General features: G+C 46.6%; 2 protein-coding genes across 3 annotated transcripts in view; both read right to left on the bottom strand.

Annotated features, from left to right (window-relative positions):
- The window catches only part of ISOC1 (isochorismatase domain containing 1), a 16,824-nt gene extending 7,580 nt beyond the window's left edge, over positions 1–9,244 (bottom strand). The window contains exon 1 of the mRNA XM_074994146.1: positions 8,515–9,244. Within this exon, the coding sequence (XP_074850247.1) occupies positions 8,515–8,940 (426 nt within the window). The 5' untranslated portion in view covers positions 8,941–9,244. The remainder of the gene's footprint in view (positions 1–8,514) is intronic.
- A 29,748-nt stretch (positions 9,245–38,992) lies between these two features.
- SLC27A6 (solute carrier family 27 member 6) lies at positions 38,993–113,690 on the bottom strand. Of its 2 annotated transcripts, XM_074994143.1 has the most exons (11): positions 113,019–113,690; positions 98,035–98,241; positions 85,969–86,127; positions 83,702–83,826; positions 56,421–56,615; positions 53,400–53,490; positions 48,717–48,915; positions 42,409–42,506; positions 41,097–41,227; positions 39,845–39,974; positions 38,993–39,629 (listed from the first exon to the last, which is right to left on the bottom strand). In XM_074994143.1, exons 1-11 carry the CDS (start codon positions 113,497–113,499, stop codon positions 39,565–39,567), a joined length of 1,881 nt encoding a protein of 626 aa, XP_074850244.1. In that variant the 5' UTR covers positions 113,500–113,690; the 3' UTR covers positions 38,993–39,564. The 2 variants fall into 2 exon arrangements, with proteins under 2 accessions (XP_074850244.1, XP_074850245.1); XM_074994144.1 differs by lacking the exon at positions 39,845–39,974.
- Between the last annotated feature and the right edge of the window lie 30,489 nt (positions 113,691–144,179).

Below are 144,179 nucleotides of genomic sequence, written 5' to 3'. Positions count from 1 at the left end.
AAAATACCTTTGTATTTTGAGACACACAACTTTGTATTTGATATTTTAGAAGGAAAAATACTGCTAGCAATTTTTTTCATGGAGCACCTACTCACATTGCGCCGCACACCAGTGTTCCATGGAACACAGTTTGAGAAACACTGGTATAGTCAGTATCTCCTGTTTGTATGGCCCATTCACTTGGGATCAGACAATGGAGACAGTCTATAGCAGGGCTCTTCAGCCTTGCTACCATCAGTAAAACAAAATAAGTTTCCCTCCTGTGGGTTTTAGACCAGAAAAACAAACAAACGCACCTCAAGATGTTCATAATTACTATGTGAAAAAGCCTAAGCTATTAACATTCAAGTAAATTTTGTATTTAATCATAAATGTAAGTTTAGAAAAATCTTCCAGTGAAGTATTCCAACGTACAAGTCATCAACTACTGAAATATTACCTGTAAACTATATTAGTAAGATTGTTTGATAGGGCCTCATACACATAAGATTAATTTTCATTAATATTAAAGGCTCTGGTTAAAAAAACAAATAAATACAAAATGTGGTATACTCATATTGCAGCTTCCTATATCTATTTTCTCTTTCACTGTTTACTTTGGCTACTTTTATACCTGGTACTTCTCTAGTAAAATCATTTTTAAAGGTTTACTTGAATTGTGACTGTATATATTCGTTCAATATTGCATTGATAAATATAGGAGTTAAGAAGATTCAAAAGCTTTTTAACCAAACTCATTTATCTCCATAGCTGTAAATTGCTTTTGCTTTCTCTTTTTTGAAAGCTAAAAAGTTACATAAAATATATTAACGGAATATAAACAATGCAAAAAAATCAAACATTTGAAAGTTAGGAAATGTCAGATTTAAGGTTAACTTTATTTTTGCACTCTCGTGCCTATGCATCACGATAACATCTTTAATTATATGATTAGGTAATATTTTTCTACAAGAACCAAGATAATAAGTGAGAGTTGTGTAGTGAATAATACTGTTGTCTGCAGGACATTCCTAATTAACTATAGAAGTTGGAGTGGGGAGAGAACAAAAACGGGAAACTTCAGAAAGGGAAGTTTTGTAACCAAGGAACTTTAAACACCACCCAAGATAACCTCACTTAAACTCTGATGTGTAGAACTGAGTTAAGGAAGCCACTGAAACCCAAATGTTTGGCATGTAACTACTAACTGTGTGTCCATTTTATGGGTGCTCCACTTGTGACAGACCTTTATAACCACCAAGCATTCACAAATGCAGCTGAAGTTAACAAGAGGCATTGATGAAAACACTTCTACCTGTAAAAAATGGAGATCAGGGTGTCCCGAATTCTAATCCTAACTCTTCTACTAAGTCAGTGTGTCTTCTTGGGCAAGTCACTTTTCCTTTTGTTTTCAATTTCCATACCTGTAAAATGATGATAGTACTAGAAGAGTACTCACTGACTAACTCACAAAGCATTTGGAACATAAGACAGGTCCCACTTGATAACATCAACGATTCATCTAGTCCTGGATTCTGACTTCCAAGAGAGGCCAGCACCAGTGATCAACCTCATCATTCAGGCCCAACTTCAAGCAGTCATATGTTTAGGTACAACAGGAGCACACGGACTGTCTCTCTGAACTTCTTAGCTAATGGCCATTGATGGATCCATCCTTCATGAGCTTGAGATGATTTGCGGAAATGCTGGCTTTAATATTTATGCTTCAATTCCTTGTCAGAAAAATGGAGCTATTATTCATTTCTCAAAAAACGTGTGAAGATAAATTCAATAATGTTTTTGAAGTAATAAGATACTGTAATAGAAAAGCCTGTGGAAAAATAATAATTTTGTATACTGTGAAAGATTTGCATAATATACAATAAACAAGGCTTGGAACCACACATTGTTATGAGAAGGATAAACTGAAATCTTGAATAGTTGCCTCATTCCTGGAGCAGGGTCCATAATGTATATGATTCATGTGCGGGATCCCAGAGGGTGAATTAGTACAAATATGCAATTAAAGATGCATCATACTGTCTATGCAAAATTGGCCTTCATTTGCATTTCTTAGCTTTTAGATGTTTGACTTTCCAGTTTTACAAATGACGCTAACAGAATCAAAGTAATTATAACAGAAGGTCACAAAAGTTATGTCTTCTGCTGGCAAAATACTCTGGTTTTTTATTTGTATGGCAAGGGTCCCTCTTTCCCTAGCCAGCTTTTATGTCAGTACCATTCTCCCTTTGCTGGGACTGCGGCTGGGCTTAACAGCTGGTTTCTGGGACAGGGAGCTCAAACACCTCTTCTCAGACTCCCTCCCCTGTGGCCACTTAGTATATCTCTAGCTCTCGCACATTATCTCTTGCGCACACTCTCTGCCTCTCCATCTCTCCTCCCCACTGCATTTTTAACTGGAGAGGCTCTTCTGCCAGGCCTGAAGTGGGGTCACCTGGCTCCAACCTGCCCAGGCCAGGTCCCTGTGAACTGCTTTTAATTGTCCTGCAGCCATCCACTTCTAATTACCAGGCCTTTTCTCCCTCTACACAATGTAGCAGTCCTCTGGCCTGACCTTGTGACGCTTACTATTCATGTATCTATAGGAGATCATTAGTCTCTTGACTGAGACATACAGAGTTCTTCCATCACTCAGTCATTAAAAAGTCTTAAAAACTCATTATTATAGCAACCTATGTGAAATTAGCTTATCACCTTACTGCAGGCCTTAAGAGTCCAACACACCACTGTTGCAATTGATAGTCTTAGAGAACAAAGAGTAAGACGACATGTAAAACTAGCTTATTTCTAGAGGTGGTCCTTCCAACTCTTCATTCCAATACAATGTGACCAAACTTTCATTGCTGCTAATCATGAAACGTGTTCAGTTGTTTGAAGGCTCCTGCCCGCATACGGTCAAGAGTTATCAGTGCTAAAATACACTCCTTTAAAAATGAAACCGTAAAGAAAAAAAGCCATATAAAATGTACCAATAGACCTTTTTCAAATTAGACAAGTCCTAAGCATTAGAGCAGGGGTCAGCAACCATTCCGAGGTAGAGTGCTGAAATTTGACCTCTATGTACAGTCTGAGTGCCGGTGACACTTTTTAAAGTCACTACTAGTTCTACTTATAACAGCTTCATTAATAAAGATGCAGAGTTTTACTGTTTAGGTGATGGTTGGTAGCTTTAGCTAGTCTTTGTTAATCCACAGGTGGCATGGCTTTGAGCAAGCACCCAGATGCACGGTGGGGGTGCGGAGGAGCAGGGCTGAGCTCCTGCCTTGAGCGTCAATGAAAATCAGCTCATGTTCTATTCTTGGCATCTGATCCAAGGGTTGCTGACCCTTGTACTAGAGTGTACTCAGTTTTTCAGGTCCATTAAAACTTTACCATCCAAGGATGTATCTACCCTGCAACAAAACAATTCTAGCTGGCATGGGCCTCGCTCTCTCTGGCCAACTATGGACATTTTATTGCAGTGTAAAAAGCAGTCATTTGGTATCTCAGACACTAACAAATTTATGAGGTCATGAGCTTTTGTGGGTAAAAACCCACTTCATTAGATATAGTAAACGTAGTCATAACATAAGATTATGAATTATACAAAGCATTATGGTCACTCTGGACTTCACTAAAACCACATATTAATGTCACAAAGATTCATTACACATTTCTAAATCAATATACATTTAGAATATTACTATTAAATGTATCTACCCTTCTTATGGCAAGGCTACAATGAGCGTGGGAGCTGAGGTACTGCCTCCAGTAACATAACTATTCCCTCTTACAAGCATCGGGCCAACAATCGCCGGCAAAGGGAAGGAATTGAGGACTTAACCATCTTGATATTTCACATCTGAATGACGAAATACAAAAAGATATTTAAGAGAACCTTGAAGTTCCTTTAGGATTCTGAAAAGATCAGAATAAGATGCATACAAGTTTTAGTTTTGTTCTGCTGTTCATTTTTCCAGAAGAAACAATGAGAGGTTGCACAACTAGGTTTCACTATTCACAGAACTATGAACTACTTCAAAATAAACCTTCAACAGTTCCATGGCACAGGGTCAAAGTGCAGACTTACACGTGTAATTCAGAATTATAGTTACAAATTTACCTGGATGAATATGGAATGTTCATGGGATCAACACAATATGAAATTCTGCATAAAACACCAAACATGAACAAGGGAATTTCCTACAGATACACTTATGTAGCCTGAGACCCAAAGGTGATTGTGTTTCAATTTTTGTCATCGGTGTTTCTCTCTTCTCCAGATTCCAAGAACACTGCTTCTGTATTTTCACCTCATGATCTTTACAATAGGTTTGTGTTACAATTTAAACAAAATTTAACAAAAAAACCCAAACCAAAACCAAAACGAAAACAATGTTTTTAAATTTCTTGGCAGTAACAAAGACAAATACCTTTTCCATTTTAATCTAATGCTGAAAACTCACTGCATAAGTTTACTAACTTCATAGAAACTATTCAGTTTTGGACTTATCTCAAGTCTGTTCCTGCCACCCCCTCCCCAACCCCTCAAGAAAAGATCTTAGAATCACCTAGGAGCAAACAAACATTGAGATGTTTACCAGAAGCAAGCATCTTCCAAAATGAAACAAACCATTGTTTTTGTTTTTTTGTCTTATTTAGAAGGTAATTTCATTTTGGCAATAAGTATCCTCATGCTAACCTTAGTAAATAAGTTTGGAGGTCAAAAGTTTATAATTCAGAATGCAATCATTACTGAGTTAACAGAAATCTCCCTCAAGTTATATTACTATAGTTCTAGTGAAACACTTAAAATGGTAGAACTAAGCCCACACAGCATAGGTCTGGTTAACTATGGACAAAACATGACTCAGAGCAAAGCTAACTGTGAACAAGAAGCAGGCTTTTGCTAACAGAAGTTGGCACAGACAGGGTTGAGAGTACAAAACACTAACTGGCAATTGGTCCCGGTGCAGAATATAGAACCAGTACAGATCATAAGTTGAAATCACAAGGTCTCATCAGTTCATTAAAAAAAGATCTTGGTACCTACTCCTCATAGATACAGACCTAAGTTCAGGAACAGCTCTAAAATGACAGCATGATGAATGACCTACCAAACCACGAGGGAAGATGGGTGAACCTGACATCATCAGCAGTGAGGTGTGCTTTGTTTGTACTTGTATACAACATAATGCAATGGGCAGGGGGGGAAGAGACCGCCTTTGTCTGACCTGGGGAGGCAGTGGAATCCCCACTGGCTGTGTCAGTCCATTGCAGCAGGTGCATATATATGTTATATCAGTACAGCATACTATACTTGCTAACTTATTTGTACCTTGCTTGACAATAAGTCCTGGCTGGTTGCCTTTGATCCTTGTGCGATCTGTCATCTTTGGGGGACACACTAATGCAGGCAGTGGGCCTGCATCATTGAACGAAGACACACAACACGTAAGCAGCCTTCTGGTTATCATCACTGACAGACCCAAAGACTCATGAGGACACTATGGCAGTAAATCCACCAAACTACAACATCCATCTTAATATCAGAGATGTATTCGGCTACTTGCTATCAGAACTCCCCTACTACAATGTATGATCACATCAAACGTGGTTGCCTCAGCTCTTGAACCTCTCCAAATAATAAAATCAGAACTAAACCCCAATATATCAGTATCTTCTCTGTACTCCTGCTTGACCTCTGGGGAAGACTAAGAACCTGCTGTGGCCCGAACCAATATGAATCATTAATTTCTAACCCCATTTAATGCTAGATATGGTACACAATTAATGTAGCAATGATTGGTTACTGGTCTTGAAAATTCTCATCTATAGCTCCAGAACAATCAGACAGAGGGATTTACTGTAATCCAAAGAGCCAGTATAACGAGTGACAGACAATTAAGAAATTGGTGGCTGATTTCCTATTTTACACTAATGCAGAATATCTATATTAAGAATTTGCACGCAGTATGTATATTAGTGTACATATACCGTAGTTTCACTGTTAGACAGATCCTAAATTGAAGTTTGTAGAGTAGCTTTCAGACAATAACAGAGACACAAATTAATGCTGGGTGAGGTTACAACCATTCTGAACTTTGTGGGGAAGTGGGAAGGAATTTAATATTTCAGTGTTCTCCCTTGAGCATTAACTGATACAGTAATCAAATTTCTCTTCCACACTTATACCTAAATATCTACCATAATTACAATGGATGTATGAAGGGGGTTATCTGAATGTCTGACACTTTGGCTATGGTATCAAAACTATATATTTAAGAAGTCAGCCATTTCTTGTTATTGGGAGTCATTTCATGAAAAAAAAAAATATTATGGAGGATGGTTACACTACATATCTATCACACTCATGCAGCTGAAAGCCCTTCTCTTTAGCTTGCTTCCTGGTCAATCCAAGACATGCAATTGTGACTGTACTGGACCAGAGGTTCCCATTCTGTATGATCTAGGAGCACTCACTGGTAATTGCAGCAGAGATGGCTGGTCCTGTGGTGGTTTCCCTCTTATTAAACACTGCTAAGTTGCATTCGGTTAGATTCAGAAAGTGCTAGGATACTTTAATACTGCTCTCATTTTACCTTTTCATCTAACCAGTTACATGAAAAACCTCAATGATCTAATAGCGTCACCAATGAGAGGACAAGAAGCCCATGAGACTGATACTGCACTAATATGTGATCCTCTATGACAAGGTTTGCAAAGTCTGTATTAGACTATGACTGAGTAAGATGCATTGGAGGTTTAGCAAAAATGCATTACCAGATATCACAATACTGGCTCTTCAAAGTTAAAATTAAAACTATGGGCCAGTTCTCCAAAAAGGTGTGCGCAGAAATGTCAAATTCAGGATAACAGATAAGGCTTAGCCTGCAAAGAGAAGATATGGGGGATCTCGCTGAAATCAATAGTTACAACATAGGAAGCAACCTGCATGAGTCTTGTTGCAGAACCTCCCGGAGGCCTGTACTTGCGGGAGGGAAGGAAAAGTTGGTGGGGAAGTATCTTTTCTGTGTCATTAATACCATCTTAAGTTATTTAAAATGGAAATCTTACAATCCTGTAGTTTTCTCGTCTCCATTTAACTGCCTATTCTGCCTTTAAATCAATTTGGATAAGACGATCCTACTGGTCAGTTTCATGGAGCGGACCTCATTTTTGCATGTTTCTGGCTTCACTGGATGATTTTACCTTAAATTAACAATGGCTATATGACTGAAGTCTTTGTCTGCCCCCAAACATACAGTAAATATGGGATGGGAAATAATTCAGACACCCAAATTTTCTGTCTGGGAATGCTTGACATTACAGAAGTCTGGCCTATGGGAGCTGAAAGCAGCAGTACCTGTGGAAGCGCAGGTAAATAAAGCACCAGTGGCCTACCTGGGGCAAACCCTGACAAACCACCTCTGGCTCAGAGGCCACCTCTTGCTCACCCCTGTGGTAGGGCATAGGACTCTACTACTAAGTCTAATTTATGAATAGCATCCCAGTAATAACTTGTGTATCCTGTGCTTTTGGGAAAAACACACACACACACACACATTCATTGCAACACCTGGAAGCTCTGAGATTTCTTGAAGATTGTTAACTGTCAGATCATACAGGTTGAACCTCTGTCATCTGGAGCAGAATGAATTTTCTGGATGACGGAAGGTCAATGTTTTCTAGCACATTACCAAACTTTCCACTGCTTACAAGGCTCTTAGAAGACATTTAGAGATAAATTACAACTAAGTAACAGCACAAAATACTGACAGCCAGGACCGGTGGCTATAAACAAAGTTTATGGGACCCCAGGAAACTTGGCCACTCTCTCCATAAGTGGCTGTTTCGGTAACTAAAATTATGTCAGATTACAGACGTTGCTGGAGAAGAGAGTTCTGTGTTGGAGAGGTTCAACCTCTAGTTGTTTGGGCAACACTGAAAGTGACCCATTCCTCCCCTCTGGTCCCAACTGGGGATGCAGAACTGTGCACATGCAGGTTAAGGGAAATTTCGGTTCTATTCCTTAAATCTTCGTTTTTCAAAACAAATTTTAGAGAGGGGGCAACGGGGGCTGTCAGAACAGGGGTTCTGCAGCAAGAGCGCGTGTGGACTTTAGAAGGAAGCAGGCGGTGGGCGTGAAAGGTGGTGTGCACTTGAGAGAGGGGTGGCTGGCTGTAAGCAAGTGGCACTGGGGTATTTTTTACAGTGAGGGTGCTGAAAGCCAAGATACAAAACTGTGAAGTTTACATATAAGGGGAAGCACTTGAAGCCAAGGGTGATGCCACAGCCCCCGCGCCCCCCGTTCCAGCAACCCCCGGAGGGAGGGCGGTAGGGAGAACAGACACACACTGTGGGGTAGGAGGGGGTCCCTCAGCCTGAGCCAGGCCGCGACCACGTTAGGCGGCGGGGAGGGTGCGCCTCAGAGGAGGGAGCGTAAGTCACCCCCACACGTGCGCAAGGACCGGGAGCCCCCGACGCCGGCGCGGGAAGCGGTGGGAGCAGCACCCAGGCCCGGCGGGCTCTCACCTGTATCTGCAGCGGCACCAGGCGCACCTTGCAGCGCTCGCTGACCTGGAAGCCCTTGGGCAGGTCGATGTACTGGCTCCACTCCTCGGCGAAGAGCTGCACCACGAACTTGCGGTGCATGTCCAGCTGGTCCCCGTAGAGGCTCAGGAACTTCTGGATGAGCAGCTCGTAGCCGGCGCCGTGCGGCACGGTGGAGGGCCGGGCGAAGACCGAGAAGCAGAAGAGCACCGGCACCGACCCACCGGGGCAACAGCTCCCGCCGCCCGCCGGAGAAGCCGCCGCCGCCGCCATGTTGACGGGCAGCCGCTCCGGCGCCTCCCTGCGGCCCAAAGCGCCGCCGCTGCTGTTGCTCCGTCTGCTGGCGCCCCCGCCCCGCGGCCACGCGGGCGGCTCCCAGTCCCGGCTCCCGCTCCGCCTCCTCACCATGGCGGTGATGGCGGGAGGGGCCCTTCGCTCTGCCCGGGGACCAGGGCCCCCGAGAGGATCCCCGGCGCGCAGCCGCCTCCCAGCGCAGCGGTACTGCCCAGGCCTCCAGGCCGCGGGCCCGAGTGCGGGATCGGGGCTTCGGAGAGCGGGAGCGGCCCCACCGGGGGCGCCCGAGCCTGGAAGCTACAGCGGCGCCGGTTAAAGACCCAGGAGGCGGAGAGGCTGCTCGAGGCTCGCGGGCTGCGCTGAGCAGAGTGGCTGCGCCTTAGCCTAGGCGTTAGCGAAGTGAGCTGGCAAAGGGATAATGTGGAATTGCTGCCAGCCTTAACTGCGCCCTGCCCCTGCTGGCCTGTGTCTCCAGCACTTGGTGGTAGTGCTGGTTTAGGGTTTAGAAACACTTCTTTGAAACTATTCAGATTGGTAATTTCCTGTTTCCTGGAGTGAACATATCCTCTGGACTCAGAGGGGTAGCTGCGATGGTCTGTGTCCCAGGCAGTGTTGCTGATCTGATTGCCGATGGTAACCTGCAGACAATATTTATCATTACGTAGTGAAATGGAAAGTATGAAAAAATGTGATACTAAAACCAAAATTACCCTTTATTTCAGTGTGCACTTCAGAGAGGATGAGCAGCGTGTTTGAGGCCTAAACCAGTTGGAGATTGGAATGTATGTGTGCATAAATAAGTGAAGCTTTGCAGCCTGAGTTTTGACTTTGACTGGATTCAGAACAGTTTTTCATCCTAAATAGTAACCGAGAGGTGGCCATGGTAGTCTGTACTCCAACAAAACAAAGCATCAGAAATGTAGCACTTTAAAGACTAACAAATGATTTATTCGGTGATGAGTGTTCATGGGACAGACCCACTTCTTGATATGAAAAAGTGGGTCTGTCCCACAAAAGCTCATCACTGCCTAAATCATTTTGTTAGTCTTTGAAGTGCTACATTTCTGATGCTTAGTTTTTCATCCTGTCATTATGGACACGAGATAGTGTTGACACAGACCATAGGAAGAACTTTGAAATGGCCATGCTAATGTCCAAATTGAAGAATACTAATGAGGCGCTGCAATGAATATTCAGCGCTTCATTAGCATACTGCCAGCTGCAGCACTTTGCAAATGCCCTGTGTTGCTCGTGCACAGCTCATCTACAGGGGAGTCCTTTTCCAAAGGAACCTGCAGATGTCAAAATCAGCTGATAGGAATAAGGGGATTTTGACGTCTGCAGGTTCCTTTGGAAAAGGACTCCCCTGTAGATGAGCTGCACACGCAAGCGACACAGGGCACTTTCGAAGTGTTGTGGCCGGCAGCATGCTAATGAGGCACTGAATATTCATTTCAGTGCCTCATTAGTATTTGTTGATTTGGCCATGAGCATGGCTATTTTGAATTTTTTCTTAAGTGTAGACGTAGGCAAGTTGATAAATTTAAATGTAACATACATACTAATAAATTTGAGTTCATAAAAATCTCAGGAGTTACAAAGCAAAACCTTGAGGCTGCAACGTTGTGCCCACATGCCCTCTTCTCTCATTCTCTGAGCATCTTGTGGACAATGTGAAATTGACAGTCTTTTACCACATGTAACTTGCACTGTCACCCACTGAATGAGTATGAGGCATACAATCAAGTTCTCAGTTCCAGTTGCTAGGCAGTTCAGTTATGCTCCAGATTTGGGAGAAGGGCCTGAATTGTAGGAATGCAATATCAACAGTGCTGATCTCAAGTTCTGGTGGCTGCTTCCCATGGTCATCCAGTCCAAATCTTCACAGACTTCACTGAGTGTCTACCTATCTACAATTCAGGGGTTGGAAATCTGTGACTAGGTGGCACTCAAAAATTATGATAATACTCGAGAACTAACTTAATTACAAACTGCAGTTAATTATAAACCTGGTGCTTGATTAAAAATATAGTTACTAGCAAAGTTCTTCTCTATTGTATTTTCCTGCTGATGCCAAAGTGTAACATTTGGCAGCCACTGAAACAGCCTTAACTAATTATGAACACCCTGTTCAGTAGCTGTTTTAGTGAAAGTTCTGTGTTACAGGAGCAGCCATTCAAACTGAGGATCTTGTCTGGTAATAGAAGATACACCAGGAGTCTTAACTGAATAAAAATACGGGTCCAAAATACATTGACTCTGTCCTCATTTTCTCTCACTAAATTCAGTAAGTTTGCACAGACACTAATGAGGGCAGAACTTAGACTACAGCATGACTAATGACAGGGTCCATTTCTGTCATCTTTTTCATGTTGCATTACTACTTACAAGTATTCCTACTGGAAGCAGAGTACTGCTCACATGAGTAGGTACTTCCTGGTGGTAACATGAGGAAGAATCAGGTCCATAAGTGATTAAAGCAATGAATCACTTGGATTAGCAGGGAAAGAAGGAATGATCTAGTTTAGTGAAAGCTGCAGCTGCCTCACTGTGATCCACACAGCTTAATTTAGATAAGGATTTTCTCCTACCTTACATTTAAGGCTAAATGCAAATGTATGAACACAAGTCTGCAGTGTTCAGAGATCAGAAGGCCAACATCCATATAACATAAAATATGGATCAGTAATTTATCGTGCTTAGGATCAACTCTTTACAACTAATATCAGTAAATATTTTCTTAGTGCCAGGGTCTTGGAAGCAGACACTCAACTTTGATTTCTGATTCTGTTGCTGAACTGCTATATGGTATTTGCCAGGTGACAAGCTATGCATTCTCAGGTTACCTAGGTCTACAGTAAAATGTGACAGTATATTCCTTACTGAGACATTGAAATTAATTACAGATTATTTTGTTGATTAGAAATACACATTTTGGGGTGAGTTTCAAAGTCTGTGAAGAATATGTATTCATCTACACACTACCTGCCAACGAGCCAGTTATTCAGGGTTTATTTTTTGTTGTTCATCCAGGCTTACTGTTCTACTGATGCAGTTAATGAATACAGCCAGCCACATAATACTAATATGTAGGAGCATTTGAACAGAATAATTTTATGGGTCAGCCAGTTAACCTGAATTAATCAATTCCAGTTTTCCAAATGAAAAGCTGACAAGTTCAATAATCTGTATGAATTCTAGTTATCCTGTTTGAGTTCAGTATGCAGTTAGTTTTAATCTGATGTGCCTCTTTAAAAAATTGTAACAGCCAGTCCTCTGCACTTTTGACTGTTTCCAGTTCCAGTATGCAGAATCTTATTTATCACTCTCCACTTTGAATCTGCAGAGCCAGGATTTCTTAACCTTTAACACATGCTACAAAATAATGTGTGTCTTTTTGTTAGACATTTGGGAGGGAATCACTAAAAAAATATAGAATGTTTGTATGATACTATTTTTACTGTTTCTTCCAAAATGTGTATGGGTATAATGTTGTACAATGTGCCTCAAGTATTTTGCAGATTTATTCTGATGTTGTATGTTTTAACTGTGTAAGTGCCTAGAGCCATTGGTAGACGCTTCAAGTGAACATAAATAGCTAAAATATGATAAGCAGGAAACATATTGCTTCCAAACTTAAATTCAAGTGCGTGTTATATTCCAGCTTCAAAGCTAGAATCCAGAATTGGCTATTTATTATATAGAAAAGAGTCATTTAAATAGATTATGAAAAGGTTTATAATTGTATGTCTCTGAATTCTTAACTGGTGCTGGCTTCTTATTCAGATAGGCCACGTGTACACTAGCAAGCTCTTTTAAAACATTTTTTGAAAGAAGGGGGCTCTTTCAAACTATCCAGTGGAGCATCTACACACAAAGTGTTCTTTCAAAATTAAACTGAAAGAATGTGGCAGGCTGTAGCCGTTTTGGGCTCTCAGAAGGGCTCCTCCCCTTCTGGGTCAGTGGGCAGCCATCCCACGCCACTGCCATGGGTACCAAACAACAACCCACAAATTACCAGTTCGGGTATTTCCACCTTGCTTCAGGTTGGTGAGAGGCGACAGTTCAGGGGCCTGGCCTTACCTCAGATGGGCCATGGGGAAATTAACTCCAGGCAGGGCAGCGCACACACGCTCCCAATGTGCTAGAGCCCTAGTTCAGGATGGGGTAGCAGAACACCCTGTCTCAGGAAAGCTGGGCCCTCACTCAGGGCAGCAGCCAACCACCTGTCAACAAGACCCAGCCCTAGCTCACGGCAGGGCAACACACAAAGTTCAGCTGGGGAAACTAGCACAAGTCTTTCAGAAGCAATCTCAGGCCCTAGCTCAGGACAGGGTCAGCACCACGCAGTCTTAGGTGGCCCCTGGCCCTAGCTCAGGGCAGGTGGCAAATATCCAAGAGAGCCCAGGCCCTGGTGCAGGGTGGGGTAGTAAACAGTCTTTATGTGACCCCCTTCACCCCTGGCCCTAGCTCAGGGCAGGATGGTTCACATCAAAAACAGCCCAAGCCCTGGTGCCAGGCAGGGCAGGCCCAGGCCCTGATGCAGGGCAGGGCAACAATCAAACCATCTTAGAACATCCAGGCCCTAACTGAGGGCAGGGCAGCAAACAAACAGTCTTTAGGCGGTCCCCAGCCCTAGCGCAAGGCAGGACAGGACAGGGCAGGGCAACAACCCCGTTCACAGTTCCCACTGGGCACAGACACTTTGCCTGTGCTGGCCAGTAAGAGGGGAAGACTGCCACCAATCAAGTGGGGGGCAGGGACACGGCAGGGCCGGGGGGGGGGGGGGGGGCGGGGAAATGCAGGTCCACCCACTCCACTGCATCCCAGCCCAGGGGCCCTGGTTACAGAAGCATATTCTGCTGCATGGGTCAGTGGGGAATCCAAACTGCAGCACACCCACCTGAGGGCCTTTAATGGTCCTCACTATCCCCAGGGCCATGCCTGGTCTACCCCCTAGCACATACCCAGAGTCCAACAGACTTTTCAGGCTTACAGGGCTGGAGGTCCAGCTGGGGCCTGGGTTGTCTAGGGTTTCCACAGCCTCAGGCTAACTCAGAGCGCAAGCTGAGACCAGTTCTCCCACTACCTCAAGCTGGCTTAGGGTGCAGGTTCAGTTGGATACTCTGGTAGTTCCTCCATGTCCAACAGGCCTTCTGCAAGCTAGTTCCACTGGGGTCACAGGATACCAGGACCAGCAGGGGCCCAGGCATCCAGTCCTCTGCTGCCCAGGCTAGGATCCCAGAGCCATCCTCTTACTCCCCTGAAGACTGTCCCCTAGCTGAGTCCTCAGCCTGGACTTTTATAGCCCTGGCCCCACTTCCTGACTTATGCTCAGGTGACTGGGAGGGGCCAGGCTCCATACAAAATGGCTCCTGGAAAGATTCCTCCCCTTCTGGGTAATGGGGTGGCCACTTGACTCCACTCCACACTTATTTCAAAAGCACTCTTCCACTCCTATGTCAGGAAGACCACCTTTTTTTGAAAGCTTCTTTTAGAAGAAAAAATGTAGACATTCTGCAGGCCCTTTTTTTGAAAGAGCAGTTCTCGTAGCACCTGATTTTTTGATCCCTGGCCCTTTCTTTCAAAAGAGCGGGCTGTGTGGGTGCTGTCTTTCGAAAGAGCAGGCCACTCTTTTGATCCACTTTTTGGTGTGTGGATGCACTCTTTTCAAAAGTTATTTTGGAAGAGATCTTCCAGAAGGACTTCTTTTGAAAGATTGCTGTAGTGTAGACGTAGACATACCGAATACTTAACTACATGTGAGAAGTGGGATCGTCAGATATGTCTATCTTCCCCGCAGCATCTTGCCCTTCCTAATGCTGCGAATGGTGCTGAACCATGAATCTTATGTGGCAGATCCCTGTGTACCACCTCAGTGATATTTTTTTTATCTTGAATGGGGCTATCTGGGCACAGAGGGCTCAGAATCAGGCCTGGCAGAACTTGAATTTGCCCCCACCCCCATACTTGAGTAGTCTTTTAGTTTGAAATGAAGTACAGTATCACAGATATCATGTAATATTTATGTGATCGTGCAATGAATATTGCTGAAGTTACATACACTATATAGGCAGAAAGTACTTGGGGTTGGGAGCACTATATTTTAAAGCATTTGGCATGCAATGAATTTACAAATATAATGTCTGAAGCCTGTTAAAGGATAGTTTAGAGATGAATAAATCTTATAGATAGCAATGTGATTTTCTAATGGAAGATTGGTCTTTCTGAAACATGTGTGGTAGTGGGTTACCGGTATGATCATTTTCATTGCTTCTAGTATGGAGAGAGTGATGATGCCCAAATTAGATCCTAATTTATGTCATCGACCTATTTTATCCATGCCTGGGTCTTAATTTACAAGTACACAAAAATCCATGGGTGTCATTCTGGAAGTACAAATGGGTGCTAAAAGAGGGAAGAGTGGCTCCCTGAGAATATCCTCTGTGCATGAGCCTTTGTCCACTGATGTAGAACTATCACAGGGAGTTGGGTAACCATGCTCCAAGTCCCTGCATATTGCAGGGGAGAAAGGGGCAAGCCATGGGGAGGATCTGGGCTTAGCCTGAGTCACTGTATTGAGACTGAGCTGCTTATATCAGGGGCTGGGCTGGCTCCTGACTGTGCCGGAATGTAGGGAGCAGTAGCCAAGTATACCACTTCCATCTAATCTTCTTCCATTCCTGTCCAGTGTAGCATGTCTTGGTATTCGGTCTGTAACTTTAATTTACTCAGGTCCTAGGAACTGAACATACTGTTCTGGGAAAGAGGACAGTTAGGAAGAGAAGGGGGACCCTAATTAAGAAGAACTACTGCTTTGTGCATTGAATTGCCAGCTTGGTGAGGAGGGCTTTAAATTAGGGTTAAAGGGGGGCAGTGACAAATGCCCTTCAGCTAAGCACAAAAACAAACACTTTAACAGAGGGTTAGATGAAGTGAGGTGGCAGGGGGAAAGTATGGAAAATTATAGTAGTGTCTTGAACAAGAAAAAAATGAGTGGGGGAATCTGTTCAGCATCTTAGTTGTCTACTCATAAATGCAAGGAGTATGAAAAATGAACTTCAAGAATGTGTATATAAGATAACTTATGATTTGATTGGCATCACAAAAACTTGGTGAGATAAACCACATCATTAGAATATTCGTATAGAGCTTGTTGAAGAAGGATGAAAAAGTGAATAAGAAAAAGTTTTTTACTTGTTCCCATAACAAAATAACTAGGGATCACCAAATGAAATTAATGGCTAGCTGGTTTAAACCTAATAAAAGGAAGATTTTCTTCACAATGCATAGTAGGCGTATAGAACTCCTTGCCAGAGGAGGTTGTGATGACCAAGACTTTAATGGGGTTCAAAAAAGAACTAGATAAATTCATGGAGGTTAGGTCCATCAACGTATATTAGTCAGGATGGGTAGGAATGGTGTCCCTAGCCTCTGCTTGTCAGAGGATGGAAATGGATGTCAGGAGAGGGATAACTTTCATGATTACCTGTTCTATTCATGCTCTCTGGGGCATCAGGCATGGGTCACTGTCAAAAGACAGGATACTGGGCTAGATGGACCTTTGCTCTACCCAGTGCGGCTGTTCTTACATAAGAAATGTCCAAAAGAAGGTGGGAAAAGACCAGTTGAAAGTCTCTGGGGAAAGATAAAAGTGGGAAATTCTGGGAGACATTAGTGTAGAGGTGCACTATAGGCCAACAAATTAAGAAGAGGAGGAGACATTGCTAGAATAAATAACAGAAATATCCAAAACACAACAGCTTGTAGCAATTGGGGACTTTAGCTACCCAGACATCTGTTGGAAAAGTAAAACAGCAAAATATAAAATTTTCCAAGAAATTCTTGGCATGTATGCAGGCCAACTTGCTTTTTCAGAAAGTGAAAGAAGTAACTCGGGGAGCACCATTTTAGATTTGATTCTGGACAGCAGGAAGAGTTTGGTTGCAAATCTGAAGGTGGAAAGCAACTGGTGTGAAAGTGATTATGAAGTGATAGATTTCATGATTCTAAGGAAGGGTGGTAGGAGTCAGAGCAGCAGAATAATGGACTTCAAAAAAGCAGACTCAACAAACTCATACAACTAACATGTTAGGTCTCATGGGGAGAAAATCTAAAGGATAAAAGAGTCCAGGAGACCAAGCAGTTTCTCAAGCAGACCATATTAAAAGCACTCCTGACAAAGTATCCCCGATGCAAAGAAAAAGACAGGAAATAGTAGAGGCCAATATAGCTCCATTAGCAGCTCTTTAATTATTTGAAGTGGTAGACGTCATATTTTAGTAAGGCTTTTGACACAGCACCATATGACATTCTCATAAACATATGAGGGAAAAGAAGTTTGGATTAAATGACACTATGGTGTGTGCATACATTACTGAAAAACAATACTGAGTGTCATACTGGCAGGGCATATCAAGTGTGGGGAGGTGTCACACACAGGTCTGTCTTAGGTTTAGCACCATTTGTTATTTTCATTACTGACTTGGATAGAAGTGGAGGAGAGTATGCTTATAAATTTGTGAATGACAACAAGCTTTCAAATTTTCACAGTTCTTCAAACCATCACAGCTAAATACAAGATGAAGTATGTTGCTTAACATAAGTAGTTAACTCATATTTCATGGTACCATTCAAGGTGAAGTAGCCCATCCAGTCAAGGGGGGTGTGGGGGAGGCGAAAGCCACTGGCTTTGTCTTACTACAACAGTCTAACGTACTTGCAACCTCCAAACCAGCTAATCCTCTTTTCATGTGACTGAAGGAGCATTGACAGGCCTCTGCATCTTGGACAGTCTAATGTCCTGGAATTGATGCAGCTGTAACACTGTAAGAGTCCATTTGGAGCTTGTTACACTATCAGAATGTTAGGTAATGTAATAAATGGCCATCCTCCTAGGAATCTCATGCATGCTATCCACACGTGGTTCAACAGGCTTAGCTGTGAGGGATGTGAGACAGTTTGTTTACTAGTAACAGAGAGGTAGCCATGTTAGTCTGTCCTCCAACAAAACAAAACAGCAGAAATGTATCACTTTAAAGACTAACAAAATGATTTATTCAGTGATGAGCTTTAGTGGGACAGACCCCACTTCATCAGATCAATCTCATTTCAAATTGATCCGATGAAGTGGGTCTGTCCCACGAAAGCTCATCACCGAATAAATAAATCATTTTGTTAGTCTTTAAAGTGATACATTTCTGCTGTTTAGCTAGTTTACTACTTTACCTGATAACAGCTTTCAGTTACCTACAAGGTTGCTACAAGGAGGAAGGAGAAAAATTGTCCTTAACCTCTGAGAGTAGGACAAGAAGCAATAGGCTTAAATTGCAGCATAGCAGGTTTAGGTTGGACATTAGGAAAAACTTCTTGTCAAGGTGGTTAAGCACTGGAATAAATTGCCTAGAGAAGTTATGGAATCTCCATCACTAGAGCTATATAAGAGCAGTTTAGATAAACATCTATCAGAGACCTCTGATAGTGCTTGGTCCTGCGTGCAGGGGGTCCTGCGTGCATGTGTGCAGGGGACTAGACTTGATGACCTCTCGAGGTGCTTTCCAGTTGTAATATTCTAGGATTCTATTTAAGTGTATGCAGGCATGGAGTTCCACAGCTTGCCGTTGCTGTGGTTTGCCATTCCCAGCCAATGGAAGCTTAGGGAAGTAGTATGGGCCAGCCCACCAATTCCCACAGCTGCCTTTGGCCAGGAATGCTGATCCATGGCCACTGGCAGCTGCGGGGTTCCAGGCCTGCACACACTAAGCTAAACAAACAGTCTGGTGGCCAACTATCAGGTAACCCTGATGATCTGCATGCAGCCCACAGGCCAGAGGTTCCCCACCTCGCCATAAAAAAACATTAACAATGGCATATTTTTGCTTGGAGCACCTTACAGGATGTCCTGTGAGTTCCACAACCATCTTTATCAATGGTATGGGCACAATATGTGAGTGCATCCTTGGAACTTGAGAGGGCGCAGAGAAGATCCACAAATGTGATTTGAAGGCTGGGAAAATAAGACTTTAATGTGAAAAATTTAAAGAGCTTCATCTCTTTAACTAGCCACATATACAGAAATGGTTTCATTTGCTTTTTCATTCCATTTATAAAGGTGGAAATACTCTCTCATTACCCGTGGCTGTGGGTATCAGCAATTCTGTAAAATTGCCAGTGTCAGCATATGCTTTGTCCACAGATTTATTGGGAGCTGTGAGACTATGCAGCAGGTCATAAGTTTTGGCCAATGTAACTGTCAGTAAAACCACCTCCTTTTTCTCATTATTTACACACTGTTCCAGCTGCTTACTAAAGATGGGTGAATTGTCAGTTAAGTTAGCTAACAAGTCCCTTTCCCCAAACTGCCAGGCATTTTGACCTTTCCCGCCCCCCCACCCCCCATTTACGTGAGTTGTTTATTCACAGTCCCAGTGACACTAGGCTGCAGTTTCCTTTTCACTTTCACTGGAACTCTACAGTCACATGCTTTTCCACAATAATGCTGAATAAGGATCTCATCCTTATAAAAAAACATACAACATTTGGCATTTAACACAGGAAATGCAAGATGGAGGAAGTACACCGGCATAGTTGGTCCAAGTAACCATGTTTACTAAACATGCAGATTATGCAAGGACTAGTTACATATATACACAACAATCCCAAAGACAAAACCATTATGCTTCTAACACCGTAATTCACACAGTGCATCAGGAATAACTGTACTTTGCTGAGGGCCATCAGAGCCATCTGGTTTTGGTTTTCTCTGATAATTGAAGAGAAGAGTCTTAAACCCAGAACTTATGCACTTTATCCTCTACAACCTCTCGTGTTGGAGGTAAACTATAACAACACTGCAGTGATATTCTTCTTAATGTGCTTTCTTGAGTACTGTCAAGTTGAAGACTGAGTAACTGGCATTAGCCTAGGAAAAATAGAATTTTGTTCCATTATCCAGAACATCTGTCTCCTTTCTTGTAGCATTTAATTCTGTTTTCTTTCCTAGAAGTCAAAATAAGTTTCATGATGTGCAATCTAAAAACACTGGGTAAAATCGTGGCCCCACAGAGGTCTATGGCAATACTGTACTCCCATTCCTCTGAGGGCCAGATTTCACCCTCTGTCACCAACAGCCTCTCATTTAAGCCTCTCATTTAAATCAGGGGACTCTTCCCTTGAGATTTTAATTGAACACAGCTGTGGTAGTTTTGTACACAATGAAAAGAAGCTTTCAGTGTACTCTGGACACATGCAATTTGGGTCTTTATAAATCAAGACTAACACCTTGAACTAGGCTTCTCATAGACCCTGAAAGTCCTGATCAGTCTTTCACTAGTAAATACAAATGGAAAAGAAAGGTTACTCACCGTAGTAACGGTGGTTCTTCGAGATGTGTCCCCGTGGGTGCTCCACATTAGGTGTCGGGCTCGCCCGGCGCCGCAGATCGGATCTTCCAAGCAGTTTCTGCCGGACCGCGCATGCGCCGGTGCGCGCCGCTCCCTTGCGCGCTCCTGGCCACGTGCGCGATCCGGTCCCCGCCAGTTCCTTGACCAACCGCCTCGGATGCTCCTGCAAAACACTAAACAGAGATCCGGAGCGGGGAGGATGGGCGGGTAGTGGAGCACCCACGGGGACACATCTCGAAGAACCACCGTTACTACGGTGAGTTACCTTTCTTTCTTCTTCAAGTGTCCCCGTGGGTGCTCCACATTAGGTGACTACCCAGCAGTAACCCAAGATAGGAGGTGGGTAATCGGATTATGTGCAGCTTGTCCCTGAGAGGACCGCTGTCGAGAGACGGGTATCCTCTTGGAATACCCTGTGAAGGGCGTAATGTTTGGCGAAGGTGTCACAGGATGACCAGGTCGCCGCTCTGCAAATGTCTTTTAGCGCAATGCCCTTGAAAAAAGGCTGTTGATGCCGCCACTGCCCTAGTGGAATGAGCCCTGGGCATGGCCAGTAAAGGAGTCTTTTTGAGTTCATAGCACATTTTTATGCAAGATACGATGTGCTTCGAGATTCTCTGCGAAGAGAGACATTCTCCTTTTGATTTGGGAGCGATAGAGACTAGGAGTCTATCCGTTCTCCGGAAGGACTTGGTCCTGTCTATATAGAAAGCTAGCGCCTCCTCACGTCCAGGAGGTGTAGGCGCGCCTCTTTGTTAGAGTTATGAGGCTTTGGATAAAACGAGGGTAAAACGATAGGTTCGTTAGTATGAAACTCAGAAGAAACTTTAGGAACAAAGGCTGGATGCAGCCGTACGGTTACCGCCTCCTTGGAAAAAAACAGTGCAGGGTGGCGTTGCCATAACTGCCGCAAGCTCGCTCACCCTGCGAGCTGACGTGATTGCGAGAAGAAAGGTCGTCTTTATCATAAGGAGGCGGAGGGAAACCGTGGCCAAAGGCTCGAACGGTGGTCCTGTTTTCGCATTAAGCACCAGGTCCAAGTTCCACGAAGGTGGAAGCGGTTTCCGAGGGGGGTATAGGTTTACCAGCCCTTTGAGGAACCTGGTAACCATGGGATGGGCGAACACCGTGTGCCCTTCCTCTTCGTGTGTGAATGCCAAAATGGCGGCAAGGTGGACCTTTAACGAGGATAGTGAGAGTCCTCCTCTCTTAAGGTCCAGTAAATACTCTAATATCACAGGCATAGGCACCAAAAGGGGGGCTAGCTGTTTGGTAGAACACCATGCCGTGAAGCGAGTCCATTTCTCCTTGTAGGTCTTCCTGGTGGAAGTCCTCCTGTTACTTTCTAGGACTTGCTGCACTTCCTCCATACACGTGCTCTCTAGGGAGCTGAGCCATGGATTAACCACGTTTGTAGTTGCAGGCCTTGGGGGTGCGGATGCACTATGGACCCCTGGGCTTACGTGAGCAGATCCGGCGCCACCGGAAGGGGCATCGGTGGCCAGTCCGACATGCGCAGGAGTAGGGGGAACCATTGCTGTCGATCCCACGTTGGGACTATCAGGATCATTCAGGCTCCTTCCCTCCTGGCTTTCTGCAACACTTTGTGGATGAGCACTGTGGGAGGGAAAGCGTAAAGCAGGGGGCCCCTCCATGAGATCGCAAAAGCATCCCTCAGGGACCCCCGTCCCAGTCCTGCCCTGGAGCAGAAGCGTGGGCACTTCTTGTTGTGCTGAGTAGCAAACAGGTCTATCTGGGGAAAAACCCCATGCGTGAAAAAATCGGTCGCAGCAGATTGGGACGGATCTGCCACTCGTGCGTGAGTGCAAAACGCCTGCTCAGCTGGTCTGCCTTCACATTGTGAGCGCCTGGTAAGTACGAGGCTTTCAAGGTTATATTGTTGACGATGCAGCAGTTCCACAACCGGACTGCTTCCGCACATAAGGCACGGGACCGAGCTCCTCCTTGCCGATTTATATAAAACATGGTGGAGGTATTGTCTGTACTGATCCCGACTACTTTGCCTTGTATATGGTCTCGAAAGTGTCTGCAGGCATTGAACACTGCTCCGAGCTCCAGTATATTTATGTGCAGTGACTGCTCCGTGGAGGACCACAGCCCTTGCGTCACCTCTTTGCCCATGTGTGCTCCCCACCCTATGAGGGAGGCATCTGTAGTAAGAAAAACCGCTATGTGTGGTTGGTGGAAGGGTACCCCTGTTAGCAGGTTCTCGGGGTTTACCCACCATTGCAGGGATTTGCGCACCTCTGTTGTGGGCGACGCCACCCTGTGAACGGTGTGTGCTGCCGGTTTGTATACGCTCGCCAGCCAGTGCTGCATGCTGCGCATGTGTAACCTGGCGTTCTGTTCTACGAATGTCGCTGCTGCCATGTGGCCCAGCAGCTGTAAGCACATCAGAACCGGCACCGTAGGGCTGAAGGTGATGACTTGCACGAGGGAGCCGATGGCCCGAAAGCAAGTCTCTGGTAGATACGCTCTCGCTGTAATAGAATTTATGCGTGCCCCTATGAACTCTATGTCCTGTGTGGGGTCTATCTTTGATTTTGTCAGATTGATAACCAGGCCGAGCGAAGAGAATGTGCCTGCTGTGACGCATATCATGCGTAGTACCTCCTCCTTCAAGGCCCCTTTGAGTAGGCAGTCATCCAGATACTGGAATATAAATACCCCCTGTCTGTGCAGGTAGGCTGACACCACTGCCAAGGTCTTGGTGAAGACTCTGGGGGCCGAGGAGAGGCCAAACGGTAGGACCTTGTATTGAAAATGTTCTTTGCCTACCATGAAACCGGAGGAATCATCGGTGAGCCGGATGAATAGTTATGTGAAAATACGCGTCTTGTAAGTCGAGGGTTGCGAACCAATCTCCATCGTCTAGTGCCATAAGGATGGAGGTGATTGTGATCGTCCGAAAGCGTTGCTTGCGCCAGTACCGGTTGAGGCCTCGAAAATCTAAGATGGACCTCCAGCCTCCTGTCTTTTTCTCCGTGAGGAAGGACCTCGAGTAGAACCCTCTCCCTTGCAGTTGCTCCGGCACTCTTTCCACTGCCCCTATGAGCATGAGATGGTCTACCTCCTGCTTGAGCCTCGCTACGTGGGAGGCCTCCTGGAGGTGGGGCCTGGGTGGAGGTCATGGCGGTGGGAGTGACTGGAAGGGGATGGCGTACCCCGTGGCTGTGATCTCCAACACCCATTTGTCTGTGGTGATCCTTTGCCACTGGTTATAGAATGGTCGGAGGCGATGGTGGAATAACCGCTTTGGATGACCTTGTGCAATGGTAGTGATGGCGCAGCCCTGGATCTGTGTGTCAAACTTGTGGCCTTTGGCCCTGCCCCGAGGACGCATGGCTCTGTTGGGAACGTCGCCTGGGAGTTCTGTACTGCTGGTGCTGTTGATGTTGCCCTTGCTCGTAACCCCTGTGGTACTGGGGACGCTGTTGCTGGTACTGGTACCGTCTTTGTTGAGGGTAGTACTTTTTCGTTCTGTATGGAGGGGTGTAAATCCCCAGGGTCCTAAGTGTGGCTCTTGAATCTTTACTGGAATGAAGGACTGAGTCAGTTGATTCAGCAAACAGCTTCTGCGAGTCGAAGGGAAGATCGACTATCTTTGTCTGCAGGTCCCTCGGTATACCCGAAGTCTGGAGCCAGGACTCCCTTCACATCACCACTGCCGTAGCTGTGGAGCGTGCTGCTGTGTCCACAACATCCAGGGCGATCTGAACTCCCATCCTCGAGGCCGCATAGCCTTCTTGCATGATGGCCTTGAGCACCGGTTTCTTGTCCTCTGGAAGCGAGTCCATGAGGGAGGTTAACCTAGTGTGGTTGTCGAAATTATGGTTCGCTAGATGCGCTGCGTAATTTGCCATTTGCAACAGTTGAGTGCAGGAGGAGTAGACCTTTCTGCTGAACAGCTCTAGCTTCTTGGCATCTTTGTCTGTTCCCCCGTGTTGCGACGACTCCACCACCAAGGAATTTGGTTGTGGGTGGCTGAACAGGAACTCCATGCCCTTCGCCGGCATGAAGTATTTTTTTTTTTTAATCCTCTCTCTTGTGGACAGGCGGAATAGTCGCAGAGGTCTGCCATATCATAGTGGCGGACTCCAAGATTGCGTCATCAAGCGGTATTGCTATTTTGGAGGAGGCCGGAGATCTCAGATTTTTGAGGAGTTTATGGTGTTTCTCTTGCACCTTTGCTGTCTGGATGCCTTGCGTGAAGGCCACCCTCGTAAAACAGCTCTTGGAACTGTTTGAGATCGTCCGGAGGATGGACATCCCCCGGGGCCGTAGCCTTGTCCGGGGAGGAGAGCGAGGAACCACTAGGGTACGCCTCTCTGGACCCTTCCGGTTCCTGTTGGTGATGGTACATCCGCTCGCTGGAAGCTTGCAAGGGAAAAATCTCAGGGTTCCACAATCAGTTCCCCCTGAGATACTTGAGTCTCTGTCCCCGTTCGCGATTGCCCTCGGGGATACGGGACCGTCTGTGGGGATCTTTCCCTGGTAGACTGCCGGTGGTGTCTATGCCCCGCGTGATAGGGGTGACCATGGCAGCATGGGCACTGCTCTTGGGAAGGTGACCTAGACCACTCCCTTGGTGCATACCCTCTGCGTCTGGGGGAGCGAGATCGTCGAGAGACCTGGGACACTGGAGAGAGCGATTTGTGATAGTACTCCAGCGGCTCAAACCCCATGAAGGGTGAAGGTGGTCCCAGCCAGGGCGAGGCTGGTTGTAAAAATGGAGACGGGGGCTCCAGGTAGGCTAGGGGGGACCCCTGCCTCCTAGTTGGAGTCTGCAGCATGAGCGGAGGGCTGAGAGAAAGCAACTCTGCAGCCCTGTCTGAAGAGGGGCTGCGGTGCCTTGTTTTGTGTGCAGCCTTCCCCATCCCTTGAGGGGGTAGCTCCGCCCCCTGACGTGTAGGGGATCTCGGCCCCGTCCGCACCGTGCTCGGCATGCTTATGGGCGGTGCCGCACGTGCGGTGTCCTCCGGTGCCTGCAGGCTGCGTGCCTGCGCACTCTGCACCGCCGGTTCCCCGGGGTCGGTGCCGCTGCTTGCAGTGCCGCTGGTACCGGCGCTTGTTTAGCCGCCGCCCTGCCTGCGGTGCAGGGCGGCTGTTTGATTATCGGAGGCTGAGCCGCCTCCACGTGGCTCTCCGTGCCGCCGCCGATCAGCTGTTGCTGCGGCTGGGGGCTGTGTGCTCCTCCCGTCCCGCTCGGTGTTGCTGCCAGCAGGGATCGGGCTGGGGAGACTTTCCTCCATTTTTGCGCTGATGGGGTGAGGGAGGCAGCTTTCCTTTTATGGGCCCCAGAGGGTCCCTCCTGCTGCGGCCACTCCAGCACGTCTGGCTGGAGGGCCTTGTCGAAGAGTAGCATTTGAAGCTGCATCTCCCTTTCCTTCCTTGCTCTGGCTGTTAATTTTGCACAGAAGGAGCATTTCTGCGTGACATGGGACTCCCCCAGGCACCTTATGCAGTGACTGTGCCCATCAGACGCTGGCATTGCCCCTTGGCAAGACTCACATTCCTTGAATCCTGAATAGGACATTGTTGGTGAGTCTTTCAGTTGTTAATGGGGTACTTAGCACCTTCTCTGTGCTGTTTTCCCCCTCTCCGATAGCCTGCCGTGGCAGGAGGGCTCATGGCCCTAGGCTCCTGGCCTCCGGTGCTCCGCTTGTTACTAGGACTGGACTGAATGCCGTCCCGCTTGTTGTTTCTTTTTCTTTTTTTTTTTTTTTTTTTTTTGAAAATAACAACTGGCTAACTTAACAGTAGCCTAAGAACTTGAAAACTTTAAAGAAAAACAGTTAAAACCATTGAATACGCTAACTTGGCCGTAGCCTAGTCGGATTCCGTCTGCAGCCGACGGCGGTTAAGAGGAACTGGCGGGGACCGGATTGCGCACGTGGCCAGGAGTGCGCAAGGGAGCGGCACGCACCGGCGCATGCGCGGTCCGGCAGAAACTGCTTGGAAGATCCTATCTGCGGCGCCGGGCGAGCCCGACACCTAATGTGGAGCACCCACGGGGACACTCGAAGAAGAATAAATATTCAATCTATGTAGTCTTTGCAGCTGGAATCCCTGTTATACATGGGTGATGAAATTTTTCATTGTTTGATTTGCATTTGACTGGTTCACAGCCTGCTTGACTCCCCACCCCGACACCCTATTCAAAATACCATCACTGGACCTAACCAGGTTACTCACAGAATCACGGGCACTTTCTCATGCTCCTCTACTAACATCATATATGCCATCATGTGCCAACAATGCCCAGATGCTTTGTATATTGGACAGACTTCTAACTCCCTTAGACAAAGGGTTAATGGGCACAAAACAGACATCAAAACACTCCTGATCCACAAACCAGTTAGTCAACATTTTAATGGAATGGGGCATTCTATTAATGACCTAAAGGTATGTGTGTTACTGAAAAAGAACTTTCACACCATTCTTCAAAGGGAAGCAGCCGAGCTGGCTTTTATGTTCAAATTCGGCACATTAACGCATGGTTTAAACCGGGACAGGAACTTTCTGAGTCACTATAGGAGCTCATCTGCATACTTGACTCAATCTAATTCTTGATCTCCCCCCCACACCCCTCCACTCTCTGATTTGCTCACCTTGATTATCTGTTTCTGATTTGTCCTCCTTGCTTACTGTTTCTGGTTCTCTGTGTCTTAAATCGTGAGTCTGTTCTGGTCTGGATATGGTCTGAAGAAGTGGGTCTGTCCCACGAAAGCTCACCTAATAAACTATTTTGCCAGTCTTTAAAGTGCTACTTGACTGCTTTTTGTTTTAAACAATGGTAGTTACTAGAAATAAGGAAGAGGAGTCAAGACCATGAAACAGAATGATTCTTCACAGACACCAGCAAGTTTGCAGCAAAACAATAGTCCACAGATCATATTCTGCAAATCTAATCCTTAAACAAAGTGGTTTCCAATATTTTCTGTTTTCTTCTTCTTGTTTATAACATTCTTATCTATCATACACCTGAAGGTGTTGGATTCTGCCTGTGTCATATTTAAATTACCGATGTCTTAAAAATGTACCTGGTGGTGTTTTTCATCATGAGCTTTCTGATCTCTCTTCTATAGAGCCTTACAATAGGGATTTGTAAAGAAACTTGATGAAGTTGTACAAGTTCTTATGCCTGGAATTACAAGGGGAAATGACATGTGAAGCCTGGCATGGCAGATTTGATAAGGCTCAGTAAATTAGTTTTTGGATTTTGATAATAAAAAGTCACGTTGGTCCAAATTTTGTAACCATCTATCAACTAAAAATCCATTTGTTGGCAAAGGGAATTTTGCTCTATTGTTTGTATATCATGGCCATCAGAGTAGTATCAGAATTTGTTCCCTTGTTTTTCTTTTTGGCACATAGTAATTCAATCAAAAAGAGTGATTTTTGTTGTAATTGATTTGTCTGGAGAATAATGAACAGCGACTAACATTACAATTGTAGAAATTAATAAATATTAAAACTAGAACTCATAAGAAGAGATTTGTTCTGCTGCCGCTCCACTGACAAGGGGCCATTCTCCTGTTTAAAATTAAAGACTGTTACTCTGCATTTCTTAATTTGCCAATTCTTCATATTTTCCCCTACAGAAGTAATTGACAAATTCAAGTTCTCCTTCAAAAGGTTTTCTAACTTCTTTCCTCTTACTTGGAACATCTGCCTGGCAAATGTCTACATTAGCAGATAATTCAGAAAATGAAGTTTTCATTACTCACGAGACTGATGGATTTAATTCCTGAAGTCCTTAATCCATGAGTGACTATATATTAAGATTTACTCCTTGTCTGATCCTTCTGTAGAATTTAATGGAGAAACAGAATGCAGAGGACTTAAGATACCTAGCACAGATAAAATTTTAAAACTTGGAATTGGAGGAGTGAGTCACCCTGACAGACCAGAATATGTGTCATATTCCCTTCAGATCTGAAACACCTGCACAATCAATGGCTGATGTTCAATATAACAGAGGTCTGATTGGGAACCATCACCTTTTGTAATTATGCATCCAAGTGTAGCTGAGACTGATAAACTACAAGTTATTTATTGTGAGTATGCTCCAGTGCAATGAATACTATTTGTTATTTTGGGCAAAAAGAAAAATAAACAAATCTTAAAAAATTAAAATAAAATTATGTTTCTGCTCCTTATGCAAGTTTTGTGCTGCTGCATTCTTGTTTTTGTCCATGTGGGCAGGGGACTGGACTTGATGACCTCTTGAGGTCCATTCCAGTCCTAGTATTTTATTCTATGATGCCATGATTGGAGGCAATGCTTGCATGACTAATTGTCCAATATAGGTTATAAAATGAGGTCAAGTTTAAAAATTATATAACTAAATTGATATTTTGTGAATATGAAGAGATGTGGCTCGGTATGTAGGGCCAAAACCACTCCTGGGGTAATTCCATTGAATTCAACTGAGTGACAACAGAATCAAAAAAATCTTCAAGACTTGAGATAATAGTATTTGACTTTTTTGGGGGGATATCTGGCTAAAATTGTTCTGATGGCTAATAATCCTCACAAATTAGTTGAAGCAGAATAAGTAAAATACATTATTTTGAATTGAGAGAAGAAAGCAAAATTCTGAAACATCCCACAACAAGATAGTCACATGAATAAACTGGGTTTTTAATATGTTCTTTTTGATTAATGCTTTGCTGATTGTTCTGAAACAATACAGAAGATTAAATCTTGTGATCAATAGCTTATGACGAGCTTTCATTTAAAACTGATGGTATATCCTAATGTGCCCCATACTGCTCATTACTTGTTTTTGCAATATTTTGATTTACATACAAATGATAAAATCAAAAAGATTACAAAAACATTTTGCTTTTAAATTCCATTTTTAATTTAATACAAGTAGAAGAACAGTCTTTAAAATCCCAAATACTCAAGAACTGGAATGTCTACAATCTTCAGATTAAAAATTCTTTCAAACTTATACCTGAATAGGGCCTGATTCTCTTTTCTAAACAGTTGTACAGCTATAAAATGGCAGTGAAGCAGTGGTGAGTTAGCCCTCTTATTATCTTAAGTATGAATATCCCAACGAAAACATTTCCTTGATGACAGATTGCAGATATTTTCATATGACATATGAGACCTCTTCAAATTGCATGTGCCCTGAAAAATGGAAATGGGGGCCTAGATAGCACATTAAAAAGGACAGGGTATTTTTATTACCTTTATGAGGGAATAGGACTTCTTAGATGTACAGCATCTCAGAAATGAAACGTTATTGCAATGCTTTCATTATTAACAGGACATCTATCAGATTATCTCCTATCCTTGTTTATTACCCAAACGGAAAACGAATCAGCTTAATTTATACCACTGACCTTCTTTCTCGCAAAATGTAGGATTACAAATATTTGCATAAAACAATACTCTTTTCTGTTTATTTTTGGATTAGAATGCCATGCACAATCTGCCAGCATAATTAAACAAAGAAAATGTAGATATGTAACTGGTTCAAAAATCATTCTTAGAGAGAGGTTATCAATAGTTTGCTGTCAAACAGAGACAATGTAGTAGAGTTCTGCAGGGGGTTTGTTCCATGGCTGATACTAATCAATGTTTTCGTTAATGGTCTGCATAAGTGAGTGAAGAGAATGCTTATAGAAATTGTGGATGATACCAGCTAGCAGGGGTGGCAAGCACTTTGGAGAACATGACTGGAATTCCAAATTAACATGACCAATAGAGCTACATCTACACTGGCATAGAAAACAGAAATTATAGACACTCTTTCAAAAGAGCGTGTGGATCGTCCATACACACAATGGGTTCTTTCGAAATTAAATTGAAGGACAAGGGGCTAAACATCAATTGCTGTCCTCTGTTCCTGAAATGGGAAGAAGGCCTCCCCTTGAAATATATTTTCAGAAGAGAAAGTGTGTGGATGTTACACATTCTACTCTTTTGAAAGAAGAGTCCTCCATGGTGGCAGCCATGGAGCACTGGGGAGACACTCTGTCCTGCTGCTGCAGGACTCTGTGGTCTTTATGTCCTGCTGTGCTTCAAGCACCAGACTGCCAGAAAGTCCTTTGCAGAAAGCAGAGATTGTGCTGGAAGCAGCTGAAACACGAGCTGCAGCCAGTAGCCCTACGTGCTCTGCACATTTTAAAAAACAAAACATGGCCAGCGGCCAGCTACAGGAAAAAGCAAAGCCCCCCACCCCCCCAACCCATCTGAAGGCTCCAAGGACTCCATCCAGCCCTCAAAGAAAAGGGCACTCTCATGGACAGAGCCCGAGCTCCATGATCAGCTGGGGCTGTGGAAGGAGTGTTACCCGTTCTCAGGCCAGACTCGAGAAGGGCAGAGCAGTGGGGGCACCGTTGCTAAGCACTTATCTCAGCTGTGAGTAACTAAATAGGTTCAAGCCTGCGTGCATCTATCGCGAAAGGGGAGGGGAAGCACTTAATTGAAAAACCAAATATCCTTTATTGAAACACTGTTTCAGAAGACTTGAATTTCTAACAATTAAGTCTAAAGAAATCCTTCTGGTTGCCAATAACGAAAACTTCCTTACAAACTATTTACAAACTTCCAGCCCCAAGTCCATTCATACCACAGGCATGCTTTCTTCTTGACTCAGCAGACGGAATCACTATTCAGACGACAATCTTGTCGTAATCTTCCTGGTATTGCCGTGTGTGCACTATGCCTGAGATAAATGGATCTCGCGTGCGGGTAAGCCTGCCTATATCTGTATAACTAACTTTAGGTCTCGGCACCTTGACAGCCTACGAATCCTGTCTCTTCTACCTCTTTAAGCAGGAAGTGTCGATTTCCCCAACCTAGTATTCACCCTATCTTCACTAGCAGCTGCTAACATAACAGGGCTAGGAAGACAAAACGAAGCGGAAAGCTAGAGGGGCGTCGGTTCTGTAGGGGATGGCTAGACCCCCCACCTCTGGGACACAAGTACCAATTCCGCAGAGATATTCAATCTCCACCTCTGTGGCACTCCTAGCTCTCTGCAACCCTTCCCTCCTGAGGTAAATTAGGCACCCTCCCTCTGGGGTGTGTATTAGACCCCCCCCCTACTGGGTAAGTTTGGTACTGCCTTAAATAGAATCTTCAGTGAATCACGTGATTCAGGGTTTTCCCGCCTAAAGGCTAGGGTTTTCCCGCCTTCCCACTGAGGTGAAACCCTTGTCAGCATGACTCAGCACTTAGATGTCCATTTTGAATCAAAATGGAGTTCACATGTCAGCCATTTTGATAAATCCAAACTCTTAGATTCAAATAAAACCTGACCAAAAGAAAACCTCCCAACAGGAGTAGGTATTGAAAGAAAGGGTCTGAAGGTACTGAAAGGAGATGTTGAAAGAAGTTGCATTTGCCCACCTGTCTAAGCAGCTGGCCACCAGAGGATACCCTGGTTAAGCTCCCAAGTTCACCCCCATCCCAGTTGATGCTTCCCCCTCAGCGCTACTATAGATGTTGCCCCCATGCCAAGTTTCAGTTCCCCACTGTCCTGTATGGCTTTATTTCTCCCTCTCACCTTTCCACAAACCCTGACTACTCAGGTCTACCTTGTACACAGTTATTCCCTTATTGTTTTATAAAGAAAGGTTGTACATTTGTAAATGAAACAGTTTTTATTATGACATAAATAGTTATTTTTTAAACACTGACTTGTCCTTTATTGTCATTGGGGGTTAGTGGGAGGGGTGAATGGGGATGTGCAGTGTGGTCCTTGGTGGGAGACAGAGAGTGTAGCATGCACAGGGTGGCTCATGTGGATTGACCATAGGCAAGGGTCACTAAGGCTCACAGTCAAACACCTCCTGAAGAACAGCCCAAATGTGGACAGTCTCACCTTAAGCCTGTTGGCTTGGGGCAGGAACCAGCTGCTCAAGGCCAATATCGTATTCTGCCACCCACCCTGGAGGGAACACCTCACCCTTGCCCTCCACAATGTTGTGAAGGACACAACAGGCACACACCACTTGGGGGACGTTCCGTAGCCTCACCTCCAGACATGTCAGAAAGCACCGCCATTAGCCCTTCAGGTGCCCAAAGGCCCACTACACCACATTTCGGGCCCAGTTGAGGTGACTGTTAAATGCCTCCTGGGAGAGGTCTGGGTGGCTGGTGTAGGGCCGCATCAGCCACGGCAGTGGAGGTAGGCAGCATCCGCCATCATACAGAGGGGCATGCTGACATCCATGACCCTGATCTCCCTACACGGGACAAATATCCTGGCCTCCATGCAGCAGCAGAGCCTGGAATTACAGAACACATGTGCATCATGTGTCTGTCCTGCCCATCCCACATTAATGTCCATGAAGTGTCCCTTGCTGTCCACCAATGCCTACAGCACTACTGAGTAGTAACCTTTTCTATTGCTGTAAGTTCCTGCACTGTGTTCCAGGGCACGGACAGGGATGTGCATCTCATCCAAGGCACCAAAGCAGTTTGGAAAGCCAAGTGCTGCAAATCCCATGATGGATGCATCCACATCCCTCACACGGATGATCCTGCGCAGCAGCATCACATTGATGGCATGCACAGCCTGCACGGGAGGATAGGTGCACGGTGTGATGAGGGCTTCAGAGGGTGTCCACCGTATCCCTCCCACATGCCCCTGGCCCTCTTCTCCCTTCTGCCATGGTTCACCCTTTCCTCCACATTTCCAGTGGCAACTGCATGAGCAGAGCATCACTAACCACCATGGCAACAGCCCCAGCGGTGACCTTGTGCACTCCAAACTGGTGACCCACTGACGGGTAGCTGTCTGGGGTGGCCAGCTTTCAGATGGCAATTGCTACCTGTTTTTCAAGGGGGAGAGCAGGCCTCATGCCAGTGTCCTCGTGAGCCAAGCTGGGAGCGAGCCAGTGTCAGAGCTCCTAAAACGTCTGCTTGCTCATTCTAAAATTCTGCACCCAGCGAGCAACATCCCAGACCCCCAGCACCAGCCGCTTACACCAGCTGCTGCTGCTTCAGTGGCTCCAGAGTTGCCAGGGCACTTGGGGAGAACTCTACATCTAGTGTAGATGTAGCTTTGGTGAATTGGTTTGAAATTAACAAGATGAAATCTATTAATGACAAGTGTGAAATACTACACCTAAGAAAAATCAAATGCACAACTACAAGCTGGGGTAGGCAGTAGTACTGCCGAAAACGATCTGCAAGTTATAATGGATCACACATTGAATGACAGGGCACAGTGTGACCTAGACAAATTGGAGGACTGGGCCAAAAGAAACCCAATGAGGTTCAACAAGGACAAGTGCAGAGTCCTGCACCTGGGACGAAAGACTCCAAAGCACTGGTTACAGGCTGGAGACAGACTGGGTAAGTAGCAGTGCAGCAGAAAAGGAGCTGGGGATAACAGTGGATGAGAGGCTAGATGTAAGTCAAGAGTGTGCCCTTGTAGCCAAGGCGGCTAACCGCATATTGGGGTGCATTAGAAGGAGCATTTCCAGCAAATCTAGAGAAGTTATTATTCCCCTTTATTCGGCACTGGTGAGGACACATCTGGAGTATTGCATCCAGTTCTGGGGCACCCAGTATAGAAATGATGTGGATGCATTGGAGAGGGTCCAGCAGAGGGCAATCAAAATTAGGGGACTGGTGCACATGACCTACAAGGAGAGGCTGAGTGATTTGGGCTTATTTAGTTGCAGAAGAGAAAAGTGAGAGGTGATTTGATAGCAGCTTTTGATTACCTGAAGGAGAGTTTCAGAGGGGATGGAGAGAGGTTGTTCTCAGTAGTGATGGATGACAGAACAAGGAGCAATTATCTCAAATTGCAGTGGGAGAGGTTTAGGTTGGATATTGAGAAAAACTATTTCACTAGGAGGGTGGTGAAGCACTGGAATGCTTTACCTAGAGAGGTGGTGGAATTTTCATCCCTAGAGGTTTTTAAGTCCTGGCTTGACAAAGTCCCGGCTGAGATGTTTTTGTTAGGGTTGATCCTGCTTTGGGCAGGGGGCTGGACTTGATGACCTCCAGAGGTCTCTTATAGCCTTAGGGTTCTAGGATTCTATGAACATGGACTTATCAAGAACCAACCATGCCAAATCACCAGAGTTTCCTCCCCATACTGGAGAAAGAGCAGAAGCAGTACATATGATGTACCTTGATTTCAATGAGGCTTTTGACACAATCTCAAATTACATTCACATAAACAAACCAGGGAAATGAGGTCTAGATGAAATTACTCTAAGGTGGAGACACAATTGTTTGAAAGAGCACACTCAACAAGTTTGCCATAAAACTGCCAGGGCATATCTACAGGGACACACATACATGAGTCAGTTCAGAGTCCAGTACCATTCAAGATTGTGAGAGTATGCTTGTTAATTTGGAGATGACAGGTTAGGACGGGGCTATAGCACTTTGGAGGACAGGATTAGAATATAAAATGCTTTTAACAAATTAAAGAATTGGTATGAAACCAGTAAGATGAAATTCAATGAAGATAAGTGCAAGTACTTCACATAAGAAGGAAAAATTAAATGCACAACTTGTAGTGTAGCAGCAGCCTTAGAAAATGGCCAGTGGTAGTATCAGCTGTCTGTTACCCACAAACTGGAATGTAATCCTAAAATAACAAAAATATCTCGTACTAGAAAGTAGGTTTACTTAAGCTGAGTAAATGCAATCAGAAATATGTTTTAAATACTTCTCAGCTAACTCTTCATTTAATAGGATATGCAATGCTCCAATTTCAAAACTCAGAGCTATGTTTTGAATGTATATTTCCTCTAAACTACTGACTTGATGGATATAAACACAAAAAATGTCAGCACTGCCAAAGTTTGCAATTGATTATAAACCTCACCTGCATCAGTGAGGTTAACCAAACTGCTTCTGTTTGGGAAACTGATACAAACAGTTTGGCCACATATGATGCTTCTGTTGTACACACAGGAATCTGTCACAAATGCCTAATTTCATTATTAAGCTGAGCTGCATAATAAAACATATTACCAGCCATACATCAAATGAAACACTTAGTTGTGTCCTTGCATATTGTGAACACTTAAGGAGTTGTTTCAGGAGAAAGCAGACCTGGAGCACCTTACAGACTACCACAAGGAGTTATGATTGAGGGATCACTGACCCTTTTGGATATCTGCACACAACAGGTTATTTTGAATGAAAGAGCATAATTAATCTGTATTCTTAAAATGTAAGAATTCAGATCACATGCATCAAAGCATTCAATCGTCTTACAAGGGCACTAAAGCCCTTGTAAGTATAATCACGTTCTTAACTAACATTATTACACCGGCAAAAGCTTCTCATGTTAACCTGGCCAGAGTAAGCAGGATGTGTAAACTGCATCATCCTAGAAGTAACTGCATGGAACTGCATCTCCTGCTATAGGGTAGGATCAGGATTACTTCTCTGTAGCCCTCCTTTCTTGTACCCAAGCTCCACCATGGCTGTACCCAAACCCCCTCTCCAATTGTTTTTGGGGGCGAGGGGTAATACAATGCACTTAGAACATGCCCTACCATTACTGCCTGGACTTATGGTGTGGGCAAAGTTAATCCAGCCACTCCTCTCCCTGGCTCAGTAGCCAGAACCACAACGTAGGCCTTATTGAGCCAGTAAGATCTTCCACATTGAATACTGCTTCATGTAATAGCATAACTTCTGCAGGAAATCTGGTGCTCCCTGGTAATCACAGCCAGCAAACGGTCCCTTGAAGGTGTTACTAGCCAGTCTAAGGCTGCTTCTACACTATCACTCTTGTGTTGGGGTGGCATGGTAATGAGGCAGTTCGAAGCAGGCTAATGAGGCGCTAATGCTAATGTGCATATTCAGCACATCATTAGCATAATGGCAGCCACACGAATTTTGACGTACAGGCTTCAAATTGCAAATTGACAGTGAAGATGGGGGCAGCTTCGAAATAAGGGCCCCACTTTGACATTCCCTTACTCCGATCTAGTTTTGCGGGAGTAAGGGAATGTCGAAGTGGGGCACTTATTTTGAAGCTGCCTCCATCTTCACTGTCAACCTGCAAATCGAAGCCCGCACTTTGAAATTCACATGGCTGCCATTATGCTACTGAGGTGCTAAATATGCACATGAGCATCTCATTGGCTGCTTTGAATTGCCTCATTATCGTGCCACCTCTGACAGGAGAGTGATAGTGTAGAAGCAGCCTAAGATAAAGGAGCTTTCTTTCAGGTAAGCATAAATCATCTTGGAGTTGCTGGAGAATGCAAGGTAGTATAGGTTTAACATCTTCCATCTGGCACCTCCGGGATCTCACCAGTGCTGGATGAGAGAATTTGCCAGACCACAGGAGGTCAATATTGTCTAGCAGCATTACCAACACTTCCACTGCTTGCTGGGCTCCTAAAAGACATTCAGGGGTAATTACAGCTAAACAACAGCAAAAAACACTGAAAGCCGGGACTAATGGCTAGAAACAAACTTTATGGGACCATGGGAAACTTGGCTACACCCATGATAAGTGGTCACCCTGCTAAACTAAATTGATGCCAGATTATGAATGTTGCCAGACAAGAGAGTTCTGGATTAGAGAAATTCAGCCTGTACGCATTCAAATAGCTCAACAGTTGGAACCTTTCTGAGGTCCAAATCAAATTCGTAATGTGAAAAAAGGCTCCGAAAGGGCAAAGATGAGACCACTATGTAGTTAAAGACCAATAGCAGGCCGTGTCTACCCTTGCATTCCTCTTTTGAAAGAGGTGTGCAAATGAGGGAAATCAAAAATGCAAATGAGGTGCAGATTTGCCTATTACCACCTCATTTGCATATTCTTATTTCAAAATAGCTTCTTTCAAAAGAAGAAAACCAGTGTAGACACTGCTCTTTCAGAAGTAAACCTCATCTTCGAAAGAATCCTTCTTCCCTTTATGTATGGGAAAAAGGATTCTTTCGAAGATGAGGTTTACTTTCGAAAGAACAGTCTCTACACTGGTTTTGTTCTCTCAAAAGAAGCTATTTTGAAATAAGAATATGCAAATGAGGTGGCAATAGGCAAATCTGCACTGCATTTGCATTTTTGATTTCTCTCATTTGCGCACCTCTTTCAAATGAGGAATGCAAGTGCAGACACAGCCATAGAGAACGTCCTGATTTCAGACAGTATGATAATCTATGTTCTTGTATAAACATTAATGACTTTCAGTAGACTTCTAAAGTCAATTTTTAAAGATAAAAGTAGAAGATAAGAAAAATAAAAAATGTATTTTAGACTGGCACTCTCAGATGATCTTTGTGCTGCAATCACACTAGTTAAAAATGTGTGTCCAGAGCTGAATGGCAGCACTGACATAACTGTATTTTGAATAATGAGAGTAGAATACTCAATTTCTATAAAAGTCTGTAAATATCAGATATGATTGATGACCTAATTGTAGAAATTTGTCATACAAGATAGATCAGCTCACCTCCTCTTCTGAACCTATTTTTTCTTAACACCCATGTGACCTCTTTGAACATAATGCAACAAATCCCCAAAACAAAACTTTGTCATTAATCCCAAATCAGGCTGACACAATACAACTTGTTTTAACTTTTACACTTTAAAACTCTAGAGAACAGTACTTTAACATGTACGTTTAGAATTTCAAAATACTTAGAAATCCCAGTTACTAGGAAAACAAATCACCTGTTAGTTAAGCCTCATCTTTTGCAGAGATAATATTCTTGTTGTATACAGTTTTATGTCTTCAGAACAGTTTTCACCATTAGCTGGCACTGATTTCCAAAACTAACTAACTGTATCTGAATGACAGCACTCCATAGACCAGGACTACACACACCAATGCATGGATATTTTTAATCCAGTGGCCAAAGTGTGCTACTTGCTTTATGAAACAGTATATCCAGCCCTCAGGTGCTTAGAAATAGAAAGAAACAAAGGTATAAATGAAGGAAGTGAGATTGCAATAAGAGACAAGTTGCTGAGCGGTGAAGCTGCCAAGCAGCTCATTCATTCCGTGTTTTGATAAGGGGTATTTTTGAGTCCAAATATTCTTATTTATATTTTTGATATTGCTTTGAAGAGAGCATAATTATTAGTAGGCCCCTAGGAACATGTATACTTAAAATTGGATTATGGAAAGCAAGGTCAGGAAAGTGTACGGAAGTGAAAGGAAAAAGGCAGAGAGATTACCTTTCCCTTTAGGCCCTTAGAACAGTACTAGGCTGCATCTAGCAAGTTCTTTTAGAAAATCCAGCCCTTTTTTGAAAGAACACATGGATCCAAAATCAAAAGAATGTGGCTCTTCTTCCAGAAGTCTTCTTCCAGAAGCCCTCTTCCACTCCCTGATCACGAAGAGCTCCTTCTTTTGAAAGCTTCCTTAGGGAAAAAAAAAAAAAAAAAGCATGCATATATGCTCTGTGGGCCCTTTTTTCAAAAGAGCAGTCCTCATACTGCAGGATTTTTCGATCCCTGGCCTGTTCCCACAAACGAGTGGGGGCTGTGTGGCTGCACTCTATTGAAAGAAGTTTTTTCGAAAGAGATCTTCTGGAATAACTTCTTTAGAAGGATTGCTGTAGTGTAGGTGTAGTCTAAATGTGCATCTCTGGTGTGCACAAAGAATTTAAAATATGATACAGAAGTGAGGTAGATTAGGAATCAGATGAGGACAGAACCAGGATTCAGATGCCACGAGGAAAGAAGATGAAAATAATGTACACTATATGCCTTTCATGTACTGAAGCTGAGCAGTTTAAGTCAATGATGAAAACAGTTAAATTACGTGTTGTTTCTTTCTTTTCCTTTTTAATTTTAGTTTTTTATAAAAAATCATTATGCTGTATTAAATTTACAGAGGAACAATTAACTCAGCGAAATAGATGCTAGCAGTATGTTCTCCCTCTCAAGAAACAATACTGAAGCTATTATATTTTTTACAATACAGTTTCGGTGTAGATTATTTTTTCTAAATATCTCTCATTCAAATCTGATATAGAAAACAGATTCAAGACACTTATACCCCCAAAATAAAAAAGACAATATATTTCAAACATGTTTAATTATACTTGCTGTTTCAGGAGACAGAAAACAATTATTGTTCAGTAACAATCATAAATGAAGGGTGTAGTGAAAATTTCTGAATCCAAAAAGATACGGCCACAAAATATCAAAAATACTAACTACGCAGAAATATTGCTTAGTACTTCAGTTGCTTCTTACAACATAGTTAACAAATCTGTCAACAATTTAAAAATTAATTAAAGTTTCAGTTGCCCAGATAAGATCTTGTCATGAAGTTCTTTGGTTAAGGGAACATAAGATTTTTTACAACTATGTAAAAAATAGAGTGGATCTGTGATCACAGATGGATTAAACCCTTCCTCCACCAACCGAAATTTTTGTCGTTTGAAAGTTCCTGTTGTTTCCATCGTTTCCTAGGGAAGAAAGAAAGTTAGGTAAGATTCAGTGGGAACAGTTAATATGTATTCTCGCATACCGTGACATCTACCCACTTGATGTAAGTACAAGTTTGGTTCATCCAATGATACCAAATTTACAGTCCATCCCATAAGTAATTAAGTTCCAACAAGACTAGACTGAAATTTACTGTTTATATTCCAAAACCAGATGGCTCAAAGCAGAAGTATACCTTGCTGACTGACAGTTCTGTGGTGACAATTCTCCACGCAATCTGGGTCTTTACTGATTACCACACTGTCTTCCATGCAGTAAGGTTGGCAGCTGATGCTCTCCCATCGACTCCATCTACTCTTCTCCGCCTGGTGGAGTATGGGAGTTGATGGAAGAGCATTCAGAAGTTGATTGATCATGTCTAACATGACATGATAAATTAACTGCTGGTAGATGGTCACTCCAGCATCAATCCACTATATAATGGTGACAAGCCCTAAATTTCCTTAGGTGTGTTACTACCACCTTTCACAGAAACTGAAGATGGAAGAGGAATACTGGCTTATACAGTCCATCCACTTGCTAGTGCAGGATTGCCCTCTACTGAAATACTTTGTAATGTTCAGTGTAGTTTAACTTTTAAAGTCACCACTTCCTTGGGTATAAGGGAGACAGGCTAGGAAGAACTTCATACATCTTTGTCAGGAAATTCTTCCCCTCCCTATTTAGCCTAGTTTTCTTTTCTCAGTGTAATTCCTCTCTTTCCTTCCTATAAAAACGCTTCTGAAATTTGTAGAGTTAGTTTCTGCTTCTTTCCCATTACTTACACAAATGAAACATGGCTTGCTCTTAACCTTTCCTCCAGCCTACTGATAATGTTGAGTACGTTCCTCTCCACTCTCTTTAATTTGTCAGAATCTCTCTGGTAATATGTAATCAGAATTAAATACAATACTTCAGGTGCAGGAGCATCAAAATATATAGAGAAGGTCTACTAACTCTGCTCCAATATGATATCATGGCATTTTTGTGGGTCTGTCACATTGTAAATGCATGTCTAATTCTATGTCCACTATCACCCCTTCTCTTTCAGCATTACTTTTTCCCAATTATCTTCCTCCCACTAATTATACAGATTTCAGATTTTGCTCAGATGCATTTGTTCCTATTTACTAACCTGAATATCATTTGTTATTTTCTGTCCATGTTTCTAATCTTTCTAAATCCCTTTGTATTATCTTTACTCTGACAGCTGTACCTGACTCCTCCCAGTTCAGTACAATCAGCAAATTCCATTAGTGTGCTGTGTAATTTCCCCTTTCTAGATCAGTATCTGATGAAGATAGTACATAGGGCCGTTCATGCCATCAATCTGTGCAATACACCAGCAATACCTCCCCTTCAGCCTACTATATTGCTTTTCATGATCTTTGTCAGTATTCTGCTCCCATGTAGATGTTCATGTGTACTACTCAATTCATGTAGATTACCTGGAGTCTTAAAAATAGTGGACAAGCATAAGCTGGTAGATGCGTCACAACTTGTTCATACAGTCGTTCCAAATCTAATGATTTATTAGGCTTTAATATAACAGAGACCATTCCCACTTTTCCTTCGTGATCTGTGGGGGAGAAAAGTTTTAAATTAGGTATGTGCAACATACATACACAAATTTTGAATTTAAGTGTAACCTACTTTAAAAGAAGCAAAATGTTAACATACTGAAGATCTGTGTGAATAAGTATATCAAACAACAAAATATACAAAACACACACCACGACAAAAAAGCTTTACTGGAATCACGTGCAAGGACCACAGGTGAGTTATATAGGTAGTCTAAAATGAGTTCCTTATATCTCACCACCATATTATACATTTTGTCACAAATTTCATGGGGGAAATTATAGGAATACCTGAGAATAACTGTCAAGTACTAGAAAATAAATTGAGGACTACCAGAACTTTTTGGAGTAGGTTTTCTGTTTAGGATAACAGCATTACTTATTAACCCCTCATTGGTTGGTTAAGATATTCCAGATGAGTGCCTCTGCCACTGCAGAATAAGTAACTACCCTAAACTCATAACAATAAACCCTTTTATATCACCAGGCCATAATGTAGTCTCTCAATATGCTGAGGGTGGTTACTATTAAAAGGTCAATGTTTGCCAGAAGTTGCCCCACAGTGGAATATGAGATAGTGCAATTATTTCTTTTTTAAATTTAGGTAAAAGCCACAGCATTTGTTGTCCAATGTTGAATATACAATGGAGACCATGGACAACTCAGTAGCTCTGATTTTCAGTTATAACAAGGTTCCTTTACATTGCTCTTGCAGCATAAAGGGGCTTTACAGTATGCGTAAATTACACATGCACCTACTTTATACCCCATGGGGAAAGTCAAGGAGTTGTAAAGAAGCTTTATCATAAAAGGAAACTAGATTCATACTGTATTTTTATCATACTTTTTATGTATTTCGTTTCTTTCAATTCTGTCTCAGATTAAAGATGAAAGCAAACTAGTTGAAATGCTTGGTTTAACGTGAATTGTTTTCATGGCAAAATAATCTTTATAACAATACAATATCACGTCGTCGTCTCATACTCCACACACAAAGTACAGGATTAACTGGCTGATCCTTTAGTTACCTCAGCTATCCTTAGGAGCATTTTAGGGAGCTCAATATTAAATAGCCAAGTTAATCAAAAGTGAATGTATAGCTTTGTAAATCAAAAACATGAGTTAGGAGAAACAGCAGCATGAATTGAAGGAAAATCTCTAGGAAAAAAAGGGTTCTTACCTGGCACAGGAACACCATATACATTTGCTTCCTCTATGAAGTCCAACATACTAATGACATCAGAAACTTCACTGGTTGCCACATTCTCTCCTTTCCATCTAAACAAGGTAGGGTGTGGAGAACAAAACAATGTACCCTCATAGGAGCATATGGGCACTTTGTACTCTTGACTGATGGTGTAAACTCTTTAGCTGTGTCTACACTACAGAGTTCCCTTGACAGAAGTCACCGTCAACAGATATCTCCTCATAGAGCATCTGTCTATAGAACACATCCACACCTCATGCAGGCTCCCCCTGTCGACAGAGAGTGGCCAGACTGCCCAGCCCTCCGTCACCAGAACAGACACTGGAAGCTCTGCAAACAGGGCAGCCTGGTGAACCAGAAGCCCTCTCTGTTGACAGAGTGTCTACACTATTTTGCTGTCAACAGAATTTGTTGACAGAGGCTCTATGCTTCAAATGGTCACAACACAACTCTGCCAAGAAAACTGCTGTGTTCTAATAACAGATTCTCGACAGAACACATTTGTAGTGTGGACGCTCCTGAGTTTTGTCAACAGAAGGCCTCCTCTGTCAACAGAACTCAGTAATGTAGACCCAGATTTTGTGGGAAGGGAATATAAATATTATTATTCTGTATTATTACTGTGCCTACGAGCTCCAGAGATGGGCCTTAGCCAGTGTGTTTGTACAGCACCTAGAAGAACAGAGTCATATCCAGGACTGGGCCTTCAAGGTACTAATAATGAAAATTAGTAACAGTAATATTATCTTTAATACAATCTTTAAACATTAATAATAGCAACATTATCTTTAATATAAATCATGAGTGCATTGAACTAATATTAGGCTTTTTTCCAGCAGAACGCCGTGGAACTACATTTTACCACCATTTTTCCCCTTCCACCACTGCCATTTTTAAAATGCAGCTCCACGTTGCCTGCCTCCACCTGCTGCCCCGCTGGGACGCCACTGCCAGCCCTAGTCTTGCTCAACTACATGGTCAGGCTGAGGCAGACCTGGAGCCTCGGGCGGGGGGGCTGGGTCCGTCCTAGCGCAGAGCAGGGGCTGGAGCCATATCAGGGCAGCCCCTGATGTGGGGCTGGGGCCGGAGCCCTGCATAGCACAGGAGCTGAACCCTCCTCCCTGCCCTGAGAGCCCCTGTTGTGTCACGTGGCCAGGGCTGGAGCCCTGTATGGTGTGGGGCTGAGACCCTCCCAGACTGTCCACAAGGCTGAGCCACCTCCCCCACCCACCAGAGTCCCTGCTGTGGGGCTGTAGCCAGAGCCCTGCGTAGCATGGGGCTAGGGACAGAGGCCCTCTGGCGTCTGCAGTGCCGAGCCCTGAAGAACCCGCTGCAGGCTTGTTCCTCTCCTCAGCCCCAGTGGGCTGCGTGTTTGTGTGAGGGTTCTGGCTGGGAGGGAGAGTGCAGGAGCAAGCTGGGGCTGGGTGTTTGGGGTCTGGATGGGAGGGAGGGTGCAGAAGTGGGTTGGGGTTTGGGGATGTGGGTGAGAGATAAGGTGCAGCAGTGGGTGGGGGGGTTCAGGAGGTGAGAGGTCTAGGTGGGAGGAAAGATGGGTGCAGGAACAGGCTGAGGGTGGGGGGTCTGGGCAGGAGCAAGGTGATAGAGGGAGAGTCTGGGCAGGAGGGGATGTTGGAACAGAGTGGGGTGCTCTGGGCAGGAGGAGGCAGCAGGAGCGGGCTGGGTGAGGTGGGGGCACTTATCTCTCTGCAGCACTGTCCCCGCTCCCACATGGTGAACAAGAGTGCCCTGGGGAGACTTTTTAGAAACATGGTCCCAGGCACTGCCCACCCTCACTGCTCTGATTGGCAGGACTTCCAGACAATCAGAGCAGCAGGTGAAGCCTCGCTCTGTGGCAGAGGCTCCCTCATTCAGACACATCTGTGGACCTGCTGGACCATGAATGTTGGTGGACCAGAGAATAAGATAAGATAGGATAAGAGAGGTTCAACCTGTATTAAAATCCTGGACATTTTTAGATATTTAAAAAAACTGGCTGGCTGGAGATTTAAAGATGGAAACAGTAATCTCTGCATCTTTATTTATTTATTAATGAAATTGTTGTAGGTAGGACTATTACTGACTTCAAAGCATCACCAGCACTCAAAAAATACGTAGATGTCAAAAGGTCAAATTTCAGCACTCTGCCTCAGAAAGGTTGCTGACTACTAGTCTAGACCATCCCTCACATGTCTATCTAACCTGCTCTTAAATATCTACAGTGATGGAGATTCCACAACCTCCCTAGGTAGTTTATCCCAATGTTTAACCACACTAACAGTTAGGAAGCTTTTCTTAATGTCCAACCTAAACTTACCCTACTGCAGTTTAAGCCCACTGCTCCTTTTCCTATCCCTTAGAGGAAACAGAGAACAGAGTACAATTTTTCTCCCTCCTCCTCGTAACACACTCTTAGGCCGTGTCTACATGTGCCCCAAACTTCGAAATGGCCACGCAAATGGCCATTTCGAAGTTTACTAATGAAGCGCTGAAATGCATATTCAGTGCTTCATTAGCATGCGGGCGGCCACGGCACTTCGAAATTGACGCGCCTAGCCACCACGCGTCTCATCCAGACGGGGCTCCTTTTCAAAAGGATGCTGCCTACTTCGAAGTCCCCTTATTCCCATCAGCTCATGGGAATAAGGGGACTTCGAAGTAGGTGGGATCCTTTTGAAAAGGAGCCCCGTCTGGACGAGACGCGCGGCGGCAAGCCGCGTCAATTTCGAAGTGCCGCGGCCACCCGCATGCTAATGAAGCGCTGAATATGCATTTCAGCGCTTCATTAGTAAACTTCGAAATGGCCATTTGCGTGGCCATTTCAAAGTTTGGGGCACGTGTAGACGTAGCCATAGGTACTTGTAAACTGCTATCAAGTCCCCACTAAGCCCCCACTGCTATCAAGTCCTGACTTCTCTTTTCTAAACTAAACAAGACCACTTTTTTCAGTCTTCCCTCATAGCTCATGTTCTCTAGACCTTTAATCATTCTTGTTGCTCTTCTCTGGACCTTCTCCAATTTCTCCACATCTTTCTTGAAATGTGGTGCCCAAAACTGGACACAATACTCCAATTGAGACCTAATCAGAGCAGAAGTAGTAGAGCAGAAGAATAGCTTCTCACGTCTTGTAGCCCCATGTAAGATGTATTTGCCCAGTTTACTGATACAATCTTGTGAGACCATATCTAAAGCCTTTCTAAAGTGTACGTACACCAGGTCTACCACTTTTCTCTTGTCTACAAGGCTTGTTATCCTATCAAAGAAAGCTATCAGATTGGTTTGGCATGATTTATTCTTTACAGTCCATGCTGGTTATTACCTATCACCTTATTTTCTTCTAGATGTTTGCAGATGAATTCCCCAATAACTTGCTCCATTATCTTTCCTGGCACAGAAGTTAAATTGACTGGCCTGTAATCTTTTGGGCTGTTCCCTCTTTACAGATGGGCACTGTATTTGCCCTTTTTCAGTCTTCTGGAGTCATTCCTGTCTTTTGAAAGAGGATAGCTAAAGGCTCAGATACCTCCTCTATCAGCTCCTTGAGTATTCTAGGATGCATTTCACCAGGCTCTGGTGACATTCACACATCTAACTTTTCTCTTTTTTTAACTTGTTCTTTTTTATTTTATCGTCTAAACCTACCCCCTTCCCACTAGCATTCACTATGTTAGGCATTCCTTCATCTGACTTCCTGGTGAAGACCAAAACAAAGAAGTCATTAAGCGCCTCTGCCATTTCCAAGTTTCCTGATATAGTTTCTCTCGCCTCACTGAGCAGTGGGCCTGCCCTGTCCCTGGTCTTCCTCTTGCTTGTAATATATTTATAGAATGTCTCCTTTTTACCCTTCACGTCTCTAGCTAGACTGAGCTCCTTTTGTGCCTTTGCCTTTCTAACCTTGCTCCTGCATTCATGTACTGTTTGCTTATATTCATCCTTAGTAATGTGTTCTAGTTTCCACTTTTTATAGGACTCCTTTTTGACTCTGAGATCATGCAAGGTCTCCTGGTTAAGCCAAGGTGGTCTTTTGCCATACTTTCTATCTTTCCTACACAGCGGTATAGTGTGCTTTTGGGGCCTTAATAGCATCCCTCTGAAAAACAGCCAACTCTCTTCAATCATAGAACCATAGAATGCTAGGACTGGAAGGGACCTTGAGAGGTCATCATGTCCAGCCCCCTGCCCTCATGGCAGGAGCAAGTACTGTCTAGACCATCCCTGATAGGCACTCACCTGTTCTTAAATATCTCCAAAGATGGAGATTCCACAACCTCCCTAGGCAATTTATTCCAGTGTTTGACCACCCCGACAGTTAGGAACTTTTCCCTAATATCCAGCCTAAACCTCCCTTGCTGCAGTTTGAGCCCACTGCTTCTCGTTCTATCCTCAGAGACCAAGAAGAACAGGTTTTCTCTGTCCTTCTTATGACACGCTTTTAGATACCTACAGTTGCTTTTCTTCTTAGTCTTGCTTTCCACGGGACCTTACCTACCAGCTCTGAGTTTATCAAAATCCACCTTCCCGAAATCTCTATTTTGCTGTTCTCCCTTCTACCGTTCCTTAGAATTATGAATTCTAAGATTTCATGGTCACTTTCTCCAAAGCTGCCTTCTGCTTTCAAATTCTCAACCAGTTCCTCCCTGTTTGCTAAAATCAAATCTAGAACAGCTTCTTCTCAGTAGCTTTTTCAACCTTCTGAAATAAAAGAATTGTCTTCAGTGCAGTCCAAGAACTTTTTGAGTAGTCTGTCCCTCGCTGTGTTAGTGTCCCAACATATGTCTGAATAGGTGAAGTCCCCCATCACCATTAAATACTGCTCTTTATCGCTGATTATAAATGAAATTGGTCAAATTATTGTGGTCTAAGATAGGAAAGCAGCAAAAGCTCTTCAGCTGACTGATTTTTGGCACAGTATCAAGTGAAAAATGTCTCTTCCAAAGCAGTAATGAGGGTCTGCACCTACAGCTCCAGAAGCAGGCATGCTGGAGTTAGGTAGACTGGAGGCAGTTAGAGTGTGGCTGACCAAAGTACACACATGCAGGAACTGAGCTGATAATTCCAGCTCACGTGGTAATGCAAATCCATCCATGGGAATTCTGCAGCATCGCAGTTTACAAGGGGTTTTAAAAATAGCTTTTCCAGTATTGTCCATCTTATAACCATCTTGTCAGTAGTTCTCCAGAAGAGCCATTATTGAACTGGATGCACTTTTGTCAGAGTGAAGTGACTACTTAGTTTGGAAAAATTATTGTGGTCACAGTTGTCCAGGACAGTGACTGCTGGGTGACAATAGGGGAGGAGGGGTGCCTGGGGGTACCTGGAGGGGGCACTGGGTTACAGCAGGAGGCTGGGGGTACCTGGCTCTGTGGAAGGCAGATTGGGTTACAGCAGGGGGGCTGGAGGTACCTGGCCCTGGGGGAGGGGAAGGGAGGACATTGGGTTAGAACAGGGGGCTGGGGGTGCCTGGCTCTGGAGGAGGGAAGGGGTAATTGGATTACAGCAGGGGGATGCGGGTACCTGGCTCTGAGGGAGGAGGTTAGGTTAGAGTTGGGGGGCTTAGGTCTAGGGGCAAAGGATTGGGTTAGAGAGGGAGGGGGCTGGAGCTGGGGGAAGGGAAGGGCATTGTCCCTCATAAGCATTCTGAAAATCTGGCAACCCTACTTGGGCCCAATGCAAGGTGGTTTGGGCTCCACACGGGGTGGTCTGGACACTGCACAGGGGGGTCATTAAGCTGTGAAGGGGAAATTTGGGCCCCCACATGAGGGGTGCAGATTAAGGCTTGAGTACTTTTTTCCTAGAAGAAAAAGCATTGACTAATACACCCCATATTTGTTCTTGCATGTCTAGTCAGTGTGGTACCCTGATCATCTGAATAGCACTCTTTGTTAAACCAGCAGCATTTAAAAATAAATCAACATAAGTAAACCCTACACTCATCTGAAAAAAAAATCAAAATTTTTATTCTACTTAATCTACCATAATGTAAATAGACATCTACTGTATTTGATACATTTTTGCACTCTTTTCTACTTCAGTGTGCTAATCCTCTTTACTCCATAACACAGCCATCATTTGGTAGAATATTCATGGATGACATTTAATGAATACCTGCCACAAAATTAAGTTAGGTATGGTTGTATGCTCCTCACAAAATTAAGCATTGTTCTATTGCTTTATACTTTAAGAATAGATATTAACCAGAGACTCGAGAGAGAAAAGGAAAATAGATGAAGCAATATTATCCTATCCCATTTACCAATGCTTTGTAATAAGGACACTGATTGTACCTGTAGGTATCACCGATCCTGTCCCAAAAGTAAAGAAAATTCTCTTGGTCTTGAACCATCAGATCCCCTGTGTTGAAATAAAGGTCTCCCTTCTTAAACACCTCACAGAGTAATTTCTTTTCAGTATGTTTCTTATTCCCAGCATAACCAAAGAAAGGATTCTTTGCATTCACTTTGGAAATGAGAAGACCAGCCTCACCTACAGAGAAAAGTTAAGGTGAACAGTAATGTAAACGGTGACAGGCTAGTTCCTGTTAATTTACATTAATATAAATTCACTACATGTCCTACACTTAAAATAACTAGATCCCCAGCTAGATATATCAAAATTGACCTACAAGACCAACAATGAATCCTATACTTCACTGCCTTGCACCTTCTGTAGTTCTTTGAAGCAATTCAATGTGTATAAACTGCTGCCACATAGAAAAAAAATAGTGTTTTACATTATATAAGAATAACAATAAAGGGTCAAGCCAATGCTCCATCTAGCCAGTATCCTGTCTTCCACCAGTGACTAATGCCAGATGCTCCAGAGGAAATGAACAGAACAGGTAGTCAAGTGATCCATCCCCATTGCCTATTCCCAGCTTCTGGCAAACAGAAGGACAAGACACTTCAGAGCATGAGTTCACATCCTGGCTTAAAGCCATTGATTGACCTTTCCTCCAACTCAGGGGTGAGCAAACTTTTTATGTTGGGGCCCCCTTTTTCATCCCTGCAATTAGCAGCCCTGCCCCTCCACTCACTTGAAGGCTACAGGGGTATGGGAACAAGTGGAGGCCACATGGGTGGGCAATCAGACTGCACCCCAAGGTGGTGTGATCCCCCACTTCGCACACCCTTTTTCTACACAGACTGGAGAAGGCCAGCGGTCCATCCCACCCCCTACCCATCAATACACCAGGGCCTCCTCTTCAAGCCTCAGTGCTGAATCATTGGAGGGTCAATGCCCTTTTTACTAACAAAAGTCAGTTTCACTCTTGCAGGCTGCAGAGAAAAGCCTGAGAAAGTGACCATCGGTTGATGAGGCCACCCACTGTTTTTGTTACAGGCCCTGCTGCGGATTACGTGCCATGCTGGTTGGGGCACAAGGAGCCCAAAGCCAACAGACCCAACCAAGCCTGCAGTTTAGGGGCTACAGGCAGCTGGTGGCAGGGCAAAAGCCCTGTGACAAGGTACATACCAGCCCCTCCAATGGCTCTGTCGGTGCCCAACACAGGAGAGCCAGGCTGCTCTCACAACAAGCGAGACCCTGGCACTGAGCAAGGGGGAGGTGAAGCATGGAGAAGATGGGAGGGCCTGGGAGCTTACTGAACAGCTGGGGATGCGGACTCTTTCTGAGGCAGGGGCTGGGCAGGAAGGGTGGATGAAACATCCCATCAGCTCAGCCACAGTGGCTGAAAGCCATGAGTGAAGGGGCAGGAGGAGGCAGCAGTGCTGACAAACTCCCAGCTTAAGAGAAGGGGAGGCTTTAGAGAAGCTGCTGCTGTTGCTATCAGTAATGCCTCCATCTGCTTGTTTAAAGTAAACAGGTGACACATGCAAGAGACACAAGGTATCTTCTGCCTTCATGATTGGTTAAGCCAATCGCCCTGTGCCCCCTTTGCAAAATTTCAGACACACCTCAACTTCACACACCTCTGCTCCAACTCATCTAGTTCTTTTTTGAAACCTCTTATAATTTTGGCCTTTTAACATCCTCTGGCAAAGAGCAGAAGAAATACCTCCTTTTATTTTATACCTGCTGCCTATTAATTTCATTTGGTGACCCCTAGTTCTTGTGTTATAAGTAAATAGCACTTCTTTATTTATTTTCTCAACACCAATAATGATCGTGCAAGTTTCTATCATATTCCTCCTTCAGTCATCTCTTTTCCAAGCTGAAAAGTCACACTCCTTTTAATCTCGCCTCACATGGAATCTGTTCTACACCTGTAATCATTTTATTGCCCTTCCCTGTAATTTTTCCAAATGCAAAATCTTTTTTGAGATGGGGACGGGGCACCAGATCTGCCCACAGAAATCAAGCTGTGCGCATACCATGGATTTATATAGAGGCAAAATGATATCTTTTGTCTTATTATCCATCCCTCTCCTTACGACTGCCTACAAAGTTAGCTTTTTGAGAAGACGTTTTCAGAGACCTGTCCACAATAATTCCAAGATCTTTCTTGAGTGGTAACAGCTAATTTGGGGCATGTTGTATAATACGCATAATTGGCATTATGTCATCCAAACTGCATTACTATGCATTCATCAACCCTGAATTTCATCTGCCATTTTGTAACCCAGTCATCCAGTTCTGTGAGATCTCTCTTTCAGTGGCTTGCTCTGGACTTAATTATTTGAGAAATTTTGCATCAGAGGCAAAATTTGCCACCTAACAGTGAATACCTTTTCTCCAGATGATTTGTAAATATGCTGAACAATATTGACGTCCGTGCAAATCCCTGGGGGACACCACTATATACCTCTCTCCATTCTAAAAACTGACTGTTTACTTTTACCTTTTGTCTCCTTTTTAATTACTGATGGATTCATGAGAGAACTTCCCCCCTTAATCCAGAAGGATGGGATACTCTTTAAGGGATGAATATCACAGCAAAAGTTGCAAAACTGGGGAGGATGAGGCCCTGCTGCCTTTATGGATAATCACTCACCATATGATAGATCCAGTACTATTATGTACATCCCTTACTCTCTGCCCCTTCGCCCTCAAACAAGGAAGACTAGGCCTCACTTTTCTTAGGGAATTTTTAATTGTCTACTTTAGTTTCCTTTTAATATTGAAAGTAGCAGGGATTTGCAAAAAACTGTGTGGCCAAAGCTGGTAAATACTAAATAGGTATTAGAACCATATTTAATAGCTTGATTTTCAAGAGTACGGGGCTCCATCCCCAAGAGGTTCCAATGAAGTCAGAAAAATAAAGTGGATTACACAGAATCTATTTTCTTTCTTTGCCAGTTAATGTACGAAAATTAACAAAATCTATGTTCAGAAAATACCAGAGAAATTGGAAAGGAAGTCTGATTCTTGCACACAGAATGCATGGGGATTCATTAGTTTGTTACATGTGGAATGCTTCTACGGACTGGTCAGACATGCTAAGTATACCGCGTATTCTTGGAATGGGTGACTGTGTCCATGAGCACTCTGGCTTTACACACAAGCTTTAACTATGGGGTCTCATATTTATGAAAGCATTCTCTGAACAGTAAAACTAAAGTGTTACATTGTTCTTGCAGAGAAAAGTGTTCTGATAAAAATACACTAAAAAGACAAGACAAAGTACCAAAACTAGTTTCAGGACAAATCCTGGAGAAACCATAAAAAGACTCCATGCATAGATTTTGCACTACTTTTATTAGACTAATGGAGGTAAAGGCCAGAAGGGATTGTTAAAGCAGTGAGTCTAACCCTTTATCTCAAACACCATTAATTTTATCCTGTTACCCCTGTACTGAGTCCTATAATTTAATTAACATGTAGCTTTCAGAATAGTATTCTATCACGCTATGAGAATGACAGAAGATGGAGAATCCATCATTTCCCCTGACAGATTGTGCGATTGTTTTATCAACCTCACTGTTAACAACAACCTGTGCCAGATTTCTAGTTTAAATTTGTCTAGCTTCAGCTTTCAGCCATTGGTTCTTGTTATGCCTTTCTCTGATAGATTAAAACGCCTTTTAGTACCTGCTATTTTCTATTTATACACATCAAATAGTCTCTCAATCTTTCTGATTAACTAAACAGAATGAAAACACCTAATAAATTATTTTGTTAGTCTTTAAAGTGCTACTGGACTGCTTTTTTGTTTTAAACAGAATGAGCTTTTTTAGTCTTTCACATTGCAGCATATTCTCCAACCCTCTAATTATTTTTGTACCCTCTCCAATTTTACAAAATGCTTTTTAAACTATGGAAACCTGACCTGTATACAGCATCTGTCTCATCGATAATGTGTACAGAGGTAAAATCATCTCCCTAATTCTACTTACATATATGCCCAAAGATTGCTGTGGGAAAAGAGCCAGTGCATCTCACTAAAAGCTCACATGGAGTTGCTTGTCCACTGTGCCTCCTGAAATCTTTTCAGAGCCACTGCTTTCCAGAAAACACGGAGAACGTGTCAAAGCTCAGAATGTCATTGTCTGGATAATTCTGACAGTTAAAAAGATTCTCATTCTGATAAATGTTAAGCATAAATGGGGGACAGATAGCTCCGTAATTTGAGCATTGGCTGGCTAAACACGGGGTTGCAAGCCCAGTCCTTGAAGGGGCCATTTAGGGATCTGGGGCAAATAGACTAAAAAAAAAAACAAAAACTGTCAGGGATGGTGACAGGTGCTTCTGTGAGGGCGGGGGACTGGACTCAATGACCTCTCAAGGTCCCTTCAAGTTCTATGAGAAAGGTATATCTCCATATTTAAACATTTATTTCCCTAATAGTGCTTTCTTCCTTAGTCAGACTACCTTAAAACAGACTGTGCTTCTAACATCTCACATGGTTAAAAAAAGTACCCCCTTACATCTTTAAACCTAATGATTTTGTAGGCACAATGTTATATGCTATTATTAGCTGATGTCCGTATTTTATCATTGAAAAATAACATTTCATTTAAAAAAAAACTAAGTTATTTGTGGTCTGAATATGGTTTCTTATAATTAATTCTTACCTTTCTTAACCTTCTCACACCAACCATGCTTGTTTCTGATTGGTTCATCTTTCTTAAAATCATACTTGATTAAATCAAAAGGGAAAAGAAGCTGAAAGAGAACAGATGGACCAACAGTTACTGTCTACACAGTGACATCTGGTGGCAACAAAAGTAAGCAAGGAAACAATGCAAGATACAGCATTTTTTCTAGCTAAATGTAGAGACCAGTTTTATGTAAATACAGTACAAAATAGCACAAGATATAACCTTACGTTACCCACTGAAGAAAAGCAACACCTGTTTTTAATAACCCTGTTGCACTAAAAAACTCACTTATTTCATACTGAAGCTTGTGGCACAACTGTGGCCCATATATGTCACTGCAGCGTAGCAGAATCAGCACCAGAATGTCACAATGGAACCAGATCTGCAGCTCCAGCTACACTATGTGATGGCACTGTCTGCTACAAAAGGTACTGCTGGGACCAGAGCCTTAACTTGCATATTTTAGTGTAGATCCATTTACTTCACGGGACTTATGGTCATGTGTTCCAAATGAGGATTTCACCCACAGTATTTAGCGGTGCATGCTTGACATTGTAGATCGGGAGAGTATCATTAAGAGCACATTAAAATATCAGGAAAGGGTTGAAGAGCCAAAAGCAGCGCTCCTTGAGACCCTAACAACTCTCACTCACTCAGCAATAGCTTATGGCTCTTACAAAAAGCCTTATTTTGACAAATGCGTAGAGCTGTACTACTTGAGTGAGATGACATGAGCTGACAGAGCATTCTGCTTCCCTAAACATCAACAGACAGGGGGCATTCCCAATACTATACTTCTTCATGGGTTGTGGCCTTCTCCCTGCAGGGCACCAGTCCTACTCAGTGGGCCTTACCTCCTCCCTTTGAGGGCACAGAGATAGGAATTTTTACACTCCTCTATTCACAGACATTGCTATTCTGACTGAGCCCTATGTGGGCTGCACGTAGGGGAGGCGGTAGAGCTGGCTTCTTGGACACGTCTCTTGCTTAAGGCTAGAGAATACCTGGCCCTGGTGGCAGGAATGGACCACATATACTTCCTAACAATAGAAATCCAGGCATTCATTTCCACCAGTTACTCAGGACCTCATTCTCATCTAATTAAAAGCTTTTCTTCACATCCAACAGAATGGCTGCATCACTAGGCCTGTGAGCGTAAGTGTAGATTCCAGATGATCTACTCTAATTCAACTGTTCAGGGTCCTTTTCAAATGAGGTTGGGAAGACCCCTGTGAGTACTTGGATAATGAAGTTCTACACTGATCTCAGCACACTACTGTAAAGGCACTCTCCACCTTCTTCCGTAATTCCCACTCACCTCCCATTTTGTGGGGAAGGAGTGATACAGGTGATGTGAGCAGCCCTTCCTTATCTCAACCACTCATTTTCTAGCTGAGAGAAATGCCAACAAATGCATTATGCAATGAATGTTAAAAATAAATTATATTTCCCTTTCTGGTTTTAATCCAAAGTACCAAAATAAACATTACAGATTCAGCAGATATTGACTTTGGCCATGTGATAGGGTATGAACTTTTTGTAACTGACTTGGTCATATGACTGGGGACAGGAAATATTAGCATTGCTGTTCCAATCACACTAGTATATTAGGGTCCTTTTTCCTTCTAAATTTATAAGTATGAAAAAAACTTGAAACATTAGTCATGCATTACTGTAAATGTCATTGCACTGGTTACATTATTTATAATCAAGATATTTTAGATACAGTAGTTTATTACTCTAATTATCAAGTCAAATATTAACAAATTAGTGTATAAGTGTATGGTTTGAAACCCTAACCCTGAACATTACTATCCTATTAATTCCATGGAGAACTCTTCTACTAATTATGCAGTCTCTGAAGTAGACCATAAGAACTGGCCTGCACTTAATGTTGCCATTTATCATGATTTCAATCAGGTTTCATGATCTTCAGTGTTTTCCAGAATGCCTCAACTTCTGGATCAGATTGCATGAAAATTCTACCTTTCATTAAAAGAAAAAGTTGAGTCCCGATGGTTGTGGAAAGCTTCAAATCATGAAACAAGTGTGCCTTAAAGTGTCAGAAAATAGCTCTACGATTTTTAAAAATCTCTGTATTTTTAAGAGAGTCATGATTTTGAAAGCTTGGCAGTGGCAGTACCACAGGCACCCCCAGAAAGGTATGTGGCCCACAGATATTGTTCTTCTGCAGGAAAGTAGTTGAAACCAGAGTGAGATACAGCAGAAAGGAACTCCTGGCAGAATACCCTTGGGTCAGTAGGATAACATGGAGTGGAGGGTACTTGAGCTCCAATTCTACACCAGAGTCTGACTCAGAAAATAAACACTTGAAGACTGTAAGGTAAATGGACTTGACACTGAAGCTTCCACAGATGTCTGATGAGTAGAGACAATATGCAGGTGAGCCAGTGGTTCTCCATTTCTCAGCTTGCTCTGATTTACTGTCCTACTCATTTTGTAGCAGAACAGACTAACTAGGCCCTAGAGAATCTATAACAATCTTTTTTTTTTTTAAACTAAGATCCTTAAATATATATTACAGGCTGCTTGCTCTCTTTAAAATCACTAAATCAGGGATAACTTCCAGACTTCAATCTTGCATGTATATTTCACTGGGTATAAATCAGTGATACATTAAATAATTCGAATCTAGTCTCTTGCCTAGTAACAAAGAATTGGGATGCAGAACCAATGTTCGGAACTCTCTGGAAACTTTCAAGAAGGAGAAGTTTTTCACTCATTTAGACCTCGTCTACCCTAGGAAATTTTAAGGGGAAAAAATCCCTCTAGCGTTGCTATAAGCACAGGTGGAAGACTATTTACACAAGTCTTCGGCAGCATTTAAAAGTCTAAGTTGAACCTGCAGTAGTAAGCTAGATCAGAAGAAGTCAGTCCTAAAGTTGAGCATGCAGAAACAAGTCCTACTTTTTCTTGTTACAGCATTCACATTTATCTCCAACTCTTTTTCCAAGTAAAATATTAAATAGTTACCTTAAAAAAGAAATTGGTACGTCCCACAGATCCAATTTTCCCACTGTGGTTCATGAAACAAATGTTTCCTTCAGTAGCCCCATAAAACTCACACATTTTGATGTCACCAAATCGGCCTAAAAATTCTTTCCATACGTCACTCCTTACTCCATTCCCAACTGCCAAACGAACTTTGTGATCTCTTTCTCCGTCTTTCTATTAAAAGAGAAATTTAAGATTTTAAATAAAATGTTGTAATGCATGTGTTTATACCAGATACTACAGGAAAAAAAATGTACAAATTTGCACAAGTCCTATAGGAAGCAGAAAAGAAATTGAAGATAAGTTATAGTGCATTTCTAATGTTATGAACTATATCTAGCTTACAGCTGTAGCTCAACAAACGCTGAAATAGTATTATATAAATGCACGTCAACTTATTGCAATAGTTAAAATTATGCTTAAATGAACATCAAAGAAAAGATAGTTGGGTTAAAAATATAAATAGATGTAGGTTTTTAGAAAAGTTAAACTATAACTTCTGTCTAGAACAATTTCAATGAAAAATTGAAGTTGGGAAGTGGTTAGTATAGGAACAGGGTAAAACAGACATTGCTTATGTAACAAAGTCACATCAGGTTAATCAATTACCTCCTACTTCCCTGTTCTTTCAAACACGTTATAACATGTGATGCAACCAAGATGTAATGAAATTACAAATTATAAGCATTCATGTCCTGCTAAATCTCCTACAGCACTTGCAACATGGAGTCAGGCAACCTCCTTATCTCAAAATTTTGTTCAATGTTACTTGGACTATTTTAGCCTCCTTGTGTACTGCGATGTCTGCTATTATTAGGTCATGATTTTATCATTAAAATACAATATTAGGCATTTCTCTTAAAGCACCAGATCCTGGATCCAACTGATTACATAAGAATTTCAGCATCCATTTAGAAAAATAAAAGTTTCTAGTGATGATGGTTGCAAGGAAACATTTAGAAATGTGATCCAAGTGCATCCCAAAGGCTCCAACACTAGAAGACAAACAGAAAAATCTCTGTTTTTCAAAATCTCACAACTTCAAAACTGAACTCATTTTCTGAATGGTTGGGCCTGGCAACACCGAGTTCCTCGCTACCCCCCTTACCCCCCGGCCAGTGAGGTGAGAGCATGAATTAATTATAGGATTTCAAGAGACACAACTATAAGTTATGTAGTACTGTCTATCTGCTAATAAGTCTAGCGTGGAATTGGAACACATTACAGCCATACAAAGAATGTAATGGGAACCTGGGATACGTCAACACTGGAATAAAAGACCTGCAGTGTGGCCTTACTATTGGGGCTCAGGTTACAGAGCCAAAAAAAACAGATGTTAGAGCTTGAGCTGGTGTCTGAGATCCTCCCCTCTTTATCACTAAATAAACTTGTTTTGAAATTTCACTCTAAGCATATCTAAATGTGCTGTTGATGGAACAGTGATCCCAGGTGGACCTATTAAGCTGGGGTGTAGTGATTTGTTGGAGGCAACAAATCCCTCATCCACATCGCTGGCTGCTGGCCCTCAGTTTCAGTGCAAACCCCGCGAAGGCTTGAAGCATCCACTTCAGGAAAAGTCCAACTTTACTTCATGGCCCTGAGCTGGAGCCCATCTAGTGCTATGCAGTCTGCGCAGCGCTAAGGAATGTGAGAGGCTTGAGCATTACCAGGGAGAAGAGACTGAGACTACATCTACTCTCACCTTGAAGGTCGATGGCTGCGATGCAATTTTTGGTACATACCAAAAATCAGCTTTGCAGCCATCAACTTCCATGCCTGTCTTCACAACAGAAGGTTGACGGAAACACTCCTCCCATTGACCTTCCTTAATCTTCATGGCTCACAAGGAGTTCCGGCCTCGATGAAACAGCACCCTGGAAGATCGACCCAGAGCTGTCGATCTTCTATGGTAAGTGTAGATGTACCCTGAGATTTTAGCTACTGAATTTAAAGTAGTCTGTAAGCATTGGTGACCTGTGATCTGAGAGGCCACATGCCCCTCTGCCCTACATACACTGAGGGTGGGAAGGCAAGTGTGTAAATCCTTTAGGCAGCCTGGAGAAACAGTGGGAGGGCCTAGTGCTCACAGCAGGAGTCCAGCCTGCCCGCGCTCATCGGTGGCCATGGGGTGGCGGGGAAGCAAAGCATGTTACACACTTTAGAGAAACAAAACTAACAATATCTTGTTCAGGGGATAAGACAATATGCCTCCTTTATTGGGAATGCAGAATTCATTTACTGTCCCTAACTAGTAAAGTTATGTACCACACATTTTTATGAATGGGATACAGAGCCTCAGATGCTCATGCTAGTCCTCTGGTCTAGACATGAGGAGGGGTGTTGGGTCATGCCAGTGCTCACCAATGCTCCTGGAGGATGATCACAGAAGCAGAAGACCAGCTCCTATAGTTTTACACCCATCTTATTTTTTTTGTATGTTTTAATCCTATCTATCTCATAGAAGAGATACCTATCTCAAAGAGCTGGAAGAGATCTTCAGAGGCCATCAAGTCCAGTCCCCTGTCCGCTGAGTGGGACCAATTAACATCATTGACAGATTTTTCTTTAATCTGTTTGTCCTAGATCCCTAGATAGCCCCTCAAAGCCTGAACTCACAACCCTAGGTCCAGCAGGCCCAGGCTTAAGCCACCGAGCGATCCCTCCCCCTGTAGATCCTGTTCTGTCCTGTCCTACTGCCCAAAGGCACCACATGACCTGGGGTCATCAATTAAAGGCAAATGCAACTATGAGCCTTTTTTTCTTGTTGCGGCTTTTTTTCTCTCTCTCGCTTGTGTGGGTTCTGTGGCAGGGCTCACCCCCTTTATTTTTCAGCCATCAAGGTAGTGCTGTTAGCTGGTCAATCAGTCTGGCTAGCATCAGGGACTGATCCCATCTCTCTCTCTCTCTCTCTCTCTCTCTCTCTCTCTCTTTTAAATGAGGTGACACACCCACAACTAACTTTAAACAGAGTTAAGGCAACACAAAGTTTAAAATGAGGTTTTGGTTACAGCGTGGAGTTGCTGAGTTACAATGTATTAAAAAGGAGCTCACAGTAGCAGATTTTTCAAAGCCAATCCTTAACAGGCTACTAAAAATTAATCAAAAAGCAGCTAACACTGTTTCATTTATAAAATCCTGTTCATAAAAATTGGTGTGCAGTGCATGAGGTTTCTGGTGGATACAATTCATCAAAAGGGTGATTTCATTCTTCAGTCCTACAAGCTATGCAGCTCCCCTCCCCGACTGATGGTCGCATCACTTACAGGAAGGGCAGGACCACCAACCCCCCGCGCTCACCACTGAGGGAAGCAGATGGATGTGACCTGCAGCTTCACTTCCTGCTGCTGCCAGTGATTATGTGGGGGCCTCTTCTCCTCCTGTGGGTGCCAGACCACCCGCTAGCCCTTGTGCTGCATCGCTGCAGGGTGGGATTTAGCAGAAGAGGTGGAATATAGCCTGGAATGAAGAAGGCATTGTCCCAGCCCTCCCTTGGGTCATGTGGGAATTCACATGGCAGGGAAGGAAGTTAAATGGCTGGTCCCCCGCTTGCATCTTTCACCAATCACCCCCTCGCTAAGCATGCACAAAGTGACTTATAAATTCATCAGATCTGGTCACCATTTTTATGGGGCAGCAAAAGATCATGCTCCCAATAAATTTCAGCTCCCTGCTTCAAAGAATAAGAACGCCACTGTTCAAAGAGGTCATTAAACTGTGGGTCAAAAAATACATTTCCTTCCCAGCTTTGCTCTTGGAAATAACTGAAGTGTTTTCACGGAAATTGAAGTCAGGCTGAGGCAGACATATGGTATGTAAAATTTCAGCCCAGACATCTGAAGTTTTGCAATGTTAAAAGCAACTGAAAATAAGATTTTTATAATGGGAACTATAAGACCACCTTAAACATACCAGTTTCACTTATAGTACTATTTCTTGACAAGTAAACAGGCTTTTTCTAAATCATTGCTGCATTTTTGATAAATGATGAACTGAGGTCAGACAACACTGCTAGCACTGGCTGCTTTAGAAAACAGAGACAATTTCAAGCTGTTCTTATGCATATTCTATGGAGCTCCATGATTAAACCTCAGAATACCACAATGGGGAAAATGAGTACTTCAGTATGAGTGCGCTTGGAATTTCATTTTTGAATGATGGAAGTTAAATACCACTATAGGGCTGTGTCTGTACTTGCATTCCTCTTTTGAAAAAGGCATGCAAATGAGGGAATCATTAAAGCAAATGAGGTGCAGATTTACATATCTGGCACCTCATTTGCATATTGTTCTTTCCAAAGAGCGGTGTTGAGGTGGCGCTTTCAAAATTAACCCCTTCTTCCCATGGGGATCTTTTGAAGAGGGGGTTTACTTTTGATAGACCTGCGTCTATAGCACTTTTCTTCTTTCAAAAGAAGCTCTTTCACAAATCTTGAAAGCCAGAATTTCGAAAACTGAAATTCAAAAGAAGGGATATTGAAAGAATGTGGCTACACATACAAAGTGGATCATGGTACCGGTCCACTATTTCAAAAGAGGCTTCCGGTCTTTTAAAAGGGAGCGTCCACACTGCAACTTGAGCCCATTTGAAAGAACAAGTCAGGAAACACGACATACTGGGTCGCATGGCCGACAAGCCCTTCTGGGTCTCGCAGCCAGAGGCCCCCTTAAACGGCCCCTCCCAAATACACCCACCCTACAACCACACAGCACTGCAGAGCAGCAGACAGCACTGCAGGGACTGTGCTCTGCTCTGGGAAAGTCGCTGAGCATGGAGCACCAGCAGCTGCCTGAGGCTGATGCCTCCACTGACCCCAGGGCCCAGATGGCAATGGTCCTCCTGGACCATGCTGGAAACCTTACAGCCATGACCCCGCCCCCACCCCCAACTGTAGTCCTGCAAGCCCTTGCCACAGGGCAACCACTGCACCCTGTTCCTTGTCTCCTACGGTGCCTCTGGAGCCACCCCAGCAGCGGGGACTCGTGGGAGAGGCTGGTGCTGGGCCAGTGGGAGGATGACAGGCAGCTCCAGAACTTCTGAATGTCGAGGCAGACGTTAACGGAGCTGTACCAGTGGCTCACACCCATCCTGCAGCACATGGACACTCGCACACAGCCCGTGCTCCCAGTTGAGAAACAAGTGGTGAGATCGCACTGTGGAAGCTGGCCACCCCGGACAGTCACCATTCAGTGGGACACCAATTTGGGGTGGGCAAAGCCACTGCTGGAGCTGTACTCCTGGAGGTAAATCAGGCTGGGATCCCACACCCACCCCAGGAAGGGAGGAGTGGGCCCCTGGGCTGGAGGGCCCTTCAGTGGAGGTGCAAAGCATGGAGAGCCATGGGGCTCCCCGCCATGCAGGTCCACATGTCAATGCCCTCCATCACACAGGTGGTCCCGGTGATCAACCATGTCATCCTGCACAGGGCCGTCCACCTCAGGGACCTGGACGACACCACAGCAGGATTCACAGCCATCGGGTTCCCCAACTGCTTTGGCGCCTTTGATGGCACCTGCATAGCGTTCTGTGCCTGGGACCACAGTGCAAGTCGCTATATAAACTCCAAGAGGAACCATTCAGTTGTGCTGCAGCCCCTTGTGGACTCCAGAAGCTGGTTCACCGACATCTGTGCGGGTTGGTCTGGGCGAGCCCATGACACCTGGGTACTGCAGAACTCCTGGCTGGGTCAACGCATGGATGAGGGCTCATACATCCCTGCCAGGAGCTCCCTGTGGGAGCCATCACAATGCCACCCTGCATAGTGGCCAATGGGGCATACCAATTACAACCATGGCTGATGCATGCCTACACAGGGCACACCACCACCAGCCAGGATGCTTTTAACCATCACCTCAACCACGCCCGCAATACCATGGAGCAGGCCTTCAGATGCCTAAAGGGAAGCTTCCATTGTTTGAACGCGCACCTGGACGTCAGCCTCCCCAGCGTCAGCCTCGCTGGTCACAGCCCGTTCTGTTCTGCACAACGTTGTCAAGAACGAGCTCGAGTGTTTTGTGCAGGGTTGGGCTGTGGATGCCATCGACTCCTGTTTGTAGGCGGAGGGGCCTCCCAGACCCTAACCCCATCCCTGTGTGCCTGGTGGCACGGGGCCACAGCCAGCTGCTCATACTTGCCACCGCCATCCACAGCAAGGTTCCTCCCAGTTCTATGAGATGTTTATCTCCATATTATATCTATCTATACTGTGACCCCCTCCTGGCACCCCTGGCCAACTCCCACCCTGCACCACAGCCCCACGCACAGCCAGGGGACAGGTGGTGACAGGTGCTGGAGGGCAGGCTCACCCTGGCCTGCACTGGTGATGAGCCACTGGCCCAGCGCGAGCTGGGCAGAGAGTGGCAGGAACCCCAGGCAGTCAGTTCGAGGGTGGCAGGGGCAGCAGGGGAGATGGCAGGGGGAGCAGCAGGGGTATGGGAGAGGCAGTGGTGAGGGGGGCAGTAAGGTGGGGCAGCAGGGCACTCTGTCTTGGGATGGGCAAGGTGCCAGAGAACCACAGCCCCCATGCCCCAGACCTCCTGTTGCCAGGCCCTGTCCTCATGCTCCATCAGGAGCCACTCGCGGAGCATGGCCTTCTGCTCCTTTAGGGCAGCGGTGCGTGCTGCTGTGGCCTCATCTGGGTCGTGTTGGTGGCAGCTGCAGACCCTCCGGTGCTAGGCAGGCACTGGCCTGGGCAACGGGGACAGGGGTTTCCTGGCTGTGTCAGAGGGCAGGGCCAGACTGCTGGTGCCCGGGACGGGACTGCCCTGGCCCTCAGAAGATGATGCTGCAGAGACATAAAGGAGAGGGAGGCAACCCATCAGTGCTGTCGCCCGATCCCAGGGGCCCCATCCTGTCTCCCCAACCATCCCCCAACACAGCATCCACTCATCTGACCCCTCCCGCAGGGAGCCCCCTGTGGCCGCATCTGTGGGGCACCCGCTGAATGTGGTCTGGCCCCCACCTCCCTTTCGAGTTGGGAGAGTTATGGTGCTGTTCACGGGTGTGGGTGCCGGGTGCCATCATACCTGGGCCTGGGAGATGGCTGGGCAATGCAGGACGCGCCCCCCTCCACCCCCAGCCCAGGCTTCCCAATCCACCCATTACCTACTTGAAGCTCTGGAGAATGGATACAGGCACACCTGCCACAAGGGAGCCTGGCTGGAGGAGCTGGAAGTGCTGGCAATCACCAGGGGGCCTTCCTCCTCTGAGGTGCTCTCCGGCTCCTTCACCCTGGTCCAGTCCAATGGTCCTGGCCAGTCCTGGGCCTCTGCTTTGGGGTCCATCTCAGGGCTGGCTGTGTCTACCACGGCCACCAGGTCGGGAGCATCCTTGGAGCCGAGGAGCCAAAATACCTCCAGATAGTGCAGGCACCTCAGGGCAGCCCCTGCCCCCGATCACCTGCAGGAGTCCCTGGCCCGGCTGTAGGCCTGCCTGAGCTCCTTCACTTTAGAGTGCACCTGATCAGCTGTGTGCTGGGGGTGGCCCCACTTCTGCAGCCCCAGCGACTGCTGATCAAAGGCCACAGCATTCCAGGGCTGGCCAGTGCTGTGCTGCAGCACATCTTCGGACAAGAGGTGAAGGAAGTCTCTGATCTCGGCTGATGTCCAGGAGGAGCCCCTCCTCTTCTGGCCCTGGCTCGCCTCTGGTGACCCCTGAGGCTGGGTGGAAGGGGCCTCCTGGGAGTCTCTTCGGCAGATGGGATTTGCCATCTGGCCAGAGGGCTCACTGGCTTTGGGTCTGTGGTGCTGGAGGGGGGACCTGTCACAGCTTGTGCTCCTGAGGCGCTGAACACACTCTCAGCTTCCTGCACAGGGTTTCCGGGGCCTGGCAGCTTCAAGTGGCTGGCCCTGGAGGCCACAGAGCCCTACTGGGGCTGGCAAGAGCAACTCCGTGCACCCTGTGGCTGCCGCCATGGCAGACCCGCTATTTCGAAAGAGTGGCCCTGGAGCATCTACACATGCCCTATTTCGAAAATCAATTTCAAAAGGGTCGGCTCTTCCTGAAATCAGATGAGAAGACCAATTTTGAAATGAGCACCCCTTTCTGCTGAAAACAATCTTGAAAGAGGCCGTCACTGTGTGTGGATGCCCCGTGGCCTCTTTTGAAATTAGGCCCCTTTCAAAATTGATTTTGAAACAAGAGGCTAGTGTAGTTGCACCCTACAGGTCAAAAGTGCACATTTTTCTTCTCTTATCCCTTCTTTAAGGGAATGGGTGTGAAAGGAGAACTCACTATGAAGGAGGAACCATGTCTTCATTCCTTTTGAGACCCTCACTTGGAAGAACCAGAAATAAATTCACATTTTGTATATGTTCATAGACTCAAAGGACTGGAAGGGGCCTTGAGAGGTCTTCCAGTCCAGTTCCCTGAACTCATGGCAGAACTAAGTATTACTGAGACCAGGGCTGAGCCCCCTATGACCCGTGGGCTGCACTTGGCCCTTTGAACCTTTTAATCTAGCCCTCGAGGTCCCACCAGGGAGCAGGGTAGGAGGCTTGCCTATGTGGTTCCCAGAAGAAGGGCAGCTAGGGGACTTTGCACACTGCCCTCAAGCCAGGATCTACAGCGAATGGGAGCTGTGGGGTGGTGCCTACAGATGGGGCAGCACAGAGTGCCATGTGACCCTGCATCTACGTAGAAACTGGTGTGTGGGGTGGGCCATGGCTTCCAGGGACCACTTCAAGTGAGTGCGGCCCAAATCCTACACCCCGAACTCTCCCATGCCCCACCCAGCCCTTGAACCTCTTCATGCTGGTGCAGCCTGCTGCACCCCAAATCTCCTTGGTCCCAACCCAACCCCAGAGACTGTGCACTCAACTACAGCCTTCACACACCCTTTTGTAGGCCTACTCCTTGCCCCAAAGGAGAGACCACTCTGAATTCCACAGTCCCACTGTGGGACCTCCCACACCCTGACTCTTCACTTCCGGCTCCACTCCAGAACCTGTACGTTCAGCCTGAGCCCTCACTCCTTCCTATATCCCTTAACCTGAATTTGGTCAGTGTTCATGGCCCAACATATAATTTGGATACCAAGATGTGGCCCTCAGACCAAAATGTTTGCCCACCATGCTCTCGACCACTCCTGATGTTGACATCTCTTACCTGGCAAGTACTCAGAGAATCCAGCCTCTTGTTACAACAAAAACCAATGAGAAGTCTTGGGGTACCTTAGAGACTAACAGATATATTGGAACATAAGCTTTCATGGGCAAAGACCCACTTCATCAAATGCATTTCATCTTTCAAAAGCTTATGCTCCAATATATCTGTTGGTCTACAAGGTGCCATAGGACTCCTCATTGTTTTTGCCAATACAGACTAACATGGCTATCCCTTTGATGCTTGTCTCTTGCTACAAATTCCTTGTTCCATTCACCTATGTTTTGTTTGCTTTTACCACACTCAGGTTTTTAACCCTTGCTCAGTGACCTCATTTTGAAGTAGGACTTATACAACCACCGTTTCTATAAAGTCACATACAACTGTGCTCTTTTTCTGCATGTGCAGCTCTGTGATCTTCCTTCAACATGTGATGCATCATTCAGCACATAGAGCTGAAACAGGCTATCACCCGCAACAATAGTGGCTACATACAGCAGTGCCTCACTGTGAAATTTGGACCACAATGTAGCTTTTCATACCTTTGAAAGACGCAGTTAGATTTGACATGTATTTTAAATTTACCATATACTGAAGAGTTTGTGGCTATCAATATACATTGAAAAAATTGTTTCAATACCATCTTGCATTTCAGTGGAAGACCTCTGTGGTTCATTTTGATTCAGCCTCTGAATGCTAGAAAATTGACACAGACAAGTCCAATTGATTTAAAATTGCAACCTTTAAAACACGTTTATTTTTCTTTCATTGCTATACTGAAATTAATGTGTCAGTTGCTGAACTACAGGTTCCTCTTGCTAAAGTCATTGTTATCTCAGTCATTCAAATGTAAAGAATTCTGGTCTCATCCCACTGAAAACAAAACAAAGAACTCCTTTCACTGAGATCATTTGTTCAACAATGAACAGAAGAGAGAGAATGGTCTCATGCCTCAGACTTTTTATGGCTGCTCTGCATTGCTCCAGTACAAAGTGTCTCTAAACTCCATACATTTAGGCCCCAGATGATCTCTCTCTGCATAGGCAAATTCTCAGAAGAAGAAACACAGATACTGCTGAGGATCTGGCCCAATGTTTCCTTGTGGCTACCACTTTTTAATGCCATTGACAGTACAAGATAGGGCTAACAGATTACAGAAAAGGTTTTTCTGAACTATCTAGCAATCTCTGCAAAGGCACAAGGAGTCACATGAAGGTTCCAAAGCCACTCTCCTAAAAGCAGGGACTGACTGTCCTAAAAGCATACCATTCAATCATTCCTTCAGTCCAGCTCCACACACCTCAGTTGTTCAGTTAGATTTCACTGCTGAGATCAAAGCAGGACCATATTTTTAGTATATTAAGCCATATTTTTCCTCTTGGTGCACGAGTACCTGGTTGTTATGATATTTGGTTTAAATTAAAGGGTCTGAGGGAGTATATGCTAGTGGTAAAGTATAAAACTAGAAAGTAAGTGTTCTCAGTTCTGTTCCTGGTTCAGCCATTGACTTGGACAAGTTATCCTGTACCAGTTCAGATCTCTACTTCCTCATCAGTGAAATGTGGAAATGTTACTCTTACAGCATATTGTGAGAGGCTGAATAAATTAACATTCCTGAAGTTATTAAACTGGTATTACTGCAGCACCTAGAGGCACAGGCACTGGCTTCCTCCCACCCCCAGACATGCTTAACCCCTGCTCCAGGCCTTCCCGTCACTTCAATCCTTCCCAACCCTGCTCCACCCAAGCCCCAACTTCACTCTACCCACTCCCACAGCCCTCATCCCTACTCCTTTTCACTCATTTCCTGCTTCTCTCAGTGCCTCCTGCTTTCCACAGAACAGCAGATGACAGCAGGTGGAAGGCTCTGTGAGGGAAGGTGAGAAGCTGATTGACAGGGCTGCCAATGGGCAGGAGGCACTGGGAAGAGCTGGCGGTCAATAGGTGCTCACCACTCACTAACTTTTTTTCAGTGACCGTTCCAGCTCTGGCACACCTAGGCTGCGTCTACACGTGCACGCTACTTCGAAGTAGCGGCACTAACTTCGAAATAGCGCCCGTCACGTCTACACGTGTTGGGCGCTATTTCGAAGTTGAAATCGACGTTAGGCGGCGAGACGTCGAAGTCGCTAACCCCATGAGCGGATGGGAATAGCGCCCTACTTCGACGTTCAACATCGAAGTAGGGACGTGTAGACGGTCCGCGTCCCGCAACATCGAAATAGCGGGGTCCTCCATGGCGGCCATCAGCTGGGGGGTTGAGAGATACTCTCTCTCCAGCCCTTGCGGGGCTCTGTGGTCACCGTGGGCAGCAGCCCTTAGCCCAGGGCTTCTGGCTGCTGCTGCTGCAGCTGGGGGTCCGTGCTGCATATACAGGGTCTGCAGCTAGTTGTTGGCTCTGTGTATCTTGCACTGTTTAATGAAAGTGTGTCTGGGAGGGGCCCTTTAAGGGAGCGACTTGCTGTTGAGTCCGCCCCGTGACCCTGTCTGCAGCTGTGCCTGGCTTCCTTATTTCGATGTGTGCTACTTTGGCGTGTAGACGTTCCCTCGCTGTGCCTATTTCGATGTTGGGCTGAGCAACGTCGAAGTTGAACATCGACGTTGCCAGCCCTGGAGGACGTGTAGACGTTATTCGTCGGAATAGACTATTTCGATGTCACAACATCGAAATAAGCTATTTCGAAGTTGGGTGCACGTGTAGACGTAGCCCTACAGAGCTGGCACCCATGTCTAGAAGCCAGACTTAAGATTTAACTAACTGGGGTCCCCAAACAGAAAACCTATGATACAATTAAAATAAAAAATACAACAAATAAGCGTAACAAACAGTGGGAGAGCATACAAACATAAAGGCCCATCCAGCCCAGTATCCCGTCTGCCGACCACGGCCAATGCCAGGTGCTACAGAGAGAGTGAACTGAACAGATAACGATCAAGTGATCTCGCTCCTGTAGTACATCTCCAGCCTCTGACAAACAGAGGCTAGGGACACCATTCCTTACCCATTAATGGCCAACAGCCATTAATTCACCTAACCTCCATGAATTTATCTAGCTTTTTTTTTTTTTAAGCCCATTATAATCCTACCCTTCACAGCCTTCTCTGGCAAGGAATTCCACAGGTTGACTGCATGCTGTGTAAAGAACCTCCTTTAATTTGTTTCCAACCTCCTGCCCATTAATTTAATTTGGTGTCCCCTAGTTCTTATATAGTGGCAACAAGTAAGTAATTTTTGCTTACTCACTTTCTCCACCCCACTTGTGATTTTATATACGTCTATCATATCCCCCCTTAATCTCCTCTTTCCTATGCTGAAAATTCCTAGTCTCTAATCTTTCTTCTCATGGGACTCATTCCAAACCACTAATAAAGAAAAGTTACTCACCGTAGTAACGGTGGTTCTTCGAGATGTATCCCCGTGGGTGCTCCACAATAGGTGTCGGGCTTGCCCGGCGCCGCAGATCGGATTTTCCAAGCAGTTTCTGCCGGACCGCGCATGCGCTGGCACGTGCCGCTCCCTTGCGCGCTCCTGGCCATGTGCGCGATCCGGTCCCCGCCAGTTCCTCGACCAACCGCCTCGGGTGCCCCTGCAAAACACTAACAGAGATCCGAAGCGGGGAGGATGGGCGGGTAGTGGAGCACCCACGGGGACACATCTCGAAGAACCACCGTTACTACGGTGAGTAACTTTTCTTTCTTCTTCGAGTGTCCCCATGGGTGCTCCACAATAGGTGACTACCCAGCAGTAACCCAAGATAGGAGGTGGGTAATCGGATTATGTGCAGCTTGTCCCCGAGAGGACCGCTGCAGAGAGACGGGTATCCTCTTGGAATACCCTGTGAAGGGCGTAATGTTTGGCGAAGGTGTCGTAGGATGACCAGGTCGCCGCTCTGCAAATGTCTTTTAACGCAACGCCCTTGAAAAAGGCTGTTGATGCCGCCACCGCCCTAGTGGAATGAGCCCTGGGAATGGCCGATAAAGGAGTCTTTTTGAGCTCGTAGCACATTTTTATGCAGGATACAATGTGCTTTGAGATTCTCTGCGAGGAGAGACCTTCTCCTTTCGATTTGGGAGCGAGGGAGACTAGGAGTCTATCCGTTTTCCGGAAGGACTTGGTCCTGTCTACGTAGAAGGCTAGGGCCCTCCTCACATCCAGGAGGTGTAGGCACGCCTCTTCATTGGAGTTATGAGGCTTTGGATAAAACGAAGGTAGAACAATAGGTTCGTTAATGTGAAACTCGGAAGAAACTTTGGGAACAAAGGCTGGATGCAGCCGTATGGTTACCGCCTCCTTGGAAAAAACAGTGCAGGGTGGCGTTGCCATGACTGCCGCGAGCTCGCTCACCCTACGAGCTGATGTAATTGCAAGAAAAAAGGTCGTCTTTACTGTAAGGAGGCGGTGGGGAACCGTGGCCAAGGGCTCGAACGGTGGTCCCATTAGCGTGGTAAGCACCAGGTCCAAGTTCCACGAAGGTGGAATCGGTTTCCGAGGGGGGTATAGGTTTACCAACCCTTTGAGGAACCTGGTAACCATAGGGTGGGCGAACACCGTGTGCCCTTCCTCCTCATGTCTGAACGCCGAGATGGCGGCAAGGTGGACCTTCAACGAGGATAGCGAGAGTCCTCCTCTCTTGAGGTCCAGTAAATACTCTAGTATTGTAGGTATAGGCACCAAAAGGGGGGGCAGCTGTTTGGTAGAACACCAAGCCGTGAAGCGAGTCCATTTTTGCTTGTAGGTCTTCCTGGTGGAAGTCCTCCTGCTACTTTCTAGGACTTGCTGCACTTCCACTGTGCATGTGCTCTCTAGGGAGCTGAGCCATGGATTAACCACGCTTGCAGTCGCAGGCTTTGGGGGTGCGGGTGCACTATGGACCCCTTGGCTTGTGTGAGCAGATCCGGCGCCACCGGAAGAGGCATCGGTGGATGGTCCGACATGCGCAGGAGTAGGGGGAACCATTGTTGTCAATCCCACGTTGGGACTATCAGGATCATCCGGGCCTTTTCCCTCCAGGCTTTCTGCAAGACTTTGTGGATCAGCACTGTGGGAGGAAACGCATAAAGCAGGGGGCCCCTCCACGGGATCGCGAACGCGTCCCCCAGGGACCCCCATCCCAGTCCTGCCCTGGAGCAGAATCGTGGGCACTTCTTGTTGTGCTGAGTGGCAAACAGGTCTATTTGGGGAAAACCCCATGCGTGGAAAATTGGCCGTAGCAGATCGGGACGGATCTGCCACTCGTGCGTGAGTGCAAAACGCCTGCTCAGCTGGTCTGCCTTCACATTGTGCGCACCCGGCAAGTATGAGGCTTTCAAGATTATATTGTTGGCGATGCACCAGTTCCATAAGCGGATTGCTTCCGCGCATAAGGCACGGGATCGAGCTCCTCCTTGCCTGTTTATATAAAACATGGTGGAGGCATTGTCCGTACTGATCCCGACGACTTTGCCTTGTATGTGGTCTCGAAAGTGTCTGCAGGCGTTGAACACTGCTCTGAGCTCCAGTATATTTATGTGTAGTGACTGTTCCGTGGGTGACCACAGTCCTTGAGTCACCTCTTCGCCCATGTGCGCTCCCCACCCTATGAGGGAGGCATCTGTAGTGAGAAAAACCGATATTTGCGGCTGGTGGAAGGGTACCCCTGTTAGCAGGTTCCTGGGGTTTACCCACAATTGTAGGGATTTGCGCACCCCGGCTGTGGGCGACACCACCCTGTGAACGGTGTGTACTGCCGGTTTGTATACACTCGCCAGCCAGTGCTGCATGCTGCGCATGTGTAACCTGGCATTCTGTACTATGAACGTCGCCGCTGCCATGTGGCCCAGCAGCTGCAAGCACGTCAAGACCGGCACCGTAGGGCTGAAGGTGATGACCTGCACGAGGGAACCGATGGCCCGAAAGCGAGCCTCTGGTAGATAAACTCTCGCTGTAACCGAGTTTATGCGAGCCCCTATGAATTCTATGTCCTGTGTGGGGTCTATTTTTGATTTTGCCAGATTGATAACCAGGCCGAGTGAAGAGAACGTGTTTGCTGTGACGCGTATCATGCGCAGAACCTCCCCCTTCGAGGCCACTTTGAGCAGGCAGTCGTCCAGATACGGGAAAATAAATACCCCCTGCCTGTGCAGGTAGGCTGACACCACTGCCAAGGTCTTGGTGAAGACTCTGGGGGCCGAGGAGAGGCCAAACGGTAGGACCTTGTATTGGAAGTGTTCGTTGCCTACCATGAACCGGAGGAATCGCTGGTGAGCCGGATGGATAGTTATGTGGAAGTACGCGTCTTGTAAATCGAGGGCTACGAACCAGTCTCCATCGTCCAGTGCTGTAAGGATGGAGGCGATTGTGGTCATCCGAAAACGTTGCTTGCGCAGGTACCTGTTGAGGCCGTGAAGGTCTAAGATGGGCCTCCAGCCTCCTGTCTTTTTCTCCGTGAGGAAGTACCTGGAGTAGAACCCTTTCCCTTGCAGTTGCTCCGGCACTCTTTCCACTGCCCCTATGAGCATGAGACGGTCCACCTCCTGCCTGAGCCTCGCTACATGGGAGGCCTCCTGGAGGTGGGGCTTGGGTGGAGGTCGAGACGGTGGGAGCGACTGGAAGGGGATGGTGTACCCCGTGGCTATGATCTCCAGCACCCATTTGTCTGTGGTGATCCTTTGCCACTGGTCGTAGAATGGTCGGAGGCGATGGTGGAATAGTCGCTTCGGATGACCTTGTGCGATGGTAGTGATGGCGCAGCCCTGGATCTGTATGTCCAACTTGTGGCCTTTGGCCCCGCCCCGAGGACGCACGGCTCTGTTGTGAACGTCGCCTGGGAGTTCTGTACTGCTGGTGCTGTTGATGTCACCCTTGCTCGTAACCCCTGTGGTACTGGGGGCGCTGTTGCTGGTACTGGTACCGTCTTTGTTGAGGGTAGTACCTTTTCTTTGTGTATGGAGGGGTGTAAATCCCCAGGGTCCGGAGTGTGGCTCTTGAATCTTTACTGGAATGAAGGACCGAGTCAGTTGATTCAGCAAACAGCTTCTGCGAGTCGAAGTGAAGGTCAACTATCTTCGTCTGCAGATCCCTCGGTATACCCGAAGTCTGGAGCCAGGACTCCCTTCGCATCACCACTGCCGTTGCTGTGGAACGTGCTGCTGTGTCCGCAACGTCCAGGGCGATCTGAACTCCCGTCCTCGAGGCCGCGTAGCCTTCTTGCACTATGGCCTTGAGCACCGGCTTTTTGTCCTCTGGAAGCGAGTCCATGAGGGAGGTTAACCTGGAATAGTTGTCAAAATTATGGTTCGCTAAGTGCGCTGCGTAATTTGCCATTCGCAACGTTAAAGTGGAGGAGGAGTAGACCTTTCTGTCGAACAGCTCTAGCTTCTTGGCATCTTTGTCTGTTCCCCCTGTCCTGAATTGAGATGTCTTTGATCTTTGTTGCGAGGACTCCACCACCAAGGAATTTGGCTGTGGGTGGCTGAACAGGAACTCCATGCCCTTCGCCGGCACGAAGTATTTCTTATCCGCTCTCTTTTGGACAGGCGGAATAGTCGCAGTGGTCTGCCATATCGTAGTGGCGGACTCTAAGATCGCTTCATCAAGCGGTATTGCTACTCTGGAGGAGGCCGGAGGTCTCAAATTTTTGAGGAGCTTATGGTGTTTCTCTTGCACCTCTGCTGTCTGGATGCCTTGCGTGAAGGCCACCCTCTTAAACAGCTCTTGAAACTGTTTGAGATCGTCTGGAGGATGGACGTCCCCCGGGGCCGTAGCCTCGTCTGGGGAGGAGAGCGAGGAACCGCTGGGGTACGTCTCTCTGGACCCTTCCGGTTCCTGCTGGTGATGGTACACCCTCTCGCTAGAGGTTTGCGAGGGAAAATCTCGGGGTTCCATAACCAGTCCCCCCTGAGATGCTTGAGTCTCTGTCCCCGGTCGCAATTGCCCTCGGGGGTACGAGATCGTCTGTGGGGATCTTTCCCTAGTAGATTGCCGATGGTGTCTATGCCCCGCGTGGTAGGGGCGACCATGGCAGTATAGGCACTGTTCTTGGGAAGGTGACCTAGACCACTCCCTTGGTGCATACCCTCCGCGTCTGGGGGAGGGAGATCGTCGAGACACTGGAGAGAGCGATTTTGCATAATAGTCCAGCGGTTCAAACCCCAGGAAGGGTGAAGGTGGTCCCAGCCAGGGTGAGTCTGGTTGCAAAAATGGAGAAGGGGGCTCCGGGTAGGCTAGGGGGGACCCCTGCCTTCTGGTTGGAGTCTGCAACGTAAGCGGAGGGCTGTGAGAAAGCAAGTCCACAGCCCTGTCCGGAGAGGGGCTGCAATGCCTCCTCTTGTGTGCAGCCTTCCCCCTCCCTGGAGGAAGTAACTCCGCCCCCTGACACACAAGGGATCCCGGCCCCGTCCGCACCGTGCTAGGCACGCTCGAAGGCGGTGCCGCACGTGCGGTGTCCTTCGGTGCCTGCAGGCTGCGTGCCTGCGCGCTCTGCACCGCCGGTTCCCCGGGGGTCGGTGCCGCTGCCTGCGGTGCCACTGGTACCGCCGCTTGTTTAGCCGCCGCCCTGCCTGCGGTGCGGGGCGGCTGGCTGATTATCGGAGGCTGAGCCGCTTCCACGTGGCTCTCCGTGCCGCCGCCGATCAGCTGTTGCTGCGGCTGGGGGCTGCTCGCTCCTCCCGTCCCGCTTGCTGTTGCTGCCAGCAGGGATCGGGCTGGGGAGGCTTTCCTCCGTTTTTGCGCTGATGGGGTGAGGGAGGCAGCTTTCCTTTTATGGGCCCCGGAGGGTCCCTCCTGCTGCGGCCGCTCCGACACGTCTGGCTGGAGGGCCTTATCAAAAAGCAGCATTTTAAGCCGCATCTCCCTGTCTCTCCTTGCTCTGGCTGTTAATTTAGCACAGAAGGAGCATTTCTGTGCAACATGGGACTCCCCAAGGCACCTTATCCATAGACTGTGCCCATCGGACGCTGGCATCGCCTCTCGGCAGGACTCACATTTTTTAAATCCCGAAGAGGACATTGTTGGTGAGTCTTTCAGTTGTTAAACGGGTACTTAGCACCTTCTCTGTGCTGTTTTCCCCTTCCGATGGCCTGCCGCAGCAGGAGGGCTGATGGCCCTATGCTCCTGGCCTCCGGCGCTTGTTACTGGGACTGGATTGAAGCTGTCCCGCTTGTAGTTTGTTTGTTGCTTTTGTTTTTTTGTTTTTTTGCAAAAATAACAACCGGCTAACTTGCAGTAGCCTAAGTACTTGAAAAACTTTAAAGAAAAACAGTTAAAGTAATTGAATACGCTACTTGGCGTTAGCCTAGTTCGGATTCCGTCTGCAGCCGACGGCGGTTAAGAGGAACTGGCGGGGACCGGATCGCGCACATGGCCAGGAGCGCGCAAGGGAGCGGCGCACGCTGGCGCATGCGCGGTCCGGCAGAAACTGCTTAGAAGATCCGATCTGCGGCGCCGGGCAAGCCCGACACCTATTGTGGAGCACCCACGGGGACACTCGAAGAAGAATTTTTGTTGCTCTTTTCTGAACCCTTTCTGAGAAAAGTGGAGAAGGAAGAAAAGTGAGACAGTAAGGCCATGTCTGCACTAGCAAGTGCTTTTGGAAAATGAGACCATTTTTCAAAAGAGCACACGGGGCACCCACACACAAAATTCACTCTTTCGATCCGAAATCAGAACGCAGCTCTTCTTCCAGAAGCCCTCTTCCGCTCCCGGAGCAGTAAGAGCGCCTCCTTTTGAAAGCTTCTTCCAGAAAAGAGCATGTGTAGGCACTCTGCAGGCCCTTTTTTTTTTTTTTTGAAAGGGCAGTCCTCATGGCACCACATTTTGCAATCCCATGCCTGTTCTTTCAAAAGAGAAGGGGCTGTGTGGATGCTCTCTATCGAAAGAGCAGATCAAAATGTCTGGATGCACTCTTCCAAAGAATTTTTTTTGGAAGAGAATTTTTTGAAAGACAGCTGATGTTCGGATGCATAGAACCTTATTATCACAGACTGATTATGTGCACTGTCAGATAGCTCAGCATGTCTTAAAGATCAGAATGAACGAGGCAACAATAGAAACATTTTAAAAGGCTTCGATAGCCTTGGAGGATTCTATGAACAAAGTATTTGTGATTCAGATATGCATATGTAAACAAAGATTAATCAAAGCTAATCACAACTGTGATTAATGGTTCTCTGAAAGACAGAGTGAAGTGGAGGAGACTTGTAGATGACTTATGTTCTACCTAGAGTACAAGGGTTTAGTAGCAGTAGTAGTAGTAGAAGATTATCAAGATGGTATTTGTGAACATATCAAACAGAATATTTTTAAACCCAAAATGGTCCATTATATTTAAAAGTTAAGTCCATATTCCTCTCACATCACAAGTCAGAGAAAGAAATAACAAATAAATGTAAAGTAAAATTGCAAGCTCTGTTATGAATGCAGTCTAAAACCAGAATCAGATGAATGAAAATACGGTGTAAATTATTAACTACTGGCATAATTTAGCCAGGCTTGTCTGTAATGGAGAATGCACCACCATTTTTTAAAACTCCATTTTGATTTAAAAAATATTTCAAGAATTATTTTGAGGGAAGTGTGTGGCCTCTGTTATGCAGGAGTTCAGATTAGATCATCATAATTGTCCCTTCTGACCTTAGTCTATTAATTTTTTAAAAGTAGTAATACACAAGAAAACATGTAAAATAGCCAAATATTTCTTGAGTGTCTTTGGTCAAGTTCCTTTAATCATATGATGTTTACGAGAATTCAGTGTAACTGATTCTGCAAACACAGTTCTCCTTTGTGAACGTCTGTTACATTTTTCTAGTCGTTAGTTAACAAATCCAAATCTGCTTTCATTATTTTTAGATATCCAGACAGTTGGAATCTCCTTCAACCACTTTCTGTCTGTTAATATCCTTTATAATCTAATTAAACTAATAGATCACTAATAAATGAGACTCATCATAATCATCAGGCTATTAAAAGTGTGGGAGGAACTAAAATTGTTTATTAGATATTGTTAGTCTTTAAGGTGCTATGGGACTGTTTGTTTTTTTGTGAAGACTCATACTAACACAGCTATCTCCCTGAGACGACAGGACCATAGTAATAGAAAAATCTTACTTAACATCTGCATTAAAAACCCAACATAAGGAATTCTCTGTTCTACTAATTCCAGGTGGGGAGACAACACAGAGCCATAGGACCCACAAGAAAATAATCTGCATGGCGTTGTCTATATCAGGGTGAGCAAACTTTTCACATTGGGCCCCACTTTCCATCCATGCAATTGGATGGCCTCCCCCTCCCACCTGTCTAATTAACACAAACCAGTGGAAATTTCAACTTCACCATGAAGCCTCTGGGGATTCCACAATTGCCCTGATGAGTCACTAGGCAAGGTGCTGATGATGATACTGATGAGAGACTGAGGTCGCAGATAGAAGACCATCTAGCGGATGAACAAACAGGATTCAGAAGAGATAGAAGAACCATACAGCAGATATTGGCACTAAGCTTGACAGCAGAGAAAGATCAATGAAAGAACAAGAAAATCTATAATTACGTCAATTATTTTCAGTAGGCATTTGACAGTATAGATCAGAAAGTGACTTGGATGGTGTTGGAGTAGTACAGAGTGGATAGCAGACTGGTACAGTGGTTGAAGGATATCAGAGACAATATGGAGGCAGCAGTGAGAAAGTGTGGGGAGTTGGGAAGTTGGTTTAGAACAAGTAGAGGTACAAGACAAGGAGATCCAATATCACCGAGTATCTTCATCATGCACCTAGAGAGAATGATGGACAAGATCAAGGAAGAGGAAGAAGGGATATCAGTGCATGGAATGAGAATTAACAACTTGAGGTTTACAGATGATGTAGTTATCAAGGAAGATGAAAAGAAGCTAGAGAAAATGGTGCAGGTGCTAAATGAGAAAGGGAAGCAGTACGGACTGATTATGAATAATCGATAAAACAAAGACAATGATATTTGGAGATAAGGAAATAGGAAGGAAGATTAGCGTAGACAGGATCGAACTAGAGAATTTAGAGAAGTTCACATATCTGAGGAGCAACATCATGTATGATCTAGATTGTAAGAAGGAAATAGCGACTAGAATAGTGAAAGCAAGAGCAACTTTGAAGGCGATGGATAAGATTGGGCAAAGCAAAGCGATTAGCTTAGGAATGAAGCTGAGAGTCTTGAAAATGTGTGTATTCAGCAGCATTTTGTTCAGATGTGAGACATGGGTGATAACAAAAGATTCAAAGGGAAGGATATTGGTGTTCAAGAGGAGACGTTACAGAAAGATCCTGAGAATAGAATAGATGCAGAAGGTCACCAAAGGAGTAATTATATACGAAGATACAGCCGAAAGAGAACCTACTGCAAAAGGTTATATAGTAGACCCTCGAGTTACATGAGGGTTCCGTTCCATGTACCCTCACGTAACCCAAGTTTTGCGTAAGTAGCAGTCTGGCTTCCTCCCTGGTGGAACACACATTCTGCAGCTGGAGAAGCAGCAGAAAGGTAAGCCCTGGGGTAGGGGTGGTGGGGTTAAGCCTGGGGGTGGGTTGAGTTGTGACAGAGCTGTGCACGGGGGTGGTGAGCTGGGCTGTGAGGAGTTTGAACCAGGGCTGGGGAGTTGAACTGCAGCTGCGGGGGGGGTTCTGAACCAGAGCTGCACTTGGGGGGGGGCAGTTTGAACTGGAGCTGCACATGGGGGGTTGACCCAGGGTGAGAGGATGGAACAAGGGCCACATGCGGGGGGGGAAGGGGTTAAATCAGGGGAGGGGGAGGGTTGAGCCAGAGCCGCACAGGAAGGGTGGTGAGCTGGGGCCAGAGCTACATGTGAGCGGTTTGATCCAGGGTGGGGGTGTTGAACATGAGCTGCGTGCATGGGGTTTAAACCAGGGTAGGAGGATGGAACTAGGGGCATGCACGGCGGGAGGGTGGGGGGGCATGTTGAGCCACAGCCGTGCACAGGGGGGTTTGAACCAGCGTGGGAGGGGGGGTGTTGAACCAGAACCAGGTGTGGTGGTGGGAGGTGAGCTGGAGCTGCATGTGGGTGATGAGCTGGGGGAGGGGGTGAGCCGATGCGGTTAGCTGGAGTCATGACTTAGGGGTGGTGAGCAGGAGCTAGAGGTGGGTGTGGGGGTGTGTGAGCAGGAGCTATGTGCGGGTGATGAGCAGAGCTGGGGGGAGGGAGCAGAGCCAAGGCTGTGAGGGAGTGAGTTAAACACAACTGGAAATCATGCATTTCCAAGGTTTAGTGTAGGAATAGGGGGTCAGTCACAGAAGAGCAAAGTCGCATACGCTGGGTTCGTGTACTCTGAGACCTTACTGTACAATGGAAGCCACAGCTATTTCGGGCATATGTGCAGAAAGAAGGACAAGCAACAAGTCAATACCCTGTTATTCGGCATAATGGATGGTTCCAACAGGAGAGGCAGACTCCACAGAAAATGGGAGAGGATATAGTAGATTGGTGCGGTGCTAGTCTACAGAAATTAAGCCACTCCGCACTGGATGGGGAAAGATTGCAAGAAACAGTGAGAAACACATTCGACACCAACAGGCACTGAGCCCATGGTTGTTGTTGATGGAAATTTCAGTTGTTTATATGTGGGGGGGGAAATACCCACCTTTGGTATGTGTAAGAAAACAAGTATGTAGAATGTAACAACTTTATTAATCAGTACATAAATGTGAGTACACATGCATGAAAGCAGTAACAGATTTCAACGTTTTATGAGATGCATGAGCCTGAGACCCAGCAGCTGATTGTGCTGTGTCTCCCTTCTGAAATGTCATTGCACCCCCCACCCCAGGGGCCTTCTGTCCCACTTTGTGCACTCTGGTATATCTCACACTGCACTGTGCAAATAGAAAAAGGACTTTGTATTCTCCTGCCATTACCCAAGATCTGAGGGAGTGTACAGAGAGACCAGAAAGATGAGAGATGCAGCAAGCCCTGTAACTGTTCTGTTCACTCCTATACAGCCTGCACTGCTGTAATTACACACATTTTATATAAATCTCAACAACCCTCAAAATTTTAAATTGCGACATACTTATCAAAATTCTACTAAATTTGCAGAAAAAAAATCACGGGTGCCAGAACTCGGGGCTTTGCCAATCCCCCCACCCAACTTAATGTAATAACCCAAATATGTGGTTTCTTTTCAGTATCACTAGATTACAGTGGTACATTCATTCATGTGCTTGTGTCTTGCCTAATATAAAAGTCTTTGACATCATACCTCACAGCAAATAACTTTGCACAGAATGAGGAAGTGTTATCCACCCATTCTTTCCCTCTTCTGAGATGGTGAAGCTCCCCATCTCTTATGGGCAGTAGTCTCCATATTGTGGCAAGGAACGATAGCTCAAAGGTGTCCATCCACCACATGTTCTTCTCCACTTCAATATCTTGATTTCCAGCAGGGAAATGAATGCTGATCCTGTCAGCATTCAACTTTCTTGCCTCTTCCTTCTGACTCATTGTTCAGAAGCAGAAGAACTTTAATACTTATTAAATTAATCCATAAGCACATTGTCAAAGGGCACTACAGAGAATTTACTCCACTGACAGGAATCTGAGTGAAAGTAAATCTGGAAGTCTAGTCCAGTGATGTCCTCCACCCCCGCCCCCGAGCACTAATCTCAGAGGATGAGTCTACAGCTTGTCTTATGCTACAATTCAAAACATTGCTGTCTGTAAATATTTGAGCTGAAGTATCAGGGGGTAGCCAAGTTAGTTTGTATCTTCAAACAAAAAGTCCTGTAGTATCTTATAGACTAACATATTCTGGAGCATAAGCTTTCATGGAGACAGACGTAGCGGGTCTTTGCCCACAAAAGCTTATGCTCCAAAATACCTGTTAGTCTAGAAGGTGCCACAGGACTTCTTGTTGTATTTGGGCTCAGGCTTTGAAATTCACACCACTGTCCAGAATTTAGAGCCCAAGTTTCAGCCAGAAACTGAATATCTACACAGCTATTATTAGCACCATAGTACAAGCCCAGGTTTGTAGACCCAGGCTCTGAAACTTATTGTTGCTAGGATTTGGTGGTGGGAGGGAACGGCAGGCATGTAGACATCCTGCCAATGTCCAGACTTCTTAACTGTACCATTTATTCTAGCTAGACGGTTGTGAAAGAGAGATCTGGATGAAAACTTTGTCACTATCTATAGGTCTCATTATTAAGTACCAAAAATACTTCAAACCCCTCCTCTCCACCTTTTAATGTCGATTTCTTCTAAGATAACATGCTTGCGGACAATGGAATGACCTCCCTTACCTAGCAGCAGTGCAAGAACTCCACACAGCAGAATATTATTTAAACAAAGTGCCAACACTGAGGGAAAAAAATGAGAATTCATTACATAGGCTTTGCAGACTCTCAGCCTTGGACATGAGCGGGTGGGGGTCCTACCTTGGGAAGAAATATCCACTTGGCCTGTAAAAATAATCTCAGAGCCTACAGGGGAAATGGAAGATGGCAGCTGACCCATACCATACTCCACTCTGAGATCTGTCAAAGCACTTAGACCTTTAAACAAAGAGGCTTTCAATGGAGCCTGAACATGAAGAACACTTAGTTTTATGGCTGACTTTTTTTCATTATATTATCCATATTAGTACATTAATACAGATACTATGCTAGTTCTCAGCTGCATTTTTTAAAGTACACTTCAGTTGAGGAGATAGAGAGGGAAGCTTGTGAACAACTCTTTCCTCCTGTAACTGCAATTTTAATTCAGCTGTGGTTAGTTGGAGTTAAGTATTAGTTCTAAGGAATCCTGTACTAGCAGATGTGATGGATGGTAATTTGAGTTAATTAGGATGTCTTGCACGTACAGCAATAACAACCCTTCCCTTTAGCCAACACGACACCAGCACAGATTGATTTTTCCTCTTGTAAAAGCCCAGTTCCTATCGTTGCTCCTTTTTTCCTTCTAATAGAGTCCTCATTAGTGAAACACATTGCTGGTAAACCATTTTACACATTTGAATCGCTCTACCTGCAGTGCGAGGTTTTTACTCATACTACTTATTTGTGTAGTAACAGAGAGAAAGCCATGCTAGTCTATACACTATCAAAACAAAAAAGCAGTTCAGTAGCACTTTAAAAGACTAACAAAATAACTTTTTAGGTTATGAGCTTTCGTGGGACAGACCCACTTCTTCAGATCATAGCCATACCAGAACAGACTCAATATTTAAGGCACAGAGAACCAAAAATAGTAATCAAGGTTGACAAATCAGGATAATATTATAAAGGTAAGCAAATCAGAGAGCAGAGGTGAAGAAGGTGCCGGGGGATGGGGGGGGGGGCAGGGACAGAGTCGAACAGGTTTGTCTTCCAGGTCTAACATGGCAAATTACTACAGTTTTTCTTCTAACTACAATCTCATGAACTTTAGAACACATTCATTTTAAGGTTAACTCTTTGGAGATCTTTGTCTTTGTCAAGAAATTAGACATGTAATCTGTATGTTAGGAGGAGCTATTTAATGGAAGTGCAAATTCACAACTGTATGGAGAAGGAAAACTCAATCCTAGAGGGTGTTGTCTGTTTCCACCCATGGAATGACAAAAACTACCCTGAGGAGAAATTTTACAACTAAAATTAATTAAAAAAAAGGAAAAAGAAGAAGAACAAAAAAAAACTAAGGCTCCATGGAGATGACAATGATCATGGATGATTTAAAGAATAAAAAAAAGACATGGGAGAGTCTGTTTTAGACTGCAGATTTATTTTCACCGTTCCCTTTTCATAACACAGGGGCTGTGTCTACACTACAAAAATAACTTCAAAGTCGCTTACTTTAAAGTACAATTTCAAAGTAACAGACTTTGAAGTTGAGCATCTATGCTCCCCCTACTTCAAAGTGAAACTTCGAAGTCGGGCACTACTCCATTCCCTTCGAAGTTAGGGAAATGTGTGAAAACTCTCTGCAGGCTACTTTGAAGTTAGTTCTTAGTGTAGATGCACCCATGAACTGTAAAGGGAAGTGAAATAAAATGCATCAGGCAGACCTCCTCTTTTCAGTACTGTGTCCAGTTCTGGGCCCCAGATTTCAGGAAAGATGTAGAGAAATTAAAAAGGGTCTAGAGAAGAGCAACTAATTTATTTATTTAGTTTATTTTAAATATTACCCCGCACCCCATTTCAAATATTCGCGGCAGCTTATGAATTTTTTTTAAAAATATAAACATATAGAAAGGTTTAAAATACAAAACTTCAAAAGGACATAAAACCTACTAAAACATCTCAAAAGGAGGATTGCACACAAACTCAAACACCAACAAAAGCATGAGTAGAAAGGGTGGTTTTAATGATTAAAGGTCTAGAAAATATGATCTATAAGGGAAGATTAAAATAATTGGGTTTGTTTAGTGTGGCAAAGAGAAGGCTGAGAGTGGACACGATAGCAGCTTTCAAGTACCTAAAAGGGCATTACAAGAAGGAGAGAGAAAACTTATTCTCCTTAGACTCTAATGGTAGGACAAGAAGCAATGGACTTAAATTACAGCAAAGGAGATTTAGGTTGGACATTAGGAAATGTGGCCTGTCTGGATGGTTAATTACTGGAATAAATTGTCTGGGGTAGTTGTAGAATCTCCTTAATTGGAGATATTTAAGAATACATAAGATAAATATCTAACAGGGATGATACAGATGGTGCTTGATCCTGCCACGAGGACAAAGGACTGGACTTGACGACCTCTTGAAGTTCTTTCTAGTTATAGTATTCTATCATTCTTTTAATTCCTTTTCCCATTTCCCTTTTAATGTAAATACAGCTACAGCAGTCATCGTGAAGGTAAAACTGAGAGAATAATCAAATGCTAGTACAGGTTGAGCCTCTCTCGTCCTGCACCCTCCAGACCTGACCAACGCCAGACGAGAGAATTTGCCAGACAACACGAGGTCGATATTTTCTAGCACATTACCAACACTTCCACTGCTTACTGGGCTCTTAGAAGACATTTAGGGGTAAATTACAGCTAAATAACAGCACAGAACACCGAGAGCCAGGACTGGTGGCTGTAAACAAACTTTATGGGACCACGGGAAACTCAGCCACTCATGCTAACTAAAATCATGCTAGATTACGGAGTTTGCTGGACCAGAGAGTTCTGGATTAGAGAGGTTCAACCTGTATTACCGTCACTTGAATTCTGCTTACCACAGGTTGCTTGCAAAGGTAACGACAAAGTTCTCCAATATACTGGATAACAGTCACATTGTATTTTTTGCAGTCACTCCAGAACTGACTAGCTGAGAACTTCTTTCTTAAGACACAAGTTGCACCTTAGAAAATAAAAACAGGAAACACTGGTTGTGTGACCATGACAAAAATGCTGCTACAAAAACTACAGAATCATGTAAAGATTTAAGAACTTTGACACGTGTATTGAATCAATCACTCTCATTTGTTTCATTCATGGGTCTAAATTCATAGGCCTTGGCCATTAAAGTAAAACATATCTCATTATTAGATTGAGGAGGTTTTTGTTTTTTAAATTATTACCTAATACTGTGGTATCTAAGTGCAATACAAAAATTAAGCAGCACAAAGGCCCAGAACATTTTCTTCCCGAGGCATAGAAATATAGCTGTGTACATCGGATTTCTTAATATTTTTCTTGGGGAAATATTTTATGACTCAAATTTATTGTTTTAGTTCTGACTCATCATTGATCCCCTCTGTGCATTTTGACTAACAGATGGGCAAACTGAGGAATATGGTTGAGGAAGACATGGTAATATTTAGTATACAATATCAAACAAATGCTAAATATTATTCATAGATGTAGGTTTCCAACAACAGCGCAGCAAATGTATGATCTTTGCAGTATTTTGAAAAAGGCAAGAGAAAAATCCAGCTATTTCAGGCAGAATACTTAGAATACGAAGATCAGCAGACAACAGGAAGAGATATCCCATTAGGAAAATACATGTAGAATAATTATATACACCTAGAAAAAAAGATTTCTCATATTGCATTAGATCCATGGTCCACTGAATATAATTTCTTCTGTCTATGTCGGAAATACACTTGACACTTTACTGTAGGGCAGACCTTTGCCCTGACCTTCTACCTTAATTTATCTTTAAGAAATCACCTGGGTCACAATGAAACGTAGATTGTATAATCAATGCTAAGAGACAATGCAATTTAAGTGCATGAAGTCCCAACAATTTACAATGCTATAAAATGTTCAATGATCTTAAATCTGCCAAAGAGTGTTTTATTTATACCAGGCAAAGAACTCTAGCAGTACTCATACTGCTGTGTTTACACAGGCCTACAGAGAGTTATACACATTCCAAACTTTACATGAGAGAATAATCCCATTCTACAAAGACTGATGGGTCTGCTTCACTCCAAGCCTACAGCAAGCTTAAGAGTTCAGGAAGAACAGTCTGTTTTGCAGCTTGTTACCCTGTTAAGTGTGTGGCCTCCACCTCTTGGCCTCAGGGAAGCAGTGGAGGCCACACACTTAACCTTCCCTCACTTTCTATCTTGATTTCCTAAATACACATCAAAGGCTGTACTGAGTTTACAAACAACCCTTGGCAGGGAGAGGCTTTAATTTACTACCAAAAGCCCACTACCATAAACCCACATCTCCAGTGTAGCTCCAATAAGTAGATTAGACCGAACAGTCCAACACCAAGTGCAGCTCCAGCATCCCTCCTCATGCTTCATCCCATGTCTTGGGTATTGCTCTGGCATCTCTCACTGCACTTGACCTTATCCAGGATGTTTATCTGCCCTATTTCCTTCCCAGAGAGGAGTCTGGCTGTTGTGGGAAGATATTGGAAGTGTTGCCACGCTGTCATTCCCCCGCCTTCAGCTCTCTCAGGCCCTCTGGCTTTAACTCAGATCTCCTGCTACTGCTCTCAATCCTTTCTTGTTAGGGCTCTTTAGCCTGAAGATGTTTGTAGGTAACCACCAGCTGCTTTCCTCTTTCACCAGCCTGATCTTCTGGGTCCCAATGCTTAAACCTGGTACTCACTCTGCTTCATCCTTCAGCAGCATATCCTCTCAACCCAGCCCAGCCCTGCTTTTCCTTTCTGAGCTCTTTTTACTCTCAGGACTCCAGATGCACTCCCCTTTTAAATTCTGGGCTCTGAACTCTCCTTATAAGCTGCGCCTCAGGATGCTGAATTCCTTTTTTAGCTTTTGAATTCTGATTTTTAATTTATAACTCCCAGAAGCCTCCCCACCCTGCTCATTACACCAAACCCAGGCACAGTTGGACTGAAATGGGGATGCAGAGCCCAATAAAATGAATTAAAATTATTTCTAGATTTATTTATTCTTTGAGTTAGAAAGGCAAATATAAGTCAAGTTTAATTAGCTCCACTGCTAGCAAGGATTCTGCACTATGTTTTAATTCAGTTCAAAGCTTCAATCAACAATGCTATAAAATAAACTGAGCCTACCCAGTTCAATACATCCACCAATGCCAAGGACAGAAGCTGCACTGTGGTAAAGAGGGAGAGTTGTATAAACAACATCATCTGCAGTAGCACCAAATGCCCATAATCCAGCAGCTCCCTTCAGAATCTGCAGATGACTGATAACTGCAGCTTTTGGCAGACCTGTAATGAAGGAAAAAAAAAAAAAAAGCTATAACACTACATCACAGAGAAATCAAAAAATTGCTTTTGTTAATTGTGTGTGTCTCCAGTCTGTTAAGAACTGGAATAACACTAAAGTTAGCTATCTTTGTATATTCCAAAGCCAAATTTTCAGCTAGCTCCTAAGATAAACAGACATTTGTTTGCAAGCTTCATGTGATACTATATCGGTTGGTCCTATAGACAATTGACTCGTGGTATGTAAGCTTGCCAGTGCTGCATAAACTCACTGTACACTGGGTCATCTGACTCCACAATAGATGGACCAGCACATGAGCTAACATGAAAGAGCTCCATGTCTGACATATGGTCAAAACAGACAAGGTGAGATAATGTCCTTTGTTGGACCAACTTCAGTTAATGAAAAAGAAAAAGTTTTGAGCTTATACAGAGCTCTGCTTCTGGTATGGGAAATGTAACCCAAAGTCCAGTCCACACTACAGATCTATATCTATCACTATGACACTCGGTGGTGTGGTTATACTAAGCCCCCTATGTAGAGAGCACTATACCTGTAGGATAACTTCTCCTGCCAACACAGCTACCATTTCTCAGGGAAGGGTATTAACCAGGTCAACAGAAGAGCTCTTTCCCTTCAGCTTAGCGTCTTCATTAAAGCACTACAGAAGCACAGCAGTACCAGTGCAGCTGTACTAATGCAGTATTTTAACTATAGATGTGCCCGACGTGTCACAGATAAATACAAATGTGCAACAGATAAGGAGTTAATACAGGTTACAAGAGACTATTCAGCTTAAAGTGGGCACAGTCGTACGACAGAAGAGAGTTAATAAGCTACATATTACTGTAATGAGCCATAAATCCAGTTTCTTTACTAAGTCCATGCTTTCTGATGTCCAGCACAGTTATGAATTTTAGTTCCCTTTCATCTGAGGGTGAAGAGTGACACACACACACAGGCACAGAGTTTCCTCCAGACTCCAAGGATGCTTAACCCCCCCTTCACCCTGCCACATGCCCTGTCCCCAACCAAAGGGTTCCCTAACCCCTCAGCCAGCCTCTTCCCATCCAGTTGCCCCCTGTCCTACCTCTTCCCCCAACTCCCTCCTCCTCTGTCCCCATCCAGTGCCTCCTGAACACCAGAGAACACTTAATCACAGCAGATGGGAGGCACTGGAAGGGCACTGGAGGAACTGATTGGTGGGGCCACAGGTAGATATGGTGTTGCCAACCCTTCAGGATTGTCCTGAAGTCTCCAGGAATTAAAGATGAATCTTCAAGTATTAGGCCAAGTTATGAAACACCCAGAAACAGATCTAACCAAAAAAAAAAACCTGACAACCATAGATTGATGGGAGGTGCTGGGGGAGAGGAGAAGCTGGCTGCTAGTTGGTGCTAGGCACCCAATAATTTTAGCACCCATGGAATCATCACTGAGAGATCAGATATGTGATGCTCTTTTTATGAAAAGTTTTCACATGTTCATGTTTTTGACGTTTTTTCCTGTACAAGTTCCTTGGAGAGAACAATGATTGTCTGGTTTCACCAACACAGCTTGTTCCATGGTGTGTTCTATTTCCCTGGTGGAGTGTCCCTATGTGGTGAAGTTGTTTGAAGTGTGTTAAGGTGCTTATCCCGGACTCTGTTATCAGCCCATTCTATAATATCTGCATGCCTGATAAAGAACAAATTTCTTGACGTGTTTGGGGATAGACCCTGAATTTGTGAAGATAAGGGTGGTGGATCCATGAACTTCCTGTATATAGTTGCCCACAGGATTTCACTGCTGAAACTGATCATAGGCTACGTCTACACGTGAAGCCTACATCGAAGTAGCCTATTTCAATGTTGCGACATCGAAATAGGCTATTTCGATGAATAGCGTCTACACGTCCTCCAGGGCCGGCAACGTCGATGTTCAACTTCGACGTTGCTCAGCCCAACATCGAAATAGGCGCAGCGAGGGAATGTCTACACGCCCAAGTAGCACACATCGAAATAGGGATGCCAGGCACAGGTGCAGACAGGGTCAACGGGCGGACTAGCGCTTCCGGGGCAACAGCTAGCCGCTCCCTTAAAGGGCCCCTCCCAGACACACTCAGCCTGCACAGCACGCGGTCTGAGGAGCCATAGGCACACAGACCCCGGGCGCCGCAGTCATGGACCCCAGCAGCAGCAGCAGCAGCAACAGCAGCTAGAGGTCCACCCAGCCCTCCCGGCAGGAGCAGGGCTTGCCCTGACCCATGCCATGTGGGAGGCAGCTGAGCACCTCCTTGCCCCAGGGGAGGAGATGCCCCCAGGGCAGCAGGGCTCAACCCCTACCCCTGCAGCACCCCGCTCCACCCCCCGCCTCACACGCTGGCGGCTGTGGAGCTACCCCACCAGCACCGACTGGTGGGAGTGGCTGGTGCTTGGGGAGTGGGACGACGACCACTGGCTCAGGAACTTCAGGATGAGCCGGCAGACATTCCTGGAGCTGTGCCAGTGGCTCACCCCCGCACTCAGGCACCAGGACACCGCCATGCGGCGTGCCCTCACAGTGCAGAAATGGGTCAGCATCGCTGTCTGGAAGCTGGCCACTCCGGACAGCTACCGATCCGTGGGACAGCAGTTTGGTGTCAGAAAGGCCACCGTCGGGGCTCTCTTCATGGAGGTAAGCGAACCCACGGGGGGAGGCCAGGGCAGGGGGGCTAGGGCAGGGCAGGCGGGCCAGGGCAGGGCAGGGCAGGGCAGGGCAGAGCAGGGGGACCAGAGCAGGGCGGGGGGGCCAGGGCAGGGCAGGGGCGCCAGAGCAGGGCAGGCCACGGCAGGGGGGGCCAGGGCAGAGCAGGGCAGGGCCACGCACACCCTGCTGACCCCTCATTGGTGCCGTCCCCTGTGCTTTCTCTGCAGGTCATGCGTGCCATCAACGCCATGCTCCTGCACAGGCTCGTGAGGCTGGGGGACCCAGATGCCACCATCGTGGCCTTTGCCACCCTGGGCTTCCCCAACTGCTTCAGGGCTCTGGATGGGACTCACATCCCCATCCGCACCCCGCATCACAGTGGCGGACGATACCTCAATCGCAAGGGCTACCATTCTGTCGTCCTCCAGGCCTTGGTGGACAGCCGGGGACGTTTCCAGGACATTTACGTAGGCTGGCCTGGCAGCACCCACGACTCCCGGGTTTTCCGGATCTCGGGCCTGTGCCGCCGGCTGGAGGCAGGGACCTACATCCCCCAGCGGGAGATCCCTCTGGGGGACACCACCATGTCCTTCTGCGTCATCGCAGATGCGGCCTACTCCCTCCGGCCATGGCTCATGCACCCCTACACGGGCCATCTCTCCGCTAGCCAGGAGCGCTTCAACGAGCGCCTGAACCGTGCGCGCCAGGTGGTGGAGCGCTCATTTGGCCGCCTGAAGGGACGCTGGAGATGTCTCCTGACCCACCTGGATGCGGGCCCCAACAACATCCCCCAGATTGTGGGTGCCTGCTGCGCCCTGCACAACCTCGTGGAGAGCAAGGGGGAGACCCTTCTGCAGGGCTGGGCTGCGGAGGCCGGCAGGGCACACGTGCAGCCACCTGCTGCCCCCAGTCGGCAGGTGGACCCCGAGGGGACCCGGGTCCGGGAGGCCCTGCGGGCCCACTTCGACGACCAGGCCGCGGGGTGAACTCTGCCCAGGCCCCCTACTGCTCACCCCCTCCTCCCCCACACTCCTGCCCCAACGCCCACACCATGGAGCACCCCACCGCCCCCCCCCCCTTGTCCTGGACAAATGACAGCATGCACTTGTGGCTGAACGTAAACTTTTTTTGGGTCTTTCTGAAACTGTTTTTTGGGGGATGTAAAAAGAAATATGTCAACCACAAACAGAAAACAGGGACAAACGTCCAACCAAAGCAATATGTACAACAATAAAACAATGCAAATAAACAACAGCGTGCAATAAATAATAAAAAGGAAACCAGGGAGGATAAAGGGGAGAACTATTTACATGGGGGGGACAGGGCAAACGGGGGGGCCAAACAAACAGGGTGCAACTATATACAAAGGGGGGGTCACGTCCCGGGCCCCTCGCCCCTATAGCCCGGCACTGGGCGTCGCTGGCCGGGAGCCCCGCCGCGCCTGCAGCCTGGTCCGCGGCTGGGTGGGAGCGGGCTGGACCGGAAGGTATCGGGGCCGGCGAGTGTCAGGTGGCTCCAGGGGTCCCTCGGCACTCTGGCCCTCGCGGGTGGGTGGCGGGGCGATGGCGGACGGGCCGGCGACGGGCGGAACAGCTGGTGGTGGGGCTGCAGGAGCGGGCAGGGCGGGCGATCTTTCGGCCGGCGCAGCATGGGGGGCCAGGTAGTCCACAAGCCGGTTAAATGTCTGCATGTAGGCCCCCCATGCCTCCTGGCGCCAGGCCAGCGCCCGCTCCTACAAGTGGAGGTGCTGCTCCGCGACCTCCAGCTGCCGGCGGAGGATGGCCAGCAGCTAGGGGTCCGTCGCCGGCGGCGGTTGGTGGTGCGGGGTCTGCCATCTAGCCCTCCGTGGGGCCGGTCGGTCCTCGGCCGAGGGGCTGCCCTGGAGCGATGGTCCCGGAGGGCTGTCCGGGACGATTGACGCCTCGCCGGCGCTCTCTTCTGGTCCTTCTGATGGTGCAGGTGCAGGACACAGGAGAGGACTGGGGGAAGAAGAATGGAGACAGGCGTTAGTGTGGGCCCCGAGCCGTGGCCTTTGTCCCCCCAGCCCTGTGCTGCAGGTTCCCCATTCCCGTCCCCGGGAGATGCTGCTGTGATGGATGGGGCTCTGGGGTCCCCCGGCCCTGCACCCCATCCCCTGGTGGGAGCGACTCTCACTTCACCCCGCAGGGTCTGACAGCAGGAGAGGTTTCTTAGGCCACAGATGCCCCGTTTCTGCCAGGAGTGACAGCACCAGCTGTCGGAAGAGACAGTCCTTCCAACCCGTCGTGGGGAGAAGACCCCAAGGGGGGCCCCTCGGGGATGCAGCTTTCCCCCTCCTCAGGCTGGCTGCCTACCAGCTCTCCCTTCCCCTAGCCTCTACCTGTGGCCCCCGCCCTCGCCCCCCAATTCCAAGCCAGCTCGGCTCCTCCCTCCTGTTGGTTCAGGGCAGAGGTGTCACCTGCCAGCTGTAGCGCCAGGATCCCCCTTTGGCCCTGGGAGGTATTCGGCTCTTGTGGCTCATATGTAGCCTGAGTCTCCCTTTTGCACTCCCCCCACTCCATCACATGCTGCTGCTGCGGGGTGTACCACCCCCTCCTCCCGGGGGCCCCTCGAGGTTCCGCTCCCCCTGGCCCGGGGATGGGGCATGGCACTGTCATGCCGGGGGAGCGGGGAAGGGGCTGATGGCTGCAGTGCTGTGAGGGCCATGGCCCTGGTGTCCTTGGGGCCATGGCCATGTGAGCATGTGGGGGGCCCAGGACACATATCTCTTACCCCCGCCCCTCAAGCCCCGGGGTGTCCACCAGAGAGGGGTACCTACCTGTGGGTCCGCTCCCACGGTCCGGAGATCCCCGGGGGGGCGGAGGCCCTGCTGCTGCTCCGGGATGGCAGGAGGAGGATCTGCAGGCTGGATTCTGCAGAGGAGGAGCCCCCCTCCTCCTCTTCCTCCTCCTCCTGCCGCGATGTCCTGGGGATGGCCCTGCCGCAGCTCCTTCACCTTACTCCTGACGTGGTCAGGAGTGCGGGCAGGGTGACCCCGGGCAGCCAGGCCGTCGGCCAGCCGAGCGAACGCATCCGCGTTCCGCCTCTTGCTCCCCATTACCTGGAGCACCTCCTCCTCGCTCCAGAGCCCCAGCAGGTCCCGCAGCTCGGCCTCCGTCCAGGAGGGGCCCCGCTGCCACTTCCCAGACTGGCTGGCCCTCTGGCTGGGCTGGCTGCCCTGGCTCCCCTTGGGGGGGTCCCCTGGGGGCGCTGGGGGGGCTGCCGGCTAGCCATCACCGCTGGGTGGGTGGCTGAGGGTGCTGCAAGCTGCCCGTGTGTGCAGGCTGCAGCCTGCACGTTGCCTCAGCTTCCTGCAGAGGCAGGGAGGGGGAGGGGACCTTTAAGGGGCCGCTCCACGTGGCCACCAGTGAGCTGAGGGGCTGGAGAGAGCGTCTCTCAACCCCCCAGCTGATGGCCGCCATGGAGGACCCGCCAATTTCGATGTTGCGGGACGCGGATCGTCTACACTGTCCCTACTCGATGTTGAACGTCGAAGTAGGGTGCTATTCCTATCCCCTCATGGGGTTAGCGACTTCGACGTCTCGCCGCCTAACGTCGAAGTTAACTTTGAAATAGCGCCCGACGCATGTAGCCGCGACGGGCGCTATTTCAAAGTTAGTGCCGCTACTTCGAAGTAGCGTGCACGTGTAGACACAGCTATAGTGTCCAAAAATCTGATGCTGGTGTGGGAGTATTCTAAAGAGAGTTTCATGGGTGGATGTTATGGTTTTTGAAGTTATGATAGAAATCTATTACGGAGTTTAGGTCATTTGTCCAGAGGATGAAAATATCTTTGATATATCTTGAATATAACACTCCTGATGAATTTCCCCAAAAATTCTCTCTTTAGATGCCTCATGAAGATGTTAGCATATTAGAGAGCCATTCAATACCCACAACTATTCCCATGGTTTGCACAAAATGTTATTGAATAAAAAACTGTTGTTGGTGAGGACAAAATGGATGAGTTTGGTAACATGTTTATGGCTGATGTACTGGGAAGCATGAACAAAGTCCCTGGAAGTTGAGTCTTCTGGGATGAGGCTAAAACCTTCTCTTGGAGCTTTCTGGGGAATTATTTCATGACAGCCTTATATTCCTGGCTCAACTGTGGTGTGGGTCAAATGAGGTCAAATTGTTTGGAGGCCCTGTAAGCCCACAGCACATAACATGCAATCCCTGTTCTATAGGCGGCATATTCCCCCTCTTATTCCTTCACACCAGGGCCAAAGTGGGCTGCCATAAACACCACCAGCAAAATAGGAGGACAGCTGCTGTTCCAATAATTGGTTCCTCTAATCCTGTACACAAAACTACCCCCTTCAGTTCATTGTGATGAGAATATTTTCACCTTTGTGGTCTCAGTTTCAGAAATTCTACTTTTGTCTAACTGTGAAGAACACAGTGCCTTTAAAAGGGAAGCGACCTTCCCTACCACTGACCAGAACAGGACATAGGCAAGTCCTGGCATGAGCCATTTTTGGAGAAAGCCCCATCTTTGTTCCCTGGGCAGCCCTTTACAAACTGCCACTCACAGCTGTCATGCCTTTGCTCCATTTTATTTTGGCTTTCCACATACTTTACACCATGGGTGGACATTGTAGCCAGACAGAACCCCCTCCCCTTTTTTTCTTCTCTACTCCATCTTGTCTCTCCTGGGTGCTTCAGAGCACCAAAGGGTTAACAGCTCAGCCCTGGAATGCCGGAGAGCACAGATGTGTTTATCTCAGCCACAGTCTTGAAGCTCCGGAGCAGACACAATGGGCTAATAAACAGCCGAGCCTCAGACTGCCCTTGGCTAATTACCATCAGTTGATTCGCCTACACAAACGTCCCAGACGGAGGAAAGATCTCCGGCCCATAAAGAAAGAATGCCCCAAAAATTATCTCCACCCCACAGGTGTGAACCAGACTTGTGAGAACCAGTGTCTTGAGACAAGTTAATTCAATTGGCACCCTTTTAGACAAGGAAGAAGCCTATGTGACCCAATGGGAAAAAGTAAGGGTCTGGCAGCCCCTCTAATTGAGCTCCAATTATCTCTACCTGCCGGTCAGGACGGTCGTTGCCTCCTGAGGTCCTCGCTATTTATTGCTTGTTCACGAGGGATTGAGTGAAACGCTGGCCACGCCATGTTGGTAATGCAGAGGTGAGAATAAGACCTGTGAAGTGTATTGCTTTCTGTTTGTTTTCCTTGTGCACGTTCACTAATAGATCTATGAATTATTACATGCTAGCTATTGACAACTAAAGAACAAAGCGTAAACCTTGTAATCTTTGTAACAAAGTATAAATCTTATAAGCTTGCAACAAAGTATATATCTTGTACTCTTGTAACCCTAAGAGTTAAGTCTCCTTAGTCAATAAATGAGTAACTGGTTAAGCTGTAACCTGACTCTCCCTGTTACTGTGCAAGCCCAACACAAAACAAAGAACCCAGCTGCTTTTCAGCTGCAATTAGCCTGGTCATTGGTAAGAGTGCTGAGAGCTGAGCGCTAAGTCTTGCTGCCTCCATGGGACAGACTCTCTGAGGCACCCGTCACCCACCCTTGGCTGCCCGCTGCGAAGGGACTTTCTCGTCCTAGCAGTTAAAGACTCGGATGTGGGAAGCTCTCAGTGCAACCATTGGGGCACCCATCGGTCTGTCCTGGCTGCCCACTGCGAAGGGACTTTTCCTGTCCTAGCAGTTAAAGACTCGGGTGTTAGGACCTTGGGGCATCTGTCAGCCTGCCCGGGCTGCCCACTGCGAAGGGGCTGTCTGTCCTAGCAGTTAAAGATTCGGATGGAAATAAGGGCATAGGTGGTTTCTTACCCGACCATTGACTACCAGACATATACAGTTTGTTCGAAACTGCACCAGGGAGCCTGACAGAAGAGAGACTGCGGAAGATTTTAGGCACAAACCCTCCAGTGAAGTTGAAGGAGCCTTAAACACAATATTGTTTTCCTTATTTCTAATCCTTGTTCAGTATTAGAAGAAATCAGCTCTTTAAGTGGTTGTTTCATATGGTCACATATCACTCATTTCATAGCCTGTCTCTCCAGTAAGACTCAAGGGCTTTCCACTTCCCAAATGTAGTTCCTTAGAAGATGATGCGGGAAGCAACAAGTCATTAGTCTTCTAGAAAAGAATTCTAGAAGTAATTATTTCTCTTTCCTGTGCTTCTGAATGAAGGCTGTTCTCAAGGACTGCAGTACCATCAGCAGTCTCTGTTTAAATTCAGTAAGATAAGCAGGGACTGTGAAACGGAAAATTTTAAGTATTGAAAATTGAAAACCAATTAAGCACTTACATTAAGTAAGTTAAAAAGGTTTATAAAGCTATGCTTGAGGTGAGAAACACTCACAAATACCAATAATTTCCAAGCATAAATAAACAAAAACTTTGCAGTACAAAAGATTTTCCATACTGATCGAATTAAATGGTTCACTGAATATTTCCTACCATCTGCCTCTGACACCCCTGAAGAAGGAACATCTGTGCTCTCAAGTGCCTATCAGTAGCTAGTTCTGCAATGCATTTTGTAAGAGAATGATTCCTTCCGTTAGGAATCAGCCTTAATTCTTACTTTGACGTGTACATTTGATTGAACAAAATAAACCAGCACTTTCAAAAATCCATCCATGGTTTTTGATTTTGATATCCCTGGCACTATATTCCATGAGGGGTGTGTCTAGACTAACCCAAACTTCAAAGCACGCATGGTAATTAGGGTGTCATGAGATTACTAATGAAGTGCAGCAGTGCATATGCAGCACTTCATTAGGCTAAATCCCCCCCACGGCAACTCTGAAGTGTGAAACTTTGAGGTGCCAGCTTGCGTGTAGCTGCGAGTCAGCCGTGGGTACTTCAAAGTGCCTGTACTCCTTCAAAGTCCTTTTACTCCTCAAAATTTTGAGGAGGAAGGGAACTTCAGAGTAGCGCAGGAGCTTCAAAGTACCAGCAGCTACATGCAAGCTGGCACTTCGAAGTTTCATACTTCAAAGTTGTTGTGTTATGACCAAGGGAAGTGTGTAAGATGATTTAGCTAAGAGCATTCAGAAAAAAATTTCTATCCACAGTCGCAAGCTCTGGTATATTGTTTCACCACTATTTCCAATATAGTTGATTTCTGAATAATGTTTACAACAGTTTTGGGGTTTTTTAACTACTTAAAAAAATCGGGGAATTTAGTTCCAAAATAAACTAAATTTAAAGTTGCAAGGAGGCAAATAAAAATAATAAAATAATTATGCTTGGGCACAGGGAACAAGTTGTAAGATGCAAGTTATTTTTAAAACATCTGTAGGGAATGTGGCAGAAGGAACACAATGCTGCTGAAGGCTGGGAGGAATGTGTCTCCCAGAGGTCATCTGCATGAGAATGCAAAGGGCTGCAGGTGTGATACTGAAGCTGGGAGGAATGTGTCTCCCAGAGATCATTTGCATAAGAATGCAAAGGTGTGCATGTGTGATACCTTTTCAGGCAAAGCCTAATGGGTAGCAAGTAAGCCATGAGATTTGGTCTATTGTAAACATGTAGTTGTAAAAATCACAATTTAAGCTGACACTTAGTGCGGGAGTTGAGAGATCTCACCAATGCTCTGGGTTGTTGTGGGGGACAGGGCAGTCGCCATAGCTGCATAAGACATTGATTACACAGGGCTCCCTGGTTTAAAGCATTGTAAAGGAGGAGGAGGAGGGGGTACTGGTTGAGTCAGCTTGCTGAGTACCTTGGCCCTGCCTATGGCTTGGCCATATAGCTATAAAACTGGCTGGATTAACCCTCCCAGCCTGTTGAAAGATACAGCTGGATACTCTAGCGTGAAACCCCACACTAGAGATATCAAGAGCTGAAATCACAGAGTGGCAGCTGAGGCCACGCAGAGCTGAAATCACAGGGTTCTGCCTCAGGGCGATCCCAAGCAGTGGGGTTGGGAGCGACGATGGCGACTGGCAGGCGACTGGTAGGAGGAGCAGCGGACGACGGGTGGCCAGTAGGAAGAGTGGCGGACCGGCAGGCGGCCAGTAGGCAGGGCGGCGGACTGGCGGACGATGGCAACTGGCGGGCGGCTGGTAGGAACAGCAGCGGACCGGCGGGCAGCCGGTAGGAGGAGCGGCGGACGACGGTGAGTGGCAGGCGGCCAGTAGGAGGAGTGGCTGACGACGGCGACCGGCCGGTGGCAGCAAGGGGAGGCTGCAGACAAGTGGACAGCTAGTACTGCCCTGGTGATGTATCTGTGGGCTTTGGGTTTGGGACTGCACCACAGAAGGTACACCCTGTAACTGCGTGTGGCATAAAGGGCCAGGAACCCCAGCAAGAGACTTGGTTCTACTGCATATGGGGATGGTATCTTGGTAAAGGGGTTTGTCTCTTCTTTACTTAGATATACTACATCTGTCACTGTAACCTTGGGGTTGGTTATGGTAATTAAACAAGCCATTTCTATCTCAGACTCTGTGCTTGGGGGGGGGGGGCGCGGGGGCGGCAGGGAGAACCGCCTTACAGGCACCCAGCACGGGGATGAAATTGTCCCAGGCCACTGGGTGGGGACTCGAGCCGGTTGGTTGTATCCTTGACAGGAAAACCCCACAGGAGTTGAACCTGGCCCTTCTGGCAGGCATCTGGCATTAATAGAAGGGTTACACATCTCATTACTGAAACCACAAGTAAGTCTTCAACTGAATAAGAAACATCAATCTGTTTATTATATCAGGCTGCTTTTTACATCAGTGATTCTTAACTTCCTAACCTCTTGAGCAACAGTAATGAACCCAGTCATCTGTTTCTCAACTAAAAGACTAGTAATTCAATCCTATTTATTTTCTGTCTCTTTCAGTGACCTCCAATTCAACGCAACTTAATGAAGACCCATTTCCTAAGTAGTGCATAGTCACTTGTTTTGAAAGAATACAGTAAGGTTCTAGATGTACACGTTAGATCAGAAGCTGTGACATAAAATCCCAAATTATTATTATTACCTTAGCAGTACTAGCTAGCAGGCACCAATAATAGTAGTTACTTAATAAAAAGTGCATAATACCCTGCCCCAGGATTTAAGCAATTCAGTTGGGAAGGGGAAAAGATGTGGGATCCTCTATGGCAACAGTTTCGGAAATGACCAATGTCTTTCTTGAGCTCATATACTTTTCTCAATAGACTGAGGTGACACTGAGTATCAGATACAGACAAATTAACTGATCATTTCATAAACAGTTTCAGGAAGTATTGGAAACAGAGTTGTACCTGTTGTTCCTGAGGTAAAAATATAAAGTACAGGGGACTTCAGGTTCTTTGCAGAGCGAAGATTAACTGGTACACACTCTTCAGATGCAGCTTCCAGTTTATCTAAAAGGGTATTGACATTTGGCAGAGTGCAGTCTTTTGTCATTACCCAAACACCAATATCTTCTTGGAGGCTGGGAAGAATTTCCTCTAAAGTTCCAAGCATATCTAAAACAAGAACAACACTGTGTTACCCATTTTATAATGCACTTACACAAAGCTAAACTTCAACACGTTTTTCAGGATGACTCATATTTTTACGTCGTTTAGAGGTCTCATAGCAAAATATGAGTTGTTTTCAGCTCTGTGAGAATAAAAGAAAATAATCAGGTGCTGATGCCTGCGGGTGAACTTTATGTAGAAGCATTAGGGACAAACAGTAGTATATAGTAGCTGCTGTCACTGCCAGGTTTTAAAGTTCAGCCACCACTCCATAAAAACCCCATAGTAATGGCTACATTCTCATGGTTCTACCCAGTCCTGAGTGCTTATGGTCATGCTTCAGAGTAGAATTGCAGTTTAATATTTATTTAGGCTTCACACCCAGTGGAACACAAAAGGAAATCGTTTGTCACGCATGTTAAGAAGTGTACAATCTTTTCTTTTTTGCACAATAATGATTATGCACGTGTTCCTCAGAGCTCTGAGGAATGATGCATAGTCCTGCTGACTAACAATTACAGAAGAGCCTAAGTGACCCATTTAAAAAAAATTACTTATACACATAGGCTGTGGCCACACAATGTGGCACTTCCCAAAACCAGATGGGAAGAAGGGGCTTTTGAAATCAGGGGGCCATTTCAAAAGCCCCCGGCTACACAGGCAGATGCACTTCAAAACGGACAGTTTCGCAGCACACACAGCTGCCATTATGCTAATGAGGCACTGCATATTCCAAAGTGCCACATTACCATAGCCCCTCCAAAAGGAGGGGCTAGTGTGCCCACAGCCATAGAGCCATAAGGCAATTTTACTGTAGCCCACTGAGGTATACATCTAAATTGTTACCCTCGTTTTTGCACACAGGGAAGCAAAGTTAACTTAACTTGCCCAAAGCCTCATTGTACATCAGTAGCAGAGCCAATATTTGAACTCTTGATGAACTGGCCAAAAATTTTTTCTTTAACAAAACACCCTCCCTACCCCATCAGAAAACAATGATTTGACAAAACCAAAACTTTCGCTGGACTATGTCACTGTTTGATTAAAGCTTGGTTAGGATAGGTTTCTCTGTTCCAGGACAGAATGTTGGGAAAACATTTACCCTAGAACAGCAAAAAACCCTGCAGTAAACTGACCAGGAAACTGAAGATGGGCCTCCTACATACCAGGTGATTGTCCTAACCCAGGACTGGCAACCAAAATAGCAAAGAGACTTTTTTTTCTAATTTGGTAAAAATCAATAATTTAGGAGCTGCAACACATGTGAATATGATATAGTCCTTAATCAATAAAGCCAAACCATACTTCTTGTAACCCCTATTTTAAGAACAGCGTGCACACAATGATCCAGCTTCCTTTTCTTTTTCAAAAATCAAGACTTCATTAGCAACATGTTTAAAACAGAGATACAGTATCCTATCCACAATGCACTGCATATATTAAAGGAAGAGTTATCCAATGTTTCAAGATCACAAAACTATTGGAATTTAGATACAAGTTATTCATTGTTGGGCCTTTGGATAATCACTGTTTACTGAAAATAATCAGGATTTTTTTTTGTTTTGGGTTTGTTTGGTTTTTTTGTTTGTTTTTATATAACTTTGCAATTATAACATTGGAAGCCACAAAGATGTCCTTAAATAGCAGCATGCAACTCCAGAGCCAGAGGTTGCAGCCGCCTACCACATGACTAATCGCCATTTTGATACTCTTCTGCCATAAAAAAGTGGGAAAGAAAGAGACCCTAGAATCCCTTTGTTCCACAGCCTACTTCTGATTACCAACCCTGTGTTTATTTATCCATTATTTATTTATGCAGATAGTTAGAAAATCTTGTACACATTGGTTTGCCTCTTTGTAACCAAGGATTTTTAATTTTCTCCAAAAATTATTTTCTTGTTGACATATAGTCATATGTTTCCGAAGAGTTGCAGTATTAACCCCTATTATCTAGAACAGTCATATGTCCTCCAAGCTCGAATCAAACAAATATCTTACTAAGCAGGAACCTCTGCAGATTCTGTATAGTCTTTTCTGAGTAGATTATAAGCTTTTCAGTACCCAAAACCTAATGCCACATCTACGCACCAAAGTTTAATTTCAGATACAAGGCCATAATCATGCAAAGTGGTGGAAGCCTCTACAATCAAGATGGACAACCACCAATACTGGGCAAGCCACATGTGTGGCCCTCCTTCACGGCAGCAGGCCGCAGCCCATTGGGGTTTCACCTGTGGCCCATGCAGCTCCCCCCCTCTGCACTGCCCCTCTGAAACTCTTGCCCATGCCTCACTTGTATGCCAGAGCCCTGCACTTACCTGCTCCTCCTCCTCCCTCCCAACACTTTCAGAGCATGCAAATCACCTGACTTACACTCCATCCCTGCCCCTCCTCACTCCTCCCACAGCTGAAACACCCCATGAGGTTACAACTCTGGAAGGAAGAGGGAGGACTGGGGATAGTATACTGATCAATTGATTTGCATGCTCTGAAAGTACTGAGAGGGAGGGGGAGGAATTGGAACGGAGGGCTTTGGTGCCCTGGTACGTGAAAGGTGTGGTGGGGAGGAGGCAGGAGAAGCATTAGCAATTTTTGTACTGAAATCACTCATAAATGAGTCCAGTGTAAAATGTACTATATATTCTATATATTCTTTAGTATCTAGTTTTATCCTTTGTCTTCCTGTTATGCCTTCAGCATCCATAGAGAATAACAGTAATTTATGCTTTGGGTGGGATGCACAGCAGTTAGAAATAACATCCCTATTATCCAAGGATATGGATTTTCTGATCCTCTAGTTGTCAGTAACCCTTATAGCCATCCTCTGAATAGTGTCCTCTTGAGTGTCCCAGAATGACATATCATCACTGGGCCTGGGGTACCTGCTTGACTCCAGCAAGGAGGGGGATAAAGCAGGCTGGCTGGTGCTCTGCAGGCTCCTTCCAATCAGGAAAGTGCTATTAAGGACCCAGTTGGAAGGCAGCTTGCTAGGGCAACCCCGATATAAAGGGCAGCTCAGCAACGCAAAGATCAGTCTCCCCTGGCTCCTGACTAGAAAAGTAAAAGGACTGGCTCTTGGAGGAGTGGAGCAAGCCAGGCTGTGTCTGATCGCTGCCAGAATCCTTGATACAAGGGCTATGGGGAAATGGCCCAGGGAAAGAACGCAGTAGAGAAAAGTAGAAGAGGATGCTAAGAGGCTGCCACTTGAGGAAGAATAGTGAGTGGGCCCCGGTCCTCCCTTCTGCCCTGCAAGCTGCTGGAAAGACTGGCCATGTGAAGGGCTTAGGACCGCAGTCTGCAATCTGCCACTGTGGCATGGGGCCAGACTGAGGAATGCTAATACCTCCAGGAGAGGGGAAGAACAGAGTGGTAGGCACTGCTGGAAGACAAGTGTCCTGAAGTTGATGCCATGGTCCAGGAAATGATGTTGGTCCAGCGACATGGTGCAGGACAACTGACAAGAAGTCACCATGCTGAAAAACTGAGCTAATTCCTGGACTAACTAGCAGGAGGCATATGATGAGTCCAACCTGTTACAGTGCCTGGTTAATGTTTCACTTTAGATTTCCTCTTGCGTGACAAATCTGCCTTAATTAATTGTATTTGAGTTATGGATGCTTGGTCTGATCTACATTGCAAAGCTGGGCCGTCTTAACTCTATTGTTCAAAACTGAAAAATCTCATGCCCTATACAATGTACTTACATAGACTAAAGCTCTACTGTGGACACAACAAGGTCCATGGAAGATGCCTTCCATTGACTTACTACAGCCTCCTCTGCCATAGTGTTTACATTACTGCAACAAAGCTGCAGTGTTTCTAGGGTCTGCTTAATCCAAAATTATCCCCTTGCAAATGGCAAGGCAGAAAACACAATATCTTTCTCCAGACATACGGACTACAAGTTAAAAAAAATAAAACAAACCTACCATGATTTGTCTCCTGTGTTTCACATCCCTAAAAAAGCTTGCAGTTTTAGACAACTGGTGCCAGAAAAGCATTGGCTTATTTACAGAAAACTATTTTCCCGTCATTATGACTGAGCATAAAGAATACTATGAACTTGACTTATTTCATAATCATTCAGATTTCAGACTTTTTTTTTCAGCGCTGTAGTCTTAGATTTACATGGAGCACTTTATATATTTGGGAAATAGCTATCTTATTTAAACCGCAGCTAAGTCAAGCAAGAAAGGGGCTGTGGTCATAAGTTTACCATATGTTCTAATTAGGCAATCCTTTCTAAGGCATCAAATATCAGTTAGGCTACGTCTACACGTCTTTCCCTTTCAGAAGTGGCATGTAAAATGAAGCCGGTTAAAAATGATAATGAAGCGCTGATATGAAGGAACCCCCTCTACACGGCTACTTTGCTATTTGAAAGCAGCACTTTTGATGCCCCAGGAAGCCACCACTATGCAAATGAGGTGCTGAATATTCATAGCTGCATCTTATTAACATTTTCAACCCACTTTATTTACATGCCTCTGACGCAACCAGTGGCTGGAAAAGACACAGACCACTCAAGTTACCCCGCTGGGACCCAAAGGGTCAGTCGCTACCGGGAGGGGGCGTCACAGCCCTCCCTCTATCCCAAGGACCTCGTTGCAGATCCTACAACAAATCCAGACGCTTGAGAGCGTGCTGCCCCAGGGAACACCCCTGGAGCTATGGACTTGCTGTGAACCCACCCAGCAAGAAGGAGCTGTCAGAGAAGACGGAGGCCCAAACAGGTAACAAACTAACAAATTGTTTTATTAGTTATATAACAAGGTTAAACAAAACAAATAATAACAAAGGTAACAAAGTAACTTATGCAATATGTAGCAGTGTTTACTTTAACTTACTATTGCATCCCTTATATTCATGATGACTCTGTTGTGAGTTCTCCTCGAATGAATACTTTATTGTACCGGAAGGCAAGAATCTGATAATTAGTTTAATATAGATGGGTATGGGGACCAAGGTGATTAGTTTATAGGAAAAACGGGGTACCCAGTGTCCGTATCCCTTTAACGGTGCTACCGGATGGGAAAATTTCCGCTGCCTGTGTTCTCTGCACAAGCTGGAGGATGTCTCAGTAATGGAGGCAATAGGTAGGTATAGCGGGAAATAAGAATAAGGGAGGCATTTGCCTTCACCTTGCTTTGTGTTATAGCTATTTAATATTAACTCTATTATTATTATTAAATTAAAATACTAATAACTAGTTAAACTACTAACAGCTAAACAATAATGATTAAATGCACTGCCAGTCTGGGGAGTAGGCCCAGCCTCAAAAGGTCAGGCCCTCGGGTACTGTGGGATCCTCATCAGGACACCCCCACTGCAAGGGACCCACCCCCTGCTCCCCCACTGGGAGTCCCAATACCCCAGACAACAGCGTCTCTGTTTGTCTGGATAAGTATATAAATTTTACATGTCCTGAAGATCAGTATGGTTGTCACGTCCGGTGAGTTGAGTCGAAGTTGGTGGTATTGTCAAATCAGGTAGGCAGTTAAAATGGCAGCATAAACGGTGATGCCGCAGGCATGAAGGCGGCGCGAGCGCTGGTATGGCAAGATGGCGGACCCTGGGTTGCACAGCCAGGTACACAGGACCCTGCCGTAAGGCAGGGCCAGTTCGCCACTTGGCTGCTTGGCCACAGGGTCCGCTTGCTGCTCCTAGATGCAAGCGCGGTGATGGAGGTGGCACTGCTGGTGCCGCAGCGGCAGGTGAGGCCGCGAGTGATTTTAGCAGGAGCTCTTCACAAAGTCTTCGCCCAGCAGGCTAGCCTAAGGGTCCAGCAGATGCTGCTAAGGCAGCCACGCTCCCCTATATGGTCGCCGCTGTTATGTCAGCGAGCTCCCAGGGCCACAGAATGCTCTGCAGCACCTGCTTATATAGAGAGTTCTCATGCATGATTCATAAGGTGATTTAAATATTCATGATTCTACCTGTGGTTCTCAACCAGGTCCTGTGGGGCTTAGAAGGTGCCAGAAACTCTCACCTCTGCCCAATCAGAGGCCTGGAATTTAAATCCTTGATCATGAATTATTCATGAGTTCAGGTTACCAGGGAAACCAACTGACCCAAAGTGACCGTTGGTGCTGCAGCCAAATGGCAGCCTATGACACTTTAGACTTCTCATGCGCCTGCAATGATTTTGTATAGCCAAAGGCTTGTATCCCCTGGCCCACAGGGACGATTATGCCCAGTGGATGGTAAAAATCCCTGACAGCCTCTTCCAAAATGGAGGGGCATGTGTAGACATAGCCTTACAGTTCAGATTCATTTAAGATTCAGGAATGACAGGCAGTAGTTCCCACTTCCTAGACTGAAACACATTTTCCTTATATTAGTCCAAGTAATTAAGAGGAAGCAAAAGACTGATATCCTTGACTGATGTTTCCACTTTCACAACTACTTAAAGTAACTAAGGTTTCTGTTGCTGTACATGGGTTTGTCTGGTTTTTACCTTGTATTGAATATCACTGTGAGGTCTACAGAAGGACTTTTCAGTTGCACCCAGGTACTAAAAATTTGGAACAATATCTGAATGGTTTTGTAATCATTTATTTTCCTGAGAGAGATTAAGACAGCACAGCAAAAAAAACAAAACAAAACAAAAAACCATAAGCAATCAGAGCTAAATATTTTCCTAATATTAAAAGAGCTGTAAACTATAGATTAATTCTGGAAAGTGTGAACAATGTGACCTGAAGATAAATTCCCCATGTTACCAGCACATTTCCAAAGTATTTAAAATCATAAAATCCTAGAACTGGAAGGGACTTCAAGAGGTCGAGTTCAGACCCCTGCATTCACAGCAGGACCAAGCACCATCTAGGTCATCTCTGAAAGATGTTTACCTAACCTGCTCTTAAATATCTGCAGTGATAGAGATGTAAAAAAGTCCAAGACTATGTCCAATGTTGATGTATTGTTTAATGCACACCAAATTTCTCCACAAGTTATTTTTAAAGAGCCTGATGCTAATTTTATATTTATATTACCCATGTGTTCAGAATAAACAGTTCTCTTGGAGGAAATCCCATACTTGGTAGTGCCCAGCACTTATACATGAGCAGCGGGTACAACAAGCCATGGTTTGTGAACTTAAGCAATTTTTTTTTCTTGGTAAGCTACTGTTAAATATGTAGTGTTGGTCTATTCAGAGTGTATTACGTAAGCAATATACAGGACGTCTGCTTATTCTGTTATGGTTCAAGATTAAGTCTAATAACTCTTTGTAAAGACAAACATTAACTACATGGCATCCCTGGGAAAATTCGTGTGTTGATGGAGGTAATCTCTCCCACTCCCTTTTCTCTTTTTCCCTGTCCTGCTTCTCTACAAACAACAGAGAAGTAGGTGTGTGACAGATGTGAACAACCTGACAACATAAATGACTAATTGTGGCCTTAGAATAATAGACAAAATATCATTTGGCTCTAAGCTACCTTTCTGCATTGCTAGTTATACAGAAGTTTTTTTTCCCATTTTCCCAACAAAGATATAACTAGTTATTGGCAGGCAGACTTGGCCCCCCAACGATAACTGACAAATCAGATGATATCAATTTATAAAGAGTGAATCATTACTCTGTTCATTTTAAAAGTTTATGGAATATTGCTGACAAAATATTGGAAGGGCATTTTGATACATATGCTAACCAACATGTGAAAACCCAGACAGTCATCAATGATCCTTTTAACAATAAAAGGCCATCCCAAACTCCCCATTTTTAAATACATTCCCTTCATATACATAGTCCCCTCTCAAAAATTCTCTCTGTTTCTGCTCAATAATGTTCAGCAAAGCCATATCCTGGAACTAGGGTGCTTGTGGTGCTTCAGACCCTGAGTTTGAAATGGCACAGACACGGGGTTAATATTTTGGTTTAATGGCTTTCAGCACGACCATTACACAAAGGATGCGTCTACACTAGCTCCCAACTTCGAAGGGAGCATGGTAAGTAGGGTGTCCAGAGATTATTAATGAAGTGCTGCAGTGAATATGCAGCACTTCATTAAGCGTTAGCCGTGGTTACACATGAGCTGGCATTTTGAAGTTGCCGCGGTGGAGAATTAGCTTAACGAAGTGCTGCATATGCACTGCAGCACTTCATTAATAATCTCCCAACACCCTACTTACCATGCTCCCTTTGAAGTTCGGAGCTAGTGTAGACACAGCCAAACTGTTTCAGAACATATGGCAACAGTTTACAGTTGATATCAGATGTAAATAAGAATCCATGTCAAGTGCCATGACTCCCTTGAATTGCCACTGAAGATAGTGAAAAAGATTCTGGAATGTTTTTAGGAACAACAAATATTTAATGTACATTACGGATCAAAAGCAGGAGTCTATCTGAAGGAGGCACTGACTTAAGAGGAGAAACAAGTGCTACTCCCGAAAAGGGAAAAGCAAGCAAGCACACTAGAGAATAGGATGGGTAAAAATCAGTTATTTACAAAATTTTAACATCAATAAAATAGTAAATTTCTAATTTAAAAATAAGTTACAATTAAATATAACAAACATCCTACACAAATGCTTAGACTCATAAACATGAATTAATGACTATAGTCTGTCCTACCTAACTACTTGCTTCTTAAAAGTTCTGAGACTTCAATTTCTGTTTCTCAGCAAACTAAAAAGTACATATGCAAAGAAAGATACAAGCTGGATAGGATTATTTGTTCTGTGCTTATGTGGGGGTGGACTTAACCAAGGACAGCAGAGGAGTAAATTAAGGCGCCATCTTAAAAGACAGAGACAATATATACCAAAGGACAGAGGCAGCAAGCAAAGGAACAGTGGAGTGAACTAGGGAATTAAAAAGGGAAGACATTCAACACACCCACATAGTTTTGTATATTCCCCCACACTTTTGCAACAGAAACTGTCATGATTTCTGGGTCTAAGGACCCTATCAGTGAATATTTTGAAGTAATTCATTCCTTGGGTAAAAAAGGAAAACATGTCAAGTGCAAGCACTGCAAGAAGATATGCAGAATGTAGTTGCAAGAGTGAAAATTGCTTACGGGGAGAAAATGAGGTGCATATGGCAGAGTGGATCAACTGGTAAGTAACTTAAATGCTTCACTTTGCAATGCATCATTCAAGACTCTCTATGCTTTTTCGTACAGTAATCCCTCGAAATGCATGGCTTCGAGTTGCGCTTAACTCACACTAATGTGAGTTAAGTACAACTCCAAGCGACTCTGAGGCTGACTGCCCAACAAGCTCCCCCAGCTGGGGGAAGCCAGGCGGGCAGACAGCTGCCACCACTGCAGGAAGCCAGGGTGAAGTGGCACCTGTCTCTCCGCCACTCTGGGAGGGGAGCTGGGAACCAGGCAGCAGGCTGGTTTTCATCTCCCCCGACCTGCATGAAATTTGAGTTTTGCGGTGGTTGTGAGGAACGAAATCCATGCATGACTCCAGTGTCTACTGTATTAGTGTGATGTGACAAGTGAATTCCTAAGCTGTTTGCTGTGTTGGATGTTGCTGAAAAAAAAAAAAGTTTAGTTTAGCTAATCCTTATGGTTGGTTTAATTAACTAGGTTTAGAATCTATCACTCAAGAATACAAAAAGCTGCAGTAAGAGAAAGTAACCAGCTGTCACTAAGTGTCCTTTTCTTATTTTATAGTACATAATACACACCCCTTATTTTGGATCAAAATGGCCGCTGATCATAACGGTGATGACATAAGCGTATTCCCTATTTTATTTCAGCATAACTCAGATGCATAAAACAGAAGTGCCAGTGAGTTCAGTGGGGCTTACTCCAAAATCAAGTGCACTCTAAGCACAGTCAGTCTTAGCTATTTGGGTAACTTGAGTTAAATTAATGATTTTGGGGGTGATTTCTATCAATTATTTAAATTGCCTTGATTTAAATCAATCCACCATGATGGAGAACTAAACCCCCCCCATCTTGGAACAATTCATAAGAGTCCATCCTGCACTCTTTGCTGCTTGGGATGTCTCATACTTACTTTATAAATTAGTTTAAACTATCAAATATCTGTTTTATCAAGAAAAAATCCCCTTTAAAACCTAAACCTAAACTGCTGCTTGTATGTCCCAGTGCTAAAAATCATTCCCCATTACTAGGGCTTTCAGAGACTACAATCTAAATTCTTTCCTAGTTTATCTTTACTTCTGCAATGGTTCAGGAGCCATAATGACAGAACTTCCTCAAGGACACAACAGAGGGAAAAAGCAACTTCAATTTCCCCTCTGCCATACACAGTGAAACAAGGTGGGAAAAGCAGGCAGCACTGAACAAGGAATACGGTTACCAGATTTTTAGAAAGGTTCTGCAGGACTGGGAGTCCTGCCTGCAGCCCCAGTGTAGGTGAGGTGAGGGGGATCCCAGCAGCCCCACAGCTGGGAGCCAGCTGGTGCTCAGAGCACCGTGGGCAACCCCAGCTATGGGGTCCCTGGATTTCAACTGGCAGCCCCGTGACATTTTTGTGTAAATGTGGGACTGCCGATTGAAATGTGGGACTGTCCCAGATCTGGTGACCTTACCAAGGAGGGGCCATAATCTGATCAGGCAGGGATATAATTCCACACAGCCTCTGAGCCACCTGTGTTGTCACAGGCCTCTTGACAAAGCAACCCTCTCTCACTGGAAGCCCCAAGCAAGGCCAGAGCTGGAAACAATGCAGGTGGTTTTCAGAGTTAAACCCTTGGAAGGATTCAGCTGCCACTATAGGCACCAGAAAGAAGTACAGTATGCATTTTCCTTTGATAATGGGAGTGACTCTGGCACTGCACCTATGCAGATAAATTACTGTTTCCATACAACTTTCTGCAATAAGGGATACAACTGGCAAACTTTGTAAAATTTCTCATTTATCTAGGCAGGTCTGCAAGGTTTGTCTAAGGGTACGTCCCCACCAGGGCTTTTCTTCTGCTGGAACACCGAAGAAGGGAGTTCTGGCACCTTTTTTCCTGGCCATTTTTCCCTGCCATTTTGGAAGGCAGCTGAGCTGTGCTCCCTGTTGACCACAATCAGTGTTTGTCTTCATGCCGCCGGCAGTTTATGAAAGTGGGAGGGGGAGGGTTTTGTGCAGCGAGCAGCGTAGAAGTAGGTGGGGGTGTGGTGGCATTTGTAAGAGAGAGTGGCATCATATTCGAGTGTGGGGAGGGGATTCATTTAAAGGGACAGTCCCAGAGTTGCTGGAAAGTTGGGTGGAGTTCGAGGGCTGGGGCAGTGGGGTCCTCTTAGGCAACCTTCACGCTGCGGTGGACTGGGTTTAATGTACCTCCAGCTGCGAGTGGCAGCATGAAGCAGGCGGTGCTGAGAAGGTACCAGTCCCTCCTGCCCTGGCACTGAGAGCAACTAGCTGCATGATCTGGTGGGTGGGGGCAGCAGCTGGGGTTAGGCCTCACAGGCACCAGCAGGGCTACAGACGGTGCCACCCTCCCTTAGGGCTGCTGGGATACACTACTACTCTCCTCCACAGAGGGCCCTGGGAAGAGACCTGTTAATTCCCCCACAGTGGGGATGGGAGAGAGAGGCTCTGAATATCCCTCCAGCCTTGGCACTAACCCACTGCCGCCATACAGGAGAGAAGAGACACACTGCTCTCCCCTTCTTCAGTCTTAGCACTAACCCCCGCTATGGGGCAGAGGTGAAACTCTGATTCATCCCACCCAGTTGTCATTAACCCCTCCCCCAAAAGAGGAGGGACAGACACCAATCACCCCCCTACCTCCAGTCTTGGCACTAACCCTCCACCTTAGGGTGAGCTATTGTGACCCCACCCCCAATCGTGGTAGTAACCCCTCTCCCAAATGCCTTTGCTTTAACTTTAACCCAATGGTTTTGAAGACTGACTAAATTTGTACAATTTAGCACTAGTTCCCATGGGGGTGGGTGGGAATGCACAACTGGTAAAACACCCAGTATGAGCCTTAAAGTTATTTCTTCTGCAGCTCAGGAATTATTTGTTGCTTTCTACAAACTTAGTTTATTCCCTGGGTTGGAGGGTTTGAGAGGAGAACATAAAAACACCAAATGTTAAAACTAAAATCCAGGAAGGAAGCTGTAGCATCTTACTCTTCTGTGGTGGCAAACAGGAAGCAGGGGGTGGTGAAATGCATGAATAAATATACGGAGATACACATCCCATAGGGCTGGATTGGACCTCAAGAGGTCATCAAGTCCAATCTCCTGCTTTCTTAGGAGGGTCAATCAACATCTCTAACAGACTTTTTTTTTTTTTTTTTTTTCCCCCCTAGATGGCCTCCTCAAGGACTGAACTCCCAACCATGGGTTTAGCAGGCCAGTATTCAAACCACTGAGCTATCCCTCCTGCTCACTAGGGCTTCCCATATGGAGAGCCCCTGCCCCCACTCTGTGCACATGCCACTCCTCCAGTCCCAATGTGGCTTCTGCAGCTCCTGCTGCCCTGCCACCCGCAGCCTGGTACAGCACTGTGTGGCGCTTGCATGGCTCTGGTGGCCTGGTGCGCCTCTAGATGGGTGCAGCTCCTGTGGTGCCAGGTCAGTATCTCACCGGCATTCACTTGGGTGGGGGGTGGGGGTACCTGGCCAATTGGAGGGCCTGGGGTACCTGGCTCTGGGGAAGGCATGCAGTTGGGGGGGGGTCCTGTTTCAGAGGGAGGGAATTGATTTAGAGATGGAAGAGGGGTTGGTGTGCCTAGGTCTGGGGGAGGACATTGATTTAGAGCTGGGATTGATTTAGGCTGGGGCTGCTGGGGTTAAGCCTGGGGACGGCTCAAGCCCTGCCAGGGGGCTATTAAGTCAGTGCGGGGGGGGCAGTGTGCTACAGGGACCTCAACATTAGAGTATAAAGGGTAGGTCTTCACTAAGGAAATAAGTGGATTCTGACACACAGATTCTAGTGACGCAAATGCCATAGGAAGAACTGCATATCTGAAATCAACTTATTTCCCTAGTATAGGAAAACCACATCCCACTCGCTGCAGTCATTAGATGTTTTGTGATCTTGCTGAATTTGCAAGGCTATGCTCGTTCTCATTTCAGTAGCTTGCTTAAATAATACTCTTCTGCACTCCTGTGTAAGACACCTGTGCAAAAACATTCAGCAAAACTAAAAATAAGCAAAGGGAAGTTTTAAGGTTGCATTTAAAAATGGAATATTACCATTGCAGATAGTATGCAGAAGGAATTTTCACCAGTCAGGTGAAAAGGGTCAAAAGTTCTCTATCAGCCTACTAAAGTCAGGGCAATACACAGAAACCTAGAATCAAGGCACAGAGTGCTGGTAAAAGTGGTAATTTTAAAGATGAGACACAGCTGTTTATTTAGGGTATAAACTTTGAAACATTACAACACCACAACTCAGGCATGTTTCAGTCTGACTGATTATTCTTTTACAGCTTTACCTAATATGCAGCTTTTGTACATAAAGCTCTTTTGCTGAGTGACGGTGCGTGCAAATGCTATTTCTCAGCTCTTCTGTTGACAACATTCTTCTATCTCCCATGAGCAGCTTTTACTTTGTCAGCAGGAATGCAAAGTAGTGTTTATTTGCTGGGGCAAAACTTTTGCTGGCGGCGGGGGTAGGGAGCTTTAAACACTTGTGAACAACAAAATCTCTGAGGTTCAATGGCAAGCGTAGAGGTAGAACAGAAGAATAAGGGCTACTGCAGAATTAGCACCTGGTTTGGATACTCCATCTCTTTACATATTAAGCTCTGGTTCTATGTAACTGGTTTTGGTTTGAGCTTCTGTCTCAAACACAAGTTATATTGTACAATACACTCACATCAAAAAGTCCACCTCTTCTGAACACTCAAGAAAAATCCACCCATAATTTGGAAACTAACACAAACTAAGCTAACCCTCACTACTGGGTCACAATTAGTTCTATGACATACCATCTCCTAAATGCTGTCTAGTAGAAGTTTGCAGAGGGGAGGTCAAACAACGCCACTTTTTTAGCCTGTAAGCTGCTTGGGTTAAGACCAATATCCTCCTAAGCCTGCAGCACAAAGCGGAGGGTGGGGGGAGGGGGCTGCTACTTAAATATAAAAATCTTGCATCCTCTGTCAAAACCAAATCTCCAAGGAAAGGGACTTAGCGGGGGTGAAGCACATAGGATACGTCTACACTAGGGCTACAGCTACACAGAGAACTTCAAAATGGCCATGCTAAGGGCCAAATTAAAGAATCCTAATGAGGTGCTGAAATGCATACTCAACACCTCATTAGCATGCTGCTGGCCACGGCACTTAGAAATTTCCGCTTTTCGCTCCCACACAACTTGTCCAGATGGGGGTCCTTTCCTAAAGGACCCTGCCAACTTTCAAATCCCCTTATTCCTATCAGCTGAGATTTTGAAATGTGTGGGGTCCTTTCAAAAAGGATCCCCATGTAGCTGCACCCATTTGAGAGCGGTGCTTTCAAAGTGCCACAGCTGGCAGCATGCTAATGAGGTGCTGAATATTCAGTTCAGCACCTCATTAGAATTCTTCGTCATGGCCATTAGCATGGCCATTTCGAAGTTTTGGCCAAGTGTGAACACATCCTTGGAAAACTTTGAAGTTAACTTCAAAGTTAGGCACTACACCGAAGTAACCAGCAGAGAGTCTTCACATATTTTCCCCAACTTAAGTCCTTACTCCATTCCCAGGAATGGAGTAGTACCCTACTTTGAAGTTTAACTTCCAAGTAGGAAGTGCATAGATGCTCTACTTTGAAGTTGCTGACCTAAGCAACTTCGAAGTTATTTTTGTAGTGTAGACACAGCTATGAAGTTAAAAGCCTGAGTGTGCATATTAGGAACGTAACTCACCTCCGCCCACAACTAGGACCTTGGGCTTACAGCTGCTGATACAATGCAGAAGGGACCTGGCGCGGATGCTGAAGTTGAGGAAAGCCACCACGCAGCCCAGCTTGGCCAGTCCAAACCACACATGGATGAAGTCAGGTTCGTTGCTCATCAGCAGAGCCACGGTGTCCCCCTTTGCCAGAGCCCCCTGGCGCAGGAAGACTTGCGCGACCTTGTTGCTCCTCCTGTCCACCTCCCGGTAGGTGTGCACAGCCCCCTCGTAGAGCAGGAACGGCTTGTGGGGCTGCCTCTCAGCTTGCCTCACGAACCGGTCCAGCACCGTGAAAATCGCCCCCCGCAGCCCGTAGAGCTCCAGGGTGAGCCCGTAGCTGAGCACCTTCAGCAGGCACTTCAGGTCATGCCAGAGGTAGGGGAAGAGGCGCTTCTGGAGGAGGGAGAGGGCGACGAGCCCAGCTGCGGCGCCCGCTACCCAGGCGGGTAACATCTGTGCAGAGGCCGCGGGCTCGCGCCAGCCGCACCTGTTGCGGGCGCCTCGGGGAGCTCGCCGGGCTGGCGCGAGGGGCCCCTGGAGCTCCGACGGCGGGCACGGCGCGAGAGACGCGCGGGAAGCTCCGAACCAGGCAGCGGGTAGGAAAATAGGGGGGGGCGCCGCGCGAGCTCCTGCCCAGCGTCACGCCCCGCTCGGCCTCCGGGCAGAGCCAGGCGGGCTGGGCTGAGCCCCGCCTCCTCCCCGCGCCGCGCCCAAGTCCCAGCGAGCGCGGGGAGCGGGACTGGGGCTCCGCGTTCCCCACGCGAGGGCCGGGCGGGGCGTCCTTGCATAAGGCGCGAGCGATTTGCAGCCGCCCCCGCGCTTCCCCGGGGGACCGGGCTTCGAGCGAGCCCAGGAAAGGGAGCCGCCCTCTGCGGCTGCGGAGCCCGCTGGGCACTGGACAAAGCCCTCGTGGAGGAGCAGAGCAGGGAGCTGGGCTCCCGGCCGGGCAGCTGCCTACAGCACTCAGTCAAGGGGGAGGGAAGTTCCCTGTGTCTCAGCTTAGCAGGAACCCGCTGGCTTCAGCTCCTTGCTGGGACACGTGGTCACAGTGCTGCTGGCTGCAGCCCAGTGCTCCCCTGCTCGCCTCAGCTACATCACCCCGCCCCAAAACAGCCACGCTCCAGGCCATTCTGCACAGCAGCCGTAAGGGCAGGATTGGCTATGCCGGGACAGCTCGTTTGCCTGTGGCCACACTACCCCACTTTGTTGGAAGTGGCACGTACATTGTGGCCACTTGAAAATGCAAATGAGGCTCTGCTTTGCATATGCAATACTTCATTAGCAAAATGCCCACCAGGGGAACTTCAAAGTTGCTAACTTCGAAGCGCTGATGGTTAGGCTGTGTCTAGACTAGTCCTAAACTTTGAAGGGGGCTTGGTATTTAGGGTGTGGGGAGATTACTAATGAAGTGCTGTGGTGCATGTGCCCATCACAGGCACTTCAGAATACCTGCTGAACTGCAAAGTCTCCTTACTCCCAGAATTACAAGGTTGCTTTTGCTCTGTGCCTTGGCTTCTGGTGCAGTTAGCTTGCTGCCTCAGCCTTCATGTTTGAGAGACCATCAAGGGGAGGCCACTGAAATTCTCATCTTCTCTGGACAATGAAGGTCATTATTGCCTAAAGACTGATCATGTTAAGTTCTAGTTCTGTCTTATGTAAACGGGACAAGAAGCCACATACCTGGAAAGGGAGGGTTTTCTGTGCTGGAAAACACCCTGCAGCTGTGGCCATGAAAATCCAGAGCATATGTAATCTCTGCTCACTAACAGAAGGGCTTCTTCATGATCTCAGTTTTCTGCTTGCTCCCAGCCATTCTCCCTCCCTTGCCTTCATCCTGCCTTCTTTGTAACATCTTAAAAACAATCCGGTTGTACCTTTAGGACAAACATTTGTTTGTTGTTAAGGTGCCACCTGACTCTTTGTTTTGGCTGAAACAAACACAACTACCTCTCTGAACCCTTTACCAGACAGTTTCTCTCACACCCTATGACAGTTACACCCAGTGTTTAACAACAGCCATGATTGGTCTCTTTCTGAACAACCAATCCACCATGCCTGTAAGTCCACTCAGTCATCCCATCCCCCTCTATACAATACCCCTCGGAGACACTTCCTGTCCTGCTCACCTTTTCCTCCTCTCTTGATCCCAGCTATTCTCACAGCCTGCAATCCACCCTGTGGTGTACTGCACTTTTTACTAAGGCAAGGAGAGCTTATATTTAATACTTATAATAGTCAAGTGAAAATATACCTTTACACAGCAACAACCAGAACTTGGGCTGTTTGTCTGCAGCTTGCAGTCCAGTCTGTTACAAAACTGCAGTTGTGCTGCCAGTTTCCCTTTAAACAAAAACAAACAAAAAAGAATGGGTTTTGTGCAGGCTTTGAATACATATGTAGGTCTGGGCAGTGAGATTTTTCTTTGCAGTGGTAGTGCTACACACAATCCATCTTTCAAGGCATTGCAGAAATTGTTTATAAGGTAGAAAACATCAAAATATTACAGCCACACTGTTCTTATCTCTGTGCCACAAACACAACCTCTCCCACCCTGCTGGCAGAATCTCACTCAGCCACTGTCCCTTTCAGCTTTGCAACCCTGAGGTGCTTATTCTCACTCTCAGAGATCCACACACTCTTATTTCCCTTCTAACTATCCCTGCCTACAGCCAGTTCAGCTGTCCCCTGCCCCCACTTCCTTTCTCATCAGGGAAGGAAGTTAACAGGCTGTCCAGCAATTCCCTAGAACTTGAGCTATGCAGAGTTTTTCTGCTGTCAATTTCACCCAGTGATAGGGAATTTATAAAATAAATGTGCTGGTTTACATATTGACTGCCACAGGCATGAGATAGTATTTACATTTAGAGAACTTCTGTCACGGATGTGAGCAATGCTCCATGGGCAGCTATCCCACAGTGCAGCACTTGGGGTAAGGGGAGGAGGTCAGAGCTTGGCCCAGGCCATCCTCAGCAGGTGAGCAGGGCCCAAGCAGCATGCTGACAGCAGGGCCCAGTCAGTGGGTGGTGGATGCTATAGTTAATTGGAGCATGGGGCCCTGAAGGCGCTAGGCCCAAGGCAACTCCCTTGCTCACTTTTCCCTAAGGCCAAGCCTGGGAGTGGTGATCACAGTGCATTCCGTGTCCCTGCATGACCCCCTCTTCCCAAACAGTAGCTCAGCATTGCTGCAAGCAGGGGATCCTTTGCTCAGGAGAGAAGGCGAGAGGGTAAGTGAGCACTTCCCAAGAAAATAGGAGTGTAGTTTCAAACGGCTTTACAGGGGAAGGGCCAGACATTGATTTACCCAGCATCAGAGCAGCTGAGATGCTAGCTAGAGTGGTCACCTAAGCACAGTGGGATATCCTGCAGAGAGTAAAAGCTTTATAAGGAGCTGAAACGTCTTCACTTGCACAGTACGAGCTAGCGGGGCTAACAGGGTAAGATAAGAATGAACCCAGTTCTGTGACTTTAGAAGGATTGGGAGCCAAGAATGGAAGGGGTGAGGCCTAGGGCAGCCAACACTGCTATGGCGTTGCAAAGGGGCCCAGAGATTGGTTTATAGCCGCTGCTACTTCAGTGGCAGTGTCCGGTACTCCCAGGCCCTTTGAAACTCTGGGTCCCTGTGCAACTGCCCCTTTGACCTTTTGCCAGGTCTTCCTTGCACTACGGAAGAGACTGGTGTCAGGAGACTGCATAAAAGCTGCTGACCACACAACTGTGCTCATGGCTCATTATGGTCACATACAGTCTTGCCCTTTGACTCACGAGGTGTGTCCGTGTCTGAGGGGATGGGTGGGGAGGAAGGTTGCCTGGTTGGAGCCATGGAGGATTTGTACTAAGTGAGGCAGGGCAATGCAGGAAGCGAAGGTAGTCTTGTGGTCAGTGTTTCCTCTGATCTTTTACATCCATGTGTGGAGCACATTTTTATGTGCACTGAGGTGTGTGTGAATGTAGAAACCTAAAACCTAGCTGTGGGCACTCTGTTAATCAGTGAGGCAGTATTTGAATCTCTCCTGGGTGATTGCACAAGCTCACAACTTACAGGAACGCTGCTTGTGGTTAGGGGCAGTTAAATGGCTTTTCCTGGAGACTGATTCTTCCCTCCCATTGTGAACAGTAAGTTCCTGTGCAGTACTGAGCAAGTAATATAAATCAAACTTTACAGAGACGATCACTTCCATAATTATGCTCTCCCGCCAGCACTCCACTGCACTGCCAATCTCTAAGAAAGAAGTTCTTTATGACAATACCTTTTCCAATGGTTTCATTCCTTTTGAGGAACTCATCTGTAAGTAGCACCCTAAATGATTTTAGGGAGTGTATGGGGCCTAAGGAGTTGTGCCTGCACCTGCACAGATATTATCCAGTGACTGGACCTAATTGTTGGACAACTGGGTACAGTTTTCATTTTCTAAGAATTTTCTCTCATGAGGGTGTTTTACATCCATTTTGTATCAGTGTCAATGGCTACGCAAAAGCAGTGGAACTATTAAGCTCTGATTAAGTGCCTGTATGGATTCTGATTTGTATCATAAGATGTGACTACCAATATGCACCCATTGCTGCCCATGTTTGAAAAGTTGTACCATGTTTGGGAAAACATATCCACCGTATGAAAGACACTATAGCTAGAGTGAAAATGTTTATTTACCAGCTGTGTGAGGTTTTTAAAATAGTACTTTGCTTTATAAACTTTCACTCTTTGAGTTGAGGTTTCTTTCATATATGGCCATGGCAGTAATCTTGTGATGTTTTGTTAGCTGTTTCATACAAGGTCTCTTTTTTTTCTCCTGAAATGTCAAGAAGATTATTTGTTTAAAAATTCATCAGCACTAAAAGGCTTTATCATTCCTTTACCTTGTAAAAGACACCTAGCACCATAGTGAGATGTTTAAGCATTGTTAAAGAGGCATATCTTCCCAGTTATTAATCATAGCTCAAACTGGTATTCTGTAAACTCCCAAGATGTATAAATAAAGACTCTGGTAAAATGCTTATAATGCACACTCATAGATGTTTCAAAAATGAATGTAAGTATTCTGTTCAAAAAGTAGCTACTAAAGTAAAATGAAAGTATTACCACCAAAATAATTAATCCCTAATTATTACTGAATTGCTTTTGCTGACTGTTCCCTATTACACAATTTGAAAACTAGAGATGGGCAACAAAATTTTCAACTTGTTTTCTGGGAAAAAACAGCAACACAGAAATCGACAAATTCACAAAAACTTTGGGTAAAAAGCCAAATTTTAAAAAATGACATTTTAAAATGCAATATTTTATTTTTTAATTGAAAAATTACTTTGTTTCAAAATTGCCTTTAAAAAAGTTAATGCTACAGAATGCCCCAACTTGAAATGTTTAATCTCAATTTAAATGAAACATTTGGGTTTTGATCGAAACAATTTGACTTGTGAGTTCAGACACTTTAAATATTAATGTTTTGAAAAATGTTGAAATAAAACCTTTTTTTATGAATACCAGTGAACCGAACAATCAGTAATTTGCCTAGCTCTGCTGAGAAGACTAGATACTGAAGCTTTGTCTGCATAACTCCTCCCTTTTGGAAGCGGTATGCAAATGTGGCTGATCAAAAATGCAAATGAAGTGCAGATTTACAAATCTCACACCTCATTTGCATACTGTTGTGCAATTGTGTTTCTGGAAGTGCTCTTTTCAGAAAAAAATCCAGCCATGTAGATGGGGTTCCATCTAAAATAAACCCTATTTTCAAAAGATCTCTTCTTCATGAAACAAAATAGGACAAAGGGATCTTTCAAAATGGGGCTTGTTTTCAATTCAGAGGGTCAGCCCAGGCCAGGGGCAATAGCCTCTGCACCTGGGCTACAATCACTCTGGCAGCAGTTTGGCTTACTTACCCCAAGGATTTAAATCAGGTTGATTTAATCTGGTTTGAAAATGCTTGCATACACGTGACAGTCCATCATAGCACACTAACTCTGAATCTATCAACAATGCTGGAGTTTTCTTTGCCAAACAAACTATGTCTGTCTTGAATCAAACTCTGTGTACTGTCCATGTGTATGCAGTGCTACTATGCCCCACTTTGGCAGTCTTACAACAACCATCTGATACTGCTTTCTTTGCAGGCATCTGCTACTGACCTGTTTACAGTAAACCCCTGAGATACGCACAACCAAGTTGACAGGAGTTACCAGAGTGTTGTCAAAAATGGAAAGAGTTGGAAGAGGGGAAGGTTGGGAAAGAAAAATTTGTCAGATTGAGAAGAGGACAGGACATATCTGGGGACATTATAATTTTTTGTAATACAAGAGGACTGTACAGTCTGATGTATACTATTATGGAACAAAAATGTGGTAGCATAGTACATCTTTACATTTCTCAGAACTTGGCGTGCAGAGTTCATCAGCTGTACTATTTGCGGAATTGCTTGTAGAGTACACTCCATGAGTGCCCAGCATGTGATTTGTGCCTTTATACTTTCTTTCATTTTAATAGATATTTAATTTTGCATGGGAAAGTAAATATTATGGTAAAGATGTTGGGATTGCAAAACGACAGAAAAGCTGAATAAATAACAAGAAGTGGGAACATAGTCTGGATAAATGAAAAGAAAACGAAGTAGAAAGTGTAAAATGGGCCCTTCTGAACAAATGGGATGATTCTGATTTAATGTTACGTGTTCAAGCTTTTGCCCTGTATTTATACATAAATGTTACTGCAGACCAGTGCAAGAAGAACAATCTAACTATGGTGGGAAAGGTGAACACCTTTCACATGGAAAGTTCTGTAAATGTGAAAGCCAAATACATCCAGAAATATTTTTTTTTAAAAAGTGGTAGAAGTAGTGACCTATAATTTTTAAAACTGAGACTCCTGTATTCATTCTCTATTTTTTTTGAAAATGAAATCTTTAATTTTCTTTTCTTTTTTTTAAAACTCAGGATGAATCAGAGTCAGGGGCATGGAGACAAATATTTGTTTGTATGGAGAGCTGGGGGGATAGCTCAGTGGTTAGAGTACTGGCCTGATAAACTGAGGGTTATGAGGCCTTGAGGGGCACCATTTAGGGATCTAGGGCAAATAGATTTTACTGTCAGGGATGGTGATAGGTCCTGCGGTGAGGGCAGGGGACTGGACTCAATGACCTCTGAAGGTCCCTTCCAGCTCTATGAGATGGGTAGCTATGTCCTTACTTCATTTTTTCAGTCAAGGGGGACAAAAATTGCATTATATTGTTTATTTAACAAGTGAGGAAGAGGATTGGAGAAAGAGAAAGGATGGTCTCATGGTGAAAGCAATTTAGTGCAGCCCTGGAGAACTGATTCTATCCCTGCCTTTACCATAAATTCCAATGTGATGGTAGGTAATTCACTTCAACTAGATTTTTCAGAAAGGGTCATTAATTGAGGGTTCCTTATTTTCTAAATCCTTACTTGAGATCCAAGAATCCAACTTGCAGGAATGTTGCCATTTACAGTTGAGATGAATGAGGACCATGCACATGAAATGTATGAAGTCCCTTACCCAAAGCTAACCTGCTGCTTCTCCTAAATCCTTCCATAACTGGCTACTTTCTTCTGTAGTCCTAGAAATGAGACTAGATCTTTAACCTGTATTTAGAGGTGAAATAGATTAATTCATACATTGTAGTGAGTTCCTGGCTATCCTCTGTGTGCGTGCGTGCGTGCGTGCGTGCGTGTGTGCGTGTGTGTGTGAAACTGTAGGTCTATTAAGATGAAGTGCACACATCCTTTTTCACACACTAAAACTACCAGCTTACTATTGAGATGCTCTAATATGTCAGTCATTCAACAATCCCACTGTGGGAACATAAATATTTCTAGTTACTGATACCTTCATTCCTTTGTGAGAGGAGCAACTTTCCATGTATCTATCAGTGTTTCAGTTTTTAACTATTACATCTTTCCATAAAGTGATCAATTGAAATAGCTAGTTACACTCAGATGTGCACAAAACTTCTTAATATTATTTAGATATTTGTTGGGTTAACTGTCAGTAAATCTTATTTTGTAACTCTGGAGATGATAATTCTTGGGCAGCTACAGCTGAAACATACTCTCCTGTACTCTTCATCTGTATACTGTTCAGATGCAAGAAGGCTCACCAACCATTATTTAGATTGCTGTACTTGGGACCTAGTGCAGTAGCCTTGCACAATGGAATGATGTGCTAATCCTTTGAATTGGCAAGAGTACTTGGCAGGAATTTCCTTTATCATAATGGTTTATACTGATTTTTAAGCTTTCTGACGAAGCGGTAAAAATGTAATTTCTTGAGTTGTGGATAAGGTAGGAAGACAAAAGCATTTTATTAAGCAGGTAATCTTTTTTGCTTTTTTTAGTTACCCATTATGGTGCAGAAGAGAGACCAGTAATACAGAGGTCCCCATAACAAGAGACTAGAGCAGCGTAGATTAAGGGCCAAACATGGGGAAAGGGATGGAATGATGATAGGAAAGATCTGGAGGAGTCTGGGAAGAAAGGATTCAAGTTTAGAGGAGTGAGAGGGAAAGAATAAATAGAGTAATATGTGCTCACTAGAGCACACTTCTCATGACTGGAATTGAACCCAAGATTCCTAAGTCTCACAATTCATTTATTGGCTGCAAATGTCAGTGAAATCCACTGGTAAAGTTTGTGTCTCACCTCCCTCTGGTATTGGTCATTATTCAATTCTTCAGTCTGATTTGGGACAAAAGAAAATTTAAGCATCAATTTCCTGCAGAAGGTAGATTCAAATTTCTGACAAGTCTACTAGGGAGCATAAATAAGGTTAGAAATTACTAAGACCAGATACTTCAGAGCTTCGAAGACAGAATTCCTGAACAATTTGTGAGGTGTTCTGATAATACCACGATAGAGGACAGTCAGTCAAAGTGATTGTAATGCAAGTTGCTCTGGCACACTTGACTTATCTAGGATTTACTGAATCACTTATGTGCTGAAAAGACATTTAGATGTATGAAAAATGAAGTTTGCAATTCTTAGATACACACATGAAAGAGCTGACTAACCCATTATTAAACTTTAGTAGTTATGTTTGAGTCAGGGCACAAACTGGAACAGTGTAACAATTTATCCACTACACTTCCATCTGGATCAGTGCTAGAATTTAGAACAAAAGCAATGAGCAGGGCCCTTTAGCTGAAGAATGATAATTTTTTTTTAATAGATATGTATTAGGAGATCTGATGGAATGCAGGGACTTTCGAAATCAGGGGGATCGTTTATAGCCCTGGGTATAGCCCTGCCACAGCTCTTTAATTTTGGCCTGGACCGGCTCCATGGGGGTGGGATGGGGTGTTCTTGGTCTGCCAGGGCTCTTGCGACCCGACTTAGTCCGGGGCGTTTCGCCTCTTGGCTGCTGGGTCCAGGAGCACTATCTCCTCCACTCAGAAGCTTATCAGGTCTTGGACCTTGGGGTCCATCCAGGACAGGGCACACCTCTGGTGTGCTGGGCTGCTGCCATGGCTTTGGAGTGGCTGCAGGATATGGCTGTGGGCAGGCTGCAGGCACACATGCTGCCTGGGCTCCTCGCACACTTTCTACTTCCTAGTATGGGGTTACTAGGGCTGCTGTCCCTTCAAGTCTGGCTGGAGGAGCAGACCATAGAGCTCTGGTTGCGGTGGACAGAACGTATCCCGGCCCCAGGTGGCCAATGCCATGGAGAACCCCTCTGTCAACAGAAGAGTGTCTACACTACTATATTGTCAACAGAATCTGCCTACAGAGATGCTAGCCCTCAAACTTTCAAGACAGAACTCTGCTGGCAAAACTGATGCATTCTGTCCACAGATTCTAGACAGAACATATTTGTAGTGTGGACGCTCCCTAGTTTTGTCCACAGAAGGCCTCCTCTGTCAACAAAACTTTGTAGTGTAGACACAGCTAAAGTAACAGGGAAGAAGACTTTACTGAAGCCATCAAAGAGCCAGAGGGAAAAGGAGATTTGTGTCCTGTAGCATTAGGGCACAGTAGTGTTCCAAATTTGGCTGTGTGGGGTAGTGGCTCCAGGCCACTTCATCTGTCACCTTGATACAGCAGCTTTTGTCAGTGTTAACACTGTGGCTGTGTCTACACTACAGAGATCTTTCAAAATAAGTTCTTTCGAAAGAGTGTGTCCCCACACAAAAATGCGGATCAAAAGAGTGATCTGCTCTTTTGAAAGAGAGCGTCCACACAGCCCCTGCTTTTTTGAAAGAACGGGCTGCAGATCGAAAAATCAGGTGCCATATGGACTGCTCGTTTGAAAAAAAGGGCCTGTGGAGTATCTACGCACTTTTTTTGAAAGAAGCTTTCAAAAGAAGGCAATCTTCCTGAAACAGGAGTGGAAGAGCATTTTCAAAAGAAGTGCTGCATTCTTTCAATTTAATTTTGAAAACTCTTTTTGTTTGTAGGTGCTCTGCTGGGTATTTTGAAAGAGCCCCATCTTTCGAAAAATATTTCAAAAGAGCTTGCTAGTGTAGATGCAGCTTGTGGGCAACAGGAAAAGGAAGATTCAGCAAGACCCAGTCCCCAGACTTCTGCTATACCTTCCCTATATATGAAAGTAGAGTCTGATGAAAAGTTGTCTGGGCTGCTGTGAAAATAACTTGTTGTTGTGTAATTCTTATGTTTTGAGTCATCTTGTATTTTGAGACAAATGGAAGCATAACCCACATCTCCTGGGTGTGGTGCTCTGTAGCTCTGTTTAGTGGCACTGAGGCCACTAACAGCTGGCTGCCATTTTAAGCCATCTCTACACGTGCACACTACTTCGAAGTAGCGGCACTAACTTCGAAATAGCGCCTGTCACAGCTACACGTGTTGGGGGCTATTTCGATGTTAACATCGACGTTAGGCGGCGAGACGTCGAAGCCGCGAACCCCATGAGGGGATGGGAATAGCGCCCTACTTCGACGTTCAACATTGAAGTAGGGAACTTGTAGTCGTTGCGCGTCCCGCAACTTCGAAATTGCGGGGTCCTCCATGGCGGCCATCAGCTGAGGGGTTGAGAGACGCTCTCTCCAGCCCCTGAGCTCAATGGTGGCCGCGTGGAGCAGCCCCTTAAAGGTCCCCGCCCCCTCCCTTCCTGTGCAGGAAGCTGAGAGACCGTGCAGGCAGCAGCAGTAACACGCGGCTAGCTTGCATGCTCCTCTGCAGCCACCCACACCCCCACCCGACGTGATGGCCACACGGCAGCCCCCACAGTGCCCCCAGGGAATCCCTCCCAAGGGGAGCCAGGGCTCCCAGACCAGGAGCCAGGCGGGGAAGCGGCAGCAGGGCCCCTCCTGGACGGAGGCCGAGCTTCGGGACCTGCTGGGGCTCTGGAGTGAGGAGGAGGTGCTCCAGGTAATGGGGAGCAAGAGGCGGAATGCGGATGCGTTCGCTCGGCTGGCCGAGGGCCTGGCCGCCCGGGGTCACCCTGCTCGCACTCCGGACACTTTCCGCAGTAAAGTGAAGGAGCTGCAGCAGGGTTACGCCCCGGCCTGGGATGCGGCCGGCCGATCTGGGGCTGCCACCGTCACTTGCCCCTTTTACAGGGAGCTCAGGGACATCCTGGGCCCCTGGCATACCTCCTCCCCTCCGGCCATGCTTGACACCTTGGCTGAGGAGCCCCAGCAGGCCCCAGAGGCAGAGTCCGCCCCAGAGGCAAGCCCTGCACCCTGGGGGCCCCCCCAGGAGCCCACCCCCGGGGCACCGGAGGAGGAGGAGGAGGAGGAGGGGGGACTCCTCCTCCAGTGACGCCGGCCTGCAGATCATCCTGCCGTCCCGGAGCTGCAGCCGGGCGTCCGCCCCCCGGGTGTCCCCCGACCGTGGGAGTGGACAGTCAGGTATCTACCCCCCCGGTGCACACCCCCGGGGTTAAGGGGCGGGGGTAATAGATATGGCCAGGGCCCTCCACATGCCCAGATGACCATGGCCCCAAGGACAGCAGTGGCATGTCCCTCACAGGAGTGCATCAGCCCCTGCCCCCGCAGCACGCCAGTGCCATGGCCCATACCCCGGGGCAGGGGAGAGCAGAACCTCTAGAGTCCCCCGGGGGGAGGGGGTGGGACACCCAGCAGCAGCAGCAGCAGCAGCAGCAGCAGCAGCATGTGATGGAGTGGGGGGAGTGCAAATGCAAGACTCAGGCTAGATATGAGAAACAAGCTGAATAGCTCCCAGTGGCTGAGGATGATCCTGGGGCTACAACTGGCAGGTTACGCCTCTGCCCTGAACAAAGAGGAGGGAGGAGCTGAGCTGCGTTTTAATCGGGGGCCACAGTTAGAGGCTAGGGGAAGGGAGAGCTAGAAGGCTGCCTGCCTGAGGAGGGGGAAAGCTACACTCCAGAGGGGCACCCCTCGGGGTCTTCTCCCCAGGACGGGTTGGAAGGACTGTCTCTGACTGCTGTACTGTCGCTTCTGGGAGAAACTGGGCATCTGTTGCCTAATAAACCTCTCCTGTCATACCTGCTGAGTGAGTGAGAGTCACTCCTGCCAGCGGACGGGGTGCAGTGCAGGGGGACCCCTGAACCCCATCACAGCAGCATCTCCTGGGGATGGGGATGGGGAACCTGCAGCAGAGGGGTGGGGGGAAAAGGGCCACGGCTCGGGGCCCACACTAACGGCTGTCTCCACTCTTCTTCCCCCCCTGTGTTCCGCAGCTGCACCATCGGAAGGACTGGAGAGCGCCAGCAAGGCATCAGTGGTCCCGGAAAGCCCTCCGAGGCCATCACTCCAGGCCAGCCCCTCGGCAGAGGACCGACCAGCCCCACGGAGGGCAAGATGGCGGACCCAGCAGCAGCAGCCGCCGGCGACGGACCCCCAGCTGCTGGCCCTCCATTGCCAGCAGGTGGAGGTCGCTGAGCAGCAGCTGCGGGTGGAGCAACGCCGCATCCACCTGCAGGAGCGGGCGCTGGCCTGGCACCAGGAGGCATGGGGGGCCTACATGCAGACTTTCAACCACTTCGCGGACTACCTGGCCCCCCCATGCTGCACCAGCCACTGCTGCGCCCGCCCTGCGTGCTCCACCCGCTGCGCCACCCGCTGCTCCAGCCACCGCGCCGTCTGCCGTCGCACCGCCACCCGCCACCGAGGGCCATTCCGCCGAGGGGGACCTGGGGCCATCTGACACTCGCCGGCCGTATCTACCGGTCCGCCCGGCCCCCAGCCAGCCCCGGCCAGGGCTGCAGCCGAGGCGGGGATCCCGGCCACCCACCCCCAGTGCTGGACTGTAGGGGCGTGGGGCCCAGGACGTGGCCCCCCCCACTTTTTATATATTCCCCCCACTTTTATGTTTTTTTGGGCTGTAAATAGTTTGTATGTATTTGTGACCCCCGTTTTCAATGGCTGATCCTTACCCCCCATGTAAATAGTTCTCCCCTTCCTTGTTATCCCTGTTTTTATAATAATATACATATATATATATATATATATATATATATATATATATATATATGTTAGAATTTCTATAATTAATAAGAGTTCCAGTAAAGATGTTTGATTTCACAAACAACTGTCTGCTTTTATTTGTACAAGAAAAGGCGGGGGGGATGCTGTTGGGTGCTCTGTGGTGTGGGCGTAGGGGCAGGGAGTGTTGTGGAGGATGCGGGGGGCAGTGGGGGCCTGCCAGCATTCACCCCGCGGCCTCATCGAACTGGGCCCGCAGGGCCTCCTGGACCCGGGTCCCTTTGGGGTCCACCTGGCGACTGGGGGCAGCGGGTGGCTGCACATCGGCCCTGCCGGCCTCCACAGCCCAGCCGTGAAAGAAGGCCTCCCCCTTGCTCTCCACCAGCTTGTGTAGGGTGCTGCACGCACCCACAATCTGGGGGATGTTGGTGGGGCCCGCATCAAGGCGGGTGAGGAGACACCTCCAGTGCCCTTTGAGGCGGCCAAATGAGCGCTCCACCACTTGGCGCGCATGGTTCAGGTGCTGGTTGAAGCGCTCCTGGCTGGCAGACACATGGCCCGTGTACAGGTGTGTGAGCCAGGGCTGGAGCGGGTATGCCGCATCTGTGATGACACAGAGGGGCATGGTGGTGTCCCACAGGGATCTCCCACTGGGGGATGTAGGTCCCCGCCTCCAGCTGGCGGCACAGGCCCGAGTTCCGGAATACCCAGACGTCGTGGGTGCTGCCAGGCCAGCCCATATAAATGTCCAGGAAATGGCCCCGGCTGTCCACCAAGGCCTGGAGGACCACTGAGTGGTAGCCCTTCCTGTTGATGTAACATCCTCCACTGTGCTCCAGGGCGCAGATGGGGATGTGAGTCCCTTCCAGAGCCCCGAAGCAACTGGGGAAGCCCCGGGTGTCAAAGCCCGCGATGGCGGCATCTGGGTCCCCAAGCCTCACGAGCCTGTGGAGGAGCAGGGCGTTGATGGCACGGACGACCTGCAGGGGAAGCACATGGGGGAGTGCCAATGAGGGGTGAGCAGGGTGTGTGTGGCCCTCCCCTGCCAGGGCTGCCTCCCCCCACTCCCTCCATGAGGACAGCCCTGACGGTGGCCTTGCCGACGCCAAACTGCTGGCCCACGGATTGGTAGCTGTCTGGAGTGGCCAGCTTCCAGACAGCGAAGCCGACCCGTTTCTCCACACTGAGGGCACGCCGCATGGCGGTGTCCTGGTGCCTGAGTGCGGGGGTGAGCCACTGGCATAGCTCCAGAAATGTCTGCCGGCTCATGCAAAAGTTCCTGAGCCAGCGGTCGTCGTCCCACTCTCCGAGCACCAGCCGCTCCCACCAGTTGGTGCTCGTGGGGTAGCTCCACAGCCGGTGGCGTATGAGCCGGGGGGGAGGGGTGCTGCAGGGTTGGGGGTTGCGTCCTCCTCCCCTGCGGGCAGCTCCTCCTCTGTGGCAAGGAGGTGCTCAGCTGCCTCCTGCATGGCATGGAGCAGGGTGAGCACTGCTCCTGCAGGGGAGGCTGGGTGAACCTCTGGCTGCTGCTGCTGCTGGGGGTCCATCATGACTGCGTCACTCGAGGTGTGCGTGCTTATGGCTCTGCAGACTGTGTGCTGTGCAGGCTGCGTGTGTCTGGGAGGGGCCCTTTAAGGGAACGGCTAGCTGTTGCCCCGGAAGCGCTAGTCCGCCCTGTGACCCTGTCTGCAGCTGTGCCTGGCACCCTTATTTCGATGTGTGCTACTTTGGCGTGTAGACGTTCCCTCGCAGCACCTATTTCGATGTGGTGCTGCGCAACGTCGACGTTGCCAGCCCTGGAGGACGTGTAGATGTTATTCATCGAAATAGCCTGTTTCGATGTCGCTACATCGAAATAAGCTACTTCGATGTAGGGTTCACGTGTAGATGTAGCTTTAGAGTGTTTTATGTGCAGATTAGATACTCCTTCATTGACCGGATCACTCCTCATCTACAAATTAACCCTGGTTCCTCTCCCAGCTCAGATTCATCAATAACTGGCATTATTGACCCACCTTCCAGGTTTGGCCAGGAACCTTAATCATGCTCTCCAGCTCCCGCTAACTCTTTTCATACCAGTGTAGGGTAGATATTCAGTCACAGATATGTACTGATACAGTATATGCAGCCACCTTTATCAATATAGCTCAGGTAGTTAAATATAATCATCAAGGTGATATTTATAATTAATCACACAGTAAAGTGGTTAGTTTATGTCTCCAGCATCATATACACAGAACACATGATTTCAAAGTGTTAATTGCTTTTCATGAACATGTACACACAACTATTTTTGGTTCGTTTTGATCATGAGCCCAGGTTGTCTGTCTGGTCAACTAGTAGACTGGGGAACTGGAAGATGGACATTATTTGTAAATATCTTCAAGCTATAGCTCAGTCAGAAGTGGACAAAAATAAACAATAGCTAAGAGTTAACACTAAGACAAGCATAGACATTTATGAAGAGTCAGAATTATATTACAAATAGTCCCACACATCTGTGAAATTTGCTTTCTTGCCAAAGAATTTCAGATTGCCTAGTATAATTTACATAGAGATATAAATAAAGATATTCTGTAGCTTCTGGCAAGCTGGGTAGTTTTCAAGGAAACGCCCATGAACATTGACAAACATTTAAAAAATTGATGTCTCATTATGTTTCTAAGTCCATATTTAGGTACTTAAATAGCCTGATTTTTTTTCTTTTCAGAAAAAACTAAGCACCCAGTAGCTCCTAATGTCCTCAACTTGTACACAGGAGCTCAAAGTTCAGGGTCCCACCCTGCCACCCCCTCATACTTTCAGAGAAATTCACTATTAATGGCCAAAAGTCAAGATGAACAGACTTATACGTTTTATTTCCAGGATAAGGGCCGGGAGTGGAGTCCTGCTGGCGGGGAGATGGGTTAGGAGCGGGGAGCCCTGCTGACAGCCCTGCAGCAGCAGGGAGGAGGGGGTGGCCAGGAGAGGAGCCCAGCCTGGAGGCTGGTAGCCCCCCGGGTGAGACCAGAGCTCAGTCCAGCAAATTCTCTCATTCAGGACCACCCAAGTCCTGAGGGTACCAGACCAGGGAGGTACAACTTGTACAGAAAATTACCCGTAGTTCCAATATGTCAGCAGTCAACGGCAAGTTTACTGACACCAAGGTAGATAACTCCTTCCCATGGTTAATCAGTGTTGGACCCTTGCTGTAAGTTCTCTAGCCATCGTCCTTCATGTTTCTTCTGTCTTAAACAGAATCATTTGTAAACCAAGATAATCTGCAAAGAAGCTAAGCAAAAGTGTGATAACCATGGCTGCCGGCATTCTAATGAAGCGCTGAATATGTATTTCAGTGCTTCATCAGTAAACTTCGAAATGGCCATTTGCATGGCCATTTTGAAGTTTTGGGATAGTGTAGACATAGCCTTTGTAATTTAAATCACAGTTCCTTTAATATGTCACTTTTTTAAATGTTGTTGGGAGACACAGAAGTTTCCATTAAAGTAAATCTATCAGTACCACACAAATACCACTACCCTGTAATATTTGAGATACCACTTGTATGCTATTTGATTATAGAAAAATAAGAACACTTCAAAGAAACAGGGTCTTATTAATCCTTATAATGCTGAGCAATTGATATCAGCTAGAGAACTTTCCTAATTATAGACTCTGACAATGAAGTAAATGTTGACTTTTTGGCAAAGTCCACTGTAGAATACACAGCATAAAACAATGTAAGAATGGGGTAAGACTTTCCTCCTTCCTTGATCCAGGGTCCACTCCAGGTGGCCATGGCTCCTCAGTCCCTCAGCCAGGTGGGCAAAAGTGGCAGCATTCCTCCGCTTGACTGCTATTTCCTGCAGGACTTCCTCCTCTTTCCACAGTCCAAGCAGGTCTCAGGGCTCAGGCTCCATCCAGGAGGGGGCCCTTTTTTTCCCTCCGGGGTTGGTTCCTGACAGCCCTGTGAGGGCTCTGAGGGAGGGCCCTGGGGCTCTGGAGGCAGAGAGGAGTTGGCCACCCTGTTACCGGTAGTTCGGAGGTGTCTGTGAGGGCGTGCTGTGAGCAGCCCGTGCTGTTGCTGCTTGCCTGCTCTGAGCTTCCTGATACAGGATTTCTTGGTCCATGCAGCTTTAAGAGTGGCTGGACACAGGGATCCTAGAGCCCCACTGCTGTGAGCCATGCTCCAGCTGGCTACCGACATGGAGGACTTCTCTTTTGAAAGAGCGGGCTGTGGAGAGTCTACACGTACCTTCTTTCAAAAGAGATTTTCAAAAGGGGGTACTCTTCTTAATATGGGATTGGGGTCCAGCTTTCAAAGCCTGAGCTGTGTTCCTCCGATTTCCTTATGAAAGAACACATTGCATGTGAAGACGTCCCCCCGTGCTCTTTCAAAAGAAGGCCTGTCTTTTTGAAAATATGTGCACATGTAGACACAGCCAGTATGAGCACCATGCCACTTCTGATGAGTATGGGAGCAGTAGCATCCTCTACCCCACAGTGGCATGGCCCAAAAGTGCTAATTTTGAGCCTCACTGGTCCAGGGGAAGGGGACTACCACCACACCCACCAGAAGTGGTGTGGCATTTTCTCAGGAAGAGGCATTCAGGGGCAGAGCTAGGATGGGGCAAGAGTTGGGCAGGGGCTGAGAATGGGTTAAGCAAGGTGGGAGTGGGTGGGCAAGGCATAAGGCATGGGTGGCTCAAGGGTGAGGAGTGGGCAGGTCAGAATCACTTGGGTGGTGTACCTCCTAAAATCCCTCCACCAATCACCTCTGGCTGTGGTTCTTGTAGCACTAGCGTGCTACAAACTATAATGATAAAAGTATTAATTAATGTGTATTAAAGTGTACATGTAATCTAATATACATTTGTCTGTGCTTCAGAGACCAGAAAAACCTTTTGCATACTTAAGTACTATAGTGTCTTTTATTACGGAACAGTAAATACAGTTATATTTTCATCTAATTTTTATTATGATTCTCAAAAAGCATTTTGAGGCTTGTCTTGGCAGGAAAAGCACAGCATGCATAGTCTCTTTCCATCAAGTTCTTCTTTGCCACTCACTTTTACTATACTCTGCAGCAAATATAAGGGAGGGATAGTCCCAGAGACAAGGTCTACTGGAAGGAAATAAAACCTTGTATGGCTCTAATTTATGGATGCCAAATTATTTAAAGCAGTTTGGCATATGCAAATAACACACATTTCTCATGAGGCACATAATGGATCCTCTTTTAAATAGTTTTATATGTGACTTTATGTGACTTTATTTTGTTCCTGGTAATGTGCATCTCATTTAAAGCTGGGCAAAATGAGTTGCTATGTAATCTCTTGAAAAAAAGCTTCTTTAATTCACATGCTACAAAAAGGTTTTCTGGAGGAAAAGGGTGGGAAAGCTGTTGTATTATTTTAGAAGGAATAAATGGGCCAGAGTGTCAAAGGTGTTAACATGACCACATCTCTGTCCAACATTAAATGTTAGAAAAGGTTTAGGTTAAGGTTTGGTATTAAGAAAAATCCTAGCAAACACATCATTACAATTTGTGTTAACTTTTTACTTAAAGAAAAGAAGGAAAAATAGTGAAAGAACTTAAAATTTGAAATATAGGCCCAGTAAAGGTTTGGAAAGGTTGCTGATCCCTGCTTAGCATGCTGGAACAAACTATTGGCAGCAGCACTGTAGCCAGACTGAAGGAGGAAAGGAATGAAGGAATTTCTTGTTAACTTCTTATTTCTGTGCTGATTTCTTATTTCTAGTTAACTATTACCAGAGACTGGGGCGTGAGTCGTCAAAGCAGCAGTCAGAAAACCAGGAATCAAGTTCAGAGCTAGTTTACCTGAAGTGAGGCAAGGCAGGAGCAGGACTGAGGCCAAAGCAAATGCTTTAGGCAGCCAGTGAGCTGCTGTTGCTTCTACTCTTAAGAGCCAGTCGACCAATTAGTTGGAAGAATCAGGAAGACAACCTCTGCTGCAGTCCCTGATTCCAGATTATCTGGGATTCTGTTTTATTTAAGCAAAGAGTGTGCTTGGACTTTTGGAAGGCCTTGATAAAGATCCCTTGCCAAAGGCTCTTAAGCAAAGTGAACAGTCATGGGATAAGAGGAAAAGTCTTCCTGTGGATCAGTAATTGGTTAAAAAGACAAATGGTAGGAATAAATGATCAGCTTTCACAGTGCAGAGAAGCCAATAGCAGGGTTCCTCAATGATCTGTACCATCACTGTTCAGCATCTTCATAAAACAACTGGAAAAGACAGTAAGCAGTGCAGTAGCAAAGTTTGCAGATATAAAATTGCTCAAGATAGTAAAGTCCAAAACAGACTGCAAAGAGTGACAAGGGCAGTCACAAAACTGGATGGTTATGCAACAAAATGGCAGATGAAAGTAGTGCAAATGTGGTTGGGAGGAGAATATTCCCAACTGAACAATACATACAAAATCAGGTCATTATTGGCTGTTACCATTCAGAAATCTTGGAATCATCATGGATAGTTCTCTATAATCATTGGCAATCAAACACACAAACTGATAGGAACTATAGGAGAAGATACAGATAATAGGAGAGAAAGAATATTATTATTCCACATATAAATCACCACATCTCAATATATATCAAACTAGATGATTCACCCAGTGTTGCTTGAGACCTTACTTCAAATAATTTTTGGTTTTTTTTAAATAAAATTAAAATATACATGCATCATTTCAATCATTGCTTTGGGGTGGCATTGGGGATGAGAGATTCAGTAATGCAGGCTGCTCTAGGGAGAGAGGATTACCCAGGCCTCTTTAACCACTGAAGTTTGGGGCCTGGTGAGAAGCATTTCTCCATAGCTGTGGCAGCTCCAGCAGGCACTGTCAGGGGAAGGAGTAGATGTCTGATCCATCATAGCCAGAGGTCTTCAATCTGCAGCTCTGTTGCCGCATGTGGGTCTTTAAGGACTTCTTTGTGGCTCCCAATGATACCGTTTCAAAGTAAAAAGAAAACCCTCCTGATTATTTTTAAAAAATGGTGAACATTTAAAAGCCCAACAATGAATGACTCATATCTGAATAGCAATGATATGTGACCTTGAACCATTGGATAACTTCCCCCTTTAATATGTGCAGTGCATTGTGGGTTAGGATACTGTACCTGTGTTTTGAGCATGTTGTTAACCTCTTGATTTGGAAAAGGAAAAGGAGGCTTGCAGCATTCTTTGAAGAGCAACACGCATTTTAAGAAAGAAAGCTGACATTAAACATGAAGTAAAATAGATTCAGGAATCAAATTCAGGAAGATAGCGGTACAATTACACACATGTAAAGTGCAAGGAAATAGAATGTGTAAACCGTTTGTGATCATCCTGCAGTAAACGCGTATCACAGTACAAATCATTTGTGTGTGGGCTGTTCTTAAAATAGGGGTGACAAAATGTATGGTTTGATGTTCTTTATTAAGGACTGTCTCATATTCACGTGTATTGCAGCTCTTGAATTATTGAATTTTTTACTGAATTTGAAAAAAAAAAAGCTCCTCTTACTATTTTGGTTGCCAAATCCTGATCATGACCATTGCTATGTTAAGCATTTATGCTGCTCTGGATACCTTATGGTATGTCTACACATGGGAATAAAGTTGAATTTATTAAAGTTGACTTTTTAACACTAGATTTTATAAAGTCAAAGTTGAGTGTCTGAAACTACTCACAAAGTCAATTTAGTGTGTGCCCACCAGGTTGCCTAAGCTTGACTGTGGCAGCAGTTCATTGTGGGCACTTATCCCACAGTGTGTCCTGTTGCATTTTGGGTTCTGTGCCAGTGTCTTTTGGGCAAAAAGTCACTGCAAGTGGTTCTGGGTGTCTGATGTCATCATCCCAGAGTGTATTTCCCTCACTTCCTGCTGGGGAAAAAAAAAAAACAGCCAAGGGAATTTTTCCACCACTTTTAGAATGTCTGCCATACACCGTTACAATTAGAGCTTGTATCTGAAGATGCATCAATGTTTGGCACAGTGTTTTGTGCTGACTTTCCACACTATAATGCAGTGTATTCTGAACTTAATGCCCAGGGAGAATGAGTGGATTGAGGTGGGGGCCATTAATGCCCATCAAGATCAGGAGAGAAAGAACACGGAGTTGGTGGCAGCACTGTTTGCATTATACACCGTGGAGTGTAGGTTCTGGACCCATAAAACCAGCTCAGACTTGTGGGACCACATCATTTTGCAGGCCTGAGATGATCAGCCGTGGATGCAAAATTTCTTCCTGCATAGGGCCACTTTCATGGAACTTTCTGAAATGCTGTCTCCCACACTAAAGTGCAGCAATACCAGAATGACACCTGCTTTGACAGTTGGGAAGCATGTGGCAATCGCTCTGTGGAAGTTTGCAACACCAGACAGCTACCAGTCACTGGGAAATCAATTTGGAGTGGGCAAATCTACAACTGGGGCTGTTGTCATCTAGGTAGATAAGGCAATAACTAACATTCTCCTGTGAAGGATAGTGAGGCTACATCTACACGTGAAGCCTACATCGAAGTAGCCTATTTCGATGTGGCGACATCAAAATAGGCTATTTCAATGAATAGCATCTACACGTCCTCCAGGGCCAGCAACGTCGATGTTCAACTTCGACATTGCGCAGCCCAACATCGAAATAGGCGCAGCGAGGGAACATCTACACGCCCAAGTAGCACACATCAAAATAGGGATGCCAGGCACAGCTGCACACAGGGTCACAGGGCGGACTAGCGCTTCCGGGGCAACAGCTAGCCGCTCCCTTAAAGGGCCCCTCCCAGACACACTCAGCCTGCACAGCACACGGTCTGAGGAGCTATAGGCACACAGACCCCGGGCGCCGCAGTCATGGACCCCCAGCAGCAGCAGCAGCAGCAGCAGCAGCAGCAGCAGCTAGAGGTCCACCCAGCCCTCCCGGCAGGAGCAGGGCTTGCCCTGACCCATGCCATGTGGGAGGCAGCTGAGCACCTCCTTGCCCCAGGGGAGGAGATGCCCCCAGGGCAGCAGGGCTCAACCCCTACCCCTGTAGCACCCCGCTCCACCCCCCCGCCTCACACGCCGGCGGCTGTGGAGCTACACCACCAGCACCGACTGGTGGGAGCGGCTGGTGCTTGGGGAGTGGGACGACGACCACTGGCTCAGGAACTTCAGGATGAGCCGGCAGACATTCCTGGAGCTGTGCCAGTGGCTCACCCCCGCACTCAGGCACCAGGACACTGCCATGCGGCGTGCCCTCATGGTGCAGAAAAGGGTCGGAATCGCTGTCTGGAAGCTGGCCACTCCGGACAGCTACAGATCCGTGGGACAGCAGTTTGGTGTCGGAAAGGCCACCATCGGGGCTGTGTTCATGGAGGTAAGAGAACCCACAGGGGGAGGCCAGGGCAGGGCAGGGGGGCCAGAGCAGGGCAGGGGGGCCAGAGCAGGGCAGGGGGGCCAGAGCAGGGGGGCCAGAGCAGGGCAGGGCAGGGCCACGCACACCCTGCTCACCCCTCATTGGGGCTGTCCCATGTGCTTTCTCTGCAGGTTGTGCGTGCCATCAACGCCATGCTCCTGCACAGGCTCGTGAGGCTGGGGGACCCAGATGCCACCATCGCCGCCTTTGCCACCCTGGGCTTCCCCAACTGCTTCGGGGCTCTGGATGAGACTCACATCCCCATCCACGCCCCGCATCACAGTGGCGGACGATACCTGAATCGAAAGGGCTACTATTCTGTCGTCCTGCAGGCCTTGGTGGACAGCTGTGGACGTTTCCAGGACATTTACATGGGCTGGCCTGGCAGCACCCACGATGCCCGGGTTTTCCAGAACTCGGGCCTGTGCCGCCGGCTGGAGGCGGGGACCTACATCCCCCAGCAGGAGATCCCTCTGGGGGACACCACCATGCCCTTCTGCGTCATCGCAGATGCGGCCTACCCCCTCCGGCCATGGCTCATGCACCCCTACACGGGCCATCTCTCTGCCAGCCAGGAGCGCTTCAACGAGCGCCTGAACTGTGCACGCCAGGTGGTGGAGCGCTCATTTGGCCGCCTGAAGGGACGCTGGAGATGTCTCCTGACGCGCCTGGATGCGGGCCCCAACAACATCCCCCAGATTGTGGGTGCCTGCTGTGCCCTGCACAATTTGGTCGAGAGCAAGGGGGAGACTTTTCTCCAGGGCTGCGCTGCGGAGGCCGGCAGGGCACACGTCCAGCCACCTGCTGCCCCCAGTCGGCAGGTGGACCCCGAGGGGACCCGGGTCCGGGAGGCCCTGCGGGCCCACTTCGACCAACAGGCCGTGGGGTGAACTCTGCCCAGGCCCCCTACTGCCCGCCCCTTCCTCCCCCACACTCCTGCCCCAACACCCACACCATGGAGCACCCCACCGCCCCCCCCCACTTGTCCTGGACAAATGACAGCACGTACTTGTGGCTGAACGTAAATTTTTTTTTTCCTTTCCGAAACTTTTTTTTTCTCTCTGAAATTTTTTTTTATGTAAATAAATATATGTGAACCACAAACAGAAAACAACGAGGTACAAACGTTCAAGAAAAGCAATATGTACAAAAATAAAACAATCCAAAGAAACAACTGTCTGCCATAAATAATAAAAAGAAAACCAGGGAGGATAAAGGGGAGACCTATTTACATGGGGGGGACGGGGCAAACGGGGGGACCAAAAAAACAGGGTCCAACTATATAAAAGGGGGGGGGGCCATGTCCCGGGCCCCTCGCCCCTATAGCCCGGCACTGGGTGTGGCCGGCCGGGAGCCCCGCTGCGCTTGCAGCCTGGTCCCTGGCTGGGTGGGAGCGGGCTGGACCGGAAGGTATGGGGGCCGGCAAGTGTCAGGTGGCTCCAGGAGTCCCTCGGCGCTCCGGCCCTCACGGGTGGGTGGCAGGGCGACGGCGGACGGGCCGGCGACGGGCGGAGCAACTGGTGGTGGGGCTGCAGGAGCAGGCAGGGCGGGCGATGGTTCGGCCGGCGCGGCATGGGGGGCCAGGTAGTCCACCAGGCAGTTAAATGTCTGCATGTAGGCCCCCCATGCCTCCTGGCACCAGGCCAGCGCCCGCTCCTGCAGCTGGAGGTGCTGCTCCTCGACCTCCAGCTGCCGACTGAGGATGGCCAGCAGCTGGGGGTCCGTCGCCGTCGGCGGTTGTAGGTGCGGGGTCCACCGTCTAACCTGCGGTGGGGCCGGTCGGTCCTCGGCCGAGGGGCTGCCCTGGAGCGATGGTCCCGGAGAGCTCTCCGGGACGACTGACTCCTCGCCGGCACTCTCTTCCGGTCCTTCTGATGGTGCAGGTGCAGGACACAGGAGAGGAGGTGGGGGAAGAAGAATGGAGACAGGCTTTAGTGTGGGCCCCGAGCCGTGGCCTTTGTCCCCCAAGTCCTGTGCTGCAGGTTCCCCATCCCCGTCCCCGGGAGATGCTGCTGTGATGGATGGGGTTCAGGGGTCCCACTGCCCTGCACCCTGTCCCCTGGTGGGAGCGACTCTCACTTCACCCCGCAGGGTCTGAGAGCAGGAGGGGTTTCTTAGGCCACATTGCCCAGTTTCTGCCAGGAGTGACAGCACTAGCTGTCGGAAGAGACAGTCCTTTCAACCCGTCGTGGGGAAAAGACCCCAAGGGGGGCCCCTCTGGGATGCAGCTTTCCCCCTCCTCAGGCTGGCTGCCTGCCAGCTCTCCCTTCCCCTAGCCTCTACCTGTGGCCCCCGCCCTCACCCCCCAATTCCACGCCAGCTCGGCTCCTCCCTCCTGTTTGTTCAGGGCAGAGGTGTCACCTGCCAGCTGTAGCGCCAGGATCCTCCTTTGCCCCTGGGAGCTATTCGGCTCTGGTTGCTCATATGTAGCCTGAGTCTCCCTTTGGCACTCCCCCCACTCCATCACATGCTGCTGCTGCGGGGTGTCCCACCCCCTCCTCCCGGAGGCCCCTCAAGGTTCCGCTCCCCCCTGGCCCGGGGATGGGTCATGGCACTGTCATGCGGGTTGGGGGGGGCAGGGGCTGATGGCTGCAGTGCTGTGAGGGCCATGGCCCTGGTGTCCTTGGGGCCATGGCCATGTGAGCATGTGGGGGGCCCTGGACACATCTCTGTTACCCCCACCCCTCAAGCCCCGGGGTGTCCACCAGAGAGGGGTACCTACCTGTCGGTCTGCTCCCACGGTCCGGAGATCCCCAGGGGTCGGAGGCCCTGCTGCTGCTCCGGGATGGCAGGAGGAGGATCTGCAGGCTGGATTCTGCGGAGGAGGAGCCCCCCTCCTCCTCCTCCTCCTCCTCCTGCCGCGATGTCCCAGGGGTGGCCTCCGGGGGGGGCCCCCGGGGTGCAGGGCTTGCCTCCGGGGCGGACTCCAGCTGCAGGGCCTGCTGGGGCTCGTCAGCCGAGGTGTCAAGGGTGGCCGGAGGGGAGGAGGTGTGCCGGGAGCCCAGGATGTCCCTGAGCTCCCTGTAAAAGGGGCAAGTGATGGGGGCGGCCCCAGATCGGCTGGCTGCATCCCGGGCCCGGGAGTAACCCTGCCGCAGCTCCTTGACCTTACTCTTGACGTGGTCAGGAGTGTGGGCAGGGTGACCCCGGGCAGCCAGGCCGTCGGCCAGCCGAGCGAACGCATCCGCGTTCCACCTCTTGCTCCCCATTACCTGGAGCACCTCCTCCTCGCTCCAGAGCCCCAGCAGGTCCCGCAGCTCGGCCTCCATCCAGGAGGGGCCCCGCTGCCGCTTGCCAGCCTGGCTGCCCCTCTGGCTGGGCTGGCTGCCCTGGCTCCCCTTGGGGGGGGTCCCCTGGGGGCGCTGGGGGGGCTGCCGGGCAGCCATCACAGCTGGCTGGGTCGCTGAGGGTGGTGCAGGCTAGCTGTGTGTGCAGGCTGCAGCCTGCACGTTCCCTCAGCTTCCTGCAGAGGCAGGGAGGGGGAGGGGACCTTTAAGGGGCCGCTCCACGCGGCCACCAGTGAGCTGAGGGGCTGGAGAGAGCGTCTCTCAACCCCCCAGCTGATGGCCACCATGGAGGACCCGGCAATTTCGACGTTGCGGGACACGGATCGTCTACACGGTCCCTACTTCGACGTTCAACGTCGAAGTAGGGCGCTATTCCGATCCCCTCATGAGGTTAGTGACTTCGACGTCTCGCCGCCTAACGTCGAAGTTAACTTCGAAATAGCGCCCGACGTGTGTAGCCGCGACGGGCGCTATTTCGAAGTTAGTGCCGCTACTTCGAAGTAGCGTGCATGTGTAGACACAGCTTGAATCTGTGGGAGGTGCAGGACATAGTGGACAGATTTGCTGCCATGGGATTCCCTACCTGCGGTGGAGCCATAGAGGGAATGCACATCCCCTGGCACCAGACCACCAGTCCTCAGAGTACATTAACCATAAGTACATTGATCATGTTGGAGGCCTTGGTGGATCACAAAGGTTGTTTCGCTGACATGAGTGTGGCGTGGTAAAGAAAGGTGCATGATACACAAATCTTTAGGATTTCTAGTTTGTGTAGAAGACTCCAGAGTGGTACTTTCTTCCCACACCAGAAAATCAACATTGGGGATGTGGAAATGCCCATAATGATTCTTGATGACCCTCCTTGTCCCTTGCGCATGAAGCCCCCATACACAGGCACCCTGGACTACAGGAAAGAGCTCTTCAACTACAGGCTGAGCAGGTGAAGAATGGTGGTAGAGTTTGTCTTCGGGTTTTTAAAAGACAGATTCAGGTGGCTTCTGATCCACTTAGACCTCAGTGAAGAAAACGTTACCCTTCTTGTTGGGGCCAGGTGTATTCTTCATAACGTTTGTGAGATGTTAGGGGAGAATTTCATGCCAGTGTGGGGGACAGAGGCAGATCTCCTGGCCAATAATTATCAGCAACCAAACACAAGGGCAATCAGGAGAGCACAGAAAGATGCCTTGAAAATCAGGGATGCCTTGAAAACCAGTTTATGAATGAGCATGGAGGATCCTGAATCTCCTGCCATTAACTAGTATCCCCCACACATTCATGCTGTTTCCTTGCCCTTTATGAAACTGCCTACAGTTGTGTGACAACCCTCACCACCACACTCAACCCCAAAGCATGTTAACTACTCAACAAAACTTTCTTTTTCCAACCTATAGTGTTTTTATTTTGGGGGGCCTAATGGCAGAGTGGTGGGTACAAGGAAAACAAAAGGATAACAAAGTCATGGTTGCTGGAGTGTTAGCCTTCTGCTGGTGCGGGGGGATGATTTTCTGCGAGTGGACGGCAGGAATCTCTGTGACCTTCCCCCACTCCACCGTTCTGGGCCCTGATGATGGGGAGGGCTGAATATGCAGAGGAAGAAGTTATGAAAGAGGGGCATAGATTGGATGGGGAATGCAGAGTCCTGAGCAGGGGAGGGGACTGATTATGTGAAGGAAGGTCTGAAATAGGGAGCCTGGAGTGGCTGGGGGATACAGAGCCCTGACTAGGTGAGAGTAACGAATATGGAAAGGAGGCATGAAATGGGGCATGTATTGCACAGAGGCAGTAGAGTTTGTTCTTTCAATCATTGCTTCCATTATCTCCATCTGCCTGATTATTAAGGACAGAATTGAAGTACTCCTTTCAGTCTGATTGTCCATCATGCTTCTCCCCCAGTCTCTCATGTCCTATCTTTCCTGGGAGGCCTCCAATCATTCTTTTCCTGCTGCTTCAACATGCTCAGCCATGAGCTCCTGGTGGTTCGTCTTTCTCCTCTGGATTTGGGGCAATCTCACTTCAAGGGTAGGGGGGCCATGAGTCCTCTGGCTCCTGTTTTGCAAGGTTGTTTCCTGTTAAAAAATGTTGAAATATTAATGGCATTATCAATAGCAACATTTTTATCTTTACTTGGAACAATGAGCATACTGACAGAATGAATGGTTCTCAGTCTCTATGGAAGAACATATGGCCACAGCAAAGTCACTCTGTGGACACTTAAGGCAGAAGAATGCATGAATCCAAGCAGAAGGATTCAAGCATTTCTGCAGCTGACATTTATCTTGAAGACAATGGTAATCTATCTTTGGCAGATGGGAAAATATAATGTAGAAGTGCCCCTTCTGCCATTAGGGTAGGGCATGGTGGAAAGAGAGGTCGTGTCCCGTTGGATGTGGGAGTTATGCTGTGTGTCAGATCAGCTGCCAGCCCAGGGTGGGGTGGGGAGGCTTGCTGCATGGTCTTCTTAAAGCAAGGCCTTGATTTAAAAGCCGTCTTCTCCAGGAGTTAAAAAATCATTAAAAGTCACTGCAGGCATGCATGTGAAACAGGGCCGGATCTGATCACCTTCCCATCAAGCAGGGAGGATGGGCTTGCCGTGCCATGACTTAAAAACCAGTCAGGGGCATGAGTTTTGGCTCTACACTGGTTCACAGGCAAAAATAAATAAATAAGTAAATAAATCACTGCAGTGACTCATGGAAAGTCCCATGCGTTGTAGGTTGCCAAAGGAGACATCAGCTTCCCCAGAATAAGAAAAAGAGAGAAGGAAAGATTGCTCATTCTGTCCACGTACAATGCTGGAAAACATGCAAGAATGCTCTGTGGTGCCATGATACCAGATTACTTTCTGGTCGCTTGGCATGGCCAGGTGTCTTACCGTGGAAGCAGGAATAAGTCAGGTCTCCCCAAAAATCTCATGAGGAGAATCTAAAAGTGCCTGTCTAAGACCTTCAGTGAGATGTTCAAACAGGGTCAGTGCTCCATCACCAGAAATATTAACAAGCTGTTCTAAGGGAAACATGCACAGACTACCCGCCCCATGACTGCACCATACTATTATCCATAGAAAAAAAGCCTCCTCACCAGAAGTGCCCTTGCCAGTATCCCAGTTTTCCTCCAAAACCTCCTGGAATGAGAGGATGGGGTCCAATGTGAGAAGCAGTTGCTGGCTTTCAGGATCAACTTCTGCATTGGCTGCATCCTGTGGTCATCCACCTCTTCCTTCTCCACCACCTCCACCACTGCTTCACCATCCTGCCAAGCAACACATATTGAGGAGTCTATGCATTTTTGGAGGGAAGAAGTTGGGGCTGTCCCCAGAATAACATGCAGCATTTCTGGGGAGATGATCCTGATTGACCATTTGCTTCTTTAACACCTGGCTGAAGGTTGCCCAGCTGGACGACCCTGACGGGACAGTGATAACCAAGGTCCTGTCGGTCAACCCATCATTGTCCAATGGGGCCTCAGTCTTGTGCGTAGGCACTCCGCATGCTCTTTTGAAGGAGCCCTGGTTTTCAGTTTATCTTTCAGAAGACCATGCTAGTGTAGACACAGCTCTGGAGTGCAGCAGAGGTGAAGTGATGACCAGAAAGGACACACTGAGGGGTATTGTGGGGTAGTTTCAGAGGCTAATAAAATCAATTTTAATAATGCTGCCATATGCACTTGCATAAGTTGACATTGAAAAATCAATTTTGGCATTACTCCTGGTGAAATTAGAAGTAAAAAAGTCAATATTAAGAGCCCCTGAAAATCAGCCTGTTGAGCACTGTGATGAAGACTGTTTATAAAATCAACCTAAGGTTGTTAAATTCAATTTTATCCCCTAGCATAGACCAGGTCTTAGTATCAAGAGAAGGGGTGCAATCTAACTGTCATTAAGCATAGTTTTTGTATGATGTATTAATATAATGTTGATAGTGATATGGCAAATATTTTTTCATTATTGTAGGTGTCCTGGGACGCCCAGCCCTTGGCCTAGGGCGGGGCGGCAATCAGAAAGGGGTTATAACACCGTTGCAATACAATCCAGGCCCAGCCCTCAGTTCAGGGCGGGGCAGCAGTTCACCGGTGTACTACAATACAGGCCCAGCCCTCAGTCTAGGGCAGGGCAGCAGTTCACAATTGCCACACAGTACAGGCCCAGCCCTCAGTTCAGGGTGGGCAGCAGTTCACAGTTGTAACACAATCCCGGCCCAGCCCTCAGTTCAGGGCGGGGCAGCAGTTCACCATTGTACCACAGTCCAGGCCCAGCCCTCACTCCAGGGCGGGGCAGCAGTTCACAATTGCAACTCAGTACAGGCCCAGCCCCCAGTTCAGGGCGGGGCAGCAGCACACGGATCTGAGCACAGGCCCAGTGTGGGCTGGCCCTGTCAAGGAGGAGGTAGGGGGTCGCAGGCCCTCCCACTCCACTGCGACCCGGCCCGGGGCCCTGGGGGTCGCTCACACACAACCACGGCAGTGGGGATACAGGCCACAACACACTGCCATGGGTTCGGGAGCGTCGTTCCCCGGGCCACTTCCTACCTCAACCTCCACCGGCAGAAGGTCCCAGTCCATCTGGTCAGGGGGTCCCGCGGGGTCAGTCTCCTCCAAATCGTCCACCTTCGGGCGCTCTGGCCAGTCGCTCATGTTGATATCATTGGGATAGTCAGGCGGCGGTAGCATGGTGGGCCTGAGGTGATCCTGGGCCTGAGGGCTGCAGGGGTCCGCTGGGACTCTGGGGCAGGCCGCTCCTGGGGCTTCTTCCAAGGCGGGGGCTCTCCACCGGCGTGAGGGTCCTGGCAGGTCTGGGAAGTCCAGGTAGTCCCCCTGGGGCATCTGGATCCGGGGTTGTTTGGGGCCGCTGTGGGGCTTGCTCCTCTGGCTTGGCCGGGCAGCGACAGGCCCTCTGCCCTTGGCGCCGGGGAGCTCGTGCAGGCGCCTCCTCCCTGCCCAGCGGCCCAGGCTTTAATGGGTCCCGACCCCTGCCCTTGGCCTTTCTAGTCCTGGGCCCCGCCCTCTGAGGGGCGGGCCTCTGGTGTTCTGGCTCTGGGCCCACCCACCAGGGTCTCTGCACAGCCTCCTCTGCCTCTGAGTCACCAGGAGGCCATACTGACTCA

Source organism: Carettochelys insculpta, chromosome 5, assembly GCF_033958435.1.
Source record: "Carettochelys insculpta isolate YL-2023 chromosome 5, ASM3395843v1, whole genome shotgun sequence".
Classification (NCBI taxonomy): Eukaryota; Metazoa; Chordata; order Testudines; family Carettochelyidae; genus Carettochelys; species Carettochelys insculpta.
This window is presented reverse-complemented; position numbering and strand designations above follow the sequence as displayed.

What these genes read in the sequence shown, in the direction of transcription:
- SLC27A6 (XM_074994143.1), bottom strand. Translation starts at nt 113,499, where the DNA reads ATGTTACCCGCCTGGGTAGCGGGCGCCGCAGCTGGGCTCGTCGCCCTC. An exon ending in ATATGGTGTTCCTGTGCCAG is followed by an intron (nt 41,228 to 42,408) that starts GTAAGAACCCTT and finishes TCTCCCCCACAG; the next exon opens with ATCACGAAGGAAAAGTGGGA. An exon ending in CAGAACTGTCAGTCAGCAAG is followed by an intron (nt 39,630 to 39,844) that starts GTATACTTCTGC and finishes TTTCTTCCCTAG; the next exon opens with GAAACGATGGAAACAACAGG.